This window comes from Thunnus albacares, chromosome 20 (assembly GCF_914725855.1).
Source record: "Thunnus albacares chromosome 20, fThuAlb1.1, whole genome shotgun sequence".
NCBI classification, from domain to species: domain Eukaryota; kingdom Metazoa; phylum Chordata; class Actinopteri; order Scombriformes; family Scombridae; genus Thunnus; species Thunnus albacares.
The window spans coordinates 15541171-15663066 of NC_058125.1; the positions used below are offsets into that span (position 1 = coordinate 15541171).

The following is a 121896-nucleotide window of genomic DNA, read 5'->3' on the forward strand; positions in this document are numbered from 1 at the left end:
ATGCACATTTCTCTCGCTTGACGTTTTGCTGAAGTTTGTACGCCACTTGAGCCCGCCGTTTCCCTCGCTAATGATACCAGCAGAGCCTCTCTGGGGAATGGCGTCCGTCGTGCGCCTGGCTTTCACATTTTCAGCACCAGGTATTTTGGGATACGCAAGCGGGGACTATGAGGCACATCATTCCAAGAGCTCATCTGGCTCTCTCTGTCTCTCTCTCTTGCTTCCTCTCTCCTCTCCAATCGGCTTCACTCCTCTCCTCTTTCTTGTTGTTGTTGTACTTCTGCATACGCAGACATTCTCTGTCTCACTCTAGTCTCTCTTTCTTTCTTCCTCCCTCCCTTCCTCTTTCTCTCTTTCCTTTTGATTTGGTAAGGATGATTTCAAGTGTGGAGGAAAAAAATGCGTGCACAGGAGAGGGAAAAAATCTTTTTATTAACTTATTCATTGTATGTGAAATCAAGAGGTTTTTTCCTTTCTCCCCTCCGCTCTCTCTCCCCCTTCCTCTTGGTTAAGGCAAATGAATGTTTAAAGAGGTAATTTACTGGGCCCTGGCAGGATCCACATTGTGTATTACACAAACAGGCGGCAACAAAAGGAAATTCTAATCTAGACAGTAACACGACTGCACAGAGGATTCTCGGCGGGGGGTCCAGATGAATTATAGAACAATCTGTGTTCTCCCTCGTTTAATTTAAAGGTCTGTTTTCAAGGCTATCGCCAGCTCCCACTTCAGAGGAGAGACTTGGCCCACTGAGGTCAAGCCCGTATTGACAAATATCAAGAGGCAAGAAAGGAGCGCCCAAAACGCAGATATGAATAAGTAAAGGCAAACAGATAAGCAAACATAAAGCAATAAGGGAGTGGGGAGGCAGGCAGACAGACATACACACAACATCTTGTTGGCCATGAAACATGGGGGCCCAGACAAGGTTTACTAAGGAACTGAAAGAAACATGAAAACTGAAAGCATGTGAAAGCATTTCTTTTAAAATGGGAAATAATCGTTTGTTTGATGGCGCTGCATGGTTGTCAGGGTCTCTTGGTTTTCATAGTAAAGGTGTCATCACTGACTAGTCTGTGGTGCTCAGAGGCCTGTTGGACCTTCACGGTGCCCTTGAGCTTTTCTTAGCAGGGGTAGAAATATTGTGCATGCATAAATTTGTTGAGATGATGCTTCCAGAAGGAATCTGCAGCAATTCAGTAATTTTAGTTTGTTACATAATAGCTATGTGATTGTGCCACGTACCTCATGGTGTTTTTATTTATATCTTTCACTGATGTACTTTCAGATAACTCTGAATGATGTCTGACTACGTGTTTGAACTGAAATATTCTCAGAAGAACAGCCCCCTGCTGGACATATTTTTCCTCCCTTTTTCTCCTTTGCAGAGCTTCTCTTTTTTCCTGCGATGTTTTAGAAAAGAGAACCAGGTGTTGACAGAATTGCCCATCCACCCCGAGTCACCTCTTGATGCCACTGATTTTCCTCATACTTGCGTGGGAGCCGCACACTAGAGCCTCCCTCTGCCCCCTTCCAGTCCATCATACCTCAGACAATCAACAGGTCACAGCCCCCTAACCCCTCCCTGCAGCTCACCACCAGCCTGCTTCTGACAGGATGAGTTTGACCTCTGACCTCTTGAGCAGACAGCTCAATCAGCTTTTATAGCACCAGTCATAGTGAAGAAAGAGAGAGAATAGCCACATCACATGACTCTGGGGGAAAAACAGACATCGGCAGCCTCTCTGGAGTTTTTTCTCATTGTAACCCTCCCTCTGTAATATAGCTGATATGTTAGGTTTCCTTTTAGAAGTGTGACATGGCAAATCACTTTGGGCATTTTAATACTCACTCTCTTTATTTTCTCAATTCATAATCGGTGTTCTTTAATAATATGAAGCTCCAGTAGTTTTTATTTTGCTTGCACGTACCTCGAAAGTCACAACCCAATGCTGAGGACTATGATTTGATCGAGGAGGTATTTTAAAAAAATGAGTGCTCTGATGCAAATTTAGCCCCTTGTTCACAGCAGAACTGCTACTGATGTTTGCTCCCCTACGTCCTCTGAGCCCCGCCGCTGATTTAACCTCCAGGGATGAACAGCCAGTGATCACAACGCTCAGAGGAAGTTAGCGGCCTTCACTCTCAAGAGGCCAGCACTTCCTCTTTATTTCACCTGTTCTGTAGAGAAAGAAAAGGAAGGTAAAGATAAAAAAACACCCCTGCTATGCTGTGTGTGTGGGCTTCACACAACTGTAAAACTGCGTCATCAGCACAAAGATGAAACTCTGTGTGTGTGTGTGTGTGTGTGTGTGTGTGTGTGTGTGTGTGTGTGTGTGTGTGTGTGTGTGTGTATGTGTGTGTGTTTGTGAATGTGCGTGCATGTGTGAGTGAGTGCATGTGTGTATTTTAGGCAAGGTGCCTGCCCTGGAGCTAGATAATGTGAACAGAAGCAGATGGGGAAACTTAAACGCACACCCACTAGGGTATAGCAGAGCTGGCACAAAGTAAGAAGAGGTCTTAGAACATCTCCCAGCCCGAGTGGATGCCAGCACTCTCGCTAGCACTGAGACTGGATGACAAAGAGAGTGAAAAAGAGAGCGAGAAAGAGAGAATCTGTGTTGTGAGTGTGTGTGTGTGTGTGTGTGTGTGTGTGTGTGTGTGTGCACTTGTGCATGTGTGTGTGTTTTGTACAGTGCCTCTACTTTGTGTTCTTTTTGCATATTTATTCTTTTATGAAACTGTCGGCCCTCTGTCCTTCTGTTTTGTACCTCATCTGTTGTGCTCTGTCATTAAATGCCACCCTGTACATTCCAAATAAAAACACACCCTATATCTTCTGCTTTTTGTTTAAAAGTCTAGTGATTCGACAGTCTTAAATATAAACGTGGTGAACTCGGATCCTGGTTAGATCTACATGTAGCAAATTACATGATGAGTCTGACTTAAATTGAAGACCATTATCATCCATTGCCCTTATAATAGAACCAAAGAAAGCAAATGACTTTAACATGACTTCACAGAACATTATTAGGCTCACTAATGCAAATAAAAATGTAAGTTTGTAAAGGAGGCTTCCCTACAAGACAGATGAGTGTGTTGCATGTTTGTTTAAAGTCCCATGAAATTCTGGATCAAATGGGCTTACATGTCATAATAGCTGATATGCACTTTCTTGATTGGTTAATCCCTGATAAGTAACAAGATTTCCGACAGTCACCATCATGCAAACACAGAAATGCAGAACACTTTCCAGGCCCTGCTGGTATTCGCCATCTGTCTTTTCATTTTTCACAATTAATATTGAATAAAAACCCTTCTACAGAGGCATAATGAGGAAACACATTTAAACGGAAAAGGCATAGGCCTGATTATATTTGAGTTTATGCACTTGACAGGTTTTTACTGGCCTAATCTTTGATTTTTCAGTACATTTCACTGTTTAATTTAAAGTGCTAACATTGCTAAAAACAAAATGTTGATATTTTGATGCAGTATTTAGAAAATATGGGAGTACATTAATAGGTTATGTATCCAATGAAGGCAGTGTGTCTGTGAATATGTATCTATTTTTGCATGGGAATTACTCAGTTCACAGCTGGCACTACACTAGTGACATAAAAAATAACACATGATCGTTGACTTTTTCACATTTTCTAAATCATCACATCCCCAGTCGGACTTTAAAGACCTAAATCACTCTGACTCTGCCTGCTCAGCAATCACACAAGAAGCACTTGTGCCAACCCTTAGTCATGCGTCACATTTTGCAAAGCATTCGAGTCACTTGGGACCAATCCGTTAGGCCCATAAATCAGCTCTGGATCTCCACACGAGCCAGACGAGGCAGGCCAGGGGGTAAAAGGAGGCCAATGAGTCCTCCCACAATGAGATGCACATGTTGCTGCCTGGTGGGTGGGTGCTGGAGAGGTCAGAGGGGGGTGTGTAGGTTAATAATGAGGTGAACTTGATCTTTTCCAGTCCCAGAGAAGATCGGTCGCTCTTTCCCCCAGAGGGAAGAAGACCATTATCTCAACAATGTAAGGAGAGGAGAGTGATGAGGAAGAGAGTGGTAGTTGTTCTGAACTGCTGGGTCAGAGGAAATGGTCGTGAGATTTCAGATTAATGGTTTATTAGTAGTGGTATTGATAATAAACTAGCAAGAGAAGTAGTTTTACTTAGAATAATGAACAGAAGTAGGAGAAGGAATATAAGAGGAACATGAAAAAGACATAAAACAAGAACAGGCTTACCCTGGCAGTAAGTCAAAGAAATTCTAGGATTAAGTTAAATCCTAGAATAAAACAGTTAAATACAGAGTTGTTTTGTGCTTATGTTTACTCCACAGTCTAGTCTACTCTACTGCTACCACTGCGGTATGTGTCAATTACCCAGATCAAATTCCTGTTCTTAGCAAATCAAATGTAAGCAGTTTTATTCAGATTTCTTTAAAATGTTTAGTTAGTGAAAGTCTGTTAAGTGCTTCTCTATTATTTTAATCCTAGCTGCCAATGTTTCTGTTATCTGCTGGTTTTCCCAGAGGTGTCTTTCTGACCATGATCAGCGTGGTTCAATGCCAATGGGCAAAGGTGATCCTAGCGCTGAGTTGCTTGTGGGAAAGCAAGCCCTGATTTCCTCTGGTACACTGTTCAAAACTTAATGGTCCTGTCAAAAAAGACTTTTAACACCCTTGACCTTCAGTCTAGACTTTGGAATGACCAAAAGGATGTCAAACTGAGGCCCCATTCATAGACAGGAAACCCTTCCTATTACAGTCCCCTAATTGCTAAGTATTTACTCAGTAAATATATGGTAAGTTATAGTATATTACTGCGTAATTTCCACTTACAATAAGTAGGTAAATAGAGGGAAACTACAGCTGAAATACTGAGAAAAACCTTCACTATTACCCATCAACTCAACTAAGGACTGTGTAGTTGTGACCGGTTTAGGCTGGTGATAACTTGGATATAACCGCATACTTCCTTTGAAAGTAGACAACCGATTTTTAGAAACACATCCTCTATTACCCATCAATTCAAGTTATAGTTGTAGTTATCTTGGTAACAGCCCAAGTTTAATTATGTTTTGTCTAGAAATTAAGATAGTACTTTCCAATAAATTTCTTTTTCTTATATAATTATTGTTCATGGCTACACCCATTTATAAATGGTTTATAAGATTTACCTTATACTTACCAGGTAACATTCTCCGCAGGAAAAGTTTTCCTCTAGTGTCATCGTACATCTTCTTAAATATTGGGTAGGTTTTTGCAGAGGTTTACAATTTACTTTACTATTTACTCAGTAAGTAAGCTGAAACTGTACTGTAAAAAGAAGCCTTGTTTGTTTCCATGATATAACCATGTTCTTACCATATCCTTTGTAACTGGTTATTCCCTTTTCCATGCAATAAACACGGACTTTTACCATGTATGTTCTGCAATGTTACTAAGTAAGACATTACAATTTACAGAGCAAGTAAACTGAAACTGTACTGTAAAAGAAAGCAATGTTTAATCCCATGGTATTAAAAAATCTTTACCACATCCTTTCATCAAAATGGATGGTTTCCTTTCCCAGGCAGTATGGACAAACTTGTACTATATGTTCCATAGATGACAATGTAACAATATGTATCAACACAATGCTTAAATTGTTGTTACCATGTAAATATATAACTATTATACACTTAATAGAAACTGGGTTCAAAGAGACAACTCCCTACTGTAGCGTAGCGCTTGTATTCAATTTAGGCTATGATGCTACCTTGTTTACCTGGGCTCTGAGGAGTAAATATGAAAAGATTGAGTGGTTAACAAAACAGTTGGCAGGTTTATTACAGCATATTCAACATTTCTCTTACAGTTTAAGAAAATGGGAATAAAACACAATGAAAAGAGTTCTTGTAACCAAAAATAAAATGAAATAAAATAAAATGTCCTTAGTGTCTCCGTTTCCTTAAATGCTCCTTATCCGGGTAGGGTAAATTGGTGTGTGATGATCATTCCTTATCTGGCAATTTTCTGCAAATCTGTTGTGTCAATCCAGTAGAATGGGATCCAAAGTAGTTGGCCACACCGCTTCCTGGTTTCCCTTTTACCACTGCGACTGGCTCGCCATCAAGTTCCAGCAAAGAGTTAACTCCAAGCTACAAATCCAGGGTCATCAAAAAACCAATCTGCACGTACAATACAGAATAAATCAGATAAATCATCATACAGTCTACTTCCAAATGAGATCTCATCCACTTCCTCAAAACTCAATTTCACAACCCTATTGTCTAGGGATTTTTCTTATAATTTCATTGTATTCCACCAAAATTAACTTCATCTGGTATCAGTAAAGCAAGGCGTTGCTCATGTAAATTAAATACATTTCCCACATCTCTGATATAAAATTATAATCCCTTTAAACAGGATCTGACAAAGCAGAATATCTTGCAGAAATTAGACCAGCATAACTACATTGAACATGTTATCATGAATACAACCAATAAAAATAAATTTGGACACACCATATTCATCCGAGATACTTTGCGGTACTGTTCAAAATACTGTTCAAAATACTCAAATTGGTTTTAGCTTAATTTCACACAAATTACTGGATTGCTCATATTCTCTTAAGCTAACAAGATGCTATGCTATTAACTATGCTACTAGTGCAGGCTAATTCAACTCACCGGAGCTTCAGAGTAAGAAAAAAACACAATCCAAGTTTTGTAAGTTTTTCCACTCTGCAATTTCACACATTTCCCTTTCTCTCTCCATCAGTGGAATCTGTTTCTAACAGGGCACACTCTAGGTGTGGGCAGATCAATCCATTAATATCAATACTACAGATACTACGTCTTGTTTTGAAGATCAATTCTAGCGTCAATAGGATCGATACCAGTTTACCAATATGAATTAAACTATGATGCTGCCTTACAAAAGCAAAGTGCAAAACTGGGTTTGTTTTGTGGCTAAATGCGGAAAGTGAAGGGCCACACTGCTGCACCGTAATACAGTTTAATTCATATTTCAAACATATGTTGAAGGGTTCTGTGTTTTTGTTTTCCATGTTAGGGAGTTGTCTCTTTGAATCCAGTTTCTATCAAGTATGTAATAGTTATATATTTACATGGTAACAAAAATTTAAGCTTTGTGTTGGTGTGACCCAGCTGTAATTTTAGTCACTGTCTGTCTTTATATTGTCACTTTCATCCAACAGGTAATGCTCTTTAAGTGTTACGACAGGACTACTTCACGACCACTTTATGATGGTCAATTTGTATACGAACACAGTGGTAGGAGGAAAAGCGGGCTCAGATGGTTGTAGCTGTGGCAGTTAGCCTGTGAGAGCTAGTTGCTCACTCCCTGCACTCACTAGCCTCAAACCACCTGCTTATGTGATATTCTCCTGTTAACTTTGAGGTGGACTTTGGATGAGGAGGGACTGCTTGTCCCCTGTGGCTACTCGAGAGGAACTGGCGGTTGCTGCTACACAGCCTTCTGGACAACTTTTGGTATTTCATTTCCCAAATGAAGACAATTAAAGGACCCCTTTGGATTCCTACTAAAAGAGACACTTTTTGTTTATTGTTTTTTTCTTCAGTTGAAGACCGTTTTGGTTCTACTAGTCCATGGACTCAGAAAGGACTCCTTAAGTCAATACATTCCAGGTTGAACCTGTAATTGTTAATGTATTAAGCCAATTATTTGAAGGTGCTGATTGGTTACCAAATCAAGGATCAATTTATTTTGCATTTATTGGAAATATAAGTTACCTTTAATTTCATGTCTATATGGTTTGTAAGGAAGTAGGATAAAGGTACTCTGTGATTATCTTAAGTATAATAAGGATAATTAAGCTCCAGTCCAGCAATTGATACAAAGAACCTGATATAGGTAGTAAACTCCTGCCAGACCCTAAATAAAGTCTCCCGAGTTGTTACAGTTATATAGTCTCAGATATAATTGTGTACTTCTTGGGAAAGTAGGAAACCAGTTCTTAGAAAGTCCTCTATTACCAATCAATTCAAGTTACAATTGTAGTAATCCAAGGTTTATGTTGGTAACAGCTCAAGTTTAATTATGTACTATCTAGAAATTAAGATAGTACTTTCCAATACATTACCTTTTCTTATATAGTTATTGTTCATGGTTACACCCATTTATAAAGGGTTTATTAGAATTACCTTATATTTACCTGGTAACAACCTCCACAGAAACAGCTTTCCTCTAGTGTCATGGTACATCTTCTTATATACTGGGTATGTTCTTGCAGATGTTTTTACAATTTACTCAGTAAGTAAGCTGAAACTGTGCTGTAAAAGGAAGCCTTGTTTGTTTCCATGTTATTACCAGGCTCTTACCATATAATTTATAATAGATTATTCCCTTTTCCATGCAATTAGCACAAACTAGTACCATGTTCTGTATCATAACTAAGTAAGACATTACAATTTACAGAGTCAGTAAACTGAAACTGCACTGTAAGAGAAAGTAATGTTTAATCCCATTGTATTACAAAGTCCTTTCCAGATCCTTTCATCAAAATGGGTGGTTTCCTTTTCCATTAAATATATAGAAGACAAACATGTACTATATGTTCCATAGTGTTACTAACTAAAATATTTTATTGAATAAGTACGCTGAGACAGGAGAACTGTCATTGAAGTAATGCTTAATGACGTGGTAGTTACGTTGTACTAAAAAGTGTTTGTGATGTAAGGATCATAAAATAAATGATGCAATGTAACAATACAGTATGTACCAATGTAACCACTGCTTCAGCTTATTACAAAATAATTACTGAGTTATTACCAACCTAAAATGGTCACAACTACACAATACTTAGTTGAGTTGATGGGTGATAGTGGAGGTTTTTCTTAGTATATCAGCTGCAGTTTCTTTGTATTTATCTACTTATTACCAGTGTTAATTACCCAATAACATACTACAATTTACCATATATTTACCGAGTAAATACATGGTAATTAGGGAACTGTAAAAGGAAGGGTTACCAAATATTTAATGTAAAAGCAACACTCAGCAACACAGGTTTGCAAAAATATCTGAGTTAACACTTGAAATACAAAATGCTTGATTTGTTGTGCATTTCGATACATTGGCAAACTCCTTAATATCTACTATATCTTCAAGCCATCATTTGGAGCTGTTGAAATAACTGCCATCAAACAATTCAGGATCCAACACGTAATTTGTAAGGAGAAATACTGCTAATTGGCTATTTCCATCTAAGAGGCCCAGAGTAAATCATGAAGCATTGTTAGCAATCCAGTTTGTGAAATGATTACTTAACATTTATATACAGTTTTCTTATTTCCATTTCAGTTACCAGTTTCATGATACAGTTGCTAAATCTTACATTACATTTGTATAGTATTTAAAGATTAAAACTTTAAGTAGCTGAGACTAACCGGATTCTGAATGGGCTTTTTCAGGAGCCCTCAAAATACTGCATGTTAAAAGTGTATGGAAATGTGCCAGCAGCTAAGTAGCTGTTGATAATAGATACAAAAAACTTAGCACTTAATGTATTTAAGGAGCTCTTTGGGGAATTTATCAGGGATACCATCCAATGGTCAGTTAGATGATCTCATATGAGATACAGTACATTCAAGAGCCAAAGGCGTGTTGAGTTCAACTCAACAGCTGAATGCTCTGAAGTTACTGATAGCAATGCAGCAGGAGAGTAAACAGGCACCATATAGGCTATTTTAACAAAAAGATAAAACCCAAAAGTTGTCTGTCTTGTCCAGTATGGTTTAAATCATATCATGACTGCAGATGGAATGAAGTTTCTATTTCAGATCAACAAAATTTTTATTTGGGCAATACCTCAAAGTTTGCAGAAAGAAGTCACTGAACAGTGTGTCTAAAATGTTTAAATTGAATGAAACAGACTGTAAATTGTGCACATGGGTAAGAGAGCAGTTGAGCGGATTGCTGCACTCCGTTGATGCCTTTTAATGCCCTTCAGGTATAGTTTGGAAATTGCCAATGCCTCTCTGTCTCTTGAAGACACACAGACGCACACACACACACACACACACACACACACACACACACACACACACACACCACACACACACACACATAAATACATATCCCACCCCCTTGTAAGAACGCTCAAGTTTGATTGATGAGGAAATAGATGGCAAATTGCAGTGTCCATCCTGATGGATGACATCATTTGGCCCAATGTGCTGATCACGTATGCCAAACCAAGGGCTTGCTCGTCCCCCCCACTCCCTTCCTCCACTCCCCTTTGCTTACAATTGATCAGTGGGAGTTTTGTACGCCAGCCTCCTTTGAATTTAATGCATGAGGAGGGAGAGCAGTTGACGCGGCTCTTTACTGCCTGTCCCAGTCCCTTGGCCCCCTCCCTCCTCTCCACTCCCCCATCCATCTTTATCTAGAGGGGTCCAAGCCATGACAGATCCAGTGGCACTGTGTTTGTTTACCCTCATACACAGACAATCACTCTGTGTTAAATGGCCCTTCTGCTTTAGATGGATTATTGTTTACGCAGGTTCAATTATGGTGGGGTGTCTAAATGGAGAGTTATTGAAGGGGAGACTAAGAAAGATGGGCAGTGATTGTCAGTCCTTGATATTTTCTGTCAGTGTTTGTTCTCATCATCAAACTAGAGCAAACATTGTCAAGCCTTTCATTTCCAGCCACCGTGTTTGCCAAGGAATTTTTTAAAAGCCTGTTCAAACAATGAGTGTCAACATTAGAGACAAATACTAAAACCTTGGCTTTTGCCACAAGATGATAAGATACACTTTATAATGTGTAAATAAGTCTGGAAAAGACCTCTGACTGGGGTAAGAAGCGTTGTCACATCCATTGGCACAAGAGAGCTATGCATATTCCTCAATCAAAATTCTTACACGTGTAAACGGCTTTGCCAGGCCGTGTTCTCCCAGAGGCTTATTTTGTGGAAGCCATCCAAGCGCCACCTCATATTCAAATGGGCTGACAGGTGAAGAAGAGGAAAAGGGGAGGGTGGAGATGTCTTGATTGATGGGCCAATGGCACGCGGTGTCGGGTGGGTTTATGAGCCAGAGCAAATCTGAATATTGAGAACGCGGCTATCGTGTCACACTCACCATATTAAGAATTATTTGACAATGCATTATGTTGGAGATCTGTCACGCAAAAAAGATGCCCTCCCTTGCGGCTGAAATTACAACCTGCGGTGCAGTGAGGAGTAGCTCTCCGCCCCACTTTGTGAATTCTCAGCGGACAACTGTGACACGGGGGCCCATTGACAGGGGCCCTCCTCACTTAGTCAGAGTTAGTGACTGCCAAAATAAATGATAAAAAACATCAGTATGCATGGATTCCGCTGTCGGTTTGTGTCTCAGATTTGTATTCTTTTGTTGACGGTAACCTTAACTTTGCATGTTTCTCTCCTCCACACATGACTTTTCAACCTAAGCTAGCAGTGTGCTTGTAGACTTTCACAGAGAGGCAACAAAAAAAGCAATCTACACCCTGAGATTGCACAAATTAGACCTCAAGTGTCAACAGAAAAAACGTTGTGTAATCTAAATCTAAGAGGAAACTGTTGAGAAAGAAAACTCTTAAGTCTTGATGGCGTGTCTATTCCAGCTGAGGTTTTAAAGAGTTCACAGCTCTCTCCTGTCTTGTGGTTTACTGCTCCATGGAAATTATTTGGCCTATAAACATGCCACCCCAGGTCCATCCCCAGGCTACTTTACACCGTGAATGACATGGTGCTAACAAATGGTTTCCACCTGGGTCTACTGGATCGGGATCGTTCTTCTTGGCTCCCCACTGCAGCTAATCTTAGCTTTCTGAGCAGCACGTGACCATTTTTTGACCATAAAGGAAGCTTCATCTGGTTACAAGAGGCTTGGCTGAACTGCTATAATGTGACTGATTTACAAGTGATCTTTGACTGCCGCGGTTGTGCATGCAAATCATGTGTATGTGTGTGTGGATATCTCATTACAAGATGTCAACCTGTTTTGTATTTGGCCATTTTAATGAGAGAAATAAACCCCGAGGCTGCTTGTCTGTTCTTTGTCCACTAGACACACAGACAAAAAAAATGATTCTCATGCATCATCAGACTTGTGCTCATGTGCTTTTTAACGGTAAGCTTGTTGTGGTGCATGAACACACACCACCACACTGAACATGAACATGCACTGAACATGACAATCAAAAGTGCACTGTAATGACTTCAAGGTGTTAATCTGATATTCATTTAGATGTGAGCCGTGTTCCTCCAAATGGTGGAGGAAACAAATCATTGGCCCTTTAATAATAATCAATGCCTGATCTCCCACCTACCACCCCCCTACTTTCTCCGTGCATCATCTGGTGTGAGGTTTGTGTGTGTACGTATATGGTATGGTGTGTGGTGTTTCGAGGTGTACTCTGTGAGCCATGTTTTTTCCTCTGGGGGTCTCTTTGGCTGACCCCCCGACCCCTCTTTCTCTGAGGACAGCCAGCTAAGAACCAAGCAACATATCAAAGAGTGGGGGGGCACAGCCAGGCCACTGGGTTTCTGGCAAAATCATCTCAATAAATAAATATCACAAGATACCGCTGGAGGGAAAAGCTTTGATGTGGGGGGGTTGAGCCCCATTCTCTCTTTTCTCTCTCACTCTTTCTCAACCTCAATACAGGCGCTTCTCCTCTAGTGTCTTCACTCACCGCCAAACCCTCACCACTTGCTCTGACAAAATGGCTCATGTGTGCTCCTGTATACACATTTCAGCAGCGCCAAACGTTCAGGGGCTTATAGTTTTCCTCTCTGAGGAGGTGAGAGTTGGAGAAGAGCAGTTTTGTTATCAATAGATCTAGGGCTTTGGATTGGTTATGAGTAGTTGGCACCAAGAAAGTCAGAGAAAAGCCTTTATTTTCTTCCACAATGTTGAGACACTCAGGTGAAAAACGAGTGTTTACACTTTGAAAAGATATTTACCAATGTCTGTTTCAGTTCAGTTTTAATTGTTTCCACAAGGTAAGATAAGAAAGGATTATTGTGTAGAAGTACCCTGTCAATCATTCTTTTGATTATGTTGCTAGCTAAACAACACTGCATGTTATTGCCCAACTGTGAGTAAATGAGAAGTGATGGGAATTATTCACAAAGCGTCTCCACAATAGAATAATCTTTTTCTTACAGTCTCATTTTCCACCAAAGATTTATCAGCATTCAGTCTCACTCTAATTACGTCCTGATCCATATAAATTAGCTGTAATCTGCTCTTATATTTAACAAGACAGTCAGAAATTTTGTCACTGTGGAGCAGTTTTAGTAGTGGAAAAAAATGTTAGTTGAAGAAAATGTCCTGATGTAAGTGTCCCAAATTTGTTCAAGAGAATTGCAACACTTTTGCCAGCTGTTGCCTCAGTCTGTCACTAGACAGAGATGATTTTTTTTAATAGGGTGACTCATAGGGATGAATCACAGTGTCTACTTCGTGGAGAAATAAATACACACAGTGGACAGTGTAAGCTATTGTGTTTTTCCTTTGCAGAATTGCCTCATTCCTGTGTCTGCAAACACTGAACTTGAGCGCTGAGCATTGAAAATAGCTGACTGGCCTAAAACATTTTCTAGTGCACTTTCCAGCAAAAGATGTGAAAAAGTCTGTAATGTCAAACACTGTCTACAGCGAATGGTCAAACACGAAGCTGACAGCAGCATTGTCAGGTATTTTGTGTGATCTAAAATGAGTACACGGCAGCATAGCGAGCAGTCTGAAGGGCTTCGGGTCAGTGCACTGGGTTTTTTTTTCTCTTCTTTTTTCTCAGGTTGCATTTCTGCAAGGATCATTTGTCCCCCTTTAAAATAACATCAAATCACAACCATAGTTTAGCTGTTGAAAAAGAAATGATTTGAAAGACTGTAGATCACAATAATTTGTTTTTGTCATCTGAGCATACACCAGATTTTAATATAATATCACTTATAAATAAAGTGTCGCTGTATATTATCCTAAACATGTTTGAAACATTCAGCACCGACAACAGGCTACACAACTAAGGGAAAGTTTTGTCAAGTTGATTTATTTTAATGCTTTGACACTTTATGCTATGCCAATATTTTTAATAGGGCAGGGCAATAATTCAATATAATCTTTTAATGATTTTCAATAGAATTATATGATGATCACATTATCATTTAACAAAATTTGGTTGTCCAAATTAATGTTTGCAAATTAGTTTCCAAACTGGAATTGGATAAAATACATTTCACCACATTAAACATTAATTATTCATTATTTTAAATGTGATTTTGCATGCATTTTTAGTGTCAATATCTGAATTTATATATATATACATATATATATATATAATTTAATTAGCTATATTGCCCAGTCCTAATTTGTTAATGTATTTTATACCAGTCAAACAAACTGGAAGAAAAAGGACAAATAATACATTCTTTTGTTCTCTATAAAGCTTTTGTATCTAGGATTATATATAAGCAATATTTACACAGGTAAATAATAATTAAATAATAATAATAATTATGATAAACAATTCATTTTAGAATAATCAGGTTGGTCTACTCAATGATAACCTTTGTAGTACGGTCTTCATTGCTGTCTCCTGTCACTGAAAATGGTCTTCTAATGGCGCAAAAGGAATAAAAAACATGATAACATGACAACACGATAAAAGCGAGTGGAGGAGGTGAGAGTGGATTGCCTGGAGGGTGAAATGTAGGTACGTTAAGCTCAGAAATTGGTCAATAATGCTTTCCTCTCACTATTGAGAGGCAACTGAGTGGAATGTGGATTTGAGTGTTTATGTGTGTGTGCTCTAATACATGGAGCAGTATGGGGGTTAAACTGCGTGTCTCTGGGGAGCATGTTATTGACTGTTGACCAGCCCAAATTAATTTTCAACAAGCCTCTTCAGGGGAACAATGGAGATGGATTATTGTTGCAAAGGGAGGGCCTTCTGTGCTTTACTCCAAAGTACACTAAGTGGATGACTGGCCTCTTAATATGTCTCCACCTCAGTTGTACTGCAGTTTACTGCTTTTGTTATCAGTTTTTGTTGTGATTGTGAGCCATGCACATCCACTTTAGATTTGAGGTATGTTGACAGAAAATAGCTTTTGTTATCTCCTTTCCACCCAAATTCTTTTTCCGATGATGCTGAGTGCAGTCATTATTTCCAAAGTCTCGTCCTCATATGGATTTAAATGTGCCTGTGTAGTTGATGTGCCTCGGCTGAGGAAGTCAAGCAGCTGAGTTAAACAAGAGGCCTCATTGTTAATTTGAGCATCCTGGCTTATTAGTTTGGTTTTGATCTATTGGAGGCGGCTGGGTGTCATCCCATCGCTTGTTTTCCCTCTCCCTCTTTGAATGGTACAAGTGACAAAAGGCCTCCCACACACAGTAGCTGGCGCAGTGTGATCACTGCACGCTGAGACACAGGGAGGTGTCAGCACTAATCTCCTTTAAAATGGCTCTCTTGTCTTACATCCGATGCTCACAGCATATCCTCAGCACTGTAATTGCGTCTACTCAATGAGACTTGCCGTCCCACTTTTACACCACTTTTGTTTCATACAGTGAGTGCGCGCCACTGAAGTTCAATGATACATTGCACTTGACTGAGGAGTTGAAAATCAGTGAAATGTTTTTACCTGCTATTCTCAGCCACATCAGTGTGTCTTGTGCTTTCTAATCTCCCATCACTAAGAGAGGTAATAAGAAGTAATATGCAGTACAAAAACACAATCTGCTCCTATTGTCAGCCTAGGGATGAAACCAACTTGTTAAGCATATACTCAGGCAAAGTGATTGAGACTGTTGAATTTCACAAGGGCTTAGGAATACTAATTGACGACTGCCTCTTCTCCAGGGCTTATATTCGGTACCTTGTAGGAAAATTGGAGTAGGATTTTAGGTTTTATTTTAGGGACTAGTCAAGTTTTTCTTTGCTAACTAAAAAGAGAAAGCCTGCCACCACTTTTAATTGATTACAGTGATGTTTTACATCACCGCTCTGCAGCCAGTGCAGTACACCACTCTCCTTATCTCACTGATAAATTGTCAAATGCCTTTTTATCTTCTATGGACTCTTCCTCTACTCTCATTCAATTGTAAGTGGTTTTCTGAAAGGCCATTCTGGGTATGCTTATTTATTAGCAACTTGGAGGACAGACTGCTTAGCGTATGTTTTGATTTTGTGTTTGCATATTATGTGATTTTGCTAATTTATTGCACATTGTTAAATCATGATGCTGCTTTCTTGGCCAAAGATGTTCTGCCTCAATGGAGATTCTTTGTTATACACAGATGAAATCGATTAAAGAATAAGACATTTTTGTCTTTTTAATGTTTACTGCATGTCCTCCTGCCATCTCTGTGTCATCTTTTTCTGAATAACGGTGGATTCTTCAAGCAGCCGAGAAGAGAGTGGAACAGATTTTCCACATTGACAGTGACCTCTGTGTTATTACACACGATAGGTCAGTGTCAGCTCAATAGAATCGCCTCTCATGCAAGAAGCAAACAAGCCACTCTCCAATAATTTAAGATCAACAGATACAGCCATTTGGCATTTGGAAAAGACCTTTGTTTCTCTGGAATTTTCTATTCCTAATCCCTAAACAGGGAGTGTGGTTGCTGTGTTTCTTCAATATTCTGTAAATCTGAAAGAAGGTTCACAGCTGAGGTAGTTTTCCCAAGGTCACAGCCTGTGATGATGAGGAGCAGAGCTGACTTGATGCATCTCTTCATTATAGGAGGCTGGAACATGCTCTGCTATCATTCCTGCTATCTGCTGAGGGAGATGGAAGACAGCCGCAGAATCCAACTTAGCAGGGGTTGTCTTCCATCTTTCCTCATGTTTTGGGGTTAGCCTTCCATCTTCCTCTCATTTTCCCTTTTGTTATTCGAACAACTTCATCTTTATCTCTACGTCTGTCTCTGAAGTGCTGTGTGTTTATGCAAAATCCATGTTTGGCATACTGAAGTGAAGATTGAAGTGTTGTCAGTGTTTTAACTTTAAGTCTGCCTTACTTGGATGATCCCCTCCACCCCTTTTCCCCCTTTTCACTTTGCTGAGAAAGTTTCTTCTTCCTCTCCCATGCCTCATTGATGCCCTGGAAAAGTCAGCGCTAAGTCTCTCCCCATCTCGCCCCCAGGACAGAGAGCACCTAGCCACATGCCTTGTAGGCTCGCCAGGAGCTCAGCGTCTCTGAACTGACTGATTGCCACACTGAGAAAAAAAAAAAAAGAAACCCTCCCACACTGTTGCCACTCTGCCATTTGCTTCCATGTGCGCAAACATGGAGCACATCAAAGAAGCATATTCACTTACTCCTCTCCACACTCTCATCAAGCCATACACACCATTTCCTGAATGCCCCCCTCCATGCGCTCCTCCTCCCTCTACCCTACCCAGCCTGCCTCTCTCTTTGCCCATTGTAAATTTTGCAGATGAAATCAAACAGATTAATTTTCATTGGTGTGTCAGAAGCAGTGCACTGGACCGTGTGGCTAAGAGGAAAAATCAATGCAGCCCTAAGTGGGAGATCAAACTCAATATGTAGGTTTGGATTGAGCTATAGTATCTTCATTACACCAAATAAATCTATTCTTCTCGGTTTTGTGTGTGGTGTGCATGCATGTGAACAGTCCATGTGGGCACAAGGTTGTGGAGGCTGTATTTATATGCGCTGGCTTGCGATGTGTGTAGAATGAAATGTCCTCTCTGCGAGTAAGCAGTTTTTATTTACTCTGAGCTGCTTCAATTCCTTTGGTCACATCACCTGAAAGGTGAAGGTTTAGGTTATTGTGTTGTTATATGCCTTACCTAACATGGACTATAACTTCTACTCGGCAAATCTAGATATTACAATACATGATGCCACTTATGACAACAAACCTCCTCAACCTTGATCATTTGCTGTCCACACACTTATAAACTGACAGCAAGTTAAGACCTTGCCTTTACAATTTAGTGATTAAAATTAATATGAAAATGTGTAATACTGCTTATGTGCTACTTCATTCCTGTCCTTGTCACATTGTATCCCTGTTAGCTGTAATTTATTGAAATGGAAAAAGCAGCTCTATCCATGCGAATGACACAAGTAACCACATTTCTGTCTTCATTTGATATGCCATTGCTGGACCTTGTACCATATCAAAAAACAACAGCCATTATTGATATCTGGCAGCTAAAGTTGCATCACCTTGAGAGTTCCGAAGGTGAAAAACAACATAGCACAACTGGGTGTTTTTTATTTCTTTATTTCTTTCTGTTTCCCTCTAGTGAGATGTCACTTCAAAAACAACCCGACCAAGGAATGTTATTATGCTGAGAGAATGTCAGCCAGTTACAATAGGCTGCTTAATGAGGTAGTGTGGCAAACTTTCAGGCAGGCCATAATATGAATTATTTGTCATTGGCTCTGTGTGTGTGTGTGCGTGTGTATTTGTGTGTCTTTGGAAAGGGCCCAGTGTAAAGCGGGATGAAGGCAGGCCTTGATGGAGAGATGTGGCACTAGCCTGGGGGCTCGCTCCACTGTGAGAGTAGTTAGCTCGCTGCACACCGCCATCATTAGGGACTAGGGCACTTGTGCTGGGAAGGTGACACACAAGCCTACATTCAGACAGCAGCACATACACACAACACCTGTATATATGCTGCACCTCTTTACTGCAACTCCCTCTTTCTCTGTCTAGACCTCGTACTCGTTCTCAAGTTATTTCTGCACTGAGTCCCTGAATGAAGCACCTCTTTCTGAAATGCAGATCAGGTTATTATCATCTCAACAATTAACACATTTAATGATGATCAGGCTTTAAATTAACTTCAAAAGTGCCATAAGTGAAAGCTTATTTGTCCTATGACACAGAATAACCAACATATTTCTCTGGAGATCATTTCAGTGACTTAATGATGACTTGCTGAACTTTCTAGCTTTCCAAATACACTTCAAGGCCTGTTTTCCCACATGGTTGATGTAAGCTGTGCTGAGCTGGACTTCTTAACTACTTGACCACTTGGTGGCAGTGAAAACAAGCTGTAAACACAAGACTGACATATTATCATCGCATAAAGATGATGTGACAATTACTTATTCACATGTCTAACAGACACAGAGCAACATTAGCAGTCATTTGGAGTCATATTTCTGGCTACCTGATGAATGTAAGTCCACTATTCACTCTGCTTTTAGCTATGACTCCTGAGAGAAATATCTGGCTCGTTAGTTGCTAAATGCTAGTTGCTAGCATGGTCTTTTAGCTAAGAAGGTAGTGTAGCCTACAGTGGGTTTTCAGAGATTTTTTTGCTGGAATCGGTGCCTCCTGTGGCTTTCAACGGTGCTGATGAGAGCGGTGAGAGTGAAGCAAAACAGTTAAGTTGTGGGATGGAAAACCAAAACAGTGAGCTGATAGATGCAAAAATGCTCTAAAGAGATAAGGGGAAATGCAGAGTCAGTGATAATTCTTCTCTTGTGGGTTTGTCACTATAAGTGATCCCTCTCATATACATGGTACAATTTGATCCATTGTCAATATAAAACTATTGATTATAGTGGCTTTAAGATGATAAAGTAGATCACTGGTTACCACTTTAACTACATTTTGGGTTGCAGTTTATGAATATTTTCAGTATCAGTTAATCTCTTGATTAGATAAAAATGTTTTTTATAATTTCCCAGAGGCTACATCGCTGCTCAAAATGTTTGTGTTTTTTTCTTTCGCAATCGCCCCAAACCCAAATTTACAATGTTATGAAACAGAGAACAGCAGCAAATTCTCACATTTGAAAAGCTGGAATCAGCAAATGTTTTGGCATTTTTGCTTGATAAATGAATTATCAGTTATTGCCAATTCATTTTACATCAATCAAATACTAAATGAATCAACTAATCATTCCCACACTTGTCTCATTAATATCCCATACAGCACACCTTTGACTTTATCAGTCCTGATGGCTACTAATTGCGCTGTGGTTTGAGTCAAGACAAGTAGGTCTATCTGCAGACTCACAGCATTTACATGACACACCCATTTTACTACATGACACGCCCACTTGGTTAGGTTTAGACATGAGGAGGGGGATAGTTAGGGTTGAGGGAGGGGGGGTCTGCAGATAGACCCTTCTCGCTTGATTAGGCGCCGTTTTAAGAACACTTTCATGTTTGGTAAACAGTCATAGCTACACACCTGTCACACATGTAAGGATGCTCTAAAAGTTACTGTTTTGTCCTGTTGGCTGATATAACATCATACATAACCACCATAGATATTCAAAATCAGTCTCTTCTTTCAGTTCTGTTGTTGCCTAACTGTTGCCACTGCATCACCTTTGATTTCATACATAAAGTGTTATGGCATTTAATTTTAAAGGAGGACCACAGTTATATGAGACTAAAGCTGAAAAAGGAAGAAGGATCGTCTTGTTCTGGTCTGAATTGCTGAAATTTTTGTCTGAAGGGACATCTCTGCACTCTCTGTTGCTTACTCCCCTCCTCTGTGTACTTGATCGCTGCTTTTATTATCCCTCTTATCAGAATCTGTTGTAGTGCAATGCACACAATATGGCCTTATTGGATCCAAAATCTTTCTGATTAAAGATGGCCTTGTTGCTTGCACACCACAGGTTAGTCCTTTAAGAAAAGCATTGTGCACCAAATTGAACCAAAATTTCCCTTATGTGGTCGCCCCTATTTATTTCTTAGATAAAAAAAAGACTCTTTCATTTTGTAGGAAGGAGAAAATCTCTCAAAATACCTACCTTTCATGTACATCATTTTGTTCTTCAAGGTTGGAGGACAATTGTTACTGAATAGAGAGAGAGATGATTGTTCCAAAAATTAGTTTGGGAAAAAAAGAAGATACTTAGTCTACAATTTACTCAGTCATATGTACTAAGATTTCTGAAAATATGTAAACACAAAGGATTTTGAGTGTCAAAAGCTGAGAAGATATCAGAAGCAACAATACATTTGATAAATACAGGTGAAATGTACATGATTAAAGGCAAAATGCTTTCCTGGCTGCTGCCATTCAGGACGGCTTATTTACTCTGTTTATGAAAAAGCAATTCAGAGTTGCATGTCTTTGGCTACATGCAACTAAATTATTTGCTTTTCCAAAACACAAAGCATATAGCAACAAATGGCAACCATATGGCAATAGATTATCTTGAATTGTATCTTTTCCAATAAAAGAAAAAAAAAGACGTGGAGCAAGGACGTCATATGAAAAATAGAAAACAATTTGGAAAATACATTTAAATGACAAACGTGTGATTTTCTTTAAGCTCTGACAGATTTTTTCTAAGTCGTTTAACTCACAAGAGCCAAAACTCAAATCTCCGTGAACGCTGTGACCTTTTATTGAAATCCTAGCATCACAGTCCTCGTTTGAGTTAATGTAGAACATAGCCAGATCCTGCACTTTGTGTTTGTTAGATGTTCACTGTGATTTTTTTTGAAAAAGCGCTTTCTAAAAGATTTCCAAAAGGACTTTTACCTGTATTGTAAGGCTCTGAATTAACTTTTTATTTTCATACCACTCTGAGAATACAGCCTAACATTGTTTGAAACATTCAGACCCCGCTGTACTATATATTTTTTTTACCATCACCTCCTTTGTTGCCCTCTTCTTTCTTACCCTCTTCACCTACACTGTAGAGTGCCAACTTGTAATAAGTATTGACGTGACCTCAAAATCCTTTACCTCTGTGTTTTTTCTTACAATCCTGCAAAAAATCAATCGACTCCAGTTCATCCTTAGACACATGACTTAAATCTTTGTCCATGAGATACGGTCAAGAACAACGCAAGCACAGCGCTGCCTCAGTTTTCCAATTCCCAAACAATTACTCAAGTGCTTTTTGAAGCTATGAAATTCGTTGGCTGCGTAGTGGTCTTCTTCAGGGAGCAACATACCAAAGTGCATGAGGAATGAATGCAAGTTGATGAAGGTCACAGCAGGGCTGCACTGCATTGGAGTTGGTTTCAGTGTGTTCTTTTGAACTATCTGTGCAATTCAGGCTTTTTAATTGTTTTGCTTCAAGAGCATTATGACAACTCCTTTCACAAAAAGCAGCAGCTCCGAAGTTAAGAGTGCTTCGAAAAAACTCAACTACACAGCGAACTGAATGGTGACCCTCTATCCTCTTTGAACTAAATATTAAACCTAATTGGGGTGAAAAGAGGAATATCATTATGGAGGATAGCATAAATCTGTTAATATGAAGCTGTATGAAAATTACAACAACATAAGAATAAAAACAATAGAGAAATAAATGTAAAGTGTATAAGGAGTAAATGCTAACACCAGTGCCTAATAAAATAACAATAAAAGTAAGCTACATTTAGTAAAATGAGTAAACTAAAATAGAAAAGTCACATTGCACATGATATTGAAAAGTGATATTGGCAATTATATTGAACAAGTAATTAAAAGTAATGTTGCATATGATGTTGAAAAGTAATATTGCACGATATTGATATTATTGTTCTCGGTGTCCAACGTTTCAGCTGTCCTTCCTGCAGAAGGGGGAAAAGTTAAGTTTGATGGTTACTGGTAGAAAAGACCTCCTATGGTGTTCTGTGGTGCACCTTGGTGGTCTCAGTCTAGGACTGAAGGTGCTCTGATATGACTCTAGCACTCTAGGTTTCCATCCAAATCTAATGCAAATTTTAAACAAAATTTCAGAAAATCAATAAAATAAAATGACAATTAATTTACATTTCCATCCACTACTGTTTTGCGAATATTTAATAATTGAGCACATAAAAGTAAACAATTGGAGGCACTGATTCGCCTATCTAGTGCAATAACCACAAAAAGAAGAAGATAGTGTAATGCTATGACGTAATTAATAGAATGACAGTCAAAGCTGAAGTGATGGAAAACATGGATACAAATCCTGGTGATGGAGAGCATTATGGACAGTGGACATGGAGAGAACTGTTAATGCATTGAGGTAGTAGCCAGAGGACAAGCAATCTGCCTTTTCAGAACAGGCATGTTTTGAATGGGCACTCCACTAGTTGTCCATAATATTGAGTAGTTTCCTCAGCATCTTCTTCTTGGATGCCTCCACCAAAGACTCCAGTTACACTCCCAGGACAGAACCTGCTTTCCTGATGAATTTATTGAGTCTATTAGCATTGGCTGCCTTCACCCTGCTGCCCCAGCACACTACAGCGTAGAAGAGGACGCTAGCCGCCACCGAGTGATAAAAACATCTGCAGCATGGTTCTGCAGATGTTGAAAGATCTGAGTCTCCTGAGAAAATACAGACAGCTCTGACTTTTCTTGTACAGGGCCTCTGGGTTTTTAGTCCTGTTCATCTTATTGTCTATTTGGACACCCAGGTACTTGTATTCTTCGACAACATCCACCTCTGTTTCCCTGATGCTAACTGAGTTTGGACGTGTCCTTCGCTTCCTAAAATCCACCACCAACTCCTTATTCTTACTCCTTATTCTTTGTGATGTTGAGTTGCAGGTGATTTAGTTCATACCACTCCACAAAGCTGTCTGCTACACTCCTGCACTCAGTGTCCTGTCCCCTGCTGATACAAGCAACAATGGCAGAGTTGTCCGAAAACTTCTGCAGTTGGCAGGACTGTGAGCAGTGTCTGAAGTTGAGGTGTAGAGTGTGAACAGGAAGGGAGACAGGACCGTCTCCTGAAGTGCCCCCATGCTACTCACTATTATGTTTGACATGTTGCTCTGTAGCCTCACATACTGTGGCTGACCTGTGAGGTAGTTGGTGATCCAGGCCACTAGTGGAGCATCCACCTGCATGTCCAGTAACTTAGTCCTGAGTAGGGCAGGTCGTATGGTGTTAAAAGCACTTGAAAAGTCAAAGAACATGACTCTCATGTTGCTGCTTGCCTTTTCCAGGTGAGTATAAGCCCTGTGCAGTAGAAAGATGATGGCGTCTTCCACTCCAATGTGGGACTGGTAGGTGAAATGCAGAGGATCTAGTGATGGCTCAACTAATGAATGGAGGTGCTTCAGGACTAGCCTCTCCAATGACTTCATGACATGTGAAGTCAAAGCCATTGGTCTTTAGTCACTGAGGGTGTTTGGGTGCTTTTTCTTGGGAACAGGAACAAGGCATGATGACTTTCACAGACCAGGGATGATCATCAGGCTCAGGATGAAGATTGAAGATGCGTTTCTTCAAAACCATGCGCAGCTGAGTAGCACATCCTTTGGGGCTGAGGCCGTTAGGCCCTGCAGCCTTGCCTGGGTAGAGTCTAATGAACTCTCTTCTCACATCCTCTGCAGTGATGGTGATTGACCTTGGAGAGCTGTTCTACTCTACAACAGGAAGGGATGGTATTCGATTATCCTACAGGCTGTTGTGGACCACAATTTCTAGTAAGCATGACTTTCTGAGAAAAATAGTTTATTATTTTTGGCTGGACTGCAACAGCGGGGCCCAGCCCTACACAGCGGGACAGACTGAGCTGCTAGCCGCCATGCAGACTGGTAAAATTGATCCGTCGTGTCTCTTTGTATCCGCGGGTTGATGCTCCTGTCAGTGTTGGAGCCTCCATGTGAGACGCTTCAGTCGTTGAAAGTGTGTTTTTAAAATTTATTTCAGGGCTGCACTCACTCTTGCAGCCCCGAGTGCGGGTGACTCTCAGCGGGCCTGCGCGACGGCTAGCAGCTAGTTAGCATGGCTAGCATTGTTTGCATAGTTAGAGAGAGTTATAGAGGCCTGATGGGGGAGGGAGGCAAGAAGGCTGAGGTGAATGGACATGAGCCAGGAGAGTTGTTTAAGAGAGATGGTAGGGTGAGGATGCTGGGAGAGGGGGGTAAGTGGAGGGGTGTTGAGGTAAAGGGCGGTATCATTAAACTTGTTAAAGAACAGATTTAACTCATCAGCCTCATCCAGGTCTCCTTCCATCCCCTCGTCGGTCTTTTTCCCATGGCCAGTGATAGTTCTTATGCCACTCCATACCTACACTGTGGCCATTTCTTCAGCCTTTCAAATTTGTCCTCCCACCGTGATCAGGGTCAGGGGTATACATCTCTTTTTTTTAATAACATTCGAAACAATATCTTTTTGTGTCTTGTTTGTTGTTACCTAGGGGACATATTTAATGTTCTGCAATGTTTTCTGATTTGTATGCTTGCCTGCAGCAATGGCCTTCAACATTGTTCCTCCATGCCACACTGACATCAAAAAATGTCATTTCTTTACTCAGGTATACAAAGCCTTTCCTCCTTCTTGAAATGTAATAGAACCATCACGGACGCTTCCATGTTATACATCGCTAGTCTAATGGTTCAAGGGTATAGCCCACACAAATGCATTAAGTGTGCATGCTGTATACATTCAAAGGGAACAAAGAAGAGCCCCACATTTTCTCGATCACAACTGAACCCATCCCCCTGGTTTCAGTTCTTCCTTGCTCGGTACTCACGAGAGGACGGTCTATACATTATATTCAAGTACAACATGCACCCTGTATTTCAGCTAAACTTTAATACTTTTTCGTTGTTTGCCTGGCTACTTTGTAGATTTAAGCAAACTTCAAGTAAATAAGAAATCAATGCTGCTCTCCTCAGTGTACGGAGCAAATCCATAAAATGTTGCACTCACTTGCAAGCACGTACACACACAGACTGTTTTCTTGCAAAGCTATTGTTGATCCATTGAGAACGTCACGTAAGTGGAGACCAACCCAAACAACACAGCCTCCTTTGACTGATTGGTAATGCCTGTGTGCTGTTTCTAATACAGAAAATTTGTATACAAATTCCTGACATAACTGCCGATACAAGTCCACTGGAGGAGCTGAAATGCTTCAATGATAATTTCACAGATGAGACTACAAGAAAATGACTATAACCTCAACACAAATTAAATCATAGGTATAACATCCAACAACCTCTGTATTATGAGTGGTTTTGAAGAGCAGAATGTGTTGAGGGCTGCCTTATGTTGATCGCAGAATATTTTGAATTCTTGAGCAAAGAGGTGCTGCTGTGAGCTCATCTTGCACTCTGGCCTCCATGCAGATGAAAGCAATGGAATGGAAAATGTCCCTGCTGGGAATTAGTCAAGTATCACTTTATTACTAATTTAATATGAGAGGTGCATTTGTGTGAGGCATAGGTATGGCTGACTGTGGTCAGACAAGGTGGGCAAAAGAGGATTCATCATGTAATGTCAAGGATCAGAGCATCTAAAACTTTTTTTGTGCAAGAGTTTTTGCCTGCCTCTCCAGTTTTCAGCGTAGTTTCAGCTGTACTCTTCACCTTTTACACGAATCTATGATCATTTCTTTGTCTTCTACTTTGACCTCTTTTTGATACTTTGTGTTAAAATGCATCTTCAGTGATCTCAACAGTTCAAAATACATTGAGTTATGGTCAGATGTGCCCTGTATTGCAGTGGGAACCTAAATTGAACCCTTATTACGTTTAGATTTGTAATGTTGATTTGCTGGTGGTTAATATCTTGTAGCAGGTTTAGTTCACACCAAACCATGATCCTCCGCTCTGTCTGTATGGCCTTGTGCAGATGTGCATTTTTTATGTTTGGCAGCAGTTGTTTCTTCTTAGATGAAATCCTGAGCAGAGAATTCAATCACAAGTGTTTACTCAAGATGTGTTTGAGTTGCATTTTAAAGCCTGGTGTGAACTGCAGTCTGTCTGAACTGGAGCTAGACACAGTCTGGTCAATGTCGATATCTGGATACAAGACAGAACGAGGCATTTATTTGGAAAAGAAATGATAGATTTCTCACTTGCTGAAGTGTTGCAACATTTGCTCGTGTATTAAGACCTGGACAAAGTCAGATTTTTAAAATGATGATCCAGCATGATTAAGAGGTTCATAAAAATTGTTTATTGGTATAATGATTCCATTGATACTTAAAACAGGGAGGGAACCAATGCTTTGAGCGTAAATTATGTCAGCTATATTTTTACATTGTTGAAATAGTTCACAGTCTGTAATCATGAAACAAGACTAGCTTTTTTCATTTGTACAGAGAAAAAGAAAACATTCAGTTTCTTGGAGAAGCTCATGATCTGGGAGGAAAATTAGATTTTCTGATAAGGTAAGCTATCAACCAATAAGCTATTGTTTTAGTTTGGATATAACACATCACCAGATCAAAAAAATAATAAGCCAGTTTCTTCTTTTTTTGGCTTTTGTCTCCTTAAAACGTCCTGGATTGGCTGGTGTACAATCTAACGCTCCCTTAAAAAATGCATTTTTGCCATTAAAGTATGGGTGATTATATCCAGTTCAAGTAATCTCTGTGATCACCTGAGTGAAACATTGATACACTAAAAAAAAGTTTTTTGTATGTTCTTTTGCATGATATCCAGTAAATGTAAATTAGAAGATGGTGAGGACTGGTGTCATTTATTTCAGAATGAGTCAAGACAACTGTATTGTTCACAAACTTTGTGGTTTATTAAATTGTTAAATTAATTTAGTGGTTCAATTTAAATAGTAAATATATTTTGGTTGAAAGGCTGACAGCTGCTTATAGTACTATAACTATAATACAAGACAGTGATAGTTTGCATGTGTAGAAACACAAACTTGTGAAAACAGTGGAATCTTTTTGTGTCCAACAGGAGTTTGGTGAACTAACTTGTACTTAAAGATCCTCTTTGTCTTCATTTAACTTGGCAAGATATAAACTAAGAGTTTTTTCTGGAAGTTTTGACAATAATCATCTCAGCAATAATCCATTGCTTTCTGTTGGCACTTACAAAAAAAGCATTGTTTGCCCTTTGTTTACAAGGTTGCTAGATTTGAATAGAAGAACTACTGACTTGGCCACTGCAGTATATAAAACTTGATAGAGTATTTAATTATAATGGACTTAATGCAACATAAGAAATTATCATACACTATAACTTTAAATTTCTTCTTGAAATAAAACAAATTGTCTTATTCTTTCCTGAATATCTGTTACAAACTGTAGAGGAAAACTGCGTCTATTTGCCGAGATTCTGTTTTAACATTTTCTCGGGTCTCTGCACCTGCCAGTTAACTTACGAATAAAAGGAAGACACAAGTGTGCACATACTAAGTTGCTTTTATTAATACAGAACTGCATGCTACAGAGACTGTACAGCATAAACATTTATTCATTACAAAAAAACATGGTTTTGGAACCATTTAAAATAACAGGAAAAAACAAACAAACAAAAAGATAAGAGCATAAAATAGAACAGGAACATCACAGCCGTTAAGGAAACATTCAAACTATTTATCATTAGCATCTTAATAAACCAGAGAAGAAATCGACAGATTACAGTCGCGTCATGTCAACTACAATGGTACCGAGTGGATGATTCTCTTGTAGCTTTTTTTACAGCCTCTTGCAACATCAACATGCCTATTTTTTCTATCTACCTATATGTAGTAGTGTACTTAAAAGTGGCAGTTTGTGTATTTTTTTGTATTTAATAGTTTTTTTATGAACCTCCTAATATACATAATTTGGCCCTTGTGGGTTTATACAGTATGATGTCCGTCTTTTTATTAGGTTTAAATTTTAATATTTGACAATTTGCTACCAAACACATTTGTTATAGCAACATTTATACTACATACATAGCAATCTATGTAACGTCACAGCAAAGAATGGTATCGAAATTAAAAAAAACAAACAACAACAAAACAAAACAAAACAAAAAAAAAAGATCCCTACAGCATGGTTAGAGGGGCAGAGAAAATTATCACAAAATTTGGCACGGAAAATCTGTACACGAATCTACAGTCTGAGAGATGTGACTGTGCAATAAAAAAGAAGGGCTTTAGACACTTTTCCAACTACTGAAGACACGGTACCCACTGTCTCTTGTTTCAAGTTTTCTTTTCTTCTTTTTGTAAAATGGCTTATAGACGCATTTCTCGAAATGAAGTTGTGCATACTTCTGTTCATGAGATCTACACAGTACACTGAGTGGAATCCAGGTTTTCAGCGAGGAAAGAAATCAATAACAAAAGATTTGCCTTTTAAAACCTCCTTGTAAAAATGGATCATTCATATATAAGTCGCTTACCTTAAGAAAAAATATTTGTACAATGTATTAAGAAACAAAAAGTCAAAAAGAGACACATACAAGATACAACAAGCAATCTCTAAAGCAATAAATACTACTGGTCCTAGCGTTGTGACATTTTGAATTTAATAACCCTCAACCCTCCCACCCCGACCTCCCCTCAAGCCCACCCAACTTGCCTGACTCCACCCCAAAGGTAAACAACAAAGAAAAAAGACAACGCAGTGGAAGAATGCATATTTAACACAGTAATCCCCCCCTCCCCATTATTCTGTACATTTAAACAAGAACAAGTAACATCACAATTAAAGTTGTTCCTCAGAGAGGTGTCACCGCTAGCCTCATGCCCTCCTAGAGTTTGAACAGATGTCAAATGATTGGTTCGCAAGCTCGTATTTAATACAAATAAAGAAGGAGAACCAACTCTTTCAAGAAAAGGGCTCATTGAATAATCTAGCCTACCTTTTTATATCCGTCTTTTAAACATTTTGAAGTTGAACTAGATAATTTTTCTGTTTGCACTGTTTAAACACTACAAAAAAGACAAAACAAAATTCATAAAAATTTTGGCAGATTCACAAAGCTATACTACAGCTCATTGTATCATTTCTTTATAATAATTAGATTTTTTTTGATAATGATGGGTCAAATATTGACCAATGAACTTTAATAAAACAAAAACTAAAATTTCAAAGCCATATGGCACAGAAACAAAGAGAAAAGAACTGACGGCAAGTGAAATATAGCAGAGAGAGGGCCTAGAAAGGTGTGTGTGTGTTGTGTGTGCAGAGCTAGAAAAGAGGAGAAGAAGAATAGGGTAGACTATTCTATAGACTTGGTCACTAGCGACAGAGGCTGAGGGGCCGTGGAGGGGAGGAGCGAGTGGGAATGACACAGCGATGCCGAGGGCCGGGCCATTGAGGACGCCACAGAGGAGCCCGGCTGCCGCGAGGACGAGACGTCACCGTGCTCCAGGGCTCCGTTGTGGGAGGAGGCGCCGGGCGTTTTGCTAGCTGCAGCAGAGTTTTCCAGCTGAACCAAAGATGGCGGTGGAGGCCCAGCCAGGAGGTGCGGGTGGTGGAGTGGCTGGTGGGCCGGTTTCATAGTCAGTGAGAGAGGTTGCATTTGTTCAGTCTGAGGTTTGGACTCTTTTGAGGAGGGGGAGGGAACCACTGAGGAGGGGGAGGATGGGGGGGAGTCTAGTAAGCTTCCGTCCGTAGAGGGAGGACTGGCACAGCTGCCTTCACCTTGGATGTAGCGAATGCACTTTTTTTTTCTCCTGAGGGACAAGGTAAGAGAAAGAGAGCATCTTTTAGCATCACATCTTCGAATTACATCGCTTCTTAGCACTGCTGCTCACTTGAATGCACCTTTCAATTTTTTAAATCAATGAAAAACATTATTTGAAACCGGCTTTATTCAATAGATTTTTTTTTTTTTTTTTTTTTTTGCAGGTGCATTTAAGTAGCATCGTAAACCTCGTGCTAAGAAGATAAGGTTGCAGAAATGACAATCAGGTTCCAAATACTAAACCATCAGACAGGACAGACATGTAGGGAAAGGTCACAGGTGAAGCACCTGGACAGGAGACAGCAGGGAAATGAAAAGCAGACATAGAGATGATGATGATGATGATGTGAGGACAAAATGAATGAGATGTAGTAATGGTTGCTCTCTCAGCCTTTCTTACAGGCAAGACCTACAACAGGGATCAGCCTGTTCTCTCCAGCAACAAGAGGGGTTACTGGACCTGTCTCTCTCTCTTCTACCTCTAACTGGCTGTACTCTCTCTTCTCCTGAGGGGACAGAGTTTGGATACGAGGGCGAAAAAAGTCAAGAAGATCCACACTAACCCGCATCTGCCCCACAGACACAAGTGTGTGTGTGTGTGTGAGGGGTCAAGGCATCATGTTTGCATTGCCTGCCTGGGGTCAGGACCCTCCCCCTGCCTGCTGAGTCTTGAGGCCAGGCCCGTTGTGCTCAGTGGAACCCGATGAACGAGCACAGGAGGGAGGGAGGGAGTTCGGAGAGAAAACGAGAGGGGATTGTTGCATTTATCTGTGGTGACTCTGTTGTGAAGGCTGTGCTAAGATTTGGTTAAGGGGGAATCTCTGCCCACCTCATCTTTACCCTGACCCTGGCAGTGACCCCCCTCTCAGTTCTCCATTCTAACACAAGGATGCCTGAAGGCCATGGAGTATTAGTATTTAAGACTTACAGGGAGAGTAGGTAAAAAAGGTGCTTAAAAAGAAAGATTAATGCTTTTGGAACATGTAAGGCTGAGCTACTGTTTAATTAAGATGTCAAATCAAGCTTTTCTGAAGGGAAAAAGTCTGAATAAATACAGAGAGAGCATTTTACTGAGGATGAAAAGGTAGAGGGACATCAACAAATCACATATAAAAGGCCTCACAAAACCTTGGTTCCATGCTAGATAGAAAGACAGGCATGCATTTCCAGTAAGCTGAACAATACAAGCACACAACAAGGGACAGTGTAGAATACTAGAAAAGTCTAGAAAAGAGTAGGGATAAGGCTTTTAAGTGCATCCTACACTGATACTGTGGCGCTGGGTGGTGCAGAGTATCGACCGGGTGTAAAAAGGTATCATTTTGCTACTATGTACACATCTTGCTCTCGATAACTGTCTGTCAAACTGCAACAAATGAGCTAATATCCATTTTTTAACAGACATATCGATTCATAGTATGTGCCTGTGTATGTTATTGATTTCTCCGTCTCGGGGGAAATTACACCAGATGCATCTTTTAGGAAATGGAGCCCAGAGAGAACTTTTAACCTCTCGGCTCTTGCAACGAAGACTGAATTATCGTACTTTCGCTTCTCCTGATCTCCTGATCTGCGATTATTGTTTCAGGAATAATGCTGTACTTTTGATTATGTGTGTCAGTCGGAAGGGAAATAAGAGAGCCAAGTGGGAACACCAACAATGGCGGACTGTGTGGAGGTACCCTATCTGCTACGAAGAAAATATCTACGATGAAGTATAGGTGATGTGTTAAATTCTGGTGATAAAAAACTGATAAATCTCCTTTCAAATAGGTTTCATGTGACAGCAAAGTGCAAAAAAATACAAAACACATAAATTTTGATTTTGAGCCTAACCATACAAATGATTAAAACAATACAAATGAAATGTGTTGCAATGGTTGGCGCTGAAGAGTTGTGTCAAGAAAGAGTGGTGCAAGCCAGACACAGAGAAGGGTATTACTTAGCAGAAACAAATACCTACCATGAAAATATTCCCAATTCAAAGACTGCTTGTGTCAGAACAGAAAGACAACAGGTAGGGACTAAGTAAGGGTTATTGAAGAGGAGTTTGGAGGAAGAAGAGGTGGAGAAGGAGGAGGAAGAGGGCACAGAAAAGAGTGTCACTGAGCAGGCCCTCAGAGAAAGCAGGGCTAAATTTGTAAGCATAACATTGTTATTCAAGGGCGCCAATTAGGACATACATGACAGTTAAGATGGGAGGGAATTATCCACTGCCTGGAGAGAAAATGGATTTCACCCATAACAAGTCCGATTGTTAGAAATGTTACTCCAAATGACATTAGGAAACCATGATCTTGCAGCAAGATATTTTGTTGAGATAAAATATTCAGTAATCTTATTTAGAAATCCATTTTCTGCCACTGGGCTTGAACCGAGTTCAGTGAGGAAAAATTGCTGTGAGGGAATTTATAGCAGGAAGCTCCTCAGTGAGGAAAAGGAGCAGAGGAGTTTGCCATCTGTTACCACACTGATGGAAACATGTTTTAGAGGGATATCTGAGCAAATAATCAAGGAGAAGAAGCTGCTCATTGTGGATGTCTTCCTCCCATTGGTACTACAGCAGTTATACCTGCATGGTTTGCACCATAAACTCAGCTGGTCAAGCCCGAACAAGGCACGACACTTCTTTGGGGTATTTGCATCTGTTAGCCAAAGAGGTAGACACAAACATACACACAGAGACAAAAAAAAAGAAAGAAAAAGAAAATGGACACGTCATTGCACAGACAAAAACATGTAGCCAGGGTTTAGGTTTAGGCTGGCAACACTGGGATGTCCTCCATATTGACCAAGCCATCAGGCTCCAGATCCTCCAAGCCCCGACCTGCCAGTTTAGGATTTCTGACCCATCTCTGTGAGGCTTTTTGTACAGTTCATCCTGCAATGAAACCCCTGTAACCCCAGAAATGTTTTTTTTTTCTTTTTTTTTTTTGAAATCAACACACACGCACAGTCGCCATTCATACAAACACTCTGGCATATGCTGTTAATACCCTTCTTCCCAAACAGGAGGTAAAAATCAAATAGGGGGAACCTAGAGATAGACCGGCAGGGCGTGGCTGGAGGAAGCTGAGAGGTCATGATAGCCTGGCGGGACAGACGAGGAGGGAAGAAAAGAGGGGGGAAAAAAAAAAGGGCGGGAGGGCAGCAGCAGAGAGCGGAGGAGGAAGTCCCAGCGTTCAGTTACCCAGCCTTCACCTGGCCCTGGCCAGTGCAAGCACACACCATACACACCTGCACGGGCCACACCAGTTATTCTGTTGGTCGAGCCCAAAGCGCGCTCGACACTTCTTAGGAGCGCTCAGGTCTGATGCCGCAACAGGGAAGGGAAGCCAGCAGAGAGGAGGAATAGAACCAAACAAAAAAAAAAATAATAATAAAGAAGAGAAATCAAAAGGAGGAGAGAAATAAGGAGAAAAAACAGATAACAGTGAATCTATGAAGCTTGGCAGTAGCTCATTGTGCAAGAAACCCCCCCACCCAAAACGTCCTTAAAGCTATTCTCAAAAGTGCCTTTTAAGAAAGGACTGAAACCATTAGTGTGTTTAAGGCATCAAATGCAATCAAAATCAAAATGCATGCAAATTATGATATTAATATGGAAACAATTGCTTTCAGTCATGTAATCTATATCGTAACTGGAGTTAAAGCTGAAGATAAGCCAGCGCTTATTTGGTTGAGAGGATATAAATGGAGCAAATGCAGATTGGATTAATTTACTGCTAGATGTTATCAGTGCTCTATGATTTCAAAAAGGGAAGGTCAAGGTGGCAGAACTAGGCAGCAGTAGCAGATTGCTCAACAGCACGGTCGTGAGTTAGCCCTAGCCAGGGGAAGGATTAAAAAGGCTGGAACCTGAAGAGGGAATCTACTCTTTAGACCTGGCATCAAACAGTTGACTGTTTTCCATCAACATTGGCTATCTGTTGTAGAAAAGCTGCCAGTCACTTGCTACAGTAGGTCTACCCAGTAATCGTGTCATTATAAGTAGAGCAGAGTGATAGCAGAATACTGTGGAGGAATGTTTGAGTCCAGGTCTTGTCTGAGTAGCGACAGATTCAAAGTTGGAAACTCATGCTGGCCTATAGGAGAGGCACAAGCGCAGCTACTGAAGCATATAGATTAAGGAGGTTTACCCTGACATCACATCCTTAAAATCATACTCCACAATGATAACCTAGCTTTACATCACCAGTTTCTCAAGCATACTTTTGCTCTAACATCAATAAAATGAAGGTAAATTAAATGAAATATATAGCTTAAAGTCAAATGAACAATAGCAACATTTTGAGAAAAGAAAGCAGCAAACAAAGCAAATAGAGCATATTTTAAAAAAATATGGAATTTAAGTTTAAACCTGCCTAATATTGCACATTCATGGATGAATAAATATACATTAATTAAAAAAGAAGGAGGAAAAAAACAAGTAAAAAAAAAAAAACAAGTTAGTAATTTAATACTCAAAATGACATTAGCACCTGTAATCGGAGGGAGTGAAAGGCAAGGGTTTGGAAAATATTCTCTGTGTTCTGAAAAAAAAAGAACAGATAGAGAGGCCTTCAAGAAGAAATCCGTCACCAAACGAGCGCAAAATACATAATAACAAGTCGGCATTGCTCCTCACAATACGATCAGAAGAATATGAATCATAAAAATAAAAATGGATAAATCATAGAATTAGCAAACCTCCTTAATTTTAAGATGTCAGTGATTTTTTCTTATGTTTGTATAAAAGCATGCATGAAAGCAAGCAAGGGGCAGCCCACCAAGCACACACACGAGTGTGTGCGCACGTACACACATGCACAGTCACGCACACACACACACACACACACACACACACACATACAAAGTACAGTAGTGCAGTCTATCTGCAGGGCACAGGCATTATAAAACAGGGCCACGCACACAACACTGGCAAAGTTAATGGCTCTCACAATGCTTCAACTTCACATTCTCAAAAACACACATATCACAATACCAGAACGCTAAGGGGCAAAGGGAGGAGGGGGGGGGGGGTAGAGGGAGGGGTGTCAAGAGGGGAGGTGAGAAGGAGTGTGGGGGGTCATGCATATTCAGTTGTTATTAGCAGGGGAAGGCTAGGGAAAATGGGAAAAGGGGGGTGTTACAAGCAACTCTACCATTTAAATATTGCATTGGGTAGCATAACTATACCAAAAAAAAAAGAAAAAAGCCAGGCACAAACACACAAAAAACACACAAAAAAACTAGCTTGACTTTTATCTTGCAAGATGTCACATCTGCCTGACACATGATGGGGCTCTTCTAATATGAGAGATAATTGCAGCTCACTTACCATTGCTCTCTGCTTGCTGCTTTTCCCTTTTTCTCTTCTTCCTTTTCCCCTGTTGGTTAGCCGCCAAAAAAATAGAAAGAAAAAAATAGACACAGACAGGAACCTTAGTTATTATATTGCAGAATGCCCAAAACATGAAACAGAGAATAGGACTTATCTTTGTGTTTACTTATTTATTCATTCATTCTTTCTCTGTCTTTTTTTTTTTTTTTCCTATCTCTGCCCTCCGGTTTGTATCAGCCACTGCAGGCCAGACCAGAATACTCCCTCCTCTCTCTGCTTTTTGTCTTTTTCTGCTCTTTTCTTCTTTTGCTGTAATCTTTTGTCTTATTTTCCTCTGCTCTGTGAACATCTAGACATCTTGATGGGCTTCTCGTCTGGAAGACGGATTTCCCTAAGGCTGCTCATTGAAGACTCCACTGGCCAGCTTGATCCAAAAACTGGACAAAATTACGCATCTTATGTATCAGAACAAAGTGTCTAGGGCATATAAACAAATGTCATAGTCAGGCTGTATTACAAATGTTCCTCCAGATGGAACATGGAATTAAAAGATGGGCTTAGGTTGAGGCAATTTGTCCGGTCTCTGATATAGATATCAAAAGAACATTACAAGAAGAGAAGCTAGGTAAGAAAAAAAGCAAAAGAAAGCACTCGTCCTGGTCAAATGTCCTAGTGAGAGGGGAAAAGAAACAGGCCGTTACGACTTGTAAACTTAAAAACTTACATAGTTGTCTCGTGCTGACCAGCCTGGGTACAGCTGCATGTGGAGCTGTCGTTCTTTCCTGGCCAGCTCGTAGTACTTGGCCTGCTCCTCCCTCGATAGGGCGTGCCACTGTAAAAGGAGACAGACAGAGGAATTCATCAGCAGGGTTCTGAGCACCAGAATTAAGAACGACTGTGATAGACCCTTCAGTTTGACGGCTGCTACTCAATGTGTGTCTAGTGAAGTGTTAGGACTTACCCTCCTCCCCAGAATCTGGTTGATGGCAGCACTTTCCTTCAGTGTGCACTCAGCCACCACCTTGGCCCGCATCTCCTTCATGTACAGCATGAAGGCATTCAGAGGCTTCTTTATGTGGACCTGTTTCTTTTTCTCCTCCTCCTTTTTAGCGTCTGACTGTTTCCTGTGGCGGGTCAGAGGGCAGCAAGGTGAGCACAGTCAACCTACGGTCACTTCTAAGTCATGTGAGGCCGATAAATTTGTTTAGGGCAGAGAAAGATTACTCACGAGCTGTTGAGTGAGCTGATGTCACTGTGGGAGGATTCCTGCTTGACGTTGGGTGTGACGATGGCTGGGTGTGGGATGCCCGTGGTGTGCAAACTGTGGTGAGGGGGCACCATGTGTGGGGGGAACCTAGAGGACAGAAGACTGTGTAAATCGTCAGAATGGACACGGGTGAAATGAGGAGATGGTGCACATGTAAACACAAGACTGTACAGCTGGGGCTCAATTCCATTCCTGTGTTTCAATGATATGTGAGTCAAAGTCCAAAGTGGGTTTTCAGTGTCTTCATAAAAATGGAATTGGCCCAAAAGACATAAATGCAGAAACAAACATACACATAAAAAATGGCTGATTCCTGAATTGTTATTCACAACCAATTAGGATATTTACAACTCAAAATGAGTGCAAATGTGACAATTTAATTTTGGGAAAGAATCCAGCCTGTACAGATTTACACTTCACACAAAAGTATTACAGCAAATTATGGCAAACTATCAGTCAAATATGGTTTGAAAAACCTATATTGTGTGGCAATGGAAAAGCGCACAAGGATAAATCTTTTGAATGCCAGTTTTGAACAACCCAAAAAGCCAATACACTGAACACTTGAGCCAAGATAGTATTCTGACCAATATAAGAAATATTTCCTTTTATGGGTTCAATGAAGCTCTGTACACCTTCAACATTTCCACTCATAGTTATGTAGAGACTGTGTACATCCTGACAGATCATTGCTATCCATAGCTTTTATCATAGCAGAGACTGATTAAATGCTTCTTAGATCTAAAAAGGACCCCTCCCACGCATTAGGTTTTCAAGGAGAAACTTAATGTCTGCTTTAACAATAATCTGCTATAAAAGCTGGGGGAGTTCTTCCAAATCAGATTTTAGTGAAAACCAAATTTCTTTCAAAAGTTGATGGTAAATGCCAATCGCATGTCTCAGGCTCATTGTAATATTTGAGGAAACTGCAATTGTAGCACTTCCACTGATATGAAAATGCCAGGTTTTGGATGGGTAAAGCTTGAACCATTATCTCTTATCAAGGAATATTGCAAACTAGATTAAAATGTTCTATCAAAGTCTAGTATCACTTCAGGTATTGGGTCTCTGTTTGCTTCCTCCAATCCTTTTCTGCCAATTCAGCAGCACTGACATTTTTATCTTCCTCTCTCTCTCTACGCTCCTATCATCATTTCATCATCTCCAACAGCTCTGCATATCGAGGCCAGGAAACCCTTTTTTTATGAAATCATTTCACTGGCCAGAGCAGCCATAAGAAACTGCTGCACTGTATGTGCCAGTGTATGTATGACACTAATTATTTGTGTAAGAGTATTTGAACGTGCGCACTTCGATCTGCATGTGTGTGTTTACAGTGCGGCGCCTTGGCTCCACGTGACCACACACAAATTTAAGAGAAGAGAGGAGGATGAAGAAGAAGAGAAAAAAAGGAATAATTCTTCTTCTTCTTCTTTTTTTTTTTTTTTTTTTTTTTTTTTTTTTTTTTAAAGCAGCTCATTATCCGACTGTGTCTGGCTGCATGGCTCCGAGCCAGAATATAATGATGAGGATAAACTCGCCAGGAACAACTAGTTTCTGTTGGAGGCCATCTCAGGGGAGTGCCAGTGCGCTCCCCCTCAAACTCTTTCCCTCTTTTTCTCCTTTCCCCTCTTCTCCCTTCATCACTGACACATTGGTGTTTGTGCCATGTCATCCGTTGATGGGGAGCTCGGCAGCAGTGGCTGCATATCGCCCATCATTAGGGCTGCTGCATTTTCTTCGCTCACTGTTTCCTCTCTCCCTGTTCAGCCTCCCGCCTTCTCTCTCTGTGCACTTGTTAAAATTTCCTCTGTTCCAAGATCTATTTTTTTTTCTCTCCTCTTCTTCTTCTTCTCCTTCTTCTCTACACCTCCCTGTCCCCTCGCCACCTCCACGCTCCTTCGCTTCCTCTCTCCCTCTCCCTCTCCCTCCCTCCCCTCCCCTCCTCCTCCTGCTGCCACTGCATTGGCCCAGGTTATGGTTTAAACATGACGGCCATCCCTTTGAAGCGCGGGGGCATCATCATCATCATCCGGGCTCATCAGCAGCAAGCAGCGCCTTGGACCAATTTAACCAACACAGAGAGGGAGACGCAGCGGAGACCCCCACCCATCCACCCACCCCAACCCTGGGGCTCCTACGTCTCAATCTGAAAGGTAAGAATGGCTGGCGGTGTTGGGGTGAGGGGGAGGGGGGAGGGGGGTCACTGGCGCAGCAAGCCCAGTGTCAGCCAGTGCCATTTAATTGCCAATGTGAAGCAGTAGCCCCCGTGCCTGTTTAATGTATAATGATCTGGCCGGTGCGCTTCTCCCGTTCCCAAGGAAAAGAGAGGGAGCGGGATGATGGGGGAACATATCAAAGGGCAGGCTTAAGCATAAGGGGCAAAGGGGCCTTCACATCCTCCCACCTGTCACACATACATTCATATGCACACACACACAATATAAAGGACCTACACTGGCTCCAACCCCATTATCAAAATAATGTCTTTCATTTGCTCCGCTGACTGTCTCTACTCTCCGTGGCTCTTTTTCCTCCTGTCCTAAAAGAATGTATTTTTTAACAGGACCTGGGTGTAAGGTGTTCATTGCGGGACGACGAGGTACCAGATTCGTTCCCTGCATCCTAATTCAGTCCCGAGCCACAGCACAGGGGACTGATAGCGAAGCAGCGCTCTCCTGCAAAGACCTGGCTCCCGACAAGAGTACAAGGCCGTGATGTCTTTTCTATCCGATTTTCCTCCAGTCAGCGTGCTCCCTACAAATCGTCTGAGCTATCACAACAGTCTCGTCCATTCTTTGAACAAAACCAACTGGCTGAAGGCAATGTATGAAAGGATTCTGCCATTTTGCTGACACAATTAGACAAATTGTTTCGAGATTTTGTCAACAAACAGATTTTTTTCTCTGCCCTCAGTCAGAATTTAGGCTTTTTTTTTTTTTCTCCACATGAGAGGAGGGAGTTGGGGGATTTTTTTTTTTCTTTTTTCGGGAGATGTGTTAAACCCTCCCATTCTCCAGAGAGCTCCCAGAGCCCTCCATCTATTCAGTTATACTAATTCAATTAGGGGCCTCATCACAGGGCATTAGCTCTTCCCCATGGCCAGTCCCCCCCCCACACCCCAGCCAGCAGATTCAATTAGCTGCACTGGAAATAAGATGATCACAATGTAGAGGCTGTCATTAAGGGACCAAATTAGCAGTCACTTAAAGCCCAGGTTGGCTGGGTACTGCTGCCAGATGCCGATGTCTGGACAGACCCAACGTCTGACCCTTTGCACCTGAGACTTGCCTGGGGTGGGCTGGGAGGGGGTGAATCTGACTATAATCCAGACGCCATTCTCCAAAAGGTGTTTAAAAGTAAGACAGTACATATGCTTGGTTCACTAAAAAGGAAGGTTTAACAGCATAGAACATAGCTGCAAAAAAAACTGGTGTGTGATTTAGGTTTCCCTTATTCTCAGGGCTACACTTTAAAAAATGTCATCCCCCCCCCTCGTGACTCCTCCCTCTCTGCATCTACATGATCCATCAATGTCACAGAAGTCTAAACACAACCCCCTCAAGAGCTGCTTTTCCAATCAGGCTGTAATTAAACTAAAGCTTGGCCTCATCCCTAGACTCAAAACCAGCCCCGTTCAAAGTCCCCTGCTGCAAGGGCGTGTAGAGGAGGGAGGAGAGAGAGTGGGAAGTTGTTTGTTTTTTTTGTGTTGTTGCTTTTTTGGCTACTCCAGGCTCACACAAATCACTGGCTTTTAGTCATCCAAAATTAATTCTTTTCGCTTCCCACACAATATAGACGACATGCATCCCTCAAGGGAACAATAAGTAGTCTAACACCAACTGACAAACACACACACACATGTATACATGATGGCAACAAATACACATACCCCCCATGGGTGCACTAATGTCCACAAGCAGCACTTGAGCTGGACCCTAATGGGCTGGACCAAAGCACTAGCCAAGTGTCAGGCCCCTGCTTATATCATCTAGTCCCTTTCAAAGTGTTGTTGTGTTTGTTTATCTCTCTGTCTGCTCAAACTCACAGCAAGGACATGCCCCGGCTCATTTCAGATCTGCCTGACATGCAGTGGGGGTAAATGTTCTTCAGGGGCCTCATTAGAAAATGATAAATATAATTAATATTTGAGCATGCTAGCTGGAGCCCCACACTGGAGAATTGGCCTTTTGAACACAGAGATGGGGGAGTATGAGCTCTCCTTAAGGGAGAAGTTGCTGCTCACTGTCTCTGCATGTGAGTGTGCATGTGTGTGTGTGTGTGTTGCTTGTGCATTGCCCTCACAGCCAACACACACACACACACACACACACAAACACGCAACTGTGTGTATGAGTCAGTGACTAAGAAAGAGAGCTTGTGTGTGCATGTATGTGTGTGTGTGTTTAGCTCCTAGGGCTCAACTCACCTTGACATGGATGCGTTGACAGTGAGCGCAGTTGGGTAGGGGTGTCTGAAACCCCCTGTTGTGATTGGATAAACAGGTTGACCTTGCCTGGGAAGAGGGAAGAAAAGAAGAAAGGCGAAAAGGTAAAGGAACAGGGTTGATGGAAGAGAAGGTAACGCCCTCTGTCTCTCTCCTCTCCCCACCGTGGGCCTCTTTATTCTCATTTGATCAGGACAAAAATCTAGGGGATTGCAGAGCGCAGATCAAAGGAAAGAAAACCCTGAACAATTTGAATGCCACAAATCTTGATAGCAATGGCTAATTAAATTTCATAACCCTTCGCTCGGTGTCGACAGAGTGGGGCCCTGTTCCTCCCCAAGCTGGAACTAGGTGTTTTGTTGTGATAATTAAAGACGAAGCGCGGATCTCTTTAATGGAGCCATCACGCTAATTGAGGTCTACACATCCAAAGACAAACAATAATGAATGTAAATTTATACCAAAATAAAGTGCAGCAAATCAAAGGGCGCCATGGCTGCGCTCGGGGCCTCTCTCGGTATTTAGATCGCGGTGAGAAAACATTAAATTAACAGAGCTTAATTTGTAGCCTTTTGTCATATTAACAAGTGTTGACAAGAGTTACCAGGGGAGAACCCCCGTGTGGAATTGTGGGTAAAATACGGGCAATCACGGTTCATTACTCTAACTGGACCATACAGAGACATGCAAAATAGTATTTGCCACAAAGTAGCAAGTTGAGGTTGGTGTGGGCCTGAGGAAGTTGCAATGGGCTTCTGTGGTCCAGGAATTAGTGTGCTACGGAAATGAGGAGAGTTAAGAGATCAACTTCAAGTTTGTGCGAGACCTCGAACACAGACAGAGAACCCACTCTGGGGACCAGCAGGAGACAGAGACAGCTTTCATAATTGACTTTGTGTATAAAAAGCACAACATCCTGCTGCTACAGTGTGCAGACATGCGAGGTAATACCCAGTTTACAATTTTTCTCTTCAATAATTTAGCTTGATATACAATTTATGCATATTAATCATTACAATCTGTAGGTGTTACTAGCCTTTCCACACAACTCATAACACAATGAAGGACACAACTGTATAGGTATAAAGAGTAATAAAAAAGGATTTGCTTACTGTGGTACTAACCATCCTAGCGGATGGGGGATCTGGCCGACAGTGCCAGGTGACAGTGGGTAATAAGGAGATATATCTGGAGGATGTGGAGGCCTTGGAATTCCTGTGGAATAAAGAGGATGACATGAGCAGAGAGGAGGTGGACAGACAAAGATGATGACAGAGAAAGAATCAAATCTTTGTCAGTGCTGAATTCATTCTTTGTTGAGAGTTTCACATCTGAACGGGGCAGACATCACAGGAGTGCAGATGGGAGGAAGAGGAGGAGGAAGAGGGCTTGTTGCTTGCATGTACACAGTGCTAAAATCACACTTCCTGATCAAAGGCCTTTGAGGCGGCGGCGGCGGCGGCACAATGTGTTGGAAGAGGCAGAGGGGAGAGAGGTGAGGGGGAAAAAAAAAAACAAAAAACACCAACACGATTCTTGTCACATTTGTCTACTGAATCAGAAGATTAATGATATAAAATGACTGAGGTTTGGAAGTTAACAAAACACAACAATATAATTAAAGCCTTCCCGGTGATCAGAGAGCTGCTGATACAGGGCTACAGGTTGAGTCTGCCTCCTGATTTACGCTGGCATATTGGGTAACGCTTTATTTGAAGGGGTGTGCATAAGACTGACATGACACTCTCATAACCATGATACATGAAGGAATCTATATGAATGTTGTCATTAAGCGTCATTCAGTCAATTATGTCATTTTTAATGCAAAGTTGTCAGCCAATATAAAAACCAACCACATATGACAGTTTAATGTAATGTTAACACATAAAGCTAAATAGTTTGGTAATTAGGCCGACTATGGCATGACAAGACAATAAAGTCATCCCAAACAATGTCAACTTTGCATTAAAAATGACACAATTGACTGAATGACACTTAATGACAACAGTCGTAAACATTCATAAAGACTCCTTCGTATTCATGACAGGTGTCAGTCTTATGCACACCCCTTCAAATAAAGGGTTACCGCATATTGGCTGGATGAATATATGGATTTTTCATGATATTATATACATGAAGATACCACATTACATATATATCATGAGCTGAAAGTCAGCATCAATTAAACTGTAAATACTTTTCCTATTTAAGTCAATACTTCTGCTTTTGACTCAGATTAATGAGTAATTAGCTATATAATTATGAGTGATAGCTAGATGTTCAATGTTACTGTGTATATCATAAGTTTTGACGCCGTTAATGACAACTCGACAGGTGGCATGCTCTATGTATTGGCTCATTGGTCTCCATTCATCCAACTGATCTTGAGAAAGAAATGGCTGCATATTTTTGTTTCTTATCCCCCACAGAGGAACAGTGACAAAGATGTCCAATTTAAGGACAGCTCTCGTTGAGGACATCGCCAAGCAATCACAGCGTCCACGGTGTTGCCTTTACTTTCCATGGCAGCTGACAGGCGGAGAAACTGCATCGACAAGCTGCCCTGAATGAATGCTTTGAAAAGGTCTCATACACAGCCTGGTGTAAAAATAACTTTCTCTCTCATGACAAACTTGAAACGGGGAACACTAGACATGTGTAAAAGCGCATCAGCAGGAGAGTGTGTGCGCTCAGTAGACCAGGAACTGCAGGACTTTCGTTTTGGCTGATGCGCGTTTCTTCCATACAGCTGGCTCGCCCGTGCAGCTGTTGTTACGGATATTTTGGCCGGTGCCAACATGGCCGAAGTAGAGCCAGATCAATCTTCATAGATCAGAACTTGGCCAGTGTTGGTGGTTACACCCAAAGTCTGCAGCTGATCCAGGTTTATCCAGAAACTGACTCAAGAGGGATTGTTTCTGACCTGCGCTCTCCAGCAGTTTCTGTCTATGCAGAAAACTTTACGGATCTTGGAATACTGTTATAACAAAGGCAAGTTCTATTAAAAAGCCTCACGAACATTATCCCATCACCACCCAGCGCTCTAGACCTAATATAGCTCATTAATTAATTAAACACTGAGCCCAATTAAGCAGCCCCATTAAGCACTACATTAAACAGCAGCTGGCACATTATTTCCCCTTTGTAAGGACCATCATAATAAGGGAACATTATTACCTAAAACATTGACTGAATCCACCAGAGACCCCTGAAAAGCATAAAATTATTCACTGCGCTCAAAATGCATTAACCTGAAAGGACAGGCTGAATGACAGTTAACAAAATGAAGTGCTGGGTCAAGATGATAACGGAAATGAATAAAATTGCCTAAAAATGTATGCTGAATGGTTGTAGGAGAGGGATGTGTGGGCAGAATCTGACTGCTAAATGTGGATGCTTCAAACCTTCAGGATCAACAGGCTGCACAGAGCTGTGAGAGGCACAGAGGTGATACTCAAAAAAAAACGCAAAGAGGCATCCCAAACTGCACGCCAAGTCTTCCATATTGAGGATTTTCGTGCGCTTAGTAGGAGACATCATTCCGAACAGCACCCACCAGGATCTTGACTCGAGCCTGTCTGTGTGTGTGTGTGTGTTTACTGCTCTCTGGTATTTAGACGTGAAGACCTCCAACTACAGTGGCTGTCTTGTTTTTTTTTTTTTTTTCAGTCTTGGCAAGTGGCGCTGCGGTCATGAGAAGTCGTGGTTGTTTGCCAAATTCCGTGTTTTACGCGAGGTTTATGAGCCACCGTTCAGGTTCTTGTTCCTGAGAGCAAGGCCACTTTTCACAGAGGCCAAACCACGTTAAAGAGCACGATAGCGAAATCAATCAGTAACAGATGAGAGCAGCAGTTGTCAACAAGAAGCAATTCAGAGGACTATGACTTTGTCCCACAATAATGATCATGGTCTTGTAAACAGATTTAGTAACGCCCTAAAGTTCATTAAAAGTGGTTATTGATGGAGTAATGCAGATGTTTCTTTACATAATACATGGGTGGTATCATCGTTAAGGCGTTTCAGGATAGTGCCAATATTGTCTATGATATATGAGTAACATTTTAATCTTGAAATGTTTTTACAGGAATGTGTCTACAGACAGACAGACGCCATCAAGACAAACATAAGCTCCTGTATGCGAGTACCATGGCGTCAGAGCATAATAAAACAATCACACACCCATCAGTGCAAACAGAGTGTCTAAGAGCTGAAGTTCCTTATCTAAGTAGAGCTGCTTCTGTGGTTATCTGAACTATTGACTACTTTTCTAAACTTAAGTTCCTCGTGGCACCTTCAAAACACACTGTACTGTGCTCTAATGTTGATAACACAAGTGTTATTTTAACTCTTTCTTGTTGTGGGAAAATTATAGTAAAATTGGGGCTTTACCTGTTTTGGGGTCCACGTCTGTCTGTAGGTGAGGTGGGGGGTTCCCCGGTGTGAAGTGCTCATTGCTGTAGGTGATCAGAGGCGTGAGAGGGTGCACATGGTGAGGGTGCTGTACCACTGGAACCTTATTAGACTGAGAAAAAGAAGAAAGATACAGAGAGAGACAGATGGACAGAAATAGAGATAGAGAAGGGGAATGAGAGAGAGAGAAAAAAAAAAAAAGAGGCCAGGGTGTTAATATTTGGGTTAGGGGTAAAAGATTGCAGGCGCCTGCCGCAGAATTACAACTTGGTCTGAAAGCTCTCGAAAGAAGAGCTATCAAATTCTGGGTACTCTCGAGGCGCCAAACCACCAAGCCACAGTGAAAATAGTGTGGTTTGTAATTAAAAACACTTCTGCGGTGTCACCCTGGAATTCAGTAACACAATCTAAGAGGCTTTGGGGGGTTGCCAGTTCACATTTGGGTCTGATGTGTGATGAGGCACTTTTAACCACAGTTGCAGTGAAGTAATCGATCATCTGTAAACCAGGAAATCAAGGCAGCACGTGTAAATCCACAGTCATTAGCAGCTCCAGTCAGCACTCTGCTCTGCTCTGCTTGGCTTGGCTCTCGAGCCTCCTCCTGGTCTCCGCTCTTCCTCGCTCCCCTTCCCTCATCTATTCCCCCAGGGCCCGGTTCATGGAGGGTTGGGGTGTATTGTAATAAAAGGGTTAGGAGAGAGGAGGTGGGGCTGAAAATCCATTTCTGCATTTTTGCCAAATTAGTTTTAGCTATGTAATCTTCTCGTTGTGCTCCTAAGTGGTGCAGGCCCCCTTTTTTCAATTACCCAAAGATTACAGTGGAGCTTTAGGGGTGTGCTGCCGTGGGCCCCTGCGTTAACCGGCGCTCAACCCCTCTCATCAGGCCAGGCTGGGACAGACACTAATACACACAGTCCCCGGCCACAAAATAACCAGATTAGAGCTCTGCTGTAGATTAGGCTGGTGGCTGAGGCTGCTCTCGCCTCTTTACCCACACATCCTTATCCTGCCCTCAGCAGTCAAAGAAGCAGCACTAATCAGGCTTATCATAACATGGATGATATGTTCAGGGGGGAGAGGAGTGAGACACCAAGCTGCTTGCGTGTGTGTGTGTGTGTGTGTGTGTGTGTGTGTGTTAAATCTGCTCTCTCATAGGCCACACACCCTCATTAGCGACTTTAACCCATGCAAAAAAAGGGAAAAAAAAAAAAAAAAATGTGGCACATTTCCAACAGACTTTGAAAAACATTAATGGGACTAGATGTTGGCAGGGGGGCATACATGCATAAGATGCTCAGTTGCCCGATGCTCATTGACAATACAAATGCAAAAGCTGTGGGCCCAGGGCGAGACAAATGTGAGTAGAGCTTAATGCTGCAAACTAATCATCAGCCTGGGCTGTTTGAGGCTGAAGTTAATATCGGGCCCGTGTGAGAGCCGAATACACCAACAGTCCATTCAGAGCCGCGTGCTAAATTTTCACTGGGTAGTTAAAGCTGTCTATCTGTATGGTCCGTACGTAAGCCTGGCCATGTAGACTTCTATTCTACAGTGGCGGTGGTGGGGGAGTAGAAGTGAGGGGGGGCATTCCGTATTGCCATGGTCCCAATGAAAGATTAATGAACCCCAGCAGAACTCCAGGGAGGCAGAGAGACTCCTGGGACTCATTCACAGCCCTGAGCTGAAAAGGCTGGGGAAGAGAGAGGGAGAGAGGGGTTGGGGGTGTGTGTGTGTGTGTGTGTGTATGTGTTTGTGTGTCGGGGGGTGGAGAGGGGGCGGTAGGTGGAATGGGATTCGTTAAAAAGAAACACAAACCGAGGCTCTCCTTCGTTGCGTACGGGCTCCTGATCTGATCTTCGCATCTAGAATGGACGGATGAAAAAGGAAAAAAAAAAAAAGAAAATGCTAGAAAAACAATCAGGATGAGGTTATGACAGCTGCCAAACGCAGCTGATGAGTCTGCAGCTGAATGCTAGAGATGCCCTCTCGCTCTCCCTTCTCTTTTTCTTGTCCCCCCTCTATCTCTCACCTCCTAACCTCCTCCTTCACGACTCCCCGCTCCTCCCTCGGGTAATGATGTGAAAGAATGTTGTCAATTCTTCATCTCTCCGTGCTGAAAAGCTTTAGTGGCCATTTAAATGAGTTCTTTTGTCCAGGGGCCCCGGCCATTGAGAAGACAGTTCAAAATGCCCATCCACTGAGTCCACATTTAGACAGAGGGGTGTTAGAGAGGGTGTGTATGGGGCCGAGAGAGGAGGAGGAGGAGAGAGCTAGAAGCCAGTTGATTTACATCATAGTCACTTGTGGTCTGAGAGTGTGCTCTTTTTTTCCTGAAAAGCCCTGAGTGAGGCAAATAGCAACAGGCTGGACTGACTGCTGCTGTGACAGTTGACTCTTAGTCCAATATTGAGAGCGATTAGATGTGAAGGCAGGAAATAAATAAACTCATGTTAAGGTGATGACTATGTTGCTTTCCAAAGACAGACTTTTTAATCAGCTGTCATTCGCAAATTTTTTTTTTTTTACATTCCTTTAGAGGTCTTTCCTTTGAGCTCCTCTCTGCTGACATTGGAGAAAACTCAAGAAATCATTGTACAGTGTTGATCACCTGATGTATCTATGGTCAGTCAGCTGATGTAGATTTCCTGTGGCCTGATGTCTTCAATCACCTCACACGCTCACTACCATGTGACCATCACACACACACACACACACACAAACACACACACAGAGTAGCATCCACTCTGTCTACCACTGACGTCAAGGCAGCACCGGTGGTCCCTGCGGAAAAAGGAGGCCCAGCACCTGCCCTGTGGCCACCGTGGGACAATACGTGCCCTGGAACTCGCCTGGCAGGCTGCTGGGTGCTTCAGCCCGCACAGAACCCACAGAGCGCAGAGAAACAAAAGCGAGCGACGTGGGAGGCTTTACTCTCCCCTGCTCCACAAAAGCCAGGGGAAAAGAAAGAAGAACATTTCCTGCCCCTACACCCCCACTGACTCGCATCCTTCGTCATTACGACAAACAAACATAGCGGAAGACAAACAGACACAGCACTCTCTAGTTGTGAATTCCACATTTCCAAGCCACAGAAAGAGAGATTTTACATTCAAAAAGACCCTGAAGAAAAATTTAAGAGCACACTCTTGTGCGAACATCAATGGACACATTGACTCTTTCTGCGTCCAGAACACATATGGCGCCTGCTGCTGAGGAAGGCCACTGCTGTGAAGTGCAAGCAGCACACTTCAGTACGGCAGACACAAACAGAAGCAGTATTTTACGCCGCTAGTTATGGTATCGATATTGCCTTGGCTCCATTTATTCTATTCTCCTTTTCTATTTCCAGCTGCAAAGCTCATAAGCTCAAAAAGAAGGCTCCATGCCTGAATGTATGTCATTTTTTGTGCGTCATGATAGTTACCATCCTTTATTCACAATGGTACTACTCTACCTGTATCTAGTACTATAAATATCACCATTTTTTTCAGTTTCAAAACATGTAACTATCTAACTTGGAAACTCATTTTACCAGCTGCAATGCTAGAATGACCATAGTCAAGTGTAAAATTATTTGAGGTGCTTCAAGTCAGACCTCAAGGGAGGGAGAGGGGGGTACAGGAGAAAGAAGAGGGGGTGAGAAAGTGACAGCAGGACGGAGTGAGACAAGGGGGGGAGGGTGGGGGGGTGGAGGCCGGACAGGAAAAAGCTGTTGGCCTTGCATTTCCGCCTGGTGGCACCTCTCAGGGACAATTTGAGCCCTAAATGTGAAGGTGGCGACCTTGCGGGCCCAGGGGGTGGCTGGGCAGGGGGGGGGAGGTTAGAGCCTCTGTCTCTCTGCTTTATGTCATGATATGATGAGTTGTCACAACAGCTTGCGGGGCGCTAATGAGCTGTAGTGAGGCCGGGCAGGGAAGGGAGGCCAGGAAGAGAGGAGAAAGATGTGGGGATGACAGTGCCGTGATGGATTGGGGTCCTCTCAGGCCTCTAAATTCCAAAGCAAGCAGAAAAAGCTGCCAGCGCGCCCTGAGCCTCTTCCAGAACGTGCAAGTGGCCCAAGTCCAAGGCACATGGAGTGTCACAACGCAGGAAAACACACACATAACAGCAACAGCAACACAGGGGAGCTGGGGGAAAGTAAGTAAGAGAGGGAGGGAGTCATTTGTATGTGTGTGCAAGTATGTGCGCACTATTTAATTAGAACAAATCGAAAAGTATAAACGTTCAATGTCGCCCTGTTGAAATCTGTGATGCGACACATTGCTGTTTTCCTTTGGGAGGTATAGAGTGCCCCCTCAAGGCTAAAGATCTTCATCTCCAAGCAAACCCCATATCTTACCAACCAATGTTCACACACACAAACACACACACACACACACAAGCCCTGGTAGCACTCAGTCAAATCAATCCTCAGATTCAAGCAGACAATCTAAAAGGAATACTTAGAGATTAACAGTAATGGAATATGAAATGCTCCGACAAATTAAAGGCTTATCAGAGCCATGATCCTCCAGCATACCATGCTGATTAAAAAACCCTGCTACATTTCAGAAATAATATTTCTTGGTTAATCAGGAGAGAGAGAGAGAGAAAAAAAACTCTCCACAATATAAAGAACCTGGGAATTGTAGGAGGGGGGGGGGGGGAGGAAAAGGATTTAAAAAGCAGATATGGAGGTGTTGATCAGTTTTCTCTTGCAGAGAAGATGCGTCTCTGAGGGCAAGGGGCTCCCGAGACCACAGTATATTTAAAAGTTAATCTATTCACTTTGCTGCAGTGACATGCCGACTGCTTGATCAGAGCGCTGAACAAAAATATTATGTGGGCCAGAGCCTTTGCTCCCCTTCCTCCTGCTCTCTTCGCTAGCACTCAAGTCGTTCGTCACCATTTATTTTTGCTTCCCATCTTTGATAGTCGGCACATCAAATAGAATCGCAGAAAGGACATGTTCTGATATGTCACAGATAAATAAAACTGCGCACAAATAGCTTAAATAGGAAGTGGTATTTGGTAGAACTGTTGTATTCTGTGAAGACAAATCGCCTCTTAGACGCACGTGTGTTAACGCTTTTTCTTTTCAATGTAAACAGCCTCTTGAGCTCTCATACCTGAGTTAAAGGGGGTTCTCTGAGAGGTGATATTGTATCACAGTGTTAAGAGCCAGACTGAATTCTGCCTTTTGAAATGCAATCAGCCCCTCAGAATTTCAGTTGAAAGCCAGGCAATTAAGAATCTGAATTGGATGGCAACATTAACAAAGGAATATGTTAATCTGTGAGGTTATTGAAATCTTATTTTACATTTCATGGTTAAGACATGAGCTTGATCAAATAATGTTTTGTCAAGTAAATAATATTGCTCTCGAGAGAATCGTGCTCCTGAAAATGTACTTTCTCAATTCATTTAGACATACTGTTGATAATATTTATTATTAAGGCCTTCATTTAAGACCATTAAAAACAAATTATCTTTAAGTGTATGACGATTACAACAGTCTGTCTTGTCTATTTCAAGGTTTAAGCAATTAGCATGTGTGATATCATTAGCATGCGTATATATGTACACACACAAAATGCCACATACACACAAAACTTTTAAAAATCTGATGACCACCACTCCTTCGGCCCAGATGTCAACCCCCCTCCCTTTCCCCTTTCCCCTTTCACCTACCTACTACCAACCTGCACCACCACAACAACCTGTCAGAATAACGCTAAAGAGCCTTCAGTAGTGAGAAAAAGCAGAGACAGAGAAGAAGCAGGGGAGCAGTGCTGTGTTACTCACCCAGCTGCTCAGATTGAGGTGCCAGCAGCCCACCTGCTGGAGGAGAGAGAGCCCGGGGCCCAGGACTCCTGCCTTGGCTCCCGTCTCCTCCGGCCCGGCTGGAGCTCCATCCCGCGGGTACATGACCCCCTCAGTCCCACCCCTGCCCCCGTCTCCTCCTCCTCCTCCTTCCACCTGGGCCCCCCAGCTCCTCCTTCCCTCTCTACGCCGGGGAGAAGCCCTTTCGCTTCTCTTGGCCGCTTCTCTCCTCTACTTCTCCTCCTTCTTTGTCTGTTTCTGCCTTGGCTCCTTCCTCCACTGTGTGCGAGCGTGTTGCTGGGCATGTGTGTGTGTGTGTATGTGTGTTTATCGTCCCCCCTCTCGTTGCATTTGGTGCGGCGGCCGGCTGACCATTGTTCCCTCAGGTTTTGTCATTAGAGTGCGTGTATCTCTTGAGGCTTCTAGAGCAGGCTCAGGGTCTGAGGCCTACTTTTCCCCATAAACACACACACACACACACACACACACACAAACACAGTCACCACAATCCTCCCCACCCACCCACATCCATCCTTAAAAAAAAATCCCCAAAATCCTTCACTCTAACCACAGAAGCCTTGCTCTTAGCGGCCAGAAGTCTCCTCTTCTTTCTCAGTGAAAGTTTTGATGCCGGTGACAAGAAGTAGTGAGAGCCAGAATGTGGACAGAGAGAAGGAAAAATTACTATGAGCAGTTTTTCAGCACTGCAGCCGCCTCCCCACTAGCAATTAAGAAAAAAATATATACTCACAAACACACACACACACACACACATACACAAAAAAAAAAATCTGTTATTACCCAAATCCCTGCTGTACGTTGGATCTGTGTATGTGTTTCTTAGAGTATGTGTGTGTATGTGTGTGGGCTCTGCTGTGCCTCCAGGATGCCCAGAGACGAACTGGCAGCTTGAAAAGCTTTGGCTACAAGGTAAAGTGAGCAAGGCGAGAGAAGGAGACAAAGACGAGAGAGCAGGAGAGCGAGAGAGATAGAAAGGGAGAAAAAAAAAAAGGAACAAGACACAACAACATCCACAAAGGGAGGGCAGGCTCAGCAAAGTGTGGCCAACAGTCACTTTATCTGTGTGATGCTGACAGTCCCCTCTTCATACACACTTTCCAGGGGGGGTGGAGGAGGGGGGGTGGACCGAGAGAGACAGAGAGAGAGAGAGAGAAAGTCTTCAATCTGTACCTTTCGTCGCTATATCTTTTTTTTTCCTCTCATCCTTTTTCTAAACAATACCTTAGAGTGGAGAACAATTCTACTCTTAACTCCCCCCCCCCCCTTCAACTCTGTCTCCATTCAAGCTTCATGTGAACAAGGCCTCGAGCCTCTTCTTCTCTCCATTCTCTCTTTTCTCCGAAACTGTTTCACCTTTAAATCCATTTTTCTTCTTCTGAATACTAAAGTCAAGTGATAAGCTTCACATGGTCAAGATGATCTTTGACAAGCGTAAAGAAATTTATGAGATCTGTTGGCCATCAGTGCACACACACACAGACAACGTGGATTAAAGGGGGATTCCATACAAACATTCATTTGCATTTGTTATTTTGGAAAAACTACACATTTTCCTAATATTTTCTACATTGTTTGATTTTAAAATATATAAAATATATATTAAGACCTCAATAACAAAGATTATAAAATCTTGTTGTTCCAGAGATGCCTGAGAGAAAATATTTGTTTCCAAATTAAAGGTGTAATATTAGAGAAATATTATCTAAATGCATAATAAAATGGAACAAGGAAAAACAATGATTTTAAAACAGTTAAAACATCTCAGATAAAGAATTCATGATTTTTATGGGAACTTAAAATAATCAACAATCACAAAATTCTGACAACACAATAAACCATCTCCATATGTGAGAACAATTTTCATTTTGATATCCTACAATTAACTTAACTTGTCATCCTTTAATTACCTTTTATAACCTCCAACAACCTGAACCTGACTAATGACCATGACAAATTAAATATTTATAGAATAAATTATTTTCCTCTAAGCGCAGTGTTATTTAATATATTTTTAATAGAAGCTGATGAAGGTTATGAAGAAGAAAATGACAAAAAAAATGAACCAAAGTGAGGGAATTTTAGAAATGTTGGCAATAAATAAAAAAAAAAACTTTAAAAGCAAGGCCAATTAAACAGGGAGATTAATGTTTCTCAGTTGTATTAAAGCCTTTTAAAAGTTGGCAACAGGAACAACAAAAAACTTAGAGACTTTTCTCTTAATACGCTTTTCCTTTCTTTTTCTGCTGTACTTGTATGTACAGCCTCTCTGTCACTTTTAGTACCCTGCTCTTCCCTTGGCCTGCAGCAGGCAGTCCTGAGGCCCATAAAGCCAAAACAAAGCCCTGGGAATGTCCTTTACACAGCTTGGACAATAGCGCCGGGGCTCCAGCTTGACAAGTAAAAGAGCCCCGACAAGGCGGTGGCTAATTGCCTGCCCTCCCTCCATTCAGCCGGCCTGCCACACTCCTGCCATCTCCTTTTGTCCCACGTGCACTTTCTTAAGTAAACTGCCAGTTCGCCAGCAAGTGATGGACAGCTCCCAATCACACAGCCACAATGGCATCAACGCCAACAACACAAGAGAGCAGAGGGGGGAGAAAAAAAATACTCTATTCACTTCACTGTCTAAGATGTTCGCACGAGACCCAAAAGTGTGCGAGAAAAGAGGAAAAAAAAAAGGAGGAACAAAAACTTTTACGAACACGGAAACAGAACGGCCTATGACCTTTACAAATTCATTATTTTCTCAGATAAATTTGAACAGTGTAGAATAAAACAGTAAAGAGAAAATACTATGAAAGCACACACTCCAAAGTGCTGGTCCTCTTCTTTTAGCATTTACTATAATAATTACAGTATAATTATGTCCTTTTCAAATATCATGTTTGATTAAAAATTACAGATACATTAAGATTTTAGACATGAGCTATAAAATAAATATTAACCCTGATTTATTCATGTTAAAAGAAAGACAGTAATAGCAGGTGTGACAAACTATCAAAATCACTCAAATTTAAATGTTAATTCAATATATAATATTTCAACTTGCTTAAATATAAATAATGTCATTTATTAAATCATATTTATATAATTGTCTTTCACTATACAAAGAACAATAATCATATTTAGTTTGATGTCTTAGAATAATACACCCCTGTCAGGCTGTCAAGACAAAGCAATCAAACACTGCCTTTCATTATCCAAATTGTCAATCTGTCACTTAGCAACATAAGTGTTATAAATTGCCAAACGGAGCCCAGAAAAATATCCAATGAATAAATTCAATCAAAACATAATATTTAAAGCCAAACATGCACCAGAAAATAAAGCACAGCTGTAATTAAAATGTTGAAAAGTCTTACCATTTAAAAGAGCTGTATTTGGGATGCTGCTCGGTTCCTGGTTAAAACAAGCATGCTGGCACTCGTGGTAGTGCACAGACTCCAAGCAGACTCCCACCACCATGTCAGCCACTAATCCACTGGGGGGCAGCACCTCATCTACGGCAGCCCCCTCGCTAACGCCCGATGGGTTAAGCCGATAAGAGAGCGTCCGGAGGACCGGGCGAGAGCCAAGGTATGCTGGAGCGACTTAGGACGGCAGCCCTTCAGGTCCCAGAGCGGAGAAGACCGCGAACGGGCGGCCAGAGCTGGCTGTTCACTCTCAGCCCCCTCATGCATTCAAACGCGCACTCAGGCTGCGCTGCTCTTCTCCGCGTCTGACCGGGACTCCCTCTTTCCCCCTCGCCCATCTTCATATCCCCCCTAATAAGCTCTTTTGTGTCCATCTCTCTTTCTTTGATAAGTTGAAAGAACAACAAAAAGAGGGAGAGAAAGAGAGAGGCTTTCATTCAGCAGCTTGGCAGACATAAAGGTAGTGGAGTGCCGTCTATAGGAGTTGCCCTAACTTGGCTAAACTCAAGCAGCAGGGTGTCTCTCGTCATGTCATTAATCCCCAAAACTAGCCACGCTCCATTCACCCCTAGTCACACTAAATTAAATGCAAAATCAAAAACACAAACGCTGGGCAGAAAAAGTGTCAGAAAAAAAGGCTAGAGAAAGCATTCCGATCCAGGGCAAAGGGTGTGTGGCGTTGCAGCCACGTTGCCCCTCAGTCCTGCCCGCCGGTAGCCCCAATTTTTGATGTAGGAAGCCCCGAAAAAACACAGTCACACAAAAGACAAAAAAACTGACATTTATCACCAAAAGAGCCTGTCATTGAAGTGCAGCTTTTGCACCTCCAACTCTCCTGCCTTAACTCTTTTAAGACAACTGAGGAGGGAAAAGCAACCCCAACTCCAAAGTCAAACCTGCCAGACAACAAGCCAAACAACAGCAGTTAAAACAATACCAAAAATACCAATAAATGGAAACAAGCCCTGTATGGTTTTCAGGAGAGCTGGCAATAGAAAATTCAACCCGGCCAACTGGTGGCTTGAAGAGAGGAAGCCCACTCTTAAAGCCGTGATCCGACCATCCACTATACCACCGCTGTGAGCCTTTTAACCACAGCAGAAAAAAAATACTATTGATCTTCAAATGGTGATAATTGAAAAGATCAAAACGATTAAACAAAAAAATCAAGAATGTGCTGACTTACCATGTTGTGCTCCTTTTTTGTTGTAAGTTTTTGTTTAAATAAAAAAAATATATATTTGCTCAAAGATGCAGCATTGGAGGTGTCAAATTTTTGTAGCCGTCTCTTGATCGTATTACTTCCACAGTCCTGGTTTCCAATGCGTCTGAACTTTTTCCCTTTCTCTTTTATTTTGTTTGTGGTACCTAGCCTTTTTTTCCCCTGCTTAAGACTTTAAAAGCCTTCAGCTCAGCAAAGCAGCACAAATTATCTTGCCACCTTGCTCAGCTCTGATGCTTTGGCCGCTAACTTTGGAAGGCCCTTTACTACTGCATCAAAATTAGCATTGTCAAAGCAGTTAATGAATATTAATATTGTATTTGTCATTGGAGCTGGCCCATTGCTGAACTCCAAGTCATCCATCAGGGACAAGATTAAGCACACAATTATTTCTGACTGACAGGGACCAAATCTGGAAGATTTTTTTTTTCCTCCAACAATTTAAAGAAAAAGACACAACATCATCTTAAGGTACCTCCCATGAGACAAGACAAGATTAATACACTTTTAATGAAGCAAGATTTCATGGTGCATGAACAGCAGGAACCTCAAGAAAAAAAAAAGAGAGGAATATAGAAATATTTTGGCTCTTAATTTTAACAGTTTTTTAAAGGATTCAAATAATAAATTACAAATTATTTTGATGACGGTAGACAAATTTTGAATTCAAAGAACACCCTTTTTTTTTTCTTTTGATGAAATACAATGGATTTATTCTCCTTGATTTTCTTTTTACAAGATGTGGATTTGATTTTTCACCTTTTTTTTTTTGGAAGACAACAGAAATAAGATGTACAAGCGCTGCACCGCGAACAACTCTCTGGCGCTAAATTTAACATGAAACATTCATTAAAAACCCTGGACCTCCGGCACTCTCGGCAGAGCCCGACGGAGCACCGACCGCTGAGGACCACACAGGCAGCCTGCATCAGCACCACCCGCTGCAGCATTTCAGCTCCATCCAGGAGCTTTCTCCTGCCTGCTCCGCCACCCGCTTCCCACAGAACGGCTTCACACTAGGAAGCGCGGCTCTGTCACATACGGCTCTCTGCACAATTTTCCAAACTGTCATCAAATATGTCACAATGCACAATTTTAAAACACGTTCTAAATAATGATGCCGTTTCAATTTCTCTGGCAAGAAATATTTCTGGGATGCCTTAATAAATATAAATTTCTCTGGTAAAATAGATACAATTTTTGCATGAGCAAAAAGCATTCCTACCTGCACCTTTCTTGAAAAATTAAGCAGATGACACGCCATCTACTTCACTCCTCTGTCCCCACAGCATTGCAGTATCTTTTGCATGATTTTGCAAAGAAAACACTTTTCTCTTTTCTCACATATTATTAATTCCGAGCAACACAGAGTCAAGCTTTGCATCCTTTTTCCACAATTATTTGATTAGTTTTCTCTATTCAATGATTTTTCAAATCAGGGGAACGGCTGAATGCAAAATCTTATTTGGAGCATATTAGAACCTATTTTCTGTTTGTGCCTTACGGAAGAATATAACTATAAAATAAAGTGAAAAGCACTGAGGGGCTTTCACAAAAAATGGCAGATGTGGGGCACTAATGCCAGCAGCCCAGTGAATTGGTGTGAGTGTGGGGGTCAAGCTGCGGGCTCACCTTGGAGCACCGGGCCCCTGCCGACCACCCTGCAGGCTCCCTAATACCATTAGCAACCCTTAGATGAACATACTAAATTGGCCTTTTGTTCTCCAGGTGCCGATCCGGCCTCACCAACCCACTGGTATCACGGCACCAAATACAGATGGTGTTGCTGTTTTCTTCAATGAATAGCGCGCATAAGAAAGCGCTCCGTTTTCCTGATTCCTCCTAACTCCAAAAGCCGTCGGCATTGCCGTATTTTTTTTTTTTTTTTTTTTTCAGCGCATTCAGCGCATCGTTCGCATTTAAAACTTAAGATATCACTTCAAAAATATTTTTACACAAATGTACTTAAAAGTGTTTCATATAATATATATTATTATACACATTATTTGCTTACATTTACAGGATTTCACCACAAGAAGTCTAATAAATTAGATTTATTTCAATTCAGCAGTAAAAAAATTATGAATTCAATAAGAGACAAAACTGATCTAAACATAACATACATAATTTTTTATTACACTAATTATAGCACCTTAAAAAAGTGTTTTGAGCTAGAATAATTAAATGATTTCTTGCTCAACATAACAAATAAAATATTTGAGAAATAAAATACCAATATTGCATATCAGAAAACATTAATTCACATTAATAAATAATGCCTTTATAATACAAAACACTAAAAATATGGATATAAAATGTAGATGTTCACGTTTTAATAACTGCAAAGGAATGCTGGAAATGAAATTCTAAATAAACAAATGATCTTTTAATTGTTGTGACACAAGCACAGACACTGATTAAGTGCTCACACAAGACTGTCTATGAAAACAGGCACCGAACACAGAATCCCACCACAGCCTAATTCAAGTTGAGAGCCTAAAACAGGTCCAATCTAGGTGAGGAGGAGAGAAGGGAAGAGAGAGACGAGAGGGAGCAGAGCAGGCAGCTCTGTGGCCCAGCGTGATCACATCAGCGCTAGTATCAAATTAACTCGGCGACTTTGAAACTTATTGATCTGCTATTAAGACACTAGTGAACTTGATGAAGTGAGTGCTGTAGGTGACTCTGGGACTTCAAAGTCTCGCACCAGCCACATAAAACAAGCCACTTTGATCCCCGCTCCGCTCCTCGGATCTGGAGAGGGGGCTTCAGAGGAACCCCCAATTCTACTCTCCTCTCTTCTCTCACTCACCCCGAGCCCGTGCTCCAGCTCTCTCTTTCCCTTTCCTAGTCTGCTGATGCCCCAAGAACCGGCAAAAAGGCACCGGTGCCACACAATGTTCAATCACACTGCGTTTTACAGAACAGTCAGCAAGTTGAGAGCACAGTAGTGTACAGTGGTGCAGACAGATCAGCTTTCTGATTCACTGAGAAAATAATAAACCAACACACACAGAGACACAGACACACACGCAGAAAATGCAATATGATGTCAAAACAACTACTAGAATACAGCGGCCATCTAAGCGTATTGGCATTAAAATTCAGTGTCGATAAGAAGGGGATTCTTCATGCCAAATACAGCATGTAATAAGGTCGGCGATGAGAGAGACAATGCAGAGTGGGAGATAGCAGCACCATTGTGTGGTGAATACATCCCCCTCTTCGCTTAAGGCAAGTCTTCCCACTACATTAAATACTGTGTGCTGCCAATCACACCTGCCTTTTTTTTCATTTTGTGCCACTGGGTGGAGGTAGTAGTTAATGTTTTCAACATGCACCGTATCACTATAATATACCGAAGCAGACACAAATCACAACCGGCCTGCAGAATACTTGTCCTCTCTGGCAGCTAAAACCATTATGAGACAAATGTAAAAAAAAAAAATAATAATAATAATAATAAAAAAAACAAGAAAACAAACAAACAAAAAAATATATATTTTCCTCTTCATTTTGCAAGCAGATGGCTCGCAGAGCTGAGAAACAAAATCTCAACTTCTCCCTCCAGTGAGCTGCTAACTTAGCAGGACTGAGTAAAATAAATATTAACGGCTAAATTAATCATCGGCAGGACAGTGTTTGCGCTCAGGCTCCAGTGCTCACAGGCAGGGTGTGTGTGTGTGTGTGTGTATGTGTGTGTGTGTGTGTGTGTTTGTGTGCGAGTGTGTCTGCACTTGGAGTGCCGGGGCTAAGCTGCGTCTGTTTAATTAAGAGGGGTAAAACAGATGACAAATGCGAGACAGTTAAACATTTAATGTGTGCTTATCTCCCCCCTCATTTATTTAGTTGGGAGAGATTCAGAGTGGGTGGCGTTTAAGAGTGATGCGCCGGCGAAACGCTGGTGGAATTAGAAACGCAGCCCTGTGACAAGTCAGCAAGCAACACACAGCCATTTCCTGACAATTGTTTTGACGTTTCGCAACTTAATTCTGTTTGATGAGAAAGAAAGGGATTACGTGATAAATCAAATAAACACAAATACGGATTCTGCTACACAGCTGTTTGTCAAAAGCAAAAATAAATAAATGAGTTTCAACGTAAATGACACAGTGTCACTTAATTATGGATATAGTATTTTTAGCAGCATTGCCTAAATTGTCACCAAAAAAAAAAAACAACAACATGCAATTAAAAATGCAACTGTATCAAAGGCCTAGTTTCTCCTTCATTTCACCTGACAAAGATTTAATTTTTTTTTTCTGGATGATCCCCATTGTGTATCTGGTGCTGATGCACATTGCCTAGAGTCAATGTCAAATCCCAGCTCCAATAGTCCCGCAAAAAATACAGAACGAACAATGCCCGCGGCACATACATCCTTTTACTCAACCCACTTGCAATATCTCACCCAAAGTTATCGCTTCCGATGTGACAATGTTAAAATAAAAAAAACAAAAAAATATATATTATATATATTTATATATAGAGAGAGAGTGAGATAAAAATGGGTGGCAGGGGTGGGGGGGGGGGGGGGGGGGGGGTGGGTGGATGGGGGAAAAGAGAAGCTGAAGTTAAAAAAGCAAAAAAAAAAAGAGGGAGAGGGAGAAAAAGAAGAAAAGGAGGAGGAGGAGGAGGTAGAGGAGGGAAAAAAAGCCCTGTGCCACGAGCATATATAAGAGAAACCTTCACCAATTAGTGGGGAGAAACGGGAGAGGGAGCTGCCGCGGCGTCGGCACTCAAAGAGCCAGGCCTCGCGGCGAAGCTGTCATGTCGGCAGGATTGATCAACAGGCCTGCTATTTCTAATGGCATGTTGTCATGAAGCTGCAGCCATGGGGAGCCACCTGCCTCAGTCCTCGCACAGCACTCTGTGTATGTGTGTGTGTGTGTGTGTGTGTGTATGTATGCTCATGAAACATGGGGTTGGGGGTACTGCAGCAGCCATACCTATTCTGTGCCCATATATCTTTTACTAACAATTTGAAAACAGCCTGGAATCCTCCTCCCACTCTCTGGCAGTCTACCTTGCCTACCCCTGAAGGTGGAAGAAATGTGCCATCCTGGATTGTTCTTTATTCTCACACAGCAGAGCCAAGCTATTGTAAAATCCAACACAATAGATACAAGATGTATACTGCGTTGTGTGGAGGGAAAATGTAAATGAAAGCAAAAGGTTTCGGTAGTTTCGGAATAAAAAATAATAATTCAGTCCAAATACAAAATCCTGCCTTTATCTATTCTTTTTGATCAATTTCACTTTATTCATGGAGAATATTTTCACCGCTCGACAAATTAATTCCTCAGTCGTACACTATAAAACAGTACATTACATGGGTAAAACTATCCGAGTTATCATCTGAAAACCATTGCATTTGATTATAGCTCATTTCCTTTATGTAAAAAAAAAAAAAAAAAAAAAAGCTGTCAAGTAAATCAGCAGACAATGGAAACTCGTCTGCAAAATGCCATCGCAGGAAAAGCACAATAAGACACAAGGAAATTGCTTTATAAAAAATCCGTCACGTTATCCTCATTTTTCAGTAATGCCGCAGCACACACACAAAAAAAAAAAAAACCCGAAGGCTTGCTTCGTTTTTAGCCTTGGCGGCCAAACAAGACCGAGCCTCGCCAACAATAAAAAAGTCAAATAAAAGTTACAGAACTTGAGAGTTCAAGGTAGCGCGGGTTACTTGGAGTGCGTGTCACGTACAGTTAACCTTTTTATCGGGCATGCCTGTGGTCTCATCAGTCGATGAAATTCTTTGCCCGCGGCGGTGGCTTAGCCGAGGGACACGGACCAATAGAAAAATATTTCATTGTGTTAGCATTTCAAATGGCGAGTGGAGGGTGGAGAGGAGGGCATTTGGAGGGGCGGTGGGGGAAGAAGCTCTAACCGATCGTTGCCAGCGGAATTAATTGCCTATTCTGAGAATAATGTCCCTTATCCACGATCCTCGGAGGGCCCAACGCTAGCAGAGGCCACTTTTTTTTTTTTTTTGTTTGGTGTCTTCAAAAAGAAGAGCGCTTAGGGGTGCTGGCCGTATTAGGGGTTTAGCTCAGTCCCCTTTAGGCCGGGAAAAATAATCAGAAGCACTGAACCAAACTCAACTAATCCGTACCCCAATTAAAAACGCAGAATCCATTACACCTTTACGTTAATGCGAATCGACAAAGAAATACTTTCAAATAAATCATACATTTATTAAAAATCGGCAAATTCTGACTAATAATTTGATTATTAGATGAAATTCGTTTTAAGAGAAAGAACATGAGAAAGTAAAGCGACTTCGTTTGGCTTTCAGCCAACGTTCGATAAATGGCTCAAGATGGAGCGACCCCGGTGGTGCTTCTATCCCTTTATTTAAGGGGATTTAAGTTCAGGCTCTGTTACACATTGGCCAAGCATATGCAATGACCCTAACTGATATTGGTGCATCTTTTAGCCACATCTTAATCTAACCTTTGTAAAGCTCTGTGGCTTTTCAAACTCAAAACAGCATTAAGAACGAGCATTGTTTGGAGCGAGGAAGGAGGCAGCCCTGGGAGACGACTCCACAGAAAGGCTGGACCTGGGCCGGGGCAGGAGCCCTCTGGAAAAACAGCTGCTTATGCACTCCAATCAGAGGGAAAACAAAACCAAAACCCAACTGCTAAGACGGGAGAAAAAAAAAAAACATCGAGAATTTTTTTTTTTTTTTTGAGGTGGAGGGGGGCATCCAAAATGTTCCATCCCTCCATATCGACCTCTACGGGCCCATTCGTGCTAGGTGTCGATTTCATCCCTCGGCAGATGGACGGACGAATTCGCAGCAGTCCCCATTACACGCCTCTCCTTCGCTCATTGTGAATTCAGTCAACGAAGTCAATCTTATTAACTTCCGCGCCGGTTCACACATGACATTTTCTTCAATTTTCTCGCCGACATCAAAAACATCAATTAGCAGCTCGAAAATGGGAAGGAGCGAATGACAGAGCCCGATAACGCCGACTTATTTGAAGCCGAGGGTAAATCTATTCTCCAGTTTTGAATGTGTTCATTACAATTGCATTTTCAAAGAAGACCTCCAAATAGCAAAGAAATTAAATTTATCTCCTAGAAATGTCCAGAAATTGTTTTTTTTTCCTCCCTCTTTCTTTTTTTTTTTTTTTTTTTAATCCCGTGTCTATCTCTCAGCCTCAGTGGGTGACACAAAGCATTGTGGTGCTGCATTTTCTTTTTCTCATTAGAACAGATCACAACTCCCACAGAAGTTGAAACCCTATACTGTAACCTCTAGTGTAACCCGTAAAAATTATTTTAAAAGGAGTCCAACATTTCTTTAGGAAGAAAAAGAAGCAATGAAGTAGCCTGCGAGGGACCTTCAGTTTTAACAAACATACCAGACGATGATAAATGCAGTATCTATTTTTACCCTACGAGGGGAGCTACTATCAGATTAAAGCAATAAAACGCTTTATAAGGAATAAATGCTACATTGTTTGTTTTTTTGTTGTTGTTTTTTGTATTTATCAATCTTCAAAATCAATCTTCACATAAGCATTTATCTTTTGATTTATAGACGCATTAAAATTTTTAAAAAATTACCTTATTTTGTTTATCCTGGAGCAATATTATGAGAGGATTCTTGTCCAAATGAATATTTGAATAAATAAAAGAATTAAACTTTTTGTAAAATATATATTACAGGTGTATATTTAGAACATAAAACAATTTAAAAACATTTTTTTATTTTTTTCCTAAATATATTGATTATTATTATTATTATCCTGTACATCTTGTATATCAATAATTGAAGAGAACAATCCATCCTCTAAAAAATAATGGGGTTTTTTTGTTGTTTTTTTTTAAATGCAATGTATTGCAATTTATAACCTCGTAGCCAATGAAGATTTTTTTCTAACCTATTCATACCATTTATGTGTATTTTCCTGAGTGATGTTGTTTTGTTTCATGCAAAACAAACACATCACCCAAAAACCCAACTTCCATCTTAACTACCATTTCATCCACAGCCTCACTGATCCTGATCCTACTACTCCACATCACGCTTACATCAAAATGTGAAATACAAACCTACACATTAATGAAGCTCTCTCATGGCTCAACTCCTCTTCCTCTCATCGCTGATGAACATGAAACTCAATAAACCTTGGCCAGTAACCTTTAAGTAAAAGGCTATTTTTTGCCGATATCCAAACATTGTCAGACGGCTTCCTCATGCTTGAGTTACATCTCCGAGGGGGTGAACAAAAGCAACTTTAGTGGCTGTGGAAAGACACTCATAATGCGGGGAGGGTGGGTGGGGGGGGTCGGTTGCATACGGAGCTGTGCGGATCACGTTCCTCCGGCCCATTGATTTCTGATCTTTTGACATTATTTAGTTGCTTTTTATTTTCTTGCCCGTCTTTTATTCCATGTCACAAAAGACAGAAATGTCCAAACAAGTGATGTTAGGAATATCTACTATCTGTCAAAAGAGCAGGCTTTTCCCGGCATTAAAGCGACCAAATGCTCTGACGCAGTGCCGAGAATCGGCGGGATGAAAATATCACTCTTTATAATGGAGGCTAATCAGATTTCGGATGCCGTTTGCCTTCTAGCTAAAAGGAGATGGAATCATGCGGAGCAATAGGCCTGTAACCAATACACTCCTAGTTCATTGCCGTCCTGACCCTATGACAAAAGGCCTGCGCCAAGCATAATGCCAAGAAAAATGGGTCACACTGTCAAAATCTAAAAATATATAAATGTCATTTTTACCATCATTTTTGTTCTAAATAGACATGGCTGAAGGGACAAAGCGGGCAGAGAAAGACGAGGGGATGCATCTGTAATACGGCTGTCGGCTGAATGTTGAACACACAGTAGTGATCAGTTCCATTAAGCGGGGATTTGATCATCTCCCCCGTGCGCATTCACTGCCCGGCTTCAGATTAGATCACTGTGAAAATGGTCAAATGGTGTGTTTATCTCTCTGTAATTATTTTGATGCAGATGACAGAGATTGGTTGTTTGCATGTGGCTTGATGAGTGTGCACAGTGTGAGCCAAGACATGCACACACTCGCGCTCTCGTGAATGCACACAGACACACACACACACACATAGACACACACTGGCATGGAAAAGAGCTGAATGGTTCCTCTCGATGCCATTAACTCATTAGATAGTTTCAACAAAGGCCTGAAAAAAATGTTTTACATGCGAGGAAAAAAATAAAAGTCAGAGCACAGTGCACATGCAATTACTGCACCATATTCCTTAAGTTATGACTAATATTAATGTTCTTGTTGGGTGACACAAATGGACTATTAATGAGATTCAAAGAGAAAAACCCCAGACAACAATGGAACGTGTTGAGCTAAGCTTAGAGAAAGTAAGAAAACACTACTGCACATATCATATTTTGTATTACTTTGATGGTAAAAGTTAAACAATTTGTTCTCCCCGTGTTGTAGAAAAACATCAACATAGTTAACTGACACAACAATGGACCGTTGGAGTTGATTTCAGGAATATTGTAATTTATGGTACCTGAAATAATTTGCACAACAACTCTCCTACCTCCTGCATCTGTTGTGTGAAAGAGATATTTCTGTATTTCCAGCTGCTGTTGCACTCAGGATGCCTGTCAACCATGTGGTGACCTTGAGTATATTGGTCTTAATCCTGAGGGATAACTTTAAGATCCACTGCATACTGCTCCTGAGCTGATAAAAATTCAGAGTTACATGAGATCGTAACGCGCGATGGATCCTTCCTCTATCTTGCCCCCGTTCTCAATCATCACCTCCATTTTCACTTCACTCGAGTTAGGCTGTGTCACTAGATTACTGGCCCTTCGTATCTACCTTTCCAATTACTTTTAAGAGTTTTGGATGGACAAATTTGTGCTTTCATGTCCCGTGTTAGCAGATGAGTCGCTGCTTCTGGCCATGAAAGGAGAGTTTTTAATGAGCTGAGGTGAGGTTAATTGGTTCGCTAAGATCCTCTGAGTCATGTGCCTCTATATGAAATTAAGTCCATTTCCTGGAGTTTCCCCGGACATATTTAATAACAAACACTTCAGCCCAATTTTCATTTCCCACAGAGAGGAGAGAGGGTGGGGTGGGGTGGAGGTGGGGGGAGTACAGGGAATGGGCAGTGGAGAGGTGTTTGATTGTTTGTGCTTGTGTTATTTGCTTTTTCCGCCCTACACTGTAAATGCTATCTGTGGTTGCGTTTCATCAAGGACCAATGGTGTAATGCCAGCTCCCATTCAGAATACCTATTAAAAGTCCCATCACTTATTAACAGAAATAACGCAGAGCTTTCCACACGTATCTGAAAGCTAATTACCAGCCAAATACTTGTTTGTTTTTAAAATGGTAAATTCCATGTGGTTGGACACTGTGAATTGTATTGTGAATTAATGTGCTTACACATCATATAGACACCTCAACCCTTGGTTTTGCTTTCTTTTAGTTCTCAATCCATGCTCAAGAACAGAAAAGAGCTTTACTTTTATTGCACCTCAACAAATTGTAAACAAGCAAAAATTCAGTTTCACGTATAGCTTGGTAAGCTCATGATTTTTATGAGTATTATAATATAACCATCAGATACACTGAATGCCTACATACCTCAATATTTAGCAAAGGCAGCTGTAAAATATCTGCAAAATTTAGGTTAATTAGTTTCAATTTAGATGTATATTTTGAACTGAGTAAAAAAGTCAGAATGGAAGAAAAGACCCTGTGAAGCATGAAAACATTGCTTCTTATGGTGAGCACGTCCCGCTAACCTTCTGGCTGCCCCTGTGTGTATCTGTTTATAATGTGACAATGAGACTGCATGAAGCTTTTGCTATTGTTTTTACTCCTCTAACAATAGGGCTACATTTGCAGCAGTCGGCTGATCGCTGCTGTTGATTCAATGCAAGGCTACCGCTGCATACACACCACGGAGCACTAATCTTCCTCAAATGACTGGGCCTTTCACTAGCTATTAGGAACTACATGATGTGAATCTGCTCAGACTTAAAGACCTTGTAATCAACACTGGTGCAAATGTGTTAAGTTCAGTGTCTCGTTGAAGGGGGTTCAATGGTCCTGACAGTGTAATTACGGGTTGCCGCCACAACGCAGCGGCCAGCGCACTCGACACTAATTCAATCCATCTTCATTTCCAAGAGCAACGCCCCTACCATTGATGGATAGTTATCATTAGAGAGTGACAAAGCACTGAAATAACTGAGGCGTGAGCGGCAAAGTGTGTAAGCGTGTGTACGCTGGGTGTGAAGTCAGGGAGCAGCAGGATGTGTCCCCTCAGACACACACTATTGCCTTAGACAGCAGGATTATATATTACTATAGGGATGAATAGGAAAAGACGGGATGGGGGGAAGAACTTTGGGTCAGGGAGCGAGGTTGCATCCTTCACACCCACACACACACACACAAACACACACACATAAATAAATAATATCCACATAGAGAATGTGTACGTGTTCACATACACACACAAACAGTTTGGCTCGGTGTGACCCTGACACACAGAGAGGCTATGGCTCGACTCACCAGCCTTTTATAGCATGCTGCTCAGACTGCTGACAGACACACACACACACACACACAAACTCGCAGGTCTGGGCACAGTCTAAAGCCAAACACTAAACCACAGGCTGTGATTGAGGCCGACTGGTCTGCTCCTCTATATTTTCAGTCTATATATTCAGTCCACCCTTGGCTGTATATCTTAATTATGTGCTCTGCCTCTTTTCATAAAAGAAGGGGTGACAGAGTCAGCTAGTCAGGCACTGGTGCAGCAGTAGGACACTGAAATGAGGCCCTTCCAGTCTTTATGGGGCCTCCAGCTCAGCCACTGCATCATTATATGACTTTTAAACTGTGGACAAAAACAACGTGGAAGCCTCTTTCCCTGTGTCTTTCCTGGCATAACACACCTTGCACACAGCACACAATTGAAATCATCCTGTTTGTGGCTTTTTTTTTTTTTTTTGTATCAAGCCGTATGCCTTCAAAATAAACTGTAACTCCAAAACTTTTCGGGAAGACTAACAGGCTGTGAAAAGCTGTAATGAGTAAATAGCTCAAAGGGTAGAAGGGGGAACAAATGGCCTGAAGAATTTTAGCACAGTGCTGTGCTCAATGTGATTATCTCTCCTTTTTCCTTGCGGGTCGCAGCTTTAGGGGTCACCCTTGTCTCATACTCTCCGTCTCTCTCTCTCCATCTCTGTCTCTCGCTCTCTCTCTCTCACACACACACACACACACACACACACACAGGTTAGGCTTTGCCATTTCAATGACTCAATCACATTTGGAGCTCTCCATCGATTGTGCTCAGTGACCTAGCAAAGGCCCATGTGGCGAGTGCCTGCCCCACCTCTCTGAATTAGACCACGTTTGAATGGAAGCCACTATCACGGTCGCCCCGTCCGATAGCCAGGAGGTGGTGCTACCGGAATGTGGAGCACTACTTCGTCTTTTTGCTTAAAGCGCTTGAAAGGCAAGCGGGGATTTGTTTGGTAGGGGCTTGTTCATAATAGTGGGGATTTAAAAGGCTTTTCTGACACCTGGAGTTGTAGACACTTCCTCAAAGACACAGACGCACTCTGTTTTACTGTCGGTGTCGATTTAGCGGCAGAGAGCGCTGAGAGGTTCACAGTCAGGTGATGCTGCCTGCTTGAATGCATAAGATTCTCAGACTTGTGAGCTCTTGTTCAGTTGGCTCACTCTGAGGAATGAATGGGTTGCTACATCCCTCCAACCTCAGTGTACATTTACCCATGCAATTAAATTTGATGCTTACTCATGCACATTCCTAATGTGCTATTATACACTCACATATACCGTACATTTGTATAACAGCTTTGACGATTTGTACACATGCATGCAGGCATGAGCTCAGCGGCCAATGTGCTGCCGTAGACTGGCTGGCCTACTTGCAGACCCTGCAGTTTGTTTAGCAACACTCCTTTTGACGACGCCCGAAGGGTGCAATTAAGCCCAATTAGAGCCTGTCGGTTTTATTAAGAGGCACAGACTGGCCAGGCTCGGGGGCAGTGAGGGGTAGAGGAAGGAGGAGGAAGTGAAGAGGGAGGAGGAGAGACTCCAGCACCAGGCTACTGCTGCTCTTGAGGAACTAGGCAAGCGCAGCTGAGAGGAAACTGGTGTAAATATGCTGTATGCCAACTAAACAGGCACTAAACAGAAATGACAGCCAGTTAGACTACATGACTAACTGGTGTCAGACTAAGAATTGCCAATGGCCTTATGGAGTCTTCATAAGCAGGTCAGGTTCAGCACGTAACCTCAGGTGCTCTCAGTTCAAATACACGGAGATTACCTTCATGATGCCACATAAAAACGACTTAAAAGTACAGTTTTGTGATCAGAGAACCCAAAGGGATCAATGGATGACAAAAACCAGCTCATCTATAAATACTCACTGGCTACAGTGAATGCAGACATGTGTGGATGCAGATGTCACAAAGCATTTTCGGAAGGGGGTTAGAGGGTGGTGGCTGTGTAGTTATGTGAGCCTGCCCTGATATATTAGTGTAGTTGTGAATAGAGCAATACAGCTGGCTTGGAACAAAAACTGCAGCATCTCTTTCATCAGCAAATCAAATAAAAAAAAAAGAACGCAAATGAATGTATCATTTTCCCCCCTCACAATTCCTTTTCCGTCGACCCCTCGACAGAGATGTTTACAGATAGCTATCATTCCCCCTCTTTTTCACATTTGCGCTTGGACATGTTTCAAAAGACCGGGCCTTTTCATCTCCCCTCTCGCTGTGAGGAAATTTGCTCCTTAATGGCTTTCAAAACAGGAAGCGCAGACAATAAAAAAGGAGAAGTGAGAAGAACGCTTCGCTCCCCAGTCCCCCCCTTCAGTCGACGCATCCTTTGCGGAGCTGAGTACTACAGCACACTGCTGCTGTGCCAAGGTGCCAACTGTGCCAGTCACACTGACCTCCATCTGCAGGCAACTTGATACCATCTCTCCAACCGCCGCATACACCCACTGAATGGGTTTGCTCAGTCACAGTGAAGTCTGAATGCCATTCAAGGCTCAGGCTTGGAATTGTGTTTCGAGTTTGTGTGCTATTGTATTCTTTGTTCACAGCTGCTGTGTAAAAAAATCCTTTATCACCAAACTGAATACTAAAAGGGTTGTATTGGAGGAATGCACACAGGAATACATTACTGCCAATGTGCAAATCATTCCACTATCAGGCAAATTAGAGTTGATTTTTCACAAGTCTTTATCAATGACCCTCAGAAGAGTAAGGTTGAACTGCTACGGACTGGCACAAATTACTACTTAGGATGGTCTCTTGCCAAGTACTAGGCTTACTATTTTAATAGTATATGTAGGTGTCTGTTTACTCATGTTGTATTCATAATTCCGCCTCCTGCAGGGCATCCGTGTCCACTGAGTGCCCTTGAACATGCCATGAGTAGTCTTTCTGCGCCTCAACTAAAAAGAGACCTGAAAGACAGCTACACACGCTTCCGCACAGTTGGATAAAACAAACCTTAACCACACAACTCAACCTCACCAAAGAACTTGCTTTTTTTTTCAAAAGATGTTCAGAAGAGTGTTTTTTTTTTCTCTCTCTCCTCGTCTTTGCTTTTTCTCTCCCTGGGTAAAACAAATGCATCATTTTTCAGTAAAAAAAAAAAAATATATATATATATATCTTTTACTCCCTCCTCTCCCTCCCATTGTGCCATTTCCGTGTATGGAAGTGTTCCCTCCCATTGATTTTCTCCCAGCCAGGGCCCTACCCAACACGAGCCGCTTCCTTGCTTGTGTCATCTCCCTGTGCCTTTCTCCTTTTAACTGCGTTTTACTCTTGTGGCATAATGTACAACTGCCAAGCTGGCAATGGGGAGGGGGTTGCAATGGGAGGAAAAACTGATACACGCGCTCAAAAGTTTTGGCTATTGATTTCTTTTTGATGCAGATGGGGAAAAAAGAGAACTGTTCAAAGCTGCGGGGAGCCTTTTTGATCACCACTACAGTCGAGCCAGTTGGTAATGTTGTTGGTAGTAAGGCGCAAGGATTGTGCATGTTTGTATGTGCATTACGTTGCTTTGTTATGCATTGTGTTTTTGTTCGACCTCTGATTCCACACGGTCAGTAGGCTTATTAAATGTAAATGAAAATGTGACCGGCACGCGCTCTCGTCAAGGCTCGCTGATGGGCTTGCATCATCAATGCGCGCCATCGCCTGGAGAAAGTGTCAGCTCTGATGGAGAATGTCAAAATGTTCAGATTAGGCCTACAGCTCCATCTCAGAAAAACAAAAACTGCAGGCTTATGTGAAAGCACAAAGACGGGCAGGACTACTCAAGGGAGTTGCCGGGTTTACAGAGCCAAGAAAAAGAAGACTGAAATGTGCAGCACAATGAATGAGGGGGGGAAAGAGCAGGGAGAGAGTGATATATGTCGGGAATATTCCTGACATCCCTATACTCAAGACAGGATACTGAAATCAAAAGCACCACAGAGCCATGTGCAGAGATCCAGAGATGCAGGGGAAAGCTAGCAGGTGTGTTTTCCAGCCACTGCAGATCCTCATCCACATCTCCTGCACCCTGCTCTGCTGGTCCTCTGTGATGTGCGCCTGTGTCCACTGGGGGCTACAATTAGCCCATCAAACTCATTCCAGCCGGGAATCCACGCCGCCTCTCCAATCCCCTTTTCTGACTCTCCGAAGCCTGGGCTCCTCCAAAGAGACAGGCAACTTGTAAGACTAGGGGAGGTAGCCTTTGATGTGCCAGGTTCTGCTGAGGCCTCCCTTTTTGCTCATATCAATGCTGAGGAGATACAATTAAAATGGCGGAAGAGGCAGGCTGACACGGCAGTACGCGATCGTGCAGCTCGTGTGCCATGAGCTCAGCTGTGCACCTAGGACACTGGCCCTCACAGGTAGGGGTGCACGTCAGTGTTAGATCAGATATCAGTTCCCCAGTGATTTGTGAAGCAATGAGCAGTCACACGCCAGTTTAGAGATGTTCTTTATGCCTGCGCTATAAATCTGTCTTCTCCCGTCTTCCAATTGGCTGGTGCTGTTTCCGTCTGTGTCTGTCAGTTCAGAGCTTTCTACCCTGCAGCAGAAGTGCAGCATTTCACAACCTTTTCTGGCCTGTTACCCTGCATTTATTTAAGTGCTGAAATGATTTGCCTATTGATCAACAGAGAATTAATCTTTCATTGTTGAAGTAAATTATCAAGCAAAAAATGCCTGCTTCTCAAATGTGAGAATTTGCTCATTTTCTAGCATTTTGAATTGCATACCTTTTTGGACTGTTGGTTTGATAAAACAAGCCATTTTAAGACACTAGCTGGAATATCTTCCTAATTTGACATGAAAATAATCATTAGTTGCAGTCCTAATTAACTTCCCGACAATTAGAACAATTAGAGTTGTTAAGCTGAATGTAAATGTGATATACCCCCCCCCCACTCAAACCTATTTTTTCCTCAACAATAAATCTAAGTATATACATTTCGATTCATCAGAGAGAAAGAAACTGTGGGCCAGTGGTTCAAATGGGCTGCAGTGTTGCGTTGTGTAAGACACAAGCTCCACTTCTGTCTCTGCTCCAATGGGGTTCAGTGGCAGACAGCCAGGTAATTACACAGCACTGACTACCAGCCCGGAGAGAAAGGCCTACTACCACACACACATACACAAAAAACACAAATTTGCATGCACAGAGTATACATATCACACAACCCCACCTGCACACACATGATATCTTTCTCCCATTCCCTCTCCTCCTACTCACACACACACACACATACACACACACACACACACAGGCCCCTGACGCTGAGCCAAACACAAGGACTACATTATATCAAGGAGGATTACAATGACTCCAACCTGACCCGGCTCCACAGCCGCCCTGCCTCTGGCGTAAGTGTGCCTGAATTTACTGTTTGAGGTAAAAGACTGTCCACAGTTTAAACAGGTGTGTACTTATGCAGATGTTCATCTTGAACATGTGGTTTGCATTAGCTGCTGCAGCGAGGCCAATGTGAGCTTTCACCGGAGCAGGAGTCAAGCCCAGCATGTCATTTGGGGTTGGTGATCTATTCACTTTCAATTCCCTGGATTAAGGAAGTGAATTCTTTTCCTTGAAATTCCAAAATGTACATGTATGAATAAACTATTCAGAGCTACCCTCATGCAAAATGTGAGTAGACTGCTTTAAGCTCTTCTGTATTTTTGCATTTGTTTCAGTTTAAGAGCAGAGGTGGTGACAGATTTATTGCTGATGACTTTGCAACACTTTCTTACACTTTTTATCTGCTCTGTTTCATTCATTTGCTTGAACTTGAGGGTGCACAAAATCTAGTATAACATCACTTTTTCTTAAAGCCCTTGCAACAGCTTCAGACATCCAAACACAATGGTGAATAACAGAGTAATGATAAACTCAGCCACAAAGTCTGAGAGATATTTTAAAGGTGCAGCATGAAGGATTTAGTGGCATCTAGCAGTGAGGTTGCAGATTGCAACTAACCGAGTACCCCGGCCTCTCCACTTCCAAGTGTATAGGAGAACTTACGGTGGCCACGAAACTCTTGAACAACACGAAAGGCCCTCTCTAGAGCCAGTGTTTAGTTTGTCTGTTCTGGGCTACTGCAGAAACACGGCAGTGCAACATGGCGGGCTCCATGCAAGAGGACCGGCTCCCTATGTAGATATAAAGGGCTCATTCTAAGGTTATTTTCATGGGATTATACACCTATTAAAACATCATTATGAATATTATATTCCATGTCTGCCAAGTCCATTACATTAGATGCCACTAAATTCTACACACTGCACCTTTAAATATCCTTAGAGTTGATTTTAACAGTTAATGTTATTCCTCACTATTCCCAACAGGCTAGTAAGTACACTGTAAAATAAAAACATCACGAGTATAATGATAATTCATTATGTTAACATGATTATTTCCATTATAATAAGCACATTAACATTTCAAAACCTCCATATGAAGTTGTAAATTGAATGACTATATGGCTGGAGTACAGCAACAACAAGGGTTAGCCTTTTCAATCTGACATTACAAATGCACCAAAAAGTGACTTGGCATAAAGGCAAGTAAATTGCACCAACAAAACAAAAGGGAAGTCATGCTTCAAGGAAGCAGGAGGTATTCTCTGTCCCTTGTTGGTTATTCCAGACTTTTTCCAAAGAAAGAATCTTGTTTAACAAAAAACTGCCATGGATTCCAGTGAATGTCAGTGAGAATCAAGCGAGCTATTCATGCTGCCAGTTGATTTAGGCACGCCTCGCTACACACCAATCAGCCTGGCCCCGGCCTCGCCAGCCACTCACTTGTCTGCCATTCCAACACAAGATGGAGACAGTGCCAAAAGTTCCAATTAAAATATCCATTTGTGATGTCTGTGCAGAAAAAAAAGATCAACAAAAAAAACAAGTACCAGGCTTTTTCGATAGCGTAGGAGAAAATACAACAAAAGCTGCCAAAATTCTGTGGACAAGCCACATTCTTAAGAGTTTTTCTGTCTACACAAACTAAATAAGTGTGAAGTGTGTGTATGTAGGCAGTGTGTGTGCGTGTGAGAAAGAGAGACAGACAGCGTGTGCGTGCATGGGAGTGGGAGCGTCTTGTTATGGAGGAACAGAGCATGTTGCAGATAAGAGGGCGACGCTGTTCAAAGAAAAAGGCAGGCCGGTAAAGTGTGCGCCGATTCGACATCATCGCCTTACTGTCCCTTAATGAGCCTGGAGAGGAAGTCTGGTGTCCATAGAATCCGCTCCTGTCTAGCTCCAATCACGCTGCTGGGCTTTTTATTCAAATCTCACACACAACTGTCACACAGCCAGTCTGGCCGCGCTGTTTATCTTACTCCAGGAGGATGTTAACAAGACAAATGAATGAATAAATACACAAATAATGCGTTTATGTAATGTTAATAATGTATGAAATGGAAGCTGCTTTTTGACAGTAGCGCTGCACTAAGGATTCTTCCCAACTTTGGTGACAGGCTTGTTTATTCTTTTCCCAGCATGCAATTCTCTGCATCTTTCAATGGCGAAGTCTGGCCAATGCTGAGCGTCTATACCACATCTCGCTGATGAGAAAAAAATAATCTGACATATTAGTTTAGACTTCTCTCCCATGAAAAAAAAAAAACAGCTCATATACCGTCAGGATTGAGCCATCTCTCCCTTCATCCAAAATCTCTAGTATGATGATCCTCCTTAATCTCATGGAATCTGGGTCTCCTTTTCACCCCATCACACTTCCCTCCCGCTATTACATGACTGATTTATTAACAGACATTTTACCCAGCTATTCAATTAGAGCAGACTTCTTTGAAAGGCTGGAGAAATAAATACAAAAGCATGTGCGCACCTGCACAGGTATGCAAGAGCAGTCAAATCGCAGCGTCACCTGCCTCAAAGAAATGTCCCAAACTTCCAGGACTATTAGAAAAAACAAAACAAAACAAAACAAAAAAAAAAAACAGGAGGCAAAGAGAAAAAAAAAAAAAAAACACTCAAAGAAACTGACTGGGTAGGAAAATAAGTCTCACATCAAATTCCTTCCCGGGCCGAGACAAAAGCAGGGCCCTGCATTCAGACACAGACTTGGAAGATGGAGAAGAAAAAAAAATAACAACACGCACATCAAAACCAGAGCCAAACAAATCCAAAAGAAGCTCAGATAGGTCTTCACTGGAACTGCCAAGAGAAATAAAATCAAATAAATTGGGGGGTTAGTCTCGTTCAGGCTGGTCCGACAAACCTGAAAACACTGTTTAGAATATACAAGGAAGGTGACGGAGGACGATGCTAAATGACTCAGAAAGCAGATACCCGGTGTTTACCCCTGCAAACTCTAAAGAAAAGCCCCCTCTCCTGTTATAAGGGGGTGGGAACAGAAAACTGAATTCAAAGCAGCTTAAGTGCTCTCTGGAATCACTCAGCATTCCAGCGACTTCAACACGCACACATCCACAGAGTTCAAATATGACTGTGACAGTGTATTCATCCATAACTGTAAATTGTTCTTTGGGGAATTTGGCGGGGCTTCACATTCTCCCCAATCTCCCCCCAACTCTAGCTCCCCCGCTCCTCTTTCCCTTTCCAAAACACTGTCTCCATCACTCTCAATCACAAGCTGCATGTACACATATATACAACAGCCATAGCGATTGTGGGATCGCTCATCACTAGGTCATTACAAAACCAGAGAGGCCGCATGGTGATCTGGGGCTCATAATGAAGGACACACCAATTTTTTGGTGCGTCCTTCAAACTACTTTTGTAGTTCATTACAGAAAAAATGATTACTCAAATCTTTCAGGTACATGTGGTTGGTACATGTGGTGGAAGCATAACGGATTCATTCTAAAACACTCTTAATTAATCTTAGCACTGCCCTAGTAACCCACAAGGTATCCACACAAGTAAAGGGTATAAATATAGTATGTGGCAACAAGATTCCTGAAAGGCTTCAAGTGTCACAATATCTGAGTGTCAAAGCTTTACTGGTGCGACTGGATTCTCAATGATAACAATAATGATAATAATGATAAACCATTTATCAAGATAATATGTATATTCTTAAAGGTATACTATGCAGGAATTCTCGGTGTTTGTAAACACACAGTACTCAAATTTGGCCCCTCCTCACCGGCCCAATGAGTGAGAGAGAGAGAGGGAGAGAGAGAGAGAGAGCGAGAGAGAGAGAGAGGTGGTGGTCGCGCGAGCTAGTGAGTGAATGAGAGAGCGAGCTGTGCTGGCAAGAACGAAGCTGTGAATCAGAGTAATAAAACATTCTAAAGCACAAATAAACACACCCACTCTCTGCTCTGCATGTGTGTGTGTCGGTCAAACAGACACACAGACAGCAGAGGAGCAGCACGCAGCAGCACTCTGCACACAGCAGAGGAGGGAGGCGGAGAATCAGGGTAAACACTGAATCAAATAAAAACACAGCGATCTAACCTGGTCGCTGTGCTACGAGTCCCGACCTCACACACTGCATGCTGTTTTGGCTAGGGGCTACGCACCCACTGCCCAAAACTTGCAGCCAAGTGGGTAGCTCAGGGTCTGAAAAGTCAAGCCAATGCATAAGTGCCTTAAACCTGCATTCTTTCTGATGGCCAGCAGGGGGCGACTCCATTGGCTCCAAAAAGAAGTCCAATTGTATAGAAGTCAATGAGAAAATGACCCTACTTCTCACTTGATTTGTTACCTCAGAAAACACTTTCCTAATGAGTTAAAGGTCTCAATCGCTAGTTTCAAGTCTTTTGGTCGCCTAAAAAAGTCTTGTTAAGTGTTTGTTGTACTAAAAGACTCTCTAAGGAGTCGGCTGTTCAGTCTTTCCAGTAAGTACATTTTGTTTTAATGGTTTTACGCCTGCTTTTCGCTAGCAAAAATTAGCATTAGCATTAACATTATCACAATTAATAATAGACTGTACATGCACCGTACTAACCCAGCTAGCGCTAGAGTTAGCTCCACCCTCTTGTCCCAATATGGTCATTTCTGGCCCCAAAAATCCAAGATGGCAACAGTCAAATCACCAAAGTTGAGGCTTCAAAATGGCAGTCCACAAACCAATGGGTGATGTCATGGTGACTATATCCATATTTTTCACAGTCCATAGCTGCAGCCCAGAAGCATCCCGAACACAGCAAAATAATAAGGAAATTATAAATTAAAGGTTTAGGGAGGGGTCTCTACAGATAAATACATCGGCACACACTTCTAGTGGGTCATAAGTGTTGACTGAGAGGGATAACTTTTGTATGAATCTATACATTGTTTTTTTTTTTTAGCAAAATCCTGCACAGTATATATTTAAAGGCCTTATTACGGCAAATCAAAGTACTAAAGTTTCTCCTAAGGACCACTAAAATATTACCTTGACTTGTAACTTTTTAGAAACTTTCATCTAAAATGTGCACAGGGAAAAAGCATTCACTACTCTTGCTTTTTTGTGACAGAGTGAACCCAGGTCACCAGTTTTCCTCAAATTGGCTGCCATGAACACATATTTATGTCCAAGACCCTGATACAAAACAATGAATTAAACAAGACATCCAATGCTGTCTTTACAGACTCTTACAGATCAGATAAACATCTACCCTCAACTTTTCTCCTTCTGCTTCCCACAATTTATTCTGGTTGTTGTTCTTGTCGTATTTAACTGACAGCTTCCTACAGACGGAGAAACCCGGACTTTTCTTTGTTATGATTGGATGGCATTAATACACACGCACACACACAATGAGTGTGCTCCTCTAAAAAGTTATTCTCAACTTCAGAAAGAAGCCAATTCTATATTTTGTGATCTCTTTTGTGACTTAAAGGTCAATGGTTTAATGATGCTCATGTACGTGAAGTATTTGCATGCTACGTGGTGTCTGTGTGCACACATGTGTCGATGTCAACACTCATGAGCCAAAAACTATTCTAAATTCTGCAGGCCACCCCTGGGATATTCACTAAATCACTTCACCCTGTTCTCAAAAGTTCACTTCCAAACTTCCTGGAAAAGGGAGCAGACATTTCTGAGGAATAACAAAGAGGGTTAGTGAGAGTAATAACATTGTGTTTAATCCCACACAATTCTGCCTCGTACCACAGTGAGAACAGCAAGCCAAGGGGGACTTGCAGCAAAAACAAATCAATGCTGCTGCAGACAGGATGTGTGTTAGCAACGCACAGCAACAGAATCAAATATCAGGAGTTTGTCTTCAACAAAAACTCCACAAATTAGCTAAATGATGCGTCACTGTGCCGTAACTTGAAAAAAAAACAACAAACATTTTCAGCTGAGTGCAAAAGTTATGTATTAACATTGCGTCTCTACTTTTCCTCTGCTCTCCTCCTGCCCCCTTCTTCCCTTTCTACGTAGTTCCCCTCCTCTTTGTGGCTCAGCTCAAACCTCAGCCCCTTCCATACTGCTGCTGGGGAAAAAAAAAAAAAAAAACAAGGTCATGGATCGCCTTACTCCAGCCTGCCTCCGTATGGTCATAACCCCTCCTTCCCTTGCCTCCCCTCCACACCTTCCCCTACCAGCCCCTCTCACTCTAAACCTCATTCCATCACTGTGGCCAAATCCGCCTCATCCATCCTCCCTCCCTCCCCCTGTTTCATTTCTTCCCTCCCCTCCCCTCTTCTACACTCCCACCCTTCCCGTGCCCTCAGCCCAGTGCTAATTGGTAAATCTGTTGAACCATGCCAGCCCCAACAATGAGACACCTGGAGTTCTGTCAAAACAAGTTTCCCTGTGAAACAGCCTCCAGTGCTAATACAGTAGCGTAGGGAGCTGCCGGGTCTGTTGTCGTTCACGAGGCTGGCCGCAGAACGGAGCCGGCTGATCGCGCTATCAGGGGAAATTTATCAAACATGAGTGCACTGGACAGTCAGTTTATTAGGAGTGGTTCATCATAAATTAGATTATTGATACTACTTCTGAACTTTGATCCTAATTCTTTGTGCAAATGAAGTATTGCCAAATCATGATTACCACATCTTTCTGAAGCCTACTTAGTTGTGTTTTTTATTTTTATCCCGTCGCTCAGTATCCGCTTCACACAAGCCTGCAACTCAGATCTCGGGGGGTTAAATGAGTTCACACTGTTGTATGCAAACACATGAAAGTTATAACATGACCTGACCTACCCTTGACTACCTGTCATCTAAAACTCAAGTCACACCTTAGGCGCAAGGATACTACACATACGCTAGTGTAGACAAAGGTGTGTTTGTAAGACACAAACACACACATGCAGAAAGACAGACAGGCACACCCAACAGTGATCCTGCCAGACCTTGTCAAACAAGTTCTAGCAAAGGCGCTTGTATAATAAAGGGAGGGGAGGCAGGCAGCAAGTCGACATGCGGAGAGGAATGTTTTTTTGTTGTTTCTTATTTTCCAAATCCTGGTAGTCTACACATCACATTAATAGCTGTTTGCACAATCAAGAATGATTTACCTTCTTTCTTTTTTTCCCCCTTTTCTTTTTTTTTTTTTTTTTTTTGAAGGACTCATGTTATTTACTGCCAACAAAGGCCCTGCAGAGTGTGCAAAATCAACAAGCAATTGATTAGTCAAACAATTCAAGTAGGCAATCCACAGAGCCGCGGTCGCCTCAGAGGAGATTAATAAGTTCTCCTTTGGGCTTCGCAATGCAAGCGTCCTCCCAGCTTCACAGAACCTAACTGTGGCAGACCTAAACACGACTTACTGATGTCCTCGGCATGTCAGCTTCGCAGTAAGATCAAGACTAACTTTATTTACATTTAGGCTCCACTTTCTTTTGAATAACAGCTCCTGTTCGAGATGTCGTGTTTAGGTTAAGTCATCTATAAATCAAATCATCAACCAGTGGACATAAATAGCTCTTTTTTTTTGGCTCATTCCGTCTTTTTATTTTTTATTTTTTTATTCAGAGCCAGATTCTGTTAATAAAGAGAATTCTCTTCAAAACAGCTGCTTAAGGAGATCCAAGCAAAACAGAAAGACTCCCTCCTCCTGCCGTTGGATTGTAGACTAATTCAAACCAAATATATCCACATTTTTTGTGACAATGACTCCCCCAGCTAAAAAGGTCAGGCACAAGACAAATAAAGAAGGAAAACTGTATCCTTGACACGCAGAAATGAGTTAAAAGCCAAACAAAGCTGAACAAGAAACATAACATGGCTGTCTCATGAAGCTGGACACTCTTCTTTAACAAAAAAAAAATGAAATTAAAAAAAAAAAAAAAGATCAAGCACATCGGTCAACTGTGTGAGGAATGTACCATCCAAAATAACTACTTTCCCACAAATCCCATCATCTGTATAGGTATTTTAGACATGAAAAAAAAAGCACATCAGCATCAAAGCAGCAGCACTGTATTAGCACAAAGCACAACACAGCATGATCATCATCATCATCATCACCAGGATTTAGGTTTTTCATTCATTATTTTGGGTTTAAAATCATCAATTTGTTAAATCAGTTGTTAATTTGTGTGTGGAATCAGCCAAAAAAACCCAACAAGATATTTTTGGAATTCAAAGGTCTCTCACCAAATGAAATTGGTGAAGGCTCAGATCTGACTGTCCGGGGAATTCCCAGCAGAAGGGCCCCTGAAAGGCAAAGATGGATGTTCCCAAGTCACACAATTATATCAGCTCTCCATCTCGCTTTCTCTCTCTCTCTCTCTCTCTCTCTCGTACACACACACACACATACACACACACACATACACACACAAACACACATCTGCACACAATTCCAGCTGGCCAGGGTTTATGCAAAAGGAAACGTGTTCTCCCTGGAAATAATGTATCCACTGGCTTTTTAGTTATTTAAACTACTACCCTCATCTCTGCTGGCTCAGCTTTCTCCTGGGTGCATGTTCGACCCCATTATTACTCATTTTACACAGAGAGAATAGGAGAAACCTGGCTCTGCACTGGTTACATGGCTGTTGGTACTGGCTGGCTGGTTGTTAAAACAATATGTCACTTTGGTAGAACATTTTATCTCCTCAGCAGCCACACCTTCGCAGATGTTCAGATGTGCAGTCATCTGGTCTGAGGATTCACTGTCACCACCAAACTTTGGCGCCGATTTCTGAGGTCTAAATGTCAATAGCCTGAGTTGTCCGAATGAAGTTTTTCTCATGTGAGAGCTGTTCAAAGTGCAATTATAAAGTAAATTAAAGTAAGAAAATGTGCTGACAGTGGCTCCCCAGAGCAGTAACTTCTGCTATTTTTATTACTAAAAATTTTAATTGCTCAAAAAGAAAAGACTTACTAGCTGTTCAAATACAAGTTTCTTTAGAAGGCCATCAGAGGTTAACCTGGAAGATTTATATCTACTGCCCCTAAGAGCAAAAATCAGGTATATCATCATATCTCTTTGTCAGATATCAGGAGATGATAGAGGACAGGAAAGGAAGAAAAGAGGAAGAAAAACAGGTAAAGGGAGATATTGATTTCCTAAGGAAGAAAGGACACGCTAGTAGAAGTCTCAGAGCATGCAGAGAAAAGCAACATGGCCTTTAGTTTACTGAAGGGCTACAGTACCTAAAAGCTACTGTGCAGGTTGCTTTCTCTGCACTGAGATCACTAGGTTCTATTTGTACTTGTGCTTAACCCCGGGGCCAGATAGATAACTTTTCATAACAGCCATACAGTGAACACTGTGGTTATAGGTGAAACACGCACACTCACACACACTTACAAATATGTATTACCCTTTTAAATGTGCGTGTCCGACATAGAGTCACACTTTCCCTGGGGTAGCGTAAGTTCACAGGGGTTATATAACAGTCAAATACCACAGCAAGGAAAAAAAAAAAAGAGGACAATGGCCCTAGAGCTATTCACTCACACAGAAACACACAGAGGCAAAACAAAAAGCTGCTATTCACATTTCCTACAATCAGATGTAATGGGACTTTTCAAACGTTCTGACTTTTAAAATATTTGTTAGTTTGCACTTGTCACGAGTGTTGCTTTTAAACCCCATGGGCCGTTTTAAAGTGTCGTCACTTTAAAATGTTTAGGTGTTTCTGTCAAGTCAATAAAAGGGGCAAGAAGACTCTTCAGTCATTGTTGTGGTGTTGTTGCTGACTAAGCCAACACTGAGTGGATTGTCTGTGGGAACAAGCGGCCGTCCAGACTGCTGGACAGATACAATGACTGAGGTGCTCTCATTTTCATTGTCACAGTTCCCGGGCCTGACGCCACGTCTCGACAGCCTCAGATTTTGGCCTGAGCTTATGATGTAAGCGTGACCCCTTGAACAAACGTCTTGTCTGGAGAAGACAGTGAGAGACAGCGGACAGGCACAATGGACTCTATCTTAAGTCTGGACCACGTGCCAGAAGGCGTGGGCAATACGGATAATGGATATTTAAGATATATGTAATGTCATATTCCTGTGTCATATATCATGATACACTACGTTTTCTGGGAACTCAACTGAGAAAACACTTCTGAGTAAAATAACCAGATAGGAATGTCATTTTGGCTTGTTCAGTGGATTAAACATCTTTAAAAAAAAAAAAAGTATTTTTAAGCAATAGTTCTGGATCCAAAAGTGACCATGTCAATAAATAAATATGTGAGATATGAGCTTTCTCTTGCAGCAAAAGCTAAGGTTGGGTGCATGCACAGAAAGAAGACAAAGGTGGGGAGGGGGGGTTATTTTGAAAAAGACTAAAAAAGAGGAGGGAAAGAGCAGCTTAAGGTCGGCATAAGTCAGGACAGAGAAAGCCTTCTAGGTAAAGTCCTCAGGACAGTGTGTGGGTGGTGCCTGCTGACCATGGGGTCGCTAATTAACAGCGGAGGAGGCAAGGCCTCCCAGAGTCCTGAGCAATTGTCTGGCCAGCCCAGGTGCATGGCCCATTCAGACCACAGGAAGCTCCCTTTATCCCTATTTCTGCAGAATGGACAGAGAAGCGGTCAAGGAGGGTGAATGTGATCCCAGCTCTGTCTTTTCTAACACTGACCTAGAGTAGCAGTCACATGCCCATCTAGTCCTTAGGCCCATTGTAGGGATCCACAGAGTCATTGTGGCGTGTCTTTTCTCAATGCTCGGCTAAAAACGCAGTTCTGTTGAGTTTTTTTATGATATCAAAAAACACGTCAGCTCTTTTCACACAGCCTCTTTCCAGTATGCATTCTTTGGAGAAACAAGTTGGACTGAATGGGAATAAAATGAGCATGTTCACTGGTTGTAAAGGCTCAGGTGGGAGGTCTTGCCAGCCGTAAAAACGGCCAGATTCCATCACTTCCTCCACACTAATTACCATACACTTGGAGCAAGTGCCCTCCCTCTCTTCGTCCCCGAGCACCATGCTTCACTACCTCTGACACACACACACACTATAACACACAGTGAGGCGCAGTTGGGAAATGGTTAACACTCCAGCCGTCCCCTGCTGCCAGTGAAAGCCCACAAAACAATGGAGACATTGTTCGACTAGGGCTAGGCTCTAGACGCTAAGGCTGTGTATGCGTGTGTGTGTGTGTGTGTGTGTATGTGTGTGTATGCACGTGAATGTCAGGAAAGTAGTTTGTGTGTGTATGCTCTTGACATGTGCACGTTTCTGCCCCAATTCCCAGAATGGCAAATTAAGAAACATGATTCAGTCAGACTGCCTTGCATCACAGTGTTAAAAGAATCTTTCTACACTTCGTTCTAGATGAGCCGTTTTTTTTTTTGTTTTTTTTATCTAAAGGTTGAAAAAAAAGTTTGATCACATGACTGTGAGATGTTATGCCAAATAATGTCATGACATTACTAATATGAACCTGGACTCCAGCTGAGCCCTTTACTGAACGACTGCAATCAACACACACACACACACAAACACACACACACACAGAGTGGATTTACAAAACAATCTGGTATGGTATGTTATGTTGTGTTACTGGGTTAATGCAATAATCGCTGTGAAAGTAGTAAAAAAAAAAAAAAAAAAAGACACAACGTCCTAAATTCATCCACCGCAAGATTCCAAGTCCACAATGTAAAATTAAAACATCACAATAAAAAAAGGAAAGTTGGCAAAGCAAGGACCTGTTTATGATCTTTCCCTCAGGAGCTGTGTGAGGCATAAAAATGTTCCTTGGAGTCTCTCCCTCAAAAAACACACATCAATAGGTGGATAAATATTGAATAACTTTCAGCCAATGGCATAAAAGTTCAGCGGCGGCAGGTTTGGAGGATGCCTGCGGGGTGGTCAAGCACTTCAAAAAGGTGGGCCTGCATGGCCCCCTTTGAGGGCATGGTAAACAGGGGCATACGGTGTGCTCCTCAGAAAGACCAGCCCGCATGAGGTCACTTCCTCTTTTCTCGGCCGATCCTCTAGCATTCCCCTTCGACTGAGCCTTCCAAGCCAGGAACGAGACCGTCTCTCTCTGCATCTCCGTCCCTGTGCATCTTTCCTCCATCGTTCTCCTCCGCCATGACTTTATCTACGACCATCTATATCTTACACTATCTCTCAATGTCTCTCTATTGTTGTTTCAACTGGCTCAGGGTCACTTAGACTTTAGATCACTCTTATCTAGCAGGTCAATCGACGGTTTCTTATCACTGCCAATGCAGTCTATCTAGCGCTCTAGGCAGAGAGAGGTCAAGGTGCCTGAGTATTTCTTCGCATTTGTAAACAAAAAGAAACTACCGTTTATTGATAAGGGGTTCACATACTGGAACATGCAGGCCATCTTGTAGTAGAAAAAAAAAAGAGAAGCTTGACTGATTGAGTGACACTCGCGGGAGTCCGTGTGGGGTTATCATCGGCATTCACGATGCTGTCCACAGTAATCTGTCTTTTCTATATGTATGACAGCAAGTATGATGCAAACTAGGGAAACATTCAATCACACTTCCTTCTCAGTCAGAGGTAGATGCTGGAGCAGGATGGAAGGAGCGCCAACAATACAAGCTGTGTTTCACATTCAATTTCATCACTTGCGCTAACAGCAAGTTGTGTGCCTATGCAGCGATGCTGCAATGCCTCTGATCTTACCAGCCTGTGTACTCTATCAAACAGATCACAGTAGGGCTGGGCAATATGACCACAAATATTACAATATATTCTTTCATATTGATCAATGTCAGTACTAATAACGATATAGGTTTAATAGTGCTCCCATTGCTCCTTTCTGTCTTTGCTTGTTTTTTGCTAAAGCCAGAAGAAAGAAAGAAACCAGAGGGTTCATTTAAGTTTCAGATACTGAATTATTTATCATCAAAATCCAACTGTTTTCTTGACCCTACAAAAACACCTTCAGGATTTGGGAGAGTCTCTTAACCAAATTATTTTCTTAGTTGTGGCTAAAATCACCATATCATCTTTAGTCAGAAACGTCAGATCACGGTGAGGCCTATCTGTCTCCAAAATCAAACAGAAATCCAACAATACTGCTGATAAACAAACTGATGAACAGCAGTAATAATGTAGTGTTATTAAATAACCTCACCATGGTAATATGCATACTGTTAATTAAAATGTTTAGTCTTATTGGCAATTTTCTGTTACTGTTAAACAACTGTACACACGCTTCAGCTTAATCTGGCATATCACAAACCTGTACAGTATGCTGCAGGGGATGTTCATTTTCATAGGGTGGGAAAAATTTGTAGTGATTAAGATATGTTGTTCAGTATTTTGTCTAACTTGAAATAACCTAAAATCCACCATATGACTTAAATTATGTTTTGCTGACTGAAGTTTGTTTTCGCCTGACAGCCAATTTCTGCTTTGTGATGAGTTGTGGGTGTTGCCTGTTTGTTCTAAGCCTTGATTGTTTGTATTACAATTTTCTGTGTACATTGAGAAAGACAGATGCTTAAAAATATTTTCCCAAAAATAAATTCCAAAGGTGTTTTATAGCCAATTTTTGCACCGAACTCTACATCTAGCAATCTAATTAAACAAATAATTACAACAATCTTATGTTTCTTATTTATTCTAAAAAGTTGGACCTGCAAAGGATACATTTTGTTGTTCTCAGACTTCATTTATAAGTGAATCGTAAAGCAGGCGTTTAGGTGGATGTGAGGTGGTAAGTATTTACAGCCATATGACTCATAACAGGATAAAACCTCAAGTATTTACCTGCAGCTTTTGCTGCCTACGACCAGTTTAATGACTTCATAGGAGTTGGAACTCTTTTCCTCAGCGTCTCCTAAAATAACAGAGCAAGAAGAGGCCCCTGAACTCTTTGGTATAAAAATAACACAAGCATCGCAGGGGAAGATAAGGAGGGCCTGAGCTGGGCTTGTTTTGTTCAGAATAACACTGTCATCGCGAGCTCTTTGTCATAAAGACAACTTTTGACAAGGTTTCTGTTTCAAATAAACAGCCTTGTCGACTCCTGCTATTTTAAGATGTGCTTAACTTAAATTGGCAAAATACCAAGGAGGCCTTGGTTTGCCAACTTTTGAGTAACTGCTAGAGATGGTATTTATTACAGACCATAAAAGTAACTGAACTGATCAAATGTCAAATGTGATTCAGGGACAGTGTATCTTGACAGTGTAATTCTGTGGTTTTGTGTGAGCTCTAGAACCATAATGACTACAAACTTTGTTGTTACACAGAAACATAAAGGGTCAGCCATGTATTATTAGCTCCAGCACTGGACCGTTACCACAGGAGATATTGTATTCATGAGCCTAGAAACTTGGAAGGATTCTCCATCTAAAAATCATTACACACTTTTCAAATTTTAATTTTCATAACTATATGTAGAAGATGCACGACTTCCAAACAAAAGAAACAACTGTGCCAATAATGGCCCAGGGCATTCATGGTCACCTCACTAATTCAGCTCAATCCCCACTCTCATTGATTTTCCTGGCTCGCTAACCCGGTGACCACATACGTACACCTCCCTATGTTTAACCTTTCCGCTGACCTCCTGAAAACTTTATGCCTTTGGCTAACTACTAAGTTCATGTACAACTGTTCATTCTACAGCTGCTAGCCTCTAAGATATTGACATGCCTGGGGTGGATGCTCTGTTATGTGTATGTACAGCATATGCCCCTATGGCTGTCAAGCCAACTCTCCTGCCAGAGTACTCCTCCAACTCCTTGAATAGGGTAATCAATGTTGAAGGAACGCCCACACTTCCCTCAAAGACATTATGTTAGCAGCCCAGCATTAGCTCATTCTCCTGAAACTTGTCAACATTAGACTGGTTTTCCATAATCATCTGGCTCAGTACAGGGCTAGGCTGGGAGTTATCATTTTCTGTGGGATTACAAGTGGCGTAGCCGTCCAAAAAACAACTGCTGTACCTGCCACAGTGGCAGCCCCGACTGCCATTAAGCCTCTTGATCACTCACCAACTAAAGGATCTACTTTCTGGGATTCACAAAACTCTCATAGTCAAAATCTACATGTACATAAAACTGCAAGTTTACATAAAACTGAGTGGGTGTGTTAGTGACTCTGATTTAAGGGTAAATGCAAACAAATATGCATTTTTCCAGTCAAAACATCCATTCATGGACAAAAAAAGGGGGGGGGGGCTATAACCCTGAAGATGTTTTCAGGACGGATTAGAGAAGGAAAGCAGGGTTTGTTTGTCTTTCTGTCATGAAGAAGTGAAGAAGAGCTGGGAAATAGAGGAGAGGTACCGAGCGTAGTGTTACTTACAACGATGTGTGCCGGTGACGGGGACCTGGCATCTTTAAGTGCTTGTCTACTCTGAAGACCTCCTGGTTGAACATCTAGCAGGGGCCATTTCATCTGTAGGTACTGAATGGCAGAAAGGAAACAGAATGGAAAGAAAGAAAACAAAACATGTTAACAATGCAGAAAGCAAAAACCAAAAGAACAAATTAAAATAAGACAAAAAAGGTAGACGACATTTCTTGATGGGTGTATGGGTGTGGGAAACTCAAAAACATGGAGCGGCAAATAAAGATCATAAGGCGGATGGTAGATGGGGTGAGGATGGCCTCAAGTATGCAATATGAGAGTTCAGCAGGAGTGCACATGGTAGTTGAGTAAACTAAATCACACATATTTTAGAAATGTACAAAACAATACTGGTCTTGTTCACAGTGAGTAGGAAATTCTGAAAGAAAAAACTATTTGGTTTAAGTTTATCATAAAGTGGCTGAGACGTGACGAACTGACTCATGACTTGGGAGTTGGGGGAGGGCAGAGGTTAAAAGTAGTATTGTACACAACTTATGGCTCTAAGATGACCTAATGTCATAAATGTGACTGTTGTCAAGACTTTTATTGGAACCCATAAAGAAGTTAAAGCATGGCGTCTCACCACGCTCCTCTGAGGCTAAACCTCCTGACTTATCCCATAAATGATTGACTTGGCCTCTATCAGAAGTCACTCTTTCTCCCAACCTTTTGCTTTCTGTCTCTCTCTCTCTCTCTCACACACACACACACACACACACACACACACACGCACACACACAGAAAACAGATAAGCAGAAACAAGGGTCATGAGAAACATCTGTCTGTTATAAAATGGGTGGAGTCCTTATAATTTGATAACATGTGCTGTGTTGACTGTTCTACCAAAATGGTCTATCTTGTACCTTTTCCTAGAATGGTCCACTGTCATCATCTCCATATTTCCGATCATAATAAAATCATAATAAAACATGGCAGATATCCACCACTGCTGTTGTGGATATTTATTGAGAATCATGTGATATCACCTGCCAAATTCTACCATCTCTGTCACGACACTCTGGCCAGACAGCACATTCTCTATAAATTTGTCAGCCACTGAGAGCCTGGTGCTGACCTTGCTGCAGTATGTGGTCCAAACTGTGCTTATCAATGTCACGGCCACCTAGTATGAGGAAAAGAGGTCACGGCAGCTGTTTCAGTTCTAAGGCATTTGGAATGGCTACTTCTCTGAGAACACTGGAAGAGGGAAACTTCTGTTGAACTGTATATCAGGAGTGACAACTGTAAACATTGTAACACCAATGACCTTTGCAAATCCGCTCTCTCAATTGCCTTAAAGATGATGGGAGTTCCCTGGATTTACTTGCAATTAAATTTGAAAAGGCACAATGAAACCCATTTTGAGTTCAATTTAAATAACATGCCAAATACATGAAGCCCTTCCAGAAAAATCCTATAAATAATGTTCACACTCAAATGAAAAATCCACAAATTTTCCACAAAAAAAGGAGAATCAGGGACGATTATTAGTACTGGCCAATTAGGGTAACAAGCATCACTTTATTTGGTGGCCCAAAGGCAGAGTCATGAAAACGGATATGGTTTAAAGTCTCAATCATTCAGAGGCCTCAATGACTGTAGTTTGATCCTATTGGACTCTTATCAAATAATATTCCTGGATTGATTGAGATCATGTGTTTTTGGCAGTAATTACATAAGTTCATACAATCCTGCTGAATGTCATAATTATCTCACCATCATTTTTGGCCCAGAGCCCAGGATCACATGTTGGAACTTGTTGACAAAAGGTTTATGCGTAGCACTTTTTAGAAATTATGACTAACCATCACCCTGTCCTCTAACACACACTATGAAATGCAGACTAAGCTATGGTTCTGTGGTAATGCTTTGGCAGTTTTATGGTGTCGCAGGTATATTAGATTCAATTTCTTCGTGTTGCCATCCAGCAAGAGTGACTGCTAGTTTGTATGTATGTCTGCGAGAGTGTGAATGTGTGTGTATATGTGAGTCAGTGCTGGTCAGAGTGAGCGTGTCGCGACCCTTCCTGAGACTGTGTCTAAATCAGTGGTAATTAGCGAAGAGTTCACTGTGGGGTGCCTGCCAGTGGTAGACGCTGGAGGGAGTTATTGACTCCATGTCCTCGGTTACAGACCCTGCAAGGGAAAAACTGTTTGCTGCCTGGTCTTTCTCCACCACTACTACTCATTTATGACCCCAAGACAGCTTTTACTGCTAAAAAGTGGGTTTGTTTATGCTTGTTTGTATGTCCTGAGAGTGGAAAAAGGAAAGGTTGTAAAAACTCCAGAGTTGGGGTCTTGTGGGTTTTATGGACCCCCCGCACTGGGTATTAATTGCCATGAAGGGGAGAGAGGAGAAGGAGGAGGGGGGGGAGTGGTGTTGTAACCGTAAAAGAGGAGGAAGAGAGTGACGGAGCTGCTGTCATCTATGAGGTAATTCAAGACAGTGTCCGTTGGTGCCAGAGGGGCTAGAAGACAGGCCATTGCTGGAGAGGAGAGGGGGGGGGGGGGTAAATTGTGAATCCAGTTATGGGAAAGTCCTGCCACATCACATGTGCTTGTGCACACATGCTCACACATGCAAATATTCAAACACAGCTGCAGCCCACGGAGGGGTCTAGCTTGACGACATTCTGAGGAGCGTGAAGGTGACACCCCCGAGTGTGGCAACGCGGTAGACAGACATTGAAAGACTATAGAGAGAGGGGTGTTGCCGGAGCGCATGTCCTAACAAGTGGCTCCACTTCAGCCCTGCTATTGCAAATGTTCTCACACACTAATCTCTCCTGCAGGTTTTACAAGCATGCCAAGGAAAACGGAGCCCTGGCAAGCACCAGGCTTTCCGACCACCCCCTTCTTGGCCTCCTTCCTCTTTCTCCACCCGCCCGCCTGCCCCGCTAACGGACGCACTGCCTGGGCTTGAGTAGGCCATGACCTCTGACCCCTCTCTGCTGCTCCAAGCCCCTCCCTGTTCCCCACTCTGCGACCTGAAAACTCTCCTGCTATGAGGGGGCCCCCCGGGTAACTCAAGAGCCATTCCAATGTGACAAATTGCTCTGGAGTTCCAGGATAACTCTCTCTTCTCCTCTGTCTCTCCTCCTGCCCCCCTCCCACACACACACAAACACTAACCAGCCCCCCTTGACAGACCCCCACCCTTGTAAGAGCCACCCAGTGGTTGGGCTTCGGCTCCGGGTCGTGCAGCAGACGGCTTCTCCCTCTCCCCTCTCCCTTTCAGCCTCCCACCCCTGTTCTCTTCCCCTACCCTGCGCCCCTCCTCGCCTGGCCAGCCCCACAATGGGAACTGAATGACTCAATTGTCTCTGATGAAGTGAAAGACAAGGGAGTCCTCTAAATCCTTACAGAGGGATGAACTCACTCTGACTGTCCCGATTTCCCCATCCTCTACAGCTTTCCCAAGCACATGAAGGGTTGGTGGTGGGGGGGCTGGAGTTGTTTACAAGGGCTACAACTAATGATTATTATCATTATTGATTATACTGTTTATTACTTTTGTTGTACTATTAAAAAAACACTAAACATGCCTGTCAGAAGTTCCCAGAGACCAAGGTCTTCAAATTGTTTGTATTGTCCAACCAATAGTTCAAAACCCAAAGATATTAAATTTAAAAGGAAATCTTCACAGTTGACAATCCAGAACCAATGAAGTTTGACATTTTTCCTTGTTGAATGATTGATTGACTGTCATAATTGTTGTTGATTAATCCTATGGTGATCAAGTAATTGATTAATCCACTAATTCTTTCAGCGCTTTTTTTTTTACTATAAAATGTATGAATGGTGGTTTCTACAAGCACACTGGACCACTAGCCCATACTTGAGTGACTGCTGCTGCACCAAGGTTTGGCATGTTATGAGCTACAGTGTGTTAACCCAGATCCTCCCTGAATGTCATCGCAGTAAAAAACAAGCTGGGTCCCTGGTCCATGTGTCACAGCTCGTGGCAGAGGGGAAGCCAGCCGGAGACAAATGGAGGGTCATCCTGAGGACTCACACATCATCCTCACACATTCACACACCGGCTTCCACCACTGTTTGTTACTAATTCAACAGCCAGGCACAGAAGCAATTTGGCCTAAAAATACTCCTTCCTGGCAACAGTACTAGACCTCCTAAAATAAAACATTTTTTCCACATCCTATCAAACATTAACCAAACGTCAATATATGGTATTGACAAATGAGGGGGGAAAAGTTTTCCTCATCATTTTGTGTGTGTGTGTGTGTGTGTGTGTGTGTGTGTGTGTGTGCGTGTGTGTGAATGACAGACACAGAAAGTGCAGGATTGTTCTTCCCATTTCTGGTCAGCAACCAGATCCTTTTCCGTCAAGCTCCCATCTGATGTGTTTATCACATGCAGCCTTGGCGGCTGGAGTAGAGGCCACCGCACGGCTTGTTCGTTTTGTTTTGGATTAAGAGCAGAGGGTATCAGACCAATCAAACAAACAGAGCTCCTTATGTGCCAACATGGCTCCAAAACACTGGTCCACTTTCCAGTAGGGGACCATGGGACAGATGATGAGGATCGCTGGGGCTCCATCCAGCATTCCAGCCATGTCAGCAATACGAAAAAAGGAGGGGAGACAGAGACAGACAGAGACAGACAGACAGACAGACAGACAGACAGACAAGTAGCAGCTTGGGTTTAGAGTCAGCATATGGATGTTGGGTGTTGCTCTGGAGAATCCAGCAGATCTGCGACCCATCTGTGGCTGCCTCGCAAACATAACATAGCTCTACATGTGCATTACAGTCATTGTGTACAGATAACACGTGTACAATGACAGAGACAAACCCCTCCCCACCCCGCCCCACCCCACTGACATACTGTACATGCTTACTTGCACACCTGAATACAACAATGCTCACCCACATTCTAACATTCTGTGGTCGACAAGCCCAGCAGCTCCTCTGGGAGAGCACTCAGAGATGGGATTGACAGCTTGCAGATTACACCAATCAGACCGCTACTATAAAGAGCTTTATTAAAGTCTAAAATGATCAAGGCTAGTAAGAGGAGCCCATTCAAAGCTCTGCAAGTAAACTGCACAGAGCTTAAAAGATTAGCCCATCCAGTTTGACTACAATTTTATCCCTTTAAAAACAAGGGTTGAGCATATTCTCTTGATCTGTTGCAGATATTGTCGGGAGTCTTTGTCCTCACTAATAGGTGCAAGAGAAGACGCAAACACGTGCTTAAATAAAAACATAAGTTGTTGAGGAGGGGACACTAATTTTCTGTAATTGAGGGAGGGAGAAGCTTAATGCAACGCAGACCCCTTGAAATCCCCCAAGTAGACAAAAATTCACCCACGCACACAGCTATATGATACATTGTTGTGTCTGTGTGTGTGTGCCTGTGGAGGATTGGATTTACAGTAGAACCGATGGAAAGTAAAGTAAAGCAAGAATTCCAGGACAACACTGGGCGAAAGTCAGCCGACACAAAAGGGCCCATCATGGCTGCTTTGGTTCAACCGATGCACATTTTATGAGTAAATATTAAAGAAAGAAAAAAACACCCCACCTGCTCTGATAGCCAGAGGCATTTTGCAACCAGGAAAATAAAAGTGGAATGTGGGAAGGCCTGGGGTTTGTGTGCCCTGGGGCGGGAAGGGGTCCGCTGGGCCTGTATTTACTCCAAAGCCAGAACCGCTTGGGGGTTCCACCGGCCCTGACAGCACTGGGGCCGCCGACCTGATCCAAAACCTCCCCATCTCACCTTCTACCCCTACCCCCTTTTTCCAACAATCTCCACCTCAAACTCCCTTTCTCTCTCTTTCTTGCAGAAAAAACCTCAACCTGACACTTTCATATAAGCCTTTGTTCCACAGGGGGAATGTGCACGTGACCGCTCCTTCCCCTCTACCCAACTCAGACTCCACTCACCCCTTAAAAATGACGCTGTGGAAATAGGATTGTGAAACTGCTATTGTTTAAAATATCCAAAAAAAAAGCATTGAAGTCTTTAGCAAAAAAGCTGTTAGGTTTTAACTGATGTGTGCCCTTTCTTTAGACTTTCTGTCCATGAACACTTGACTTTTATCTGGCCTGTTCTGGAAGTTAGTTTCGCTCTTTTAAACACAGGTTCATGAGATAAGTATGGCTTTGCTCTGACACTGTTTACTTAGTAGGTGTGGACAAATGTGCTATTCAAACACCAGCTGATTGACCGGAAAGTTTCAAAGGATTGCGCAATACATAGCAGACACATTTCTTTCCAAAACTATCCAAAGGAGACAAAAATGTCCACTAGTCAAAAGAAGTAAAAAAAAAAAAAATGGTTCTCTACCTTCAATTAAATTGATTGGATGATGACAGACTAGACCAAAGATTACACACACTTGGGTACACATACAGTATTCTCCAAGGAAGTGAGAGGGTGACACGATTGCAGTCCAAAAACACACCAGCTTCTCAACAAGCCTCAGAAAGTAAACAGCGTTCCATTTCTGACTTTTGCACCCCCTCTCCCTATCCCACTGTCCCTCTCACTGTGTCATTAAGAGTATATCTTGGCTGCTCTATAAATAGTGGCAGGGAGGGTGAAGGCCAGCAGGAGCTGGCTAGTCTTCCATCAGCCCCGCTAATGAACAGGCGCTCTGGCACCTTTAGTATCAGGCTCTGCAGCAGAATGCCTCTCCTTTCAGGTGTTTCTCCTGCTTCACAGAGCTGCTCTTCCATCTCAGTGACTCCTTCTCTGTCTTTCTTTTCTTTAACTCGGACTACACTAGTCTCTAAAATCACTAGGTTGACAAACTTAACGGGTTACAGGTTATTGCAATGTTAATGCATGCAGCTTAATCGAGTTGTCTTATGTTGTAATCACAGTTAATTGATTGATAGAGTGGGGTTGCTCGTCAATACTCCCTAGTCTGGTTACTTTTTGTGTTTTGATTTTGTGTTCATGCCACAAAAGGTAAAAAGATATCTAAATGCCACGTGCTGAATAATTTTATTTATTTAACTTTTGGGCTGACAGCAAAACATCTTTCATCACATCATGTCACTATTAAAACCATAGCTAACTGCTTATATTAAAGGTGATCTATCAAATCATCAGCATGACAGTAAACAAGTTTCTCTACTTGCCTGTCTTTGAAATGTGTCAGTCTACCAGGTAACATGTCAACTAAATATACTACTCAGTGGGAACTGGATTTACTCGTCCTGCCTGGAACACAATTTGCCATTTATCAATTCCAAGAACTAATGAAGCCTCTTGAATGAGTGGTGAAACATTTATTACAACAACAGGTAACAATGAATACAGTTGCCTTTGGTTTGGTATTTTGGATTTAGTTTTGGATTAAGTATTCTATTTTCCTGTTATTTCTTAATTTCACCACATTATCTTGTAAACTACCACCATTCATCAATACACCAACCTGAGTATGAAATGATCTACCATCTTGTCAGATTACTGAGAACCATTTCAACATCTGATTGAACTATAACCATAGTCTGGGTGTTAACAGTTGTGATTTGCATGTGTGTAAATATTATGTATAATTAAATTAGCATCACTGGTAATGGTAGTCAGTTGAGAACCCAGAGCACAGTGAAAGTGGGCTGATGGATCAGCAGGGTCAAAGATCAGTCCTGAACCTTCCTGGTAAGAGTCTTGTACACACTGACCTACTTCGAGGCTACATGGAGGTGAGCAGGCACGTCTGCAGGCCTAGGTGTGTCTGAGCCCCTTACGCAAGGCCAGGCCAAGGGGGTGGAAGGAGAAGAGGTTGGGCAACTCATACGCTCACTACATGCTTACCTTTGTTTGCAGGAAGCAGGGTTAGGGGCGTGAAGAGGAGAGTTAAAAAGGTGAACAGCAGCTGAGCTCTGCTGAGGGAGACAAGTAAGCTGATTGCAGCGCCCACATTCTGCTGGAGAATGCTGTATTTGGTATTGTGCTGGAGGAGAGCTGAACGCTGCCCTTGATGTTGGGTGTCTGGTTTTGTTCTGCGAGAGTTCACTATGAATTAGTTAAACGGTAGACTGGATATAAGGAAGCTATGAAACATGCCTCAGAGGGAGAGAATGTGTACACTCTCAGGCTTCACAAAGACTTCCAATATTCTGAAAACACTACACAGTACACACTATCACACAATTCCACCTACGCATATTCATCAATCAGAAAGCATTACGTGGAAGGCATCACACACACACATACCAACAGGCAATTAATCTTCAGAAAAGCATCATACGAACCAACAAACATTCAGCCTCTTTTTTGTCTCTTTCACACTTGCACATACACCTTGAAGCAGTTCAGCCTCCATATTCATGAGGCCTACTCCCTCGGCATACCTAAAGCACAGGATTTTGAGGGTTTCAACTCAAATCTCAATTATGGTTTCAGGTTATGGATTTATAACCCAACCAACTCGGCTAATTCAGCAGCTTGAAGCTATTTATTTAGGTTCAATTAGCTTTAACCTAACTTATTATTTATTATTAGGGGTGTAACGGTATGTGTATTCATCCCAAAGCATTCGGTACAGGATGTTCGGTTCGGTGCGTGACTTTCCTCAGTTCAGTATGCTCCGTGACCCAAACAATTACTGTCAAAATGGTTTAATAATCCACTTACTCTGACGTGCAGAACAATAATTCTAGAGCGTGAGTTCCACCCCGAATGTTTTGGCAGAGCACCATTTAGCTGTAGCATGCTAATGGGTGTATGCTAGCTGGCATAGCCAAGGTAGCCTGGTTACCCTGGTTACCCTGTAGTGTTGCTGCCATCAGAATGACAAACGAGAGACACATAACACTGACTGAGTGTAACACTATTATTAAAATATGCTCCGTTATCTCCATAGTGAAACAATACCACATCTCCTCGTCTCCCTCCCCTGTCTGTGACAGTCGGCTTTTCACTCTGCCTTTGAGTGTAGCCGTTCAGAACTATAAAAACATTTGATTTCTGACGTGGTCAGACAGCATGTCATAAGAACCAGTTCTGAGAGAGAAAAATGTAGTCTCTATTAGATTATTAATGCTGAAGTATCAATGTGTAAGCAGCATGTTACTGCTGGAAGTGGAGTTAGTTTGAACTACTCTCTATACGGTTAGACCATAAATCAGCATAAAACAGCTGTCAGCTGTGGTCCTGACTCCTTGCAAGAAACAGAAAGATTGTTTTCTTTGCACTAAACTTTCAGTTTCAGTAATAGTTACGGCCAATGAGCCATTGTTGATGATGCCATTGATGTTATTTTCTACCTTTCTTTTTTCCCCCCTACTGTACCACAAACATTCCAAACCATGACCCCAAAATTGGGGTACACACTGAACCGTGAATTTTGTGTAGTCTTACACCCCTACTTATTATTGTTGTTATGAAACATAGTACTTACTATGATATTGTGCATGGAGAACAGAAAAAAGAAATCCCACACAAGCAATTACATGCACACTCACACAGTGGGGTACTGCCGCTTTGCCACAGTAGCTTAATGAATAAATAAGTAATAAGGGCTTGGTTATTGGAGCTCATTAAAATGGGAGATGCTTCCATGACAATAAGACCTGAGGAGGGTCAGGGGAGGCGGATGTGTGGCTCGGGCCAGAGTGGGTGGCTCTCCTTCTTCTCCCCTCCTGTCCCCCTATAACCTGACCACATGCCCCCAGCTCTCACCTCCAAATCAACTCTGTCAGAGATGCACTCCCCACCTAACCCTAACCTTCCCCCCGCCCCCCCTTCCCAACACACAGCAGCACATGCATCTTCATGCATACACACAGCTGCAAGCAAAGGCTCAAAAAGACACACACCTCTCTCATGGTTAATTACCACTTAGCTCAATCACGTGGTGACCCGTCCATAAGAGCCCCCCCTCCTCCCCCGAACACAAACAGCAGCACACATGCCAATTATTGATGAATCTTTAATATGGTGTTTTACAAAGTCTCCATCTCATTTCCTTCCACTGAGCAGGTGATTACTCTTCCTACAGGACAAGTAATATAAATAGAAACGGTTTTAGCATCTCAAACATTACACGCATTAGATTGAGTGAGAATAAATTAGCTTAATATAACATAATTGCAAGGTTGAAATAAAGTGGCCTGAACCATTTGGAGAAGACCGCTAACTTTTTTTTTTTTTTTTTTCCTCCTCCTGCCTTGCATCTCCAGCTAGCTCTGAATAAAACCCCCGGACAAAAATCCCACGCCGCGATAACATGTCAATAATGAGCTGAGGCCATCTATTGATCAGCTTAATTTTGCATCTATTAGCTAGGGAACGGCTTGCTCCGGGGGCGAGGGAAGCCAGGCGCTAACACGCACCGACAGGCTGGATGGAGATCATTACAACTGATGTTCACACACACGCTGTGATTGACATGGAGATAAGGCAGGAGAGAGCTCGGGCTCGCACGCCTCCCCGCACACTAAGCTAATGATACACCAAACGTGTGCTTGGTGTGTGTACAGCGATGTGTGTGTATGTGTGTGTGTGTGTGTGTGTGTGTGTGTGTGTGTGCGGGAGCATGTTAGAGAGAGCGTCTATCTAGAAAGAGAGTTGGAGCAGGGAGAAAAAAAAAAAAAAGAGAGAGAAAGAGGAGAAGAAAAGCAGGCCACACGCCTTTGCTAATTGGCACAGTCAGACAGGGAAGCTCATAAAAGACAAAAAAGCATTTAGTGGAGCACCTCAGCTTTCTGGATCGCCTTATCAAGTCTGTGTCATTTAAATACAGTTGACTACACCACAGCAGAGCCTGGCTTTGACCTGGAATGCATGGCTTTATCTGACACTTCCTTAATTTAGGGAGTTTGCATAAGAAGCGTTCATTATGAAAATCGTTTGTTTTCCTGTGAATGAATGATTTCAAGCTTCATGTGCCATGTGTCAACACAGCAACCAAAGCAGCTGGGGGGGGGAGAAAAAAAAAGCAAAGAGAAGGTATTTCTCTTCCTCTGAACACTCTCTTTTTCTCACTTTTGGAAGGAGTGATGGAGAAGGAAAGGAAAGGATGGATCCATGCAGAGAGTGCGTGCAGAAAACAATATGGTGTGATGCCCTTTCCCTCCAGCTAACCTATCCAACACCTCTGCCGCAACGGGCCCGTCTTGGCATTGATGCAACCAGCTGCAATATAGGATGCTGCATGTTATCCACACACACACACAGAGAGAGTGGGAGAAAGAGAGAGAAAGGGAAGGGCCGGGTGCTCAAACTGCACCTTTTACCACACCGTCCAAAAAGAAACGACTGAATCTTTGTGTACTCCATCTGTATATCTGAGTTTATACAGGGAGGAGGTCTTGTTTTATGCCAGATAGGTTCTATGGAGGTGAGGTCAGAGGCACAAAAAAAAAAACCCTTGGCTACAAACTGTGTGTTTTTGTCAGCTGAGAGATGCAGCGAAGGGATCGAGGGAGCAGCAGGAGGAGGGAGGGCGAGAGGGAGAGAAAGGGGGGGAGGGAGGGAGCGGGGGGGGGGGGGTGAGGGGGGGTGGTAGAGGAGGAGAGGAAAAAAAGCCCTCAGCCAAGCCATCAAGTTGAACATTGAACTTCACAGTAGTAGCTGCCTTTCTATGCCTCTCCTTTTGATGTTACCTCCAAAGCAAAGGATCAAAGGCTTGGAGTGTGGCGTGGGGAAGTCCCAAGCTCTTAGCCTGCCAGCCTGTGATATATGCAAAAGTCTACGCCAAAAGAGAGAGAGTGGGGCAGAGAGGGAGAGGCAGAGAGAGAGCAAAAAAAAAGAGAGGAAGCTTGCATGGAATGTGGCTAAATAGTATGTTTTGTGTCTAATGAATGACAAGGGGATGACACAATCAGCCAGTTAGTTGCAGTGTGACGTAGAGCTGGGGTGAAGTGCACACACACACACACACAAGTTTTTGGAGAATAGGCGTTTGATGGTCTGAGAGGACTGGGGATGGAAGGCAGGGGATGGAATGGGATGGGATGGGATGGGATGGGATGGGGTGGGATGGGGTGGAGTGGGGGTGTTGGCAGTGTTTGTTGCCCTCACAACTTCCCCCTCATCCCCCCTTCCTCCCCCACTCTCAACCAGCAACACGGGACATCCCTCCCGCCCCACCCCACCCTCTCCCTCCAATCCCCACTTCCACCTCGCACCAACCCCCAGCGCCTCTCCAACATCAAGGGGGTGAGAGGCTGTGTCGTCTCGACATAAATATACAGTGTGCCGTTAAAGCGAGGACTACAGTAAACACAGTGCACATGAAATCCTGGTTGTCTCTCACTGGAGCACAAACACACACACACACACACACACACACACACACACACAATGTGGGCTCAGCTGGGCCAAAGAGTGGAGCAGAGGTGTGCTAAAATTGACAAATCTCTACGAGACAAACACAATCCACACACACACACACACACCACACACACACACACACACACACACACACACACACACACACACACACACACACACACACACACACACACAGGCTCACACACACCCTTTCCCCAAGGCTGTAGGATTAAGAGGTCCAGCTGGCTGACAGCAAGCCCTTCCTTCCCACGTATCCTGTCGATCTCACCAACTCCCCCCCACCCCTACCCCCCCCCCCCCCCCCCAACACACACACCCAACCTCCACCCCACCACAGCCCCTCCCACACTTCCAACCCCAGGTCTGCCAGCCAGCTTGCCGAGCATGCCAGGAGGACACACCTGAATTTGACATCGATCGGCCCTGAGCCCGTTTCACCTCCCCTCCGCCCCAGGCACATTCACACAGCTAGGGGGGAAAAAAGTCCAGAGCATTCAGAGACACAGGAAATTCTCTGGAGAAATATGAGTGATGGGTGTACAGGGAGCAGCCACCACACCATCGAAACGTAGGCTAGGCGTCATCAACACCGCTGACGCAGTTTGCCCATCCATCCACCCCTCCTGTCTGCGCTACTGGTTGTATTCTTTAAGTTCCTTGAAAGTCATGGCCTTGAGAAACGGAGAAAGAGTAAGGGGGGGGAAAAAAAGAGGAGAGGAGGGGGGTGCTGGAGATAACATATAATGAGCCCTCTTGTTGTAAAATGGGAGAAACTGAGACAGAAAGAGCAGGGAAAAGTGAGAGCAGGAGTAGGAGGAAGAATATAAACTTTAGTGAGATCTTAACCCCCCCCCTCCCCCCCCCCACTTCTCAACAGCTGCCAGGTCACTTTACGAATGTCTGGGAGAAAATATGCAGCAGGGTGTTGTTTGAGCGTTATATCATTTTGTCGAGAGGGAAATATGTGCACTTGAATGTGCAAGAAAATAAGCCTTCAGTATTCTAATATGCGAGATAGCTGAAAGTTAGAATTATATTATTGAAATGGGTTTAGCACATGCTTCACATGTTAGCATGCATCTAGGCCTAGAGGGAATGAAGACACAAGTGTAAAGTGGTCAACAAAGGAGGATGAACCGGAGTCCAATATTTGAGAGTTCAGCATTTCAAAATTTCTTGTTATTTATCATCTGATATATCTGTTATGGACTAAAATGCTGTCGTGTCTGTTCTATAAACAACCCACTCAAGCAAAACCAAAGAGCAGAGAACCGAGATTTGAAAAAGTAATGTCATCAGAAGGTTAAATCTGTAGCTGCTCTCTTGATTCAGTGATTTTGAGGAACCACAACATGTAAATGAGTTCAATACTACAACAGTGCTATCATTTCCCAGCCCACCAAAAATTCCCATTATCACATGAACATCCCCATGGGTGCTCTCATATTTACTTTCAGCAGCACTGCCATTTCAGCCTCAGTGGAGGAGCTTGTGTTCATTAATATCGACGGGGAAAGTCCGAAGCTATGAGAACCAAAGTATCATCTTCCTCCCTACCTAGAGCCGGAGGTGAGTGACAGGCCTAATGTGCAGAAAAGATGGGGCATGATTTAGGTGAAGTTTGGGTGAAGACAAAACAAGAGCAGCAGTGGCAGGGTCTGATTTTGGTTGTGATCATGACCAGAGGATGCTAAAGCCAGGCTTGGGGCTGCCTTGCCTCGATGGATAACTAATGAGAACAGAGAAAAATCTATCCGGCAATTCACCAAGATACCATCGACAGGGGCAGATCACTACCACAGATTGGAGAGAGTGAGGGTGTAGCAGGAGAAAGAGGAAAAAAAAAAATAAAAACAGGCAAGGCAGGGGTGTAAGGAAAGAATAAGAATGAGGGAGTGAGAAATAGAGAAAGGAGAGAGCAAGAGATAGAAGGGAGGGGAAAAATTCACAATGATGACACGAAAGTGCAAAGAGCGATTAAGGATTTACTTTCAAAAGGACTCCTATTGATCTTTTTTGATAGACCTGCAATAAATCAAACCGGATTGACTCGCATGAGAACCAAGCCTAATCCTTTAGTCAGATCCAGGAGAACTCCAACCAAACCAGCTGTTAATTTAGGCTTTACAAGATAAAGCGGGAGAAATCCAACCTGATGTACCCTAGGGCAGAGGCTTACATCATCTCTGTAAAGCAATCAACTTATTGCCAGTTTGGAGAGGTAATCAGAGCACATACTGAGAGAGGAGAGGGAGAGAAAAAGGGGGGGGGGGATTTCTGGGTGGAAAAAGAGAAAAGGGAGACAAGAGATGGCTGAAGAGGTTAGAGAGAGAACAGAAGCATACGAATGTAAGAAACAACACCAAATGAAAATCAAGTCCGCTTTAAGAATGTTATTTAAAAAAGAGAAAAACTTTCTGCATACTGGACAGATATACACAGGTCGTCTGACTGAAACAATGAAACTTTAACTTTGAAACAAACAAAAAAAAAACATGTTTACACGAAGTACATCTCCAATTATCTCCAGAGGGCGAAGATGAAACAGAGAGGAGCTAGCTAGCTGCAAACAGTGGCTCTCCAGGCTGACAGCAGGGAGTGGATGCAGGCTTCGGTTCCCCCCCTCCTCCACGCCACCCTATAATTTCCCTGGAGGCCAGCCCAGATCTCGTCCCCATCCCCAGTGGCCGGTGCCACCTCAGCCGGGTCCTGCCAGCCGCGCTGTGGCTGAACCATAGCACAACCATAGTAATTAAAATGGTTATTTTTGTTTGGGGGAACAAGAGGGATTTTTTTTTTCCAAGCACTGGGCGGAAGTATTGCAATACACCATCCAGCCCACACTGAGTAAACCACACTGATGTCTTTTTCAGTTGCACTTTCTGCATTTCTGTATGTGTACTATATGTCATCAGGGTACTACGGGGGTTTTAGTTCCTCTTCTTAACTGGGTGTGTGACACCGCAATGGAGGATGCAGACGATAAAGCTTGAGAACCACATAAGCAGCTCCCCCCCCCCACCCCCATGCACACACAAAGACTCATTAGCTCACCATCTCCCCTGTCTTTAATGTCCTGTTTACAACGCAAAACAACCAGATCAGGACTGAAATCCAATCACAGAGCTTTGCAGGGCCCTTCACGTCGGCCTCGCAGGAGAGCTGAGGAGAAGCAGGCCTTGTAGTCTCTGGACACTGTCCAAGGGAAACCAAACCACAGGAGTCCAAACAAAACCACACATAAAATCAGAGTTAAAACAGCAGCCTCTATTCAGCCCATCATGACCCCACCAGCGCACACACACAAACATACACACACACACACACACACACACACACACTCTTTGGCCCCTGCTTCTCTACCGTCTCCTGGTTACACTGCATGCACACAGGGATCACTCCGACTTCAGCGGGGCTCCTCTCGCGTCCCCAAATTGACTGAGGCTCGGCAACTTTGGCTTTGACACAGGCTCATTCGTGTGTGCGCATATCTGACACACACACACACACACACACACACAAGATAGATCCATGTAAAGGAGACTACCACTTAAGCTAGACTCACATCAGCCTGCGCTATCTTTAGCAGCTGGGCTAAACTGTTAAAACCGCACAACAACTCCCCCCCCCTCCCCTCCATCCCAGCCAGCCTCCCCCGACTTCAAATAAGACGGCCTGGCTCTTTGGTGGTGGCTGCCCACTGGCACCTCCCTCCAAGGCCGCAAGGTCACACGTTTAATTACACAGAAAGTAGTAATCTCACCAGACAGATGGCAAGCATGCCGCCTCTCAATTACTTTATGCCCAATTGAATCATTACTGATGTTATTTGTTGAATTATGGAGCGCAGAAAAACACCAGAAAAACTGGATTTGTGCTACAAGTGGGAGGAGGGGAGGACTACAGGGTCACGGCAGTGTTAGGACACAGAGGCAGATGTGCCTCATGCCAAGCAACTGTGACAGAGATCAAAAAGGCGTGAAGAATACAAGCGCATGACTGTGTTAGCTTTTGGGAAAAATTGGAAGTTTAATACCACAGTGATCAGTGCCAGAGAAAACAGACCCTTATTTTTCTCAAAACCAAAACTGGTACAGAACATTGGCCTATGTGGAAACAGTCGGCTCCCGGCAGCCCAGTTGAGGAAACCGCATGACAAGGCCAATTTAAAACGTGAAGAAAGTGTCTGTCTCTTAAAAGTGAGCCAAGGAAAAAGAGTTGGATTTTCTAGGGGGTTTTTTTCTTTTTATTTTAGGACAACCAGTATGTCATTGGGGAGCATCCCGTTGGGCTCAACTCCTTTTCCTGAAAACCCCGAATGGCAAGTGAGAACGGTCTCATCTCAGCATCCACCCCTGTTGATGCCTCACTCATCATTTCTCAGCTCCTCCTGCCAATGGCTTCTGTGAACAATTAGAGGCTGACTTTCCCAGCATCTCAGACCACAGCATCTCAATCTCTGGCCAGGGAGCTGCAACAGTCGGGCTAGCCAGCCAAGAAACAAGATTCTCTTCGAGCTCGGGCCTGAGTTTTGCTATTTATTCATCACTGACTGTTAGTGAGGCCTCTCTCAGCCTGTTTATGATTTAACACGACCACAGAGCTAAATAACAGCAAATTAACTGTGCTGACTGGCCTCATTAATGTCATGAATAAAATGCTTTCAGTGAGATCATTTCTGAATGCGCAAGCCCAACCACTAATGTTAACTCAATTACCAAAAATTGATTCTTGGGCCTACCAAAAAAGATAATGCTTTGGCCCGGAAGACAATAAATTCTCCAGCTGATTGGCTGCATGTTTGGGTATATTTCTTCTCCATAATTCCCTCTTGCACCCATGGGTGTGATATTAAACCACAACTTTAAGACTCAGGCCAAATGTAATGCCGTGTAAAATAAAACTTGACTGTACAGCTGAGGCCAATGTTTACATTCAAATTCACCAATGCATTAAGAGGAAGAGGATAAACAGGTTGGTTCACCAGCTTAAAAACCAAGCCACATAGTATGAAACTACATACAGTGGTAGTCAAAAACATTTGTCCTACTGGTGACCGTAATAAGACTGGCAGCTCGCCACTAACTGGGAACAGTTGTGTTGAGAGGCATGTCTACTGATGTAAAATGATCTGTGGGAGCATATAGAAAACTTCCACAAGTTCTTTTTTTCCTGAGTCGGGGTGAGGAATTCCACTGGCCTATAGACAGCAGCCAGCAGTTGTTCTCCCATGAGGGTGGGCAAGCATCTGGGAAGGAGTGGGTAGGCGATTTGGGGAGAAGATGATGACTAGATCTGAATATTTACAGCACAGGATTTTCAGATTGTAGGACTCAAAGTGATCCCAAAGGCGAGTGTAGAAAATGAGAAGAAAAGGTCCATGGAACTTCCCCTAGAAGGCTCAGAGGACTTACAGTAATGGGTTGCAGGCACATCCACTACCCCACTATCCTGAGAGGATGGGGGAGGTTTCCTGTTCGACTTTTCAGTGGTGCCATTGCTCTGCTTGGGAGAGAAGCTGCCTGCACTGCTGTTTAATACCACAATATTCTCGTGTACTATGTGAGTCAGAGACATCAAAATATTACCAGAAAGGGGTCGAAGGGTAATTTTTACATGACATTTCGGTTACCAGTTAGCCTGCATCCCAGAAACTATGTTGCAATCTTTTAAACTTTGGATAATCACAATGGACTTCTGAATTAAAAGGAAACCACAACTGGGCAAGACTGAATCTGATTCTCTTGTATCCAGGGTTAAAAACCTACATCAAACTATAACTAAATCAAATCTTCAGAAAGCATGTTATTGCTTTTTTTAATTTTTTTATTCAGGCCACATGTGTTACATAGTCAAATATTTCTAACACGGAAGGCCACTATTTGCCTCTTGTGGTTGTTGGTGCTAGCGAGCACATGACAGGAGGTCTCACATCTGCAGTGATGTAACTGCAGCATGTATGCAGATCAGATCCTGACTCTGTCTCTCAAAATATATGCAACAGATCTGCAGGGGGGCTGCAGATAAACTTCAGCTAGACACTCTATATACGTTACATCTGTTGCAATGTTTATCTATATGGTCCCTGTTAAATAAATATTAACATTACAATTTAATATTGCAACCACTGCATGCTGTTGCTGTTTGATTCTTGGTGTGTGCAATGCAAGTCCACCTGCTGCATAACAAAACAGACCAAGTGGATTTCAAATGTTTACCCCATGTTCTATTCTTACCTGTAAATTCTTTAAATTGTAAATTTTAATAGAATCTATTCCGCTGTGTAATTTTCATTAAAAATTAAAAACACAATTCCATGTTGCACCAGTCTGCAATTCACAGAATTCAAGTTTGCTCAATTTGATATCACTTAAAACATAAGCATCTGTGTTTAAAAGGCAAAAATAGGATCTTTAAATGTCAAACTTTATTTAAGAGCAGTACAACACAACATCTCTTCCCATAAAAGCGCAAGGTCGAGAGCGCAGAAAATATGTACGGTATACCCAGTGGCTGCCGAAGGTGCATGCACAGACGCATACAGCATGTTTCAGCCATAAGCCACATGACTGCAACGAGGCCTGTCCATCTGATCCCCCACCGACAGGGAATTCAAGCTGATGCTGTCTCCCAGTGGCCCACACTTGACCGTGGGCCTGAGTCTTTCCCCAGCTGCTGTACGGCAGTCATGGGCAGCAGCACTGGCACCTGTCTTTGACAAGCCTCCGCATTCACACTGACTCTGGTTTCCTGAGGCCGGCTGCCTGGCAGTCAGGTGACAAATGCTAACACACACACTGCCTCTGACACCGAGTGCAAACACACATACACACAGGCAATCCAAATCTACTGAACCAAGAGGCACTTAAATATGATCTCAACCACTTAAAAAGCATCGGCATCATAGTGAGAGAGGTCTTAGCCTCTCATGTCTCTCTGTCTGATAGCAAACCCTGCCCTGAATCAGGCTGTGGCTTGGAGCTGTAAACCAAAGCTTCCCTCAACGCCTCTCACCCGCCGGGCTATGCTCTAACCACTGTTTTTGCATACCGCTCAGCTTGTGTAACTGTTGAGTGGTTTTGCTCCAGTGAGACAATAGCTCTGTAACAGACTAAGCAGAACTAAGCCATCTAATGTCAATGCATTGCAAGAGTTGATAAACACAAATCAGTCCACGCTACACAAGAAACCCAGACAGAAAAATAACTTGGAGCACTGAGAAACACAAACGCTTTCATGATAACAGAGTAAAAGTCACACAGGCGAGACTGCCAGTGGCTGGGACAAACACTGCTGAGGCCAAAAAAGAAAGATTTCTCAGGTGAACCGGTCACCGCGCCGCCTTGTGTACCCACAATAAACACTGGCATCCACACTTTAAGTCAATTTGAAACTTCCCTGAGTTCAGAGAGAGTCAATCTGGGTTAGAGTGAATTGTAAGACCATCAACATCGACACATAACCCACTGCATCATTTTATCAGTTTTTGTAATTTCTCTTTCTCTTTTATCTTTATGTTTCGGTCACTTCCAGTCACACTACTTGATGGATCGACACTAGAACCAAAATTAGGTTACAGGTCTGATCTTTGAGGGCATTTAATCATTATGCTGCATATAGAAAAACACAGTCATTTAACTCGCAGGATGTGGGGGAGACGACAGGACCTGATTGAGCTCTCGGTAGAGCAAACAGTGTTGGTACTCACTCTGCCGCCCAGCAGACCACAGCCACGTTTCCCCACCTCATTTGCAAAGCAATCCCGCTTCCAGCCCACTCAGTGCACTCAGTGCATCTTTTTGTCATTTCAATGTACAGGCTCCATTTGTTTTGTCCGCTGAGACGGCAAGAAGGGGGGGTGGGAGTAAGGATCCAGGTCTCAAGGAGACTGCTCTGCAACCAAAGAGCATCTTCACATGTAGCTCCCTCCCCTTTCCTAAAAAAATACACACCCACATCCATCTACTCCACTGAGCCAACACACACTCACCTCTCCCCTGCCTGACTAATGTGCCCTGACACTCGTACATCACCCGTAAATTGGCCAAATGAATTAACCACGGCCCCTGCTTAGCTTTACGGGCTTTAAATGGATTTTCTCCTCTCCAGGTCTGCCCAATAATTGCATTTATCCATCTTGTTGAAGCCAGGTTTACACACTCACGAAGATCATGCCAATCCCCGGATACATTTTCCGCTCTGGTGGCAAGAGTGTGAGAGATTTGTCATCGGATCATAACAGGTAATTCAAACAACAATTAGCTTGACGACTCCGCCGTATGTCAATGTCTGGCTCCTTGTTGGACAGGACCTTGGTTAGGGCAATGAGGTGCCTTCTATCTCTTCATCTGTCTGTATCGCTTCTTGTTGCCCTTCCCTTGTGTCTCAGTGTGATAAAATGAGCTTTGTAATACTTTATCATCCAAGCCTGCAGGTTAAAGCAGCAAACACCCACAGTAGGGAAGAAAGTAGGGCCTATGAGTCTTCATTGTTCACACGCATTCAGACAGAGAGAAGAGGCAAAGCTGTGAACATCAGCATCAGTGGGGGTCATCTCCACACTTGTGAATGTTTGAACAGAAGTGCATTAGACACTGGGGGGGCCCAAAGGACAATTCAGCTATGTAAACATGCAGCAACTTCCTTCCCTCTGCTCCTCCAGGCCTGCACTGAGACAAGCCACTGTTTAAACAGCATACATAGCATTCCTGTGCCTGGGCCCCGGCCAGCTGCTGCATCCTCACTGCAGGCCTGCCTGCCTGCCTGCCTGAGCAGAGACAGATACAGGCCTTACAACAGCAAGGGTCATCCACAACAGACAAAGAGCTTTTATAGACATGCAAAACTGGACTCATCCACTAGAAATGCTCCAGAGCGCTGTGCTGGCTACTTCAATGCTGACTACCAGAGTCCAAGCCGACCTCCCACGGAAGAGAGATTAGCTGTTGTAATGTTTAAAACCATCACGTCGCTGAAAAGACTCATGCTGAAATCTTTGCCACTTGACGCCACCTGTAATGACGAAGCTGAAAATTTATCTTTATTGATATTTCAAATATGCAAAGTGTGGCAGCCAATAAAGATAGAGGTGGCTGTAAAGATGAGATAAAGAGCCTCCTGGTTCTAAAGGGCACTGTGACGTGCATCACATGACACAAAGGCCACTCCTGCTTAGTGATGCCAGTCTCTAATCTTGAAACTTTCATTATGACTGCAGTGGTTTGGGTTTATGGTTAATATCAGAAAGCAACCTTTGGCTTACGTGCTAATGGAAATAAATAGCTTATCATCGGAAAATACATTTATATTGCACAAATATGTTTACAGTACACATGTTTATCTAACAGTGCATCAAGTTAACTACTAGGTTATTTTGAGGTGATCATCACAAGCCAAGTTTGAGAGAACACAAGCATTAAAGACTGTGTGTGTATATATACATATATATATATATATATATACACACATACACACACACACACACACACACATTGATAGATATATTATACACACTCATCCAAAAGTTACTGGCCTGTATCTCCTTACTGGTTTATCCAACAAAGACAAACTCTGGGATTTTGTGGTGTTAATTTTGGACTTTAACAGGAGTTGCTCCATTTAAGTAGCTTCCAAAGCAAATACGAAATTCAGTCTCACACTCTGGATCCCTCAGTTAGGAAAAGAAACTGCCACTGGGGAACCTGCTGGAAGACTTGTGTCCCATTTTGGTTCCAGACCCCATCATTGAAGAAACCAGGATGTAGAATAATCATCGTAAAGCTATCCCGCTCCAAACATGTAAATTTGAGTACGGGGGACATGTGCAGTATTAATCTACATTTAATATTTAACACAGAGATCCTGTAAATCAGCTGTCATTCAGGCTTGGTTTTATTACAGGAAGACAACAGTCATCGCTTCCTCCCTGTGTCAATGCCCCAGCAGTGGATATCGTCAGAGCTGCCAACGACAGTGAACTGCAGGTCATTATTCCAATCAAACAGTAATTTCAGGGCTACTAGATTGCATTGTTTTCCGCCTCAACAGTGCCATGTTGCCTCTTGCCTATCTGTTTGCCTGCCAGTTCATTTGGTTCCTCTGTCTCTCTGTCTGTCTCTCCGTCCATCCGTCAGTCCATCCCGACCGGCTTGGGCGGTGAAGGCCACTCATCTCATCTCAGGACAGTTGTCCAAACAAGACACTCCATTCACTCTGACCCCTCGAGGGAGGAAGGCAATTGACAATTCACTCAGTGCCGTAAGTCAATTTGTTCACTTTTGGAATTGACCCCAAACGCTGCTGACACACCGGCCCCTCACTGGAGTGGAATGATTATGCACACTGACAACAGCGGTGGGGGGGGGGGGGGGGGGGGGAGGGGGGGGGGCTCAGAGAGGCTTTTTTTTTTTTTTTTTTTTTTTTTTTTTTTTAAAAAAAAGGTAAAAACACCATAAAACAACACCCATACAGGTGTTTTGAGTTTCACTAACATCCATTTTGGGGGAAAAAAAATAGAAAAATATTATTTGAACGGCAACTAAAAATTCAATAATGTCTGTAAAGTATAAATGAAACAATGGAAAATAGAGCAAATAGAAATAACACTGCGAGCTGTTTACATCTACACTAGCAATCAAATTCTGGAGCAAAACAAACACTTCATCCACTTCATACACCGTTACCTGCACGATGGTTGAGCAATCCAGTGCTCGCATGCTAGGGGGTAGGCCTTGTGTGGATGTAACAAGCTGTTCATATGAAATGTTATCTAGTGCTGTGTACATAAGTTGACAGCTGTCTCCTTACAAGAGGCGTATTATTATTATTGTGTGTAAATAGGTTTCTAACAGCTGGTTAAAGAGCTAACATGGGAATTTACTCTTAATCTGTTTTCCTCAGGAATCTAACACTGCTCCACACTGCACGTCAGTGGAAAGGGGTTACATTTTATTAGCCTTGTACATTTTTAAGTAATCTCGCCAACAGTTTTTTTTTTTTTTCTTTTTTTTTCTCCTGCAAATCCTACCATAATCCGCAGATTAGCAGATGAATTTATTTCTGCTTGCACTCTAAAACCTCCCTCACCTTTCGCAGGCAGTTATGAATCCACCACCTTTAACGACAAACAAGCAGACGATCACCTCATTAGTGCGCTCGCTCCGCTTCCTAAACTCACACACACACACACACACACACACACATATAACCACACACACTCCTTGGAGCTTATCCTCATACAATTAAAAGTTTAATTAGTAGATTAAAAATACATTGACTGGAGTTTTATCACCTTAAACTCCTCCATTATGTGTTTAGCGCACACAAAAAGCCTCCTTCCCATCTGAGCCATTTTGAACAGATTATCTTTATACACAAATTCCCCTGACTACATTAAGACTGGAGATACAAACTCAATAGAAAAACAAGACTGCTGGGAAAAACACCATCTGCATAAAATACTGTAAGAAACTGAACACCTTCTGATAATGCAAGTGGAACTTTATATCATTATGTATAATATCTTGTAATAAATCAAAATATAGCAGAATGTACATGAGCTGTGGTAACATAAGCCATCTTGTTTCCATTTTGGGCTGAAAATGAAATTTGCTTATGTTGTACAAGAGATAGCATTATTTTGTACCACTACCGTCTGATGTATGTACCAGAAAAAAAAAATTAGTATTTTAAAATATTAGCATGAATGAGATTCTTCTACTGTGCTACGTTCCAGAGCATTCTACCACATCCATAAAAGGCGAGTGTACCACAGGTGTTCACTGCACACTGGCACAGCTAGTCATTATCTAGCCCGACACGATCATTAAGAGCTGTGATGGCAGTGTGGCACCTCCTCCCTGCGTGCACACACACACACAAGCTGGAAAAAAAAAAAAAAAAAAAAAACTCCAATGGAGACTCCAGCACTCCCTATCAGTTGCAGTGAAAAAAAAAAAAAAAAGGGGGTGAGAGGGGAAGCTCCTTTCTCAACGAAAAGCATGTCAGCGCCGGTGCACTTTGACCCTTCCCAAACACACTCCACAATCCAAACAGAAGGCCGGCACCACCAGAATTCCTCCAGCGTCACAGCGGCCCTCTCACCCGGAGCTTTTAAGGGAAATTTTTTGATGACGATGAGGGTGGGAAGCACAGAGAGCGACGTGGAGGAGAAAGAGGTGGGGGGGGGGGTGTGTGGGGGGGGCGGCGGTTGATTCAGTGGCAGAAACCACACACATGAACACATGCCTGCTCGTCAAGCGTGGCTGAAAACTGAAACTTGCCTGCTTCAATCTGTGTTCCTCTCCGCTCAGTCCCTGCTGTTTTTTTTTTTTTTTTTTTTTTTTTTTAAACGGGAAGATAAATGTGAAGCCTAGGGGCACTATTGTTTGGACATCTAACCAGGAACTGTCGCTGCTCTCATTGCCCTGGCATTAACAGCAATTATGCGCTCTATTCAGACGGCTTTTGTGCGTCCGACCCCCAGCACCCCCCCCTGCCGTCGCCCCTCCGTCCTCCCTCCACTCACACACATACATACACACACACACACACACACACGCAAAGTCCTAACACACATTTCCCGCTTTTCTCTGTCCCCCTCCCGCCCCGGTGCTTTCCCTCCCACTCCGCTACTGGTGAACTCATTTGGCTACTGGAGCATTCTGGTCCCATTATGAATGAACTTACAGAAATATGCACATTCAGGCGAGGAAAAGAAGAAGAGGGGGGGAAAAAAAATGCACATACCAGAAGTATTTCTGGAGTGATACCTGAGCTCAAACAATTCTTCACATAACATTCTGTGGATTTCTTACCCTCCATCAAAAATACACTGCAGTGTAAAATATGGTTAGATGCACATCCACAGCCCCACAAGACTAAATACTTGAAATACTCTTCAACACTCAAACTGGCTCACTATAAAATGACATTTACAGTGGTTTTGTAATTATGACTCTTTCTAAAAAAAAAAAAAACAGATTCTAGGTAATCATCCCTTGAAACCATTTAATCCTAACCCTAACCATAATCTTCATATCTAAAAAGATGCGATCAATAGTCATTTTAACCTTATCTTTTCAGCTGGATTCAGCACAGTAACACTGTCAATAAAAGCTCCAGCAACCACCACGAATTATCTTATTGCCATTTTTCGGTAACTCTTTATTTGAAAGAGAAGCTCAATGTAAGTTAATTCTGTTGGCTGGAAAGTGAGAGGAAGCTTCACATTCTAGCAACAAACACGTGCATTTGTACTAGAGGCCACTTAACAGGGATGAATGGAACAGCTAAGCACTGTCCAGCAAAAATGCACAATTCAAGAAGAGCAGTATTATAGCATAGCAAGTATTTACAAGTACTGTCAGGATTTTTTAGTGTATATTCATGGTTAAATATTGTAAAATGCTGAATTTTTTTTTAGGCTTCAATTCTGTATTGTGGACTAAACAGATGAGAACAGAGTCGATAATAAATTTCAGCTTTTGTGCATATTTTTGCACTGCTTTAAAAGTGAACTCGTCAACAATCCTAGGGACTGCAAAATGTGCTGCCTTCAAGGAAAACCTGTAAATACAAATAAAGCATCAGCATGCTCTGTATACAAATTTAACTGGTGGCTACATGTATACACACACACACACACACACACACACACGCAGATTAATTTAATTTCCATGTTTCAGGGAGCCCCAAGCTCTGTGGGCCAGCAGCAGCAGCTAGCCTATATTTAACAGATGACAAAAGTTGCATTCCAGATGTACAGTACTATCTTTGTGTTGAGCTCTATAGAAATGCATGGGAGAAAGCGGGAGCGAAGAGGGATGGTGGGGTAGGGGGTGGGGGGGGTTGAGGCTGAGAGAGGGGGGGGTTACTGGGGGTTGAGGAGGGGGCACCAGTGCACAGCTGCTAAACTAATGCCTTTTTTTTTTTCTTTGCACAGACACAGAAAAGCAAGAGTGTGGTGGCTCACTGGCAGAAACAGGGAAAGATACAGGAGGTGAAAATGGATTTATCCATTCTGATAATAATTTGTTCTGCAAAAAAAACAAATTTCATCCAGGCTAAATGAGTAACAAGCATTATCTGTTGCATTGAAGTCAAAATTAGGCATCAGATTAGCTGTCATTGCATTAAAAACAATGAAGTCAATGATTTAATTAAAAAAAGGTTCAGCTCCAAACCAGACTTGACTGCAGCTGAACATTAGCTACACCCAAACCCAGCTCACACCGCCACCAGGGAACCACGACTCCCTTTGCACTAGTTAAAAATCTGATTAGAAACACACCCACAAACTGACTGATTTTTTTTTTTTTTTTTTTTTTTTCTGCCTTTGTGGTGTTTCAAGCAGAGTGACAGATCAACGGGCGCATAAGCTCTCACACGGCTCAGCCTGCCAACATCATCAGCATTAGACAATTAAGCCCCGTTAACTGGAGGAGAAAATATATATATATCTCCTCAGTAAATATTTACTGCACAAATCTTTTCCATTCATTCACCAGGCACTAACAAAACCTTACTGTACTCCCTCTCCCTCTCTTTCTGAGTCCCCCCCCCCCCCACCTCCCCCCCTTACACCACCACCCCCCACCCCTACATCTGCGATTCATTGACTTTACAATTTACCACATGTCGAGATGGGAGAGGTCGAGCCTCCATCTGAATCACGGCACAAATATGCGAGTGATTTATTGTTTTAAAAACCCTGGGCCGATTTAGTGCAACTCCACTTTTCCTGAGCATTACTCCTATTGGCAGACCATGAACAATTACAGTTCGGACTAATTAAGCTCTGAGAATGTGCTGTGCACCGCTAATGTCTAGCAGGCCCCAATTTTAGTTTAATGGTGCCAAACTTTGCTTCCCAGCCCCCCCTTTCTTTAACTTAACTCCTCAAATCCAAAGCAGATTGTACTTTTTTATGACTGTTTATTGAGTCGAAGAAAAAATAAGGACCTTTTCTTTCCCCTCTCTCCTCGCATAGGATGAGAGAAACAGCAGAGAGAGAGAGAGAGAGAGAGAGAGAGAGAGACAGAGAGAGGAAGAGAGTGAGCACAAAAAGGAGTAGTGGGAGGGAGAGACAGAGCGGGAGCCGCTTCCGCCATACTTTGTAAACAAAAGTGATTTGCAAGACAAAAGGAGCGCAACCTTCCAACTAAATTCAGAGTGCATTTTGCGGCTGGAGGCACAAAATGCGGCCGCGTCGTGCCACAAACCCCCCGCGGACACCAATTAGGCCCTATTAACATGTAAAGCCAATTTGATAAGGTGTGGGCCCTATCCCTTAAATCCGCATTAAACTATCTTTCCTCTTGTCACAGCCAAAAATCCATTTACAGCAGCCGAACACACATAATCCATATGATATACCATTGTTATGCTTATGCTGCTGCCACGTTTAGGAAAGATACTGTCTGTCTGTGTCAATTATAACAGATAAGGCCACAGCAATGTGTGCACGTGAGAGCACAAAGGAGGTGGTGTTGCATTCACTCGTGAAACGTTCATTACAATAATCTGACCATAAAATCCGCCATTATTTCTTCCTAAAATAATAATGTTAAAGGAAGTAGTCAGCCTGTGTGAAATGGATTTATTTTTTTTTAATGTGCTGCAACATGAGCGATACCGGTACAACAACACCACTGAAACAAAGAGGGAAATGCTATTGTTTCAACCACAAAGCCTTTCCACCGTCTTGGTTGTAGAATCGCCACAGGTTCTGGGAGCGTCCTTTTTAACTCTAAACACAGAGGTGGATGCTTGGTGTTGCATTTTCACCCCCCCCCCCCCTCCACCCCCCCACCTCCCCCGCCCCCCCCCCCCCCTCTACTTTCTTGTTCTTTTTTAAACTACTCGTAATTATACGTCGAAACTTAAAACCTCCGCCAAAATTCTCCAGGCCTGGAGAATTATGGGGCCAGGGGTGGCGTCAAATATCTTAACATTCATAAGTCCGAGAGGCAGTAAATAAAGCCAGTGGATTTACGGCCCTGCAGCCCCGATGCAGGAGAGCTGGCCGCCCAGATCCCGCTCGCCCTCCCTCAGCCTCTGAGTCTCCAGACCTGTTGAGGTGTGATGTTAGCCCACAGCACCGGAGTTAACCCGCCGCCTTTTTTCACAAGCCCCATGTTAGCATCGGCAGGAAACAAAAGGTAGAGACAGAGAGAGGAAGGGAGATAGAGAGAGCAAAGAGGGAACAGGGGGAAAGTGAAAAGAGATAGAAAACCGGGGTGAACTGGCCAGGCCACTTCTCCAATTCAACCTGCACTCAGTGATCCAGCAGGCCTTTGTGTGAGGTTTAGGGAGGAGGGAGACGGCAAGGAGAGGAGAGGAGGAGAGGAGGGCAGGAAGGCTTTTAAAGCCCAGGCACAGCTTCATGTCAAATTGCTAAATGATACTAAATTGTGAGCCTCCTTGGACTTAGGTGGTAGGAAAAACAAATTCTCACTGGTTATGGCTCCCAGAGGTCAGACAAATTATGGTAACCACATGGAGGATTTTTTTTCCCCCCCTTAAGTCATGCGAAAACAAAAATCTCAGAAACAAGGTAAAATGTCCCGGTATATCAGGATCAGTGCCAGACACACAGAATAATTCTAAATTGATAAGACATTTCCACTTGAGAGAGGCCTGTGAATTTAGCCACACAAAAATGTAAAATCTCAATTAAAATCATCTCCTAAAAATATTTTTTTTAAAAAACACAAAACAGATTTAAAAAAAGGCCTTGATGTTGAAATCCACATTCCTAAAAATAATATCACAGCGTCGCCCAAAACCGAGAGGAGCAGAAGGAGAAAAATGAAGGGAGATGAAGCGAGAATCAAAGCTTTTCATGACAAGACAGAGAAAAGTCTCATTCCAATAATACTAGCAGTCATATTCAGTGCCTTAACATGACACGTTAGGGAGCAAGACAGCTAATCAATGTCCAGGTGAATTATTTATGCCAGCTTTAAGTCTAATACATTTATATTACAGCGACCGCTGACTTCAAAGCTCTAATGGCTGGACACACAGGGCGCTGCAGACAGTGGGGGCCGAGGCTGTACAGTAGGAAGACCACCGCAAGCCGAAAACCATGTTCACTGTTCAGGTAGATCTGTGAGTTAAGCTGTAATAAATGTTGTCTTCTTTAATACTAACAAAGCACCTCCTCAACAGCCTGCACTGGACTTTGAAATCTTGCAATCTTGAATACAGAAATGTGGCGTATTCAGAGAGGCAACTAAACAACAGGTAACAAATCAGGCAATGTGTATTCAAAAAAAATCATAAAAAAGATCCTTCTTCTTCTGAAATTTGTCTTAAAATAACATTTCAGAGGTGGAATTAAGAGAGCAAAGGTCAACACTGTCTCGCCGCAGCATCCTCTAGCCACACACTGCACAATTTACTGCTTTTCTAACTGCTGTATAAGCACAATGAAATGAGCGCTCCACAGACTAGTACAGGACGCAGTACTGTGATAGTCACAAAGAAAACTACAAATCTCTGGAACAAGGAAGTGCTTCAGTCCACATCATGTGTGTTGTTGTGCATCAGTGTTTGTGTCAGTACTGATGAGAATAATGAGTGACTAATTCCACATACCAGCCGGTAGCGTTAACAAGGCTGGCTGACTAAGAGGGAAAGAATGGTAAAATGTTCTCATGTGTGCTGGGAATGATAAAATCTTTGAAATTATAAAAACACACACACACACACACACACACACACACAGAGACGTAGAGAGAATTGTGTAAGCAGCAGAAAAAATTATTTTGCGTGAAAGTCTTGAGTGATCATGTTGAACTCAAAAGCAGAAATTGTGTCAAACACAAAAGAAGGCATTATGTGTCAGATGTGCATTTATTTTCAAGGTGTGCACAGTGCACCCAAAAAAAAAAAAAAAAAAAAAAAAAATGGGGGTGACAAATATCAGTTTCGTTAGCCAGAGCCGAAGTGGTGGTGGGGGGGTGGAGGGGTCATATTTCCTAATGCCTGGTCTTTGCCTTAACCTTGTAAAATGAGATGACAGGTCCTAAAGCGCAGACTTGTAATTGCAACCGTTTAAAATAGGGGGGCAAAAAACACCCATGGTTGAGAAAATTATGCCGCTTAAGGATTGCCATAGTCCAGTGGGACTGGCGAGGTGCTGGGCAAATGAGTAAGTGTGCATAATTATAGCATGGCTGATTGTGTCTAAATAAATAACATGAATTTATTTATAAATATGGGTTTACACAGCACATGCTTTTTTAAAAAAAAAAAAAAAAAAAAGCAATGGATTCTTCATTAGCAGCAAAAGGTGGTGCACATGCAGAGCACAGCAGTGTTGCATTTCCATTCAATAAATCACATTAAAAAAATAATATATATATATATATATATATATATATATATACACTCATATATATATATGTATGTATCAATGAGAAAATAAAAATTATCCAATGTTTCGGAGGGGGGGGGGGAGAACTGTCAAATTTGAATGCATGCACCTTTCACATAATGTCTTTACACGCTTTGACACATGCAAATAACTTTGAAAAGCTCATTTGCATATTGATTTTTATTTGTGTGGTTTTACATTGCTTCACACTGCTTGCAGCGTGTGAGAGAGCCAGTGTAAAGGTCTGAATGCTCATGCAGCTTGTGTTAGGAAAAAAGGGCATTTTTGATGAGGCTGTGCAAACACAAGCCCATTGCATTATTCAGTGGCTTAAAAACATGCACTTGTAGCCTGCAATACAGTAGTACCCTACACAATAATTATAACAATAATTATACTAAATTCCACATTTCTCATGCATTTAATTTAAAAAAAAGTTGTTGTGAAAGTTTTTAAAAAAAACAAATGGTAGCATATCATTGAAAATGTCACATGAGCTGCCATAATAACCAGAATGGGCTTCTTTTTTTTTTTTTTTAGCACTGTTAGCATGCTAGCTGCTGGTCAGGACAAACACACAGGCTGCAGGCGGACATGCATGCCTCTGTACTGTACACTTCAGGAGGAGTTGCACAACTTGGCTCTACATTTTTTTTTTAATCGGCTGCATTTCTGGGTGACAACTCTCCGCTTCTGCCTGCTGTCTCCGTGTCCACTCGGGAGTCCGTGTGTGTGTGTGTGTGTGTGTGTGTGTTAGTGAGGAGTGTGTGTGTGTGTGAGGAGTGTGTGTGTGTGTGTGTGTGTGTGCACATACAGTTTAAATAAATGAACTTACTGTGCGTGCTGTTGGAGAAAGTGATCCATTGGGAAGGTAGGGGCTTGTGAGATCGGGGATCATTATAAATGGATAGCCCGGGTACGGTGGGCTCTTGAACAGCCCTCCATCTTGCCTTTTCGCAGCTAACATGGCGGGGGGGGAAAAGAAGAAAACTTTTTTTTATAAAGTGGCCTTAAAACTTTTTTTTTTTTCTTTAAAAAAATGCACTTGAGCAATAAAGCGGGGGAGATCCCCTCCGCCGGGCACATAATGTCATAGTGCAAAAAAAAAAAAAAAAAAAAAAACAAGACGGGAATAATAAAGCACAAACTCACCCTCCTCTAAACTTTCTCTTGTTTTGTCTCTGAAAGTTTCAGATCTAGGCGGAGGCCGTCTTTCCGCCTTGAAATGCAATGAAACACAGGGATTGCGTTAAAGTTAACACAACGGGCGACGAGGCTGATAGTTAACTTTCTTCTCAAGTCTATCACAGCTACAATGTAACAAATGTAGGCCCCTACTTTAACACAGCCGATCGATCCCCTGATTTTTTTTTCTTCTTCTTCTTTTTTTTTTTTTTTTAGCCTGTAACTTACCTCTGAATCCGACGAGCTGTTTTGATTCGTTTCCGACTCGTTTACAAGAGAAGATTTGACATCTGCTAAATCCCTTTCTGCCGAGGAGTTCTCCGAAATTTTCTCTTCCTGCTCCCCTTCGTCTTTGAAGGAAATCATTTCATCGTTTGCACCCAGATCGTCCCCTCCACCGCCGTTGAGCTGCGGCATTTTTCCCGAGCAAAAATATTTTTGTTTGGGGGGCAAAAACACAAAGTTTTAAACCCTTGATCTCGGTGATCTGGGAAGTCCGAGTTTAAGTTTGGGGTCTGTATTGGCGTTTTCCAAAGCTCTGGCGGTTGGTACAAAACTAAAAAAGAAGGGAATCTTGGCAGAAAAAGGAAGCCGGAGAAGGAGTCGAGCCGCTCGGATTGAGTGAGTTGAAGTTGGTCGGAGTGGTTTTCAGTTCAAAGGCGGCGCTGATTGACAGATAGAGAGGGATGGAAATAGAGAGAGTCTGGATTCAGGATTATTGACAGGGAGAAACACACAAGAAACTAATGAGATTCAAACAGGGAGGGACTTGAAGTGACGTTTTCATAAATAGGAGGAAAGAAAAAAAAAGAGAGAGAAGAGGGGGGGGAGAGAGAGAGAAAGAGAGAGAGAGCGAGAGAGAGAGCGAGAGAGAGAGGGGAGGCTGGAGGAAGCCGGCGGACGACTGCAGTGAAAAAGCATGTGAGGAGGAAAAAGGCAGTTTGGGAGCAGGACAGTGATGGTAAAATAGGAGGAAGATAGGAGTTGCTTGCAAATGTGGATTAAACGCGCAGATGGGCGGTCTCCTGGTGAAAAAAAAAAAAAAAATGAAAAGAAGGTACTTCCTCAGGCTGTTTGCAACCAGTTTGACTCCACCATTCCCGACCAGTCTGTCACACTGGGGCCAAATGAAGTTAACATTATAGCTTCAATTAAAGTTTTTTGTTTTTTTTAAATCCAAACCATCCCTTCACATTCATGCTCCATAACCTACTTTTGCATGTGTCCTTTTTATTTATTTATTTTTGCTTACCAAATACTAGAGGGCCTATCAAAGCAGAATAAAAGCTATTACTCCAAGCTTGTTTTCCTATTTTATCTGCTTTGTCACGTCCTTAGATCTATTTTTCATTGTATTAGATAATGTTTCCTCAGATCTATTTTTTGGGATGGAGGGTGTTATTGCATCCTGCTTCCTTGACAGGTGTGATGTCCTCTGGGACTAACCTGAATTCCTCACTGGCAGCACAGGCTGGGGCTGCTTTCATATTTCTCTTCTCCCTCAGCAGCCAGACTGGACACAAATAACTGATGCAGATTTCTCCGTGGTTTATTCGTG

General features: G+C 42.4%; 1 protein-coding gene across 27 annotated transcripts; it reads right to left on the reverse strand.

The window, feature by feature from the left end:
* Positions 1-28058: 28058 nt before the first annotated feature.
* tcf7l2 (transcription factor 7 like 2) lies at positions 28059-121347 on the reverse strand. 27 transcript variants are annotated; one of them, XM_044337169.1, is made up of 16 exons: positions 120567-121347; positions 120306-120372; positions 119989-120113; positions 88449-88550; positions 81346-81405; positions 45766-45898; positions 42489-42591; positions 41359-41445; positions 36891-37031; positions 36624-36786; positions 36387-36494; positions 35660-35723; positions 34821-34871; positions 33577-33649; positions 32303-32363; positions 30271-30328 (listed from the first exon to the last, which is right to left on the reverse strand). In XM_044337169.1, exons 1-15 carry the CDS (start codon positions 120753-120755, stop codon positions 32321-32323), a joined length of 1509 nt encoding a protein of 502 aa, XP_044193104.1. In that variant the 5' UTR covers positions 120756-121347; the 3' UTR covers positions 30271-30328; positions 32303-32320. The 27 variants fall into 27 exon arrangements, with proteins under 27 accessions (XP_044193089.1, XP_044193087.1, XP_044193086.1 ...); XM_044337172.1 differs by having other exon boundaries at positions 30283-30328; positions 32303-32327; positions 120567-121346; XM_044337154.1 differs by lacking the exons at positions 32303-32363; positions 33577-33649 and adding an exon at positions 32912-32984 and having other exon boundaries at positions 28059-30328; positions 36891-37016; positions 120567-121346.
* Positions 121348-121896: the final 549 nt, after the last annotated feature.

Excerpts from the sequence above, each read along its gene's own strand:
- tcf7l2 (XM_044337152.1), bottom strand. The coding sequence starts at position 120,755 with ATGCCGCAGCTCAACGGCGGTGGAGGGGACGATCTGGGTGCAAACGAT. Across the intron at positions 45,899-81,345 it reads GCCTTCACCAATTTCATTTG|TCTAATAAGGTTCCAGTGGT; the intron begins GTGAGAGACCTT and ends TCTTTTTCTCAG. Across the intron at positions 36,495-36,623 it reads ACCAGATTCTGGGGAGGAGG|TGGCACGCCCTATCGAGGGA; the intron begins GTAAGTCCTAAC and ends CTCCTTTTACAG.